The 143447-nt window shown below is 36.6% G+C and overlaps 12 protein-coding genes, 1 long non-coding RNA gene and 1 pseudogene across 18 annotated transcripts in view; 8 read left to right on the forward strand and 6 right to left on the reverse strand.

Moving 5' to 3' along the window:
• The window catches only part of LOC142631721 (protein EDS1-like), a 7745-nt gene extending 4610 nt beyond the window's left edge, over positions 1-3135 (reverse strand). Inside the window, exon 1 of the mRNA XM_075806009.1 lies at positions 2390-3135. Within this exon, the coding sequence (XP_075662124.1) occupies positions 2390-2791 (402 nt within the window). The 5' untranslated portion in view covers positions 2792-3135. The remainder of the gene's footprint in view (positions 1-2389) is intronic.
• A 42-nt stretch (positions 3136-3177) lies between these two features.
• LOC142631722 (uncharacterized) lies at positions 3178-17009 on the forward strand. 3 transcript variants are annotated; one of them, XM_075806010.1, is made up of 4 exons: positions 3178-3354; positions 15259-15322; positions 15987-16083; positions 16634-17009. In XM_075806010.1, the coding sequence occupies exons 1-4, from the start codon at positions 3309-3311 to the stop codon at positions 16736-16738; spliced, it is 312 nt and encodes a 103-aa protein (XP_075662125.1). In that variant the 5' UTR covers positions 3178-3308; the 3' UTR covers positions 16739-17009. The 3 variants fall into 3 exon arrangements, 1 of the variants encoding a protein (XP_075662125.1); XR_012843649.1 differs by having other exon boundaries at positions 3224-3354; positions 15978-16083; XR_012843648.1 differs by lacking the exon at positions 15987-16083 and having other exon boundaries at positions 3224-3354.
• Positions 17010-18175: 1166 nt separating this feature from the next.
• LOC142630877 (formin-like protein 4) lies at positions 18176-20763 on the reverse strand. The gene is made up of 2 exons (XM_075804933.1): positions 19780-20763; positions 18176-19680 (listed from the first exon to the last, which is right to left on the reverse strand). Exons 1-2 carry the CDS (start codon positions 20616-20618, stop codon positions 18372-18374), a joined length of 2148 nt encoding a protein of 715 aa, XP_075661048.1. The 5' UTR covers positions 20619-20763; the 3' UTR covers positions 18176-18371.
• A 3878-nt stretch (positions 20764-24641) lies between these two features.
• Positions 24642-27195, reverse strand: LOC142630798 (two-component response regulator ARR5-like). The gene is made up of 5 exons (XM_075804850.1): positions 26907-27195; positions 26703-26779; positions 26397-26474; positions 26157-26227; positions 24642-25202 (listed from the first exon to the last, which is right to left on the reverse strand). Exons 1-5 carry the CDS (start codon positions 27067-27069, stop codon positions 24941-24943), a joined length of 651 nt encoding a protein of 216 aa, XP_075660965.1. The 5' UTR covers positions 27070-27195; the 3' UTR covers positions 24642-24940.
• Positions 27196-50367: 23172 nt separating this feature from the next.
• Positions 50368-55041, forward strand: LOC142630297 (uncharacterized). 2 transcript variants are annotated; one of them, XR_012843274.1, is made up of 7 exons: positions 50368-51064; positions 51208-51259; positions 52960-53049; positions 54233-54297; positions 54444-54599; positions 54684-54787; positions 54923-55041. XR_012843274.1 is itself a non-coding variant. In XM_075804275.1 (6 exons), the coding sequence occupies exons 1-6, from the start codon at positions 50534-50536 to the stop codon at positions 54732-54734; spliced, it is 945 nt and encodes a 314-aa protein (XP_075660390.1). In that variant the 5' UTR covers positions 50368-50533; the 3' UTR covers positions 54735-55041. The 2 variants fall into 2 exon arrangements, 1 of the variants encoding a protein (XP_075660390.1); XM_075804275.1 differs by having other exon boundaries at positions 54684-55041.
• Positions 55042-57535: 2494 nt separating this feature from the next.
• LOC142631672 (uncharacterized) lies at positions 57536-60946 on the forward strand. The gene is made up of 3 exons (XM_075805902.1): positions 57536-57897; positions 58088-58176; positions 60561-60946. Exons 1-3 carry the CDS (start codon positions 57871-57873, stop codon positions 60712-60714), a joined length of 270 nt encoding a protein of 89 aa, XP_075662017.1. The 5' UTR covers positions 57536-57870; the 3' UTR covers positions 60715-60946.
• A 1301-nt stretch (positions 60947-62247) lies between these two features.
• Positions 62248-66445, reverse strand: LOC142631673 (anaphase-promoting complex subunit 8-like). 2 transcript variants are annotated; one of them, XR_012843640.1, is made up of 5 exons: positions 66178-66397; positions 65447-65753; positions 63263-64513; positions 62800-63151; positions 62248-62542 (listed from the first exon to the last, which is right to left on the reverse strand). XR_012843640.1 is itself a non-coding variant. In XM_075805903.1 (4 exons), exons 1-4 carry the CDS (start codon positions 66261-66263, stop codon positions 63062-63064), a joined length of 1734 nt encoding a protein of 577 aa, XP_075662018.1. In that variant the 5' UTR covers positions 66264-66445; the 3' UTR covers positions 62674-63061. The 2 variants fall into 2 exon arrangements, 1 of the variants encoding a protein (XP_075662018.1); XM_075805903.1 differs by lacking the exon at positions 62248-62542 and having other exon boundaries at positions 62674-63151; positions 66178-66445.
• A 516-nt stretch (positions 66446-66961) lies between these two features.
• Positions 66962-68572, forward strand: LOC142632904 (pentatricopeptide repeat-containing protein At1g74900, mitochondrial-like; annotated as a pseudogene).
• Positions 68573-75318: 6746 nt separating this feature from the next.
• On the forward strand, positions 75319-76248 carry LOC142632905 (putative CCR4-associated factor 1 homolog 11). Its single transcript, XM_075807221.1, has one exon. It carries the CDS (start codon positions 75319-75321, stop codon positions 76246-76248), a length of 930 nt encoding a protein of 309 aa, XP_075663336.1.
• Positions 76249-76792: 544 nt separating this feature from the next.
• Positions 76793-78387, forward strand: LOC142631912 (protein NUCLEAR FUSION DEFECTIVE 2). 2 transcript variants are annotated; one of them, XM_075806263.1, is made up of 3 exons: positions 76793-77050; positions 77191-77285; positions 77756-78387. In XM_075806263.1, the coding sequence occupies exons 1-3, from the start codon at positions 76982-76984 to the stop codon at positions 78165-78167; spliced, it is 576 nt and encodes a 191-aa protein (XP_075662378.1). In that variant the 5' UTR covers positions 76793-76981; the 3' UTR covers positions 78168-78387. The 2 variants fall into 2 exon arrangements, with proteins under 2 accessions (XP_075662378.1, XP_075662379.1); XM_075806264.1 differs by having other exon boundaries at positions 76880-77050; positions 77194-77285.
• Positions 78388-82157: 3770 nt separating this feature from the next.
• Positions 82158-82742, forward strand: LOC142632906 (uncharacterized). Its single transcript, XM_075807222.1, has one exon. The coding sequence runs from the start codon at positions 82158-82160 to the stop codon at positions 82740-82742; it is 585 nt and encodes a 194-aa protein (XP_075663337.1).
• A 12367-nt stretch (positions 82743-95109) lies between these two features.
• Positions 95110-105831, reverse strand: LOC142631909 (RNA-dependent RNA polymerase 2-like). Its single transcript, XM_075806260.1, has 4 exons — positions 105175-105831; positions 97208-99105; positions 96153-96303; positions 95110-96045 (listed from the first exon to the last, which is right to left on the reverse strand). The coding sequence occupies exons 1-4, from the start codon at positions 105703-105705 to the stop codon at positions 95263-95265; spliced, it is 3363 nt and encodes a 1120-aa protein (XP_075662375.1). The 5' UTR covers positions 105706-105831; the 3' UTR covers positions 95110-95262.
• A 7324-nt stretch (positions 105832-113155) lies between these two features.
• Positions 113156-116402, forward strand: LOC142632201 (coniferyl alcohol acyltransferase-like). Its single transcript, XM_075806624.1, has 2 exons — positions 113156-113666; positions 115413-116402. The coding sequence occupies exons 1-2, from the start codon at positions 113235-113237 to the stop codon at positions 116400-116402; spliced, it is 1422 nt and encodes a 473-aa protein (XP_075662739.1). The 5' UTR covers positions 113156-113234.
• Positions 116403-142661: 26259 nt separating this feature from the next.
• Positions 142662-143447, reverse strand: part of LOC142633143 (uncharacterized) — a 1239-nt gene continuing 453 nt past the window's right edge. The window contains exon 2 of the long non-coding RNA XR_012843814.1: positions 142662-142863. This is a non-coding gene — a long non-coding RNA (uncharacterized LOC142633143). The remainder of the gene's footprint in view (positions 142864-143447) is intronic.

A 143447-nucleotide genomic window follows, 5' to 3' on the forward strand; every position in this document is an offset into this window, starting at 1 on the left:
AAATTTTCAAAATATATAATTATGTTTATTTTATTGCATAAGGTTGTAGTTTAAGGTTGCAATCAACGACAATACATAGTTATGTGTGTGTCTGTGTGTGTGAAAAATGTAATTTAATTAAAATATTTAAATTATATAATTATAATATTATTTTAGATAAATGAATAATATGTTATTAAAGGAACTCTTCCCTTTTTTTAAATGTACCATAATCAAATAACTAATTTGAATATACCTAAGAATTTTTTTTTTTTAAATGTACACTCCTATTCTATGGAACACATATAACATGTTATATTAAGTTTAAATTATTATATAAGTTTAGAATTGTAATATTTTTTTTCTTTCAAAATACAAGTATAATGCCTATCTTGGGTATGAACCCAAGAAGGAGGCAAGATGTTTCATGCTACGGATTTCATGGATATCATAAGATCTTAGGAACTACTTAACCAATCTCTTAGGGTTGCCTATATTATTAAAATTTGAATTTTAAGGTAATATTTTGAATATTTATCATTTTTTAGAGCTTATATCTCGAATTTCTAATGCCTTTTTGTTTGAATTTTTTAACACTAAGCTAAAAAGTTTGGCCCAAATAGAATAAAATTTAATACTTTTCAACCCAAAAATTAAGAGAAAAATTTTTTAAGCCCAAAACTAAAAAGGTAACCTACAAAAGAATCAATTTAAGGCACAGTTAGTCTAAGATAGATCGAATAGATGAAAGAGGACCAAAATGGATTGAGTGGACCGAATTAGACCAAACTGGACCATATTGACCTAACTAGATGGAAGTGGACCGAAATGGACCAAAATAGATAGAATAAGACCAAAATGGACCGTATGGACCGAACAAACATAATTGGGCGGAAGTAGACCGAATTGGCCTAAAATGAAAAGAAATTGACCAAAATACTACATTATTGTAGCTCAAAAATAGTGTAGTAACAATATACTAAACTTCATCTTTTAAATATCATATTGTGATTGTGTGATGTGTGTGGGTGTGTGATGAGTCCCACATCGGGTATTACTGGGTAAATCTGAGCTTTATTAACAACTGCAAGAAGCCTTAATTGTGACTAGTCCTTTTGAGATATAGTACAGATATAGCTAACGTTTTTCCTTAAATCGTTACATATGGTATTAGAGCTGGCCCAGTAACCTCGTGTGGGTTTAGAGACACTACTCCACCAAGTGGACTCTAACAAGGACTTTAGGAATTTAAGTGGAGGAGATTGTGATGCCCCAATTTGATTGATTGATTGCGTGATGTGTGTGGATGTGTAATGAGCCTCACATCGGGTATTTACTAGGTAGATCTAGGCTTTATTAACAACTACAAGGAGCTTCAATTGTGACTAATATATTTGAGGTATAGCGCAAACGTGACTAGCGTTTTTCCTTGAGTCGTTACACATACAAATATAGATTTGTACTAATTAACCATAGTATCACTAAAAAACAATTAGGAAGTTGTTTATTATGTTATTGGTGTGAAACTAACCAATTATGTCATTTTGTAAATTTTTTAATTAGTATACGATATCGTTTAAATGTTCTTTTTATATTAAAAATTAAATGAAAACATTCATAAGATGCATTATTTAAAATATCTTATTGTTGTAATCTAATATTACAACTTTACTCAATATTTTTTTTATTGGAAGTGAATTTAACAAATCTATCATTGAATTATATCTTCTTTTTATATCCTTCATATTTGCAAAATTTCTAGAAAATTAAAGATTAATAGTTATGATATCAATAAATTGTTTAAATTGTAATTTTTTATAATTTAAAATTATGCATAAAATATAATCTTACAGGTCATATAGTAAATAATATCCGATTGTCACTAAATTTGACATATGTATTAAGAACGTAAAGAACATACAATTCAACTGTTAGATTTTTAAAATATATAATAATATTAATAATATTGAGTAAAGTAACATTATATTACAACTAATTTTGTAACTAATCTTTATTTAAAAATATATTATGACTTGTATAAACATTATACTTTTTATGTTAATCAATTTTTAAAAATAATTAATTAAGTACTTTTTACTTATATTAATTAATATTTTTAAAATTAATTTGGCTTCAACCTTTCTTTTAATCTCTCTCCGGGACTTAAATTCTAGATCTGCTACTAGCCTACTATTACCAGGTAACCATTCTTCCAGACAAAAACTAAGGATAAATACTAAAATTTTCAATTTCTAAACATTTCTTAATATATTTCTACCGAACTTCTACATCACGGATACAGGGTTAAATTCTTAATATATTTAATTATGGTGTAAACAATGTTAGCAAATCATAGATGAATCCATAGTAGGAACAAGCAAATGATCAGGGAAAAAAAAACAAATAGTACCTTGTTTTGGAAATCTGAATTCCTCAAGACTTTGTCATCAAATCTCTGCAGAAAGGTTTTGTTGACCTTGGCATGTTCATCGATGCCTATACTTCTAAGAGAAGGAAACAACTCAAGATTAATCTTGATTTCTCCAAAAGATTCTCCAGCATACCAATCATTTACAGACCAATTCCCAGGAAAGACAAAGATGACAAGATCTGGTGAACCACGAATATTCTCCAGAATATATGGCTCATCTGCAAAATTGTGAGCCCCCACTGCAAGAGAACAAGCTTTGTTGACTATCTCTGGGGTGATTTTTATGTTCTCTCCAAGGTTTAAAATGGCCATCCTTTCTGGCTCAGAAGCTTTTGTTTGTTGATCTTGTTTAAACCTGAGCTTGAAGAAATTATAGCACATACAGTTTGGTTTTATTGGGTTTTTTTCTTGGAGAATATAACGTGCATAGTGGGTTGATGGTGACCACTTTTGGAATTAAACAATCATCCACCCAGACTTCAACTTTTGTTTTTTGTTCTGAAAAAGCTGTGTAATTGACCAAAGACTTTGTTGTAAAGATGAAAGTTATTGGAGGCTGGGGCTATGGAAATATGAGTGGTGATTGGGTAAAGCATATTTCTCCTAGGAAGTTTCTTGGTTTTTGATCAAGGATGAAAAAGCTGTGTAATTGACCAAAGACTTTGTTGTAAAGATGAAAGTTATTGGAGGCTGGGGCTATGGAAATATGAGTGGTGATTGGGTAAAGCATATTTCTCCTAGGAAGTTTCTTGGTTTTTGATCAAGATGAAAATTCTACAGTTCCCACTTGTCAGGATAAGCTTTTTAATTTATTCCTTTTTCTTTTGTGTTTGTAAAAGGGGCCGTGAGGTACACGTTTGGGAATACTTTGGTTGGGATTGCGATTGCACCTGTTCCAATGGGACCAAGCGAAACCATCAGGAATGGACGATGGCACCTACCAGGTAACCAGGCCGTAGAAGATCTATCTAGAGCTTTAGCATTTTCAGTAATTAACAATTAGTATTAGATTAACTATTGTTTATAATAATAATAAAAAGTATTAAATTAACTATCTAATGGAAGTTTAGTTTGCATTGTTAGTGTGAGGTACCGAGGACCCAAGAACCCGAGGACCCGAGAAAGAGAAGGCTGACACGTATTAAGCAAAAGGAAATAAAGGAATAAGGAAATTTACCCGATGATACCCGAAGATGAAGTGGCATGGGCACTGGTGACATAAAGGACATGTTGCAAATATCTGAATGTGGCAGGATAACTTAGAAGATTGCATTAAATGCCCGGCAACAACCCTTCTGGCCGCATTAATTAGAAAGTACCAACTCAGTCCGTTGCATTAATGTAGATATGACCTGAACAGTGCGGAACGCAAAGTTAGAACTTTGCTCCATTACCGACAGACAGATGTCGGGGGAAAATCGTAGTAGATTGCAAGGTACAAGGCTGCGATGATAGGAGCTAATGATATAAATAGGAACCAAAAACTACGGAAGAGGGACTTTGGTTGTTGAACCCTCTCTACCAAATGTATTGTATTCGGACCTCTAGTGAATGAACGAGCAGTGAAATCCTTAAGCTGGTTTATGAGTTTTTGGTCCTTACAATTGGCGTCGTTTGTGGGAACAACAACGTGATACATTCCATTTAGAAGTATATGGCTGAGGCGTATCTAGAAGGGGAGGAACCAGTGAGTTCACGAAGCAGGGACGTAACTGTAAGTTTCCAGCAAGGAAAAGGGAAGGGACATACCTCAGCGATGGCGGAAGCACATGATAGCGGCCGGGGGGCTGAACAACGATCACCAATTGAGGGGCATATGTCTCGCAATGAGGTATTGCATCAAATGCAATCTGAGATAGCTTACTTACGCAAGCGTGTGGATAGTAGAAAACGGAGACGTAAGAGTCAGGCTTGTTCTTCCAGTGACAGTTCGGAAGCAAACCTTGGAGGAAATGAGCCCCCAGTATTTGAGCCTACTCGAAGTGTGACCCGTGTCAGTGTATCTTCGGGTGTTAGGGCAAAGAAGGATAAGGAGATGAGGATGCCAGGTACTGATGGGATATATCATGATGATGGAAGCGATGCAATGGGTAAAGCCCTAAGGCAAATCGCCAAATCCCTTTTTGTGACCAAGATTAATAGGGCAAAGCTACCTCATAGGTTTTCTCAATCCATTTTTACTATGTACAACGGGAGGACTGACCCTGTAGAACACGTCAGTCATTTTAGTCAAAAGATGGCCGTTTACTCGAATAATGAGGTGCTGATGTGCAGAGTTTTTTCCTCTAGTTTGGGGCCTGTGGCCATGAGGTGGTTTGATGCTCTGGCAGAAGGTTCTTTGAAGTCTTTTGAAGAGTTGACTAGGGCATTTGGAGCAAGGTTCATAACTTGTACGAGGATTCCAAAACCCTTGGATGCTCTACTGTCTATGACTATGAGGGAAGGCGAAACACTCAAAACCTATTCTGACCGATATTGGGAAACGTATAATGAAATTGATGGAGATGTGGAGAATGTAGCCGTGAGAACTTTCAAGGTGGGCCTTCCCACGGAGCATGGGTTAAGGAAGTCCTTGACAATGAAGGCCGCGATAGATATGCGTCAACTCATGGACCGGATAGACAAGTATAAACGGGTAGAAGAAGACCAGTTGCAAAGCAAAGGAAAAATGAAAGTGTATCCGGAGAGGAAAGATCCTCGGGGAGGGGGGTTTCAAGGTAGTCGGCCTAAACGAGACTTTTCAAGCCGCCCGATGACCGCCGAAACGCCTCTAATTAATTCATTATTCAAGGAGCCCGTGCATCACATACTGGAGAAAATTCGGCATGAGCCATACTTTAGGCCACCCAAAAAAATGAGTGGAGATGCATCTATGAGAAATCAAAACCTCCATTGCCATTATCATCAGGATAAGGGACACACCACGGAGGAGTGCCGGATGTTGCGCAATCATCTGAATCAATTGATTAAGGCCGGGAAGATTAATCATTTATTGGCTAAGCCGGATGGGAAAGGGGAACAACAAGGCACTCGAAAATATTGGGGTCATGCCCCTCAACCATCTCTAGGCACTATTAACGTCATCTTGGCGCAACCGAGAGGAAGATTCGGGAAACCTTCTCAGGTCATGACCATTCAAAACAGATGCGGGAATGAGGTCATAGAGGAAAGTAACCAAGCAGATAAAAGAATGAAATTCTCGGCGACGCTAGTATTGGGATTTTTCGATAAGGATAAAGAGGGCACGTTTCAACCCCACGATGACGCCTTGGTGGTTACGGTTCGTATCGGGGGATATGATGTGAGACGAGTCTTGGTGGATGATGGAAGTGGCGCAGAAATCATGTATCCTGACCTATTTAATGGTTTAAAGTTGAGAGAAGAAGATTTGGAAAAATATGACCATCCGTTGGTCGGCTTTGATAGAAAGCAGGTGATCCCACGAGGAATGATTAAGTTACCTGTGCAGGTGGAGGGTTCCGAAGTATAGGTGAACTTCATAGTTGTTATGGCATACTCACCGTACACGGCCATTTTGGCCAGGCCTTGGCTGCATGCAATGGAGGTAGTTTCATCTACTTTACATGTAATGGTGAAATACCCCATATGAGGAAGCATGGGAGTACTACATGGCAGTCAAATGGTAGCCAGGCAATGTCTGACGTCTGCCACTATTCGAACAGGTCAAGGTTCATTGGCAGGGGAGGTTCTGGAAACATCATAGCAATTAAAGGAGACTGCTCGGGAAGTCGGGGAAGCTGAGGATGGAGGTTCTTCCGAGCAGATAGACAAGGTATTTATAGGGGAAGAAAAAGAGAAATATTTTCAAGTCGGATCAAAGTTACCGATACTAGAAAGGGAGGAGCTGGTCCAATTCTTACAGGATAATATTGATGTTTTTGCATGGACGACTTATGACGTACCGGGAATTAATCCAAAAGTTATTTGCCACCATTTGAATGTTAATCCCCATGCTACGCCACGAAAACAGCCTCCTCGGCGAGCATCTGAGGAGCATGCGAAGGCAGTTAAAGAGGAGGTTAGTAAGCTAAAGCAAGCTGGGGCGATCAAGGAGATCTTTTATCCTGAGTGGCTGGCCAATACTGTCGTGGTAAAAAAAAAGAATGGGAAATGGAGAGTCTGTATTGATTTTACAGATCTGAATAAGGCATGTCCCAAGGATCCCTTCCCTATACCCAGAATTGATCAATTGGTGGATGCAATTGTGGGGCATCCCCGAATGAGCTTCTTGGATGCATTCCAAGGGTATCATCAGATCCCTTTGTCATTGAATGATCAGGAGAAGACGGCTTTTCGCGCCCCTAATGGCAACCACCATTACCGAGTAATGCCTTTTGGTCTTAAGAACGCGGGATCCACTTACCAACGGATGGTGACCAGAATGTTCGATTCGCAGTTGGGGCGTAATATGGAAGCTTATATCGATGATATGGTAATAAAAAGTAAAAAGACGGAAGATCATTTGAAGGATTTGCATAAGACCTTCTCAGTTTTAAGAAAGCACAAGTTACGCTTGAATGCATCAAAGTGTTCTTTTGGAGTGGGCTCGGGAAAGTTTCTAGGGTACATGATAACTCATCGGGGAATTGAAGTTAATCTCGATCAAATCAAGGCTATCTTAGGCTTGCATTCTCCTCGGAATCCTAAAGAAGTGCAGAAGCTAGCCGGTATGATTGCAGCCTTGAATAGGTTCATATCTCGGTCCGCAGATAGGTGCCGCCCATTTTATTGCCTTTTGCACAAGTGGAAAGATTTCCGGTGGACTAATGAATGTAACTTGGCTTTTGAGGACTTAAAGCAATACTTAGCTAAACCACCGATATTATCAAGACCAGAAAAGGAAGAAGTATTATATGCTTATTTAGCCGTCACAAATCACGTTGTAAGTCCTGTCTTGATACGGAATGATGGTGGGGTCCAGAAACCAATATATTATGTCAGCAAGTCTTTACAGGAAGTAGAACAGCGATATTTACTTTTGGAAAAAGCGCTTCTAGCCGTGGTGCATGCAACGAGGGAATTGCCCTATTACTTTCAAGCTCACACCGTAGTAATACTTACCCAGTTGCCTTTGCAAGCTATCATGAGGAAGTCGGACTACACGGGTCGTGTAGCCAAATGGGGAACCAAGCTAGGAGCTTATGATATCAAATATATGCCTTGGACAGCTATCAAAGGGCAAATCCTTGCCGATTTCGTGGCCGAGTTCACGAAAGGTCAGATTAACTACGAAGATACCATGGTGACAGTAATGACCATTGGGATGGAAAACGTAACTCCTTGGGAAGTCTACATGGATGGGGCATCAAATCGAAAGGGAGCCGGGGTTGGGGTCGTGTTAATTTCTCCCGAAAAGTTAGTCATTGAAAAATCATTGAGGCTAGAATTCTCAGCCACTAATAATGAGGCTGAATATGAAGCTCTCTTGGTGGGCACCCAAATGGTCAAACACTTAGGAGGAAGGATAGTGAGGTTGTATTGTGATTCCAGACTAGTGGTAGGGCAAGTTAATGGAGAGTTTGAGGCAAAAGATGAGCGAATGAAGAGCTATCTCAAACGAGTCAAAGGGGTGTTAAGTTTGTTTGAAAGTTTCCAAGTACAACAAGTCCCAAGGGGACAGAATGCTCACGCTGACTCATTAGCAATGTTAGCCACATCACTGGGCTGAAATTACCACGTATGGTCATGGTGGAGGATTTACTGACCTCTAACTTGACAAGCATCTCGGCGATGCGGGTTCACAGCATTCACGTGGGCCCAAGCTGGATGGACCCAATCATAGCTTTCCTGCAGCACCGTGTATTACCTGAAGATGGCACAATGGCCGAGAAGGTACGAAGAAGTGCTCCCCGTTATTGGCTGTCAGAGGAGCAGAAGCTCTATAGGCGTTCCTATGCAGGGCCGCATCTACTCTGCGTACATCCTGAAGCCGTGGAACTTTTGTTGGAAGAATTGCATGAAGGGGTGTGTGGGAGCCACACCGGAGGAAGATCATTAGCTCACAGAGCCATGACTCAAGGGTATTGGTGGCCGAGCATGCAGAAAACCTCTCAAGAGTATGCCAAGAAATGTGATCAGTGTCAAAGATTTGCGCCAAACATTCATCAACCAGGAGGTACTTTAAATCCGTTGTCCAGCCCATGGCCCTTCGCTAAGTGGGGTTTAGATATCGTTGGATCTTTTCCTCGGGCAGTTGGTAATAAGAGATGGCTCATTGTCGGCACGGATTACTTCACGAAGTAGGTGGAAGCTGAACCGTTAGCTAACATTAGGGATGTGGATGCGAGGAAATTCATCTGGAAAAATATCATAACTCGCTTTGGAGTCCTTCACACCTTGATTTCTGATAACGGGCTTCAATTTGATAGCAAGGCTTTCCGACGGTACTGTGCAGGAATGGGAATAAAAAATGGATATTCAACACCGTCCTATCCTCAAGGAAATGGTCAGGACGAAGCAACAAATAAAGTCATCTTGGCGGGGTTGAAGAAACGATTGGATGACGCTAAAGGATGTTGGGTAGAAGAATTGCCTCATGTATTATGGGCCTATCGCAATACACCTCGAAGATCAACAGGCGAGACACCCTTTTCAATGACGTATGGTATGGAAGCTATAATACCATTAGAATCGGGTTTTCCCACCCTGAAATCCGACCAGTATGACGATACAAGTAATCGTGATAGGATGCATGATTGTTTGAATACTATTGAGGAAAGAAGAGAGGTAGCCGGTGTGAAGATGGGTAGCTATCAACAGAAACTCAAGCAGACATACGACAAAGGAGTTAGGTCCAGGCCCCTAGTACCGGGTGATTTGATGCTGAGAAAAGTAGTAGGGGCAACAAGAAATCCTGCTTGGGGAAAGTTGGGACCTAATTGGGAGGGGCCGTATAAAATTACCTCATTAGCAGGTATAGGGGCTTATCGTTTAGAAGATCTGGATGGGAGGGTGATGCCTCGTCCTTGGAATGTAAATAACTTACGACGTTATTATTATTAAGAAAAGAATTTCCTTTTGTACTAAGGATGGTGTCGCTTTGTGTTCATTCGTATCAATCTTGCATTAACTAAAATACAAGTGTTAAACTGACCTTAGCTCTTGTTCGGCTCCTCGGGCCACAAGTTTAAGAGAAATTAATCACTTGCAAAAGCACAAGTGTTAAACTGACCTTAGCTCTTGTTCGGCTCCTCGGGCCACAAGTCTAAGAGAAATTAATCACTTGCAAAAGCACAAGTGTTAAACTGACCTTAGCTCTTGTTCGGCTCCTCGGGCCACAAGTCTAAGAGAAATTAATCACTTGCAAAAACACAAGTGTTAAACTGACCTTAGCTTTTGTTCGGCTCCTCGGGCCACAAGTCTAAGAGAAATTAATCACTTGCAAAAACACAAGTGTTAAACTGACCTTAGCTCTTGTTCGGCTCCTCGGGCCACAAGTCTAAGAGAAGTTAACCACTTGTAAAAACACAAGTGTTAAACTGATTTTGGTTCTTATCTGGCTCCTCGGACCATAACTCAAGAATCATAAATCTAACAAGGTAAAGGCTAATGTATCTCAAACAGTTAAGTATTAGTATAAACAAACCTTAGGTGTGTTAAGTTAATCTTGTTTCATGCCTCGTCTCTCAAACGTCATGAAAGGTTAAGCAGTTAAGTTATGGTTCCCAAGTTAATCCTTTTGTGTTTCTTAAAATTACAAGTATAATAATGAACAACTTTTAAGTGATATTATGATTTTTAATTCATTTAAGCCTCTATCTGGATGCGTACAAAGTGACAGTTGAACGGCAACACATAGTAATAAGAATTGCATAACAAAAAAAGAGAAAGGCCAATATTAGTCTCTTGTAAAATATTCGTTACAAAAATGGAGCAATCATATAGCCCCTTACACCCGTAAAAAAAAAAAAAAAACAGAAGAAGACAACAACAATAAAACGACTAAGCAACAGGCTGCTTGTCTTTCCTCTTCTCTAATTCTTTATCTTTTTTCTTCCTTTTTACTGGCTCTTCAGCCAAATCACCCTCAATTACTTCTTCCACGGGCTGGGCTGTGGGAGAAGGGTTTTTCGTTGTTGGCGCATCAGATGGGTCAGGAGCAGAGATGGGCGCTGCTGGTTCACTTGTTGGCATGGGGGGAGCAGGAGCTAAGCGCAATGCCGGAGGATAGTAAACGTTGTCAGGAGTTCGGAGTTCAGCGTCAGCAGCTACCCCGGCAGCGTCCAGAGCACGACCCCATACCTCCAAGCAAAACGCTCTAGCAACCCCTTTAAGTTGGGCGGTCAAGCTGTCAGAGGCCTTCTTCATCCCAGCATCGTACGCCGCTTGTTTAGCAGCGGCCTGCTCCTGCTCCTTGGTGGCTAGCAATCCTTGCACTTGTTTAAGCTCAACAACAGTGAGGGCGAGCCTGTTTTGAGCCTGCTTTTGGGCCTCAAGAGCAAGATCCGCTTGCGATTCATAACTTTGCAGGGCAGCCTCAGCGTTTTTATGAGTTTTTCTACCTCAGACAAGCGAGTGAGGGTCTCTTTTAAATTTAACTCGGCTTCTTTTTGTGCCCTCACTGCCGCTTCGGCATTGTGCTCAGCTTTCTGGGCAAGGTCCAGCGAATGGTCTACCCACTCTTCAGCCATAAAAGAAGCCTGGACCGCCTATGATACATTCAAATTAACAGAGTTAGTCATAACAAAGAGTTAAGCTCATAAATAGAATGTGCAAAGACTTAGGAAATACCTTGGCTAAATCCTGTTTCAAGGACAGGAAGACTTCCCTCTTGCGGAATGACCGCAACTCAGCCATGTCTTCGGGAAGGCATAGAGCCTTCTCTAAACACTCGGCCACCAGGCTCGAGCTTCCCTTCTTCAGGTCCCTCAGGTTGGCGTCATCCAAAACAGGGTTACCCAAGCTGAGGGTGAAGTTGGGTCGCCAGGCTAACGCCTTCCTTGTAGACTCACTACTGGGGTCCTTCGACGAACCAGTAGAAGCAGATTTTTTGGAAAAGGCTTTTCCAACCCTGGTATCTTTAGAAGAAGGGCCGAGACTCTCCCCTTCTTCGATTTCTATTACATTTTTGTTACTTTGGCCTCTCTTTCGTTTTTTGTCCACAACCTCCGAAGAAGGTGCACGAGTCACAGCCGGGGTAATTGGACGAGGAGGGACCGGCATCGCCGGTGAAGAATCGCCTGCGTGCACTTGTAGTAAGGCCAACAGGTCGGGCTCTTTCTCTTGAAAACCCATTATGCTGGTCGAGGGGTTGGAACTGGAAGGAGCGTTTGGGTGGTAGAACACTTCAAAATCCTTCTCTGTCACCTCGGGTTGAGTTGGCTCGGGAGTGGCAGCTCTTTCCTCGGTGACAGGATTGGCAGCTAGCTCCGAAGGATAAAGTAATTGGGCGGCAAGTGGGGCAGGAAGCTGTGCGTCTTGAGTTCCTGCAGGCGGAGTTGCAGGCAGTAGGAATCCAGGGGCCGCAACGTCAATCTGAGCTAATCGTAGATTCCTTGCTCTGATTACGTTCTTCGGGCTTTGGAAACGTTTGGTGGATGATGTGTATCCGAGGATGATGTGGGCTGCTCGGAGTTGTTCGTCCCTGTGTACAAATATTTCTGACCGAAGAATCCTGTTTAAATCAGCACGGTTCACAGCAGACAAGTTCGGAGCGGTATGGTAATCGTCTGCAATAAGGAATGAAATCGTTAGAATGAATAAGTTAAGCAATACAAAACACATAAAGGGAATTTGGTCACTCCTAAGTACTAGGTCAGTCCTCGGGAACCTTACCTGGCACCCCTTCTCGGGTAGGGCAGTGTAAGCCGTCATGCTAATTGCCCGAGATGACAAGGTAATCTTCATCCATCCCTTTACTTGAATCGGGTAAGCAAGAGATCAGCCTAACAGAAGGGATCCTACACTTCATATAATATTTAGTCATTTCCCTTTTTTGGCAGTTGTACACCCAATTTACATCCTGCTAGGTCAAATTGGTCCCCATCCTTCGGTTAAGGGCGTCTACACATCCTAAAATTCTAAGGACATTTGGGGAACATTGTGAGGGGGTAAGCCTATAGTTTATTAGAAAGTCCCTAGTTACTCTACCCATAGGAATTTCCATGCCCCCCTCGATAAATGCAATCATTGGAATCAAAATGGACTCAGGTGGCCGAGATACGAGTGGAATCTCTTCTTCCTCACAATACATAATGTCTATGTCATCGGGGATCCTATATCGGTTTTTAAAGGCGGCCTTCGCCTCATCTGTGTTAACTAGCTTAGCGTACCTACCCATTAATCCCCGCGATAAGAGGAGAAAAGCAAGCAAGTAGAAAGAAACAAAAGGAAAATGAACACACCTCTGAAGATCGCTTAAAAATGGTCCTCGGGAGCTCACTCTTCTTTTAATCCTTCAAAATGCCAAAATGAACTTCATCTAGCCTGAAGGTTTGCTTTTACAGGGGTGGGAAAGTAGAAATAATGAGGTAAAAGAAATAAGGGCGGTAACTTTCCCGCTCATAATTAAGAGCGAAATCTGAGCCGTACATTACCCATCCAGCCGTAGAATGTGCGCGGGAAAAGAAACGCCATACTCCATAAATGCTCCATCGTGGGATACGAGGCGCCAGACGCGGGTCATAGGGCAGTGAAAAAACGTCTGTACGTGTGAAAACAAAGGGACAGGTAAGAAGCGTGTATGCGAAGTTAAAACTTGGTTATTGATTTATGGTTAATAACTCAAGTGTTAAAGGGGCTGTTGTGAGGTGCCGAGGACCCAATACCCGAGGACCCGAGGAAGGGAAGGCCGACACGTATTAAGCAAGAGGAAATAAAGGAATAAGGAAATTTACCCGTTGATACCCGAAGATGAAGTGGCATGGACGCTGGTGACATAAAGGACATGTTGCAAATATCTGAATGTGGCAGGATAACTTAGAAGATTGCATTAAATGCCCGGCAACAACCCTTCTAGCCGCATTAATTAGAAAGTACCAACTCAGTCCGTTGCATTAATGTAGCTATGACCTGAACAGTACGGAACGCAAAGTTAGAACTTTGCTCCATTACCGACAAACAGATGTCGGGGGAAAAGCGTAGTAGATTGCAAGGTATAAGGCTGCGATGATAAGAGCTAATGATATAAATAGGAACCAAAAACTACGGAAGAGGGACTTTGGTTGTTGAACCCTCTCTACCAAATGTATTGTATTCGGACCTCTAGTGAATGAACGAGCAGTGAAATCCTTAAGCTGGTTTATGAGTTTTTGGTCCTTACAGTTAGCATTCGGATCAACGCATGCAAAAAATCATGTCTATTTTAATATAAAACTTACTATTTTATTTTACATATTCGCTTTTTAAAACACACTACATTATATTATTTATTTTCTAATATATTTATTTTAAATATCAATTTTTAAATTTTTTTTATTTGTTTATCTGTTTTCACAGACAACTGTCACTGTCCACTCTCTTCTTTTACGTTTAAGGTGTGTTTTTGTAAGGCAAAATAGGATGGATGAAAAATTTTGAAGAGAAAATAAGAAGGAAAATTTTTTTAGAGTGTATTTGGTTGAGTAGGGAAAATAGAAAATAAATGGTAAGACCTAAGTGTTTTCTTTCTAGGCCTGTCAAAATATTTTTTTCCTAAAATAGAGAAAACTAAGCGGTGATGAATTTTTTCTTGATTGAAAATGCCCATGTGCATGTGCACATAAACTTCTTTGAGGGCGTTTGGATAGCCCGTCCACGTCCAAGTTTTGCTTTTTTTTTTTCAACGCGTGTTTGTTACTGTTCATTGGCCATGAACATTGATTTTAGGCCAATGAACAGTAACTTTTGGAATGAACAGTGATTTTTACCCCCTTTGAAAATTATTTTGTTACAGTGTTTTCAGTTTTCAGCAATAAATTCTATCCAAACGGACCCTTTCAGTTGCTTTTTTTTTTCTTTCTCCCCTGGGCAGTAACGTTGCCCCTCTTTTTGCTTTTTTTTTTTTCTTTTTTTTCTTTTCCTTTTCTAGGAAATCATGTTGCCAGTAGCCACTTTTTTTTTTTTTTTCCTTTGGCATTAACGATGCCTCTTCTTCTTTTTTCCCAATCTTTTTTTTTTTCTAGGGCTTACATGTGAGTTTTTTTTTTTTTTTACTAAATGTGATTTTTTTTTGGACATGAGTTTTTTTTTTATAATAAATTTAGGTAATTGCTCCTTTTTGTGTGGTTGTTTGTCACTTTTTTGTATTAATTTGGCATCATTCTTTAACAAAAGTATATAAATAATTTTATTCAAACTCATTTTTGTAATCGCTCCACTTTTCCACCCCCAACCAAACAGAAATGAGAGAAAATAAAATATTTTCTATCCTCTCATTTTTTCATCTTCCCACTTTTTTACTCATTCAACCAAATGGACCCTGCGAGTAAAGTTTTTATACATTGAGTACAAATTTATTAGAACCCACAAACTCAAGTGATAAGGAAATTGGACAATTTAGTAAACGCACAAAAGATTCTTTTCTTTTACCCAAAAAAAAAAAAAAGAACAAAAGATTCTTTTCCAAGTTGGCATATAAAATTGAATTTTTTGAGGTTGGAATGGGAGCATATAAAAAATGTTCACTTCTTTTTCAAAAAAATAGAAGTTGCCGAAGTATTTTGGAAAAAAAAAAAATCTAATTCAAAAAAAAAATCCTTAAATAATAGTATAAATAAATAAAAATAAATAAATAATGTTCACACTGCTAGTCTGCTACTATGGTTTCGGGCTGGATAAATGCCCCATAACCCAAATCCGGAAAGGCCCAAAAGTACCTAATGCTTCCTTACTAATAATACAAATTGTAGCACCAGCATTGTGTTTTCTGCCGCCAAGATCAACGGTCATCCTCTGTTGGCGCGCACCAATCAGGTAAAAGTGTAAAACCTCTCTGAATTCTGATTCTCTCTTTGCTTGAAATTTGAAAATGTGGAAACTTATGTATGTTTTTACTTTTCTTTTCTTTTTTTTCATAATCTTTGGCTGTAAAGACTGTAACCCAACACACACACACACACACACTAGATATAGAAAAAAGAAAAAAATTGGAGATTTATTATTGAATGTTGATAATTAAATTTCCTTTTGGCAGTTTTTTGGTTGCTAAGAAAATGTGGGAAAATAAAATGGAAAGCTAAAAGTTAGGTACAGTAGGAATTGCATTTTAGGTTCCCTAATTAAATTTAAACATGGGTTACATTGACCAATTAAAGACATGGTCGAATTTAATTGGTCTTCAAAAAGATAACATTGTTTTTGTTACAATGGTTGATACAACCATGCGGTTGAATTCAATTTGGGACCTAGGGAATTTGTACATAAGTTTTACCCAAAAGGGTACCTGTGCTGTTTGAGCCTAGACGGCAATTTTCCTTAACAAATTTGTCTAAAACAAATTCAAGTTAAGCCTCTTGTTTAGCACAACATGTACTTTCTTTTATTAGCTCTGCATCACAAATGCAAATGGACATGTTAGCACTTAGCAGCTACGTGTATTGTAACGACATATTCTTGTGTCAAACATAAGCATTTGTAGGCATGGCAATGGCTTGGAGACGGCTTGTTTTGAACAAAGTAACAAGCGCGACACCCAGACCCTTAAGCTCAAGGAACTTGGCATACCTTGGAAACATGTATGTTATCCAATTTACCTGGATCTTAATATGTCTGTCAAAGGATAAGTTTTATATTGTTTTTTGTGCTATGAGATACTAGTTTCTGCTGATACTAGGTCTTTAACTTGGCAGTTCCCATTATTTTGAAGAATTTAGTTTTCGTTTTGGCATGGTGGGGGGGTAGCAAAGTTTTGGGCCCAATGGAAGGAGGAAGGGGAGATTTACATTAGTCACCTCTGCTTCATGAGGTGTAGTCCAGCCATTTGTGATTTGAATTTTCTTCTTTGCGTATTCACTCTATTTAGTGAAAACAAGATTAATTAAAGTAATTTATGATATTATTAGCTGGAAAATTTTATAGTTGCATACTGATAACATATTTAGGTTACACACAACGGTGAAAAATGGAGTTGATTATAATGCAAGCAAATCTTTTTGAAGTGTGAACTTCAATAACACTAATTAGTCAATATTGTTCTGATGACAGTGACTCAAGTTATGCTAGAACTAAAATAGACTGCCTGGAAATTTTGGCCTAAAACAACTAACAAATCTTTCCATGTTGCAGAGAAAGTTGATATTGAAATATACACGCAAATATAGGTTGGGACTATGGAGGCCTCCAGTTGAGCCATTAAAATCTGCTTATCTATCAGATTTCAACTTTTCATGACAGTTCCACTTGGATACATGTGACTGTCCTCCAAATGTGAGAGGTTCTTTCTTCTACCAAATGACTGCAGAAATGCAGCATTCTGATGCACTGCAATTGTTTGTATTTCTATTAACCTTCTTTTAAATTCCAATACAATTAGTTTAAGTAAGTTAGCTGATGGCCTCTTGATTTGATTTGTCATTACTTTTTGTGGTTGACAACGGAACTGCCATTGTTTCTTGATAAGAGTTGAATTCAATGTATAACTAGAAGCAAGAAAATCATTTAGTCCTGCCATTGTTTCTTGATAAGAGTTGAATTTAATGTATAACTAGAAGCAAGAAAATCATTTAGTCCTGCCTACCGAGCAACCCTATTTGTTGTCCTGTCTTCCTTTCCATAGCACCGTACATGACTATTGAAATGCCACTTTGTAAGTAAGTGTATGGGATTGGCAGATGCAAGTGGAATAACTGTTTCCCAGCTTGACTGCCCAGGCAGTTGATCTAATTACACTGTTACAGGGGCTTCTGCTACACTGGTCTATATATTGGATTAGTAATTACTTGGAAGGGAATTAAAGGAAAAGAGCCACTTACTGGCTCAGCATTTTACCTGTCAGGCCATCTGAAGGTATTTATAACTTCACTAGCTTGCCTACTGAAGACTAGGTCAAGCACATTCATTTTTCCCTAGCTTCACATTCTTCACACATCACACACATATACAGACACAACAGAAATGATTTTGCGTACTGATACTATTCAAAAAACTCTAGAATGTTGATTGCATTCAAGGTTTGCTTATAGTTACAAGATTTTTTTGAAACGGGGTAGGGGGCTTAAAGCATCTGGGGCTGTTGAGTCTTCAATGAGAAAAAATGATCTGGATCCAGAACAGTTGGTGACTACTTATGACCGAGTAAGAAGTCCTGAATTAGAACAGTCAAGTCCCTTTTTGTGGTGGATCTATATTTGAAGAAATTGAAAATGCTATAAATTCCATTTACTGTAAGTATATGCATTGTATATGTTAGTGACCACTTCATGCAAAATGGCTGAAAATAATAGCCATGTCTGGATGTACCCTCTCAATATCCAGTTTGGCAGGACTAACAAAAGGGCTTATGTATATAAACCTAGAAATTAGTTTAGCAGGAAATTTGTGTAGTTAATTGAGACTAGAGGAATGTTACATTTTTCCATATGCAGATATAACTTTCATATGTTACGCTCCATGTTGGGCAAGGGAGGGATTGCATTTGGGACATCATGCTCATGAAGATCTCAATGTAGCACATGTTCTTTAGACTTGCATACTTTCATCTCCTAGAACTTATCACTTCAGAGCTTTCAATTTTTTTTTTCATGTTTTCCACTTACACAGGGCTTTCAGCTTCTATGACTGACCAAGATCCATTATTTATAATTTCTAAAATTTAGAGAGAGAAAGAGAGAGAGGAAAAAAAAAGTTCTACTAATATGAGATAATGAAATTTTTGCTTGTGCCCAATGGACTAATGGTCAGGCAAGTGACATGACAGATTTACTTCTACAGTCTACTTTTCATGTGGCAGCTGACTCCATATCAAAGTTTCATCCAGTTGTGTTTTTCCATAATCAAATTTCTGCATAATCTTAGATAATCCTCCTCAGAAGTCATCATCAGATTCAGACGTGCTAGACGTATCTGACATGAAATGTGAGTGGAAGTTTGTGAAGCTCACTAGAGTTTTCATTGATGGTGAAAGTGGTGGTGATGATCCCAGAGGTGGTGTGACATTCTTCCTCTGTAGCTTTCGAGAAATGTCTAAACAAACTTGACCAACCATGTCAAGGAAGTCCTTGACTATAAGAAATAGTTGAAGTGGGGGTGCCCCTTTGTCTTTGGGAGCTCCTGCTTGGTAGTATTGAGTTGTTCTCTTAACAAGCTCCATAACTCTTGCTTGCTCCTCTCTCACCACCTTAAGTTCCTCTTCACTTTCCTCCAGAAATCCTTTCATTTCCCTCATGAACCCACCTCTTTCATCATTGCCACAGTGTCTCATAAGCTGCCGAATTTCTGTGACATGGATGCTAAGAGTGGAGCACACATTGATAAAATTGTCATATTCTATGTTGGCTGCTTTCTTTACATTAGATAATTCAATACTAAGGCCTTCCAACACTGGTAAACCAAGCATTAGATACTCTTTGTCTTTCTCTTCTGCTGTAAGGCTATCCGAGTTTTCTGTGCTTATACTTTGGCCAATCCTTCTGCCAAGGCTGTGGTTCTGACTGATCAGATGATGTCTACCCTCTGATTGAGCTACTTGTTCCACAACAAAGTGAAGTAGAGTAGTCTTTCCATCTGTGCTTTTTACATCAGAGAGCTTCCGAAGAGCAGTAAGGTTGAAACCTTGTGCGTTGCCTCTGGCAGTTCCAGCATTCATACGATTGCCAGCCTTGAGAATGGCCTCAAGAAGTTTTAAGAAAAGCCCATGGGATTTTAGCTCCTTGCACCCTGATTCTAGTGCTTGCAAGGACTCCTTAAGGTGAAGGATATCAGGATCATAGTTTGTTCTGAAAAGCATTGCATTGAAACGAGTGAATGCCGAGGGAACTGCTTTCAATATGTGGTAGAGGAAAGATTCAGCATCTGCAAGTTTAGTTGGGTTGCCATTGAATTGAAGGATTTTAGCCTCTTCCTCTTGGGTTGGGGCCATTTTGGTAAGTTTTTCGAGGGTATCAGTACCGAGTCCCTGGCCTTCAAAGAGGGCATCCAGAATTTCCTTGCGAGAGATTATAAGAGATTTTAGCACAATTGCTATGTTCTGTGATTTTCGTGGTTCCAAGATAAAAATTTGACCTGGTGGGACGGTGTTCGACTTGCTTGAAGTTGACAGGATGTTTTCTTTTTCATGGGATTTGATGCTGGTATTAGCATATCCAAAGAGAGTCTCCATAAGATCATCATCGAACCTGAACAGCACATAAAAATTAGTTAACAAACATAGACATGGAGATGCATTGGAGGATAGCTATAATGTAAGAAATGGCAGATATTGAGGCACAAAATACCGGAAAGATCCATCTACAATCTCATCCCAGACCATTGAATGATCAGCCATAGCTACAACTTTATCCCAGTGAAGTGGCTTCAGCTTCATTTGGCCAGCACCAGTCCCTTTCAAGCTCTCCCCCATTGAAACCTCTTCCCTGCTCTTCTTGTTTGATTTTGCTCTTAGTGCTGGTGGAGATTTTAATGATGACACCAGGCTCCCTGCCTTAGGAGGTGGCGATGGTGGTGCTGGACTTATCTTAGCAGGAATAAATGGTGGTGGTGGAGGAGGAGGAACTGGAATCTCTTTTGCTGGAGGTGGTGGTGGTGCTTCAATTTGATTATCCAAAATCATTGATGGAGATGGTGGCCGAGATACTAGTGGCAGAGTTGGCCTTGGTGGCAATGGATTTGGGACTTGGAATGTTGGTTTCACTTTTTTAAGATGATTTGCACCAGAATGCTCACAACGCAATGGAACTTCCTGGTGTTTAGATTTTCTATGTCTCTCAAGTGTAACATCCACCTTCTTTTCTTCTTCATCTTCATAACTGGGGTTAAACATAACCTTTGGAAAAGAAGGTTTAAGTTCTCCGCCTTCTAGTTTCCTCAAATAAAGAACATCCATCCCATTTTCATCAACAATCAATCCTTTCACATTTCCTCCAAGTTTCATTACCTCTTCACGAGTCACTACAGCTTCTTCTCGACGAAAGCTTGTTTTCACTTTGTTTTTCTTTTGGCGTCGAGAAATTAATAGTTTTTTATAGAAGAAAAAGATAATCCCAGCAACAACTAGGGTAGTTGCAGCTGTGGCAGCAACGGCCTTCACAACTGTATTATTTGGTGATGGTGACATTGTTAATATGTAAGCTGGAGAGATTGCAGTATCATTTGGAGATTATGTTATTGGACTCAAATGTGAAGAACCATTTGTAAAAGAAAGACTCTGAGAACTGAAAGAAGAAGTTCTTGTTTTGATTGTTTGTGTTATGGGGCTAACATGTGAATAAATTCTTGAAACATTGTGTGTTTAGTGTTAGTTGCTGAGTGCTGACACTTTCAATGAAGGTAGTTGTTTCTGGTTGGAATTATTTACTCTTCATAAGCTTTTTTCTTATGAAATGAACATATTGTACTTTGTTGCAACGTTGTGAATTCCAACTACAGCCGCATGGAACGTATACTAATTAGTCTATTATTTGTGGATATACAATAGTACGTGCATATTATCTGGTGGGTGTGACAGTTTAGCCGTCCTGCCTCATTCCATTGTAATTGACAAATAATACATAAACTTGGTATTATTCTATTTGGGCATATAATAATGCTATGCTTATACTTTCTTGTTCCTTGTTTTTAATCTTAATGGTGTTGTACAAATTGTGATGAACCAGCTGTTAGATTAGAATTTGTTGGCATTATGTAGATATGGATGTCAATTATGTTCAATCCAGCGCATGGTTGGTATGAATATGGGTATATCAGTATATGTTAGTATATCTTTCTTTGATTGTTGGGTTACGATCGTAAGTTCATAACCTGGATTACAATGTCCTATACGTTATACACAAAGTCAAGCGTACAATGATCAAGAAAAGCATAGAAGGTCACCCACTTTGGACTATCTGCAAGTTGCCAAATAGCAGAAATAAACCATATCTTGGCTATTAGACACCAATAACCTTAAAATATATACAAATAAAAGTCTTGGATTATCATTATATGCTAATGAGAAATGAACCACGTACCGAAATCTTTTACCACTTATCAGCAGCTATAGTTTGTCTATTATTATGTATGAGGTTTTTTTTGTCTGGTTAAGAATCTTGTAGTTCAGCTGACATTCCTCTGTTTTCCTTGGAGACGTCTAGGGTTCATATTCATCTTCTCCCATTGTTGTAACTATTGAATTATATAAAGATTTCTTGTGCCTATGTTGTGTTTTGTGTCACAGACTGGTTACCCAAGAACCGTTCCATATGAAAAGTGTAGTTCATTAGACAAAAAATTGTCAAGTAGCTTTCTAGAAAAGCATTGTCGCTCACTTGGGTCTACTTGGTTTCTTTGCATCCCAATTAAACCTTGGGGGACCTGGTCTGTCTCTGGGAAAGAACCATGAATTTACCATCCAAATCAAAGGAATTGATGCTAAAATAACCAACACTTCATCATGGATTGAGTGAGTGTCTACTTGCAAATTGGTTGGGAATCAATTAGTGTGCCAACCATCCGATTTTATGGTTTTCCTGCTTGATAGCTTTACACCTCATTAATGGTCTTTACCGACTTTTGATTTCCAATTATGATATTGCTACCCTTAAAGTTCTGATAGTTAAGTATAAGCATAGTTAGAACCCACAAGGAATCTTTATTTAGATCTCACTTACCAAATAGCGTTGGGACTAAATAATGTTTAAACTGTTTGCATTGATCGAAATGCTTTATGCCCGAGCTATAAGCATTGATTTCAATACATTGTTCTAGACTTTAGTACACAAATTTATCGTCGGTAGCCAAAGTATTTAAGACTAGGTTGTTGTCCAACTCTTGAAGTGTGATCATACTATCTCTAGGGTCTTCACTCATACATATTTACATTGATCAGACTCAGATGAGTTAATAGCTGAAGAGAAAACATAAATTGTGATACCAATTTGTCATGAGTGTAGCTAATTATGGTGTATTTATTTACTAATATATATATATATATATATACACACACACAAAGGTCTAACCATAAAACTATCATAAATCTCAAATACCAGCCAAGAATTTTGTAGTTCATTTGGCACTTAATAGTATTTTTAATTGAGATGTTCAGGGTTTAAATCTCCCTTCTTCCATTGTAACTATTGAATTATAAATAAATAAATAAAAATTTCATCCAAAGAATTCTCTCTTACAAAAACATTAAAAAACAGAATTTTGTTTTACACTATTTGTTGTGACTTCCAACTCTATCGAGAAAATAATGAAATTGATTATATTATAGGTAAGTGTGTGTATAGAAAGCCAAATAAGTGGGCAAACTGACAAAAGTAATACTATGGCTGCATTTGGTTGGACGGTAAACGAGTTTCAGAAAATTTTTTAAGCATTTGCGTGTGTTTGGCAGCCAAAGAAAATTTGGTCAAACTGAAAATCAATTCCCATTGACTGTAAAATAGCCCTTCTCAGATTGAAAACAATTTCCATTTCTATTTTACCTTCAATTCATTTCCGCCTCTCATTTCTGCCTCTCACGCACTCTCGGGTTCTCGCTCTCTCCCTCACACCAGTCGAGCTCTACCGCCAGTCCGAGCTCAACCGTCTCCCTCACGCCAGTCCGAGCCACACACCAAGCAACCCACACAACTCCGATCGACCCATCTGTTCAAACCCACCTCGCCGGAAGTCCCCTCCATCTTCGTCGAGCAATACCCATCCCTGAAACCCAAAAAACCCACCCCGAAGAACCCACCACTCCGAAGAACCCACCACTCCGACGAACCCATTCCGCAAACCCATTTCTCAAGCCCCACCACACCCATCCCTCAAACACAGAAAACTCATTCGTCAAACCCACTCCTGCGAACCCATTCGAAGAACCCACCACTCCGACGAACCCACCACTCCACGAGGTCGAACCCAGTTGCCTCTGCGGCGTGATCAAACCCAGTCCCTCCACCGCGAGATCGAACCCAATCGCACCGGTCTCTCTTCCTTCTTCTCTCAATTTGACAGGATTTGATGATTTTTTTTTTTGTTGGGTTTGGCTTGTTTTGTGTTTATATATTGAAAAATGATATTATATATTTGTTTGAAAACTGAGAAAATGTGAGAAAATTTAAGCAATGTGTTTTCTATAGTATTCTCAAGAACACAACCAAACACCAAAAAATATTTTTTAAAGAATTTTTTAAAATACAACCAAACATTAGAAAATATTTTCCTTTCTCGAAAATATTTTCACCTGAAATTATTTTCCACTCGGAAAATATTTTACACCGAAACAAACACAGCCTATAATACCTATTATTATGGGAGATTAATCCCAAGTAGCCAATCCATGTCAATTGAAGTTTTCACAAGATGTTATCTCCCCCAACACTAATAACAGTGTTTTCATATAAAATGACAGGTTGGAATAGAGTGGAACCTAGACAACTTGGATTTGGGTTAGAATTTCGACTCATATACAATCTTTACCTAACCCGAATGCACTAGTTGATTTGAAGCACACATGCTGTAATCCTTACATTGTGAGCAACTTCATGGTCCATATGCCAGAGCATTTAGAAGGTGCTAATTAGTCTCCAATGAAAAGAAAGTGGAATCGCATAAAGAAATTTGATATGTCATAATGTCATATTGGGCTTGGCAACACCAGCTCGATGAATGGGACAGTGTAAGATCTAATCAGCTATTGCATCTTTATGTGCACATTACTAGTCGACATATTCAACTGCAGTGCATAACTTCAAATTTCACACCAATTCTAGATCGAGTACACCATCACAGCTCACAAAGTCACATGTACAGACTAGTCTACATTTATGACCCCATGTTTTTTCTTTTAACAGAGATTTCTGACACCATAATATCAATTCAACCAGAAGAGTATATGCTATAGTGTGAAGGTTATGTTTAACAGTTCAAGCTCATACGAGAGTTGAACTTGGGCAGGGAGTTAACCAGCAGAACACCTCAGTATAGGCAACTAGTGATGCCCAATCTTATTGATTATGCTCAATACCGATGAATTATTGGGCCTGAAATTTCTCTTTAGACATCATGTAGATAAAGATGAACAGCTATCAAAAATACATTTGTAGTAACCTTTGCAGAAGAAATCACATAATGGGAAAGTAACATTAAACCAAGAGATGCATTAAAAAACTGATGCACAAAATAACCCCTTGAATTAATTTGTGATTCTTCTATCTCGTTATAAGGAAATTCAACTATACACCAACAAAGCGGATGAGAAACAAAAAGAATATATTTCCTAGTATTTGTGATTCTTCTATCTCGTTTTATCTCTATTTTCGGGTTCTAGTTACATGCTCACGTCAGCAGTTATGCAGGCCAGTGTAAAATCTCAAATATAAGATCGAAATCATCTCCAGCCAAACAAAAACACCAAGGACGGGGGTGCCAACAAAAAAATATTGCCAGTCAAATGCAAAAAATAGTAAATCAGTCTTTGTTACGCAGTTTGGCCCTCTTTGATGAACGTGCAGATGGTGATGATGATGGCATTAGAGGCGATGATGGATCACAAGCAACAGATGGTGATGGTGATGATAAGGAAGCGTAATCATCTAGTCGTTTTCTCTTGAGAATTCTTGTTTCTCCACCATCCTTTCCATCCCCTTTCATTATGAAATCTTTCAAGCGCTTCACATCATCCAATTTTACAGGCTTCAGTAGAAACTCCTCTGCCCCTTCCTCCAAACACCTGTTAATCAGTAATAAAATAAGCTGTCAATAGGTTTCCATTGCAAAGCAAAACCAAATTTAAGAAAACCACAGGAACATCAAACAGAGTTAAGAAGTCGAATAAAATTTACACAATAAACTAGTAAATATAAATCCTAATAATCTTTCATCAAGTTCATTAAGACAATAAAGGAGTGACCTCAATTGCAATTGCAATTGCAACATCATCCAAATTTATGTAATTTATTCTAGGCCCGAGTGATAAAACATTGAAAATTTTGATTAGTTCATCAACTAGAGACCATAATTTCACATCCTAATCTTCCTCAATTTTGTGTCAGTCCTGTATTTGCAGAAAAATCATGAGAAGATGTGCTAATATCCAAGAGATCCCTCTTATAAGATCTACCAAGCGATATTACAAAATCATCTTGTGGGCCATGATCTGTAGCATGTGAGGTGATGGACAATCATATACTACCATTATTTCAATGAAAGTAGCCTAACGCTACAAATCCACATCAGAACATGTTATGTTCATACTCTGCTTAATTCAGACATCATATATGAATCATATCACATGCTGAAGGCATAATTGTTACCAAATGAAATAAAAATTCGCACATTGGATTCACAAAATCCACCCTATTTCTGTTTAGGATCAGATCAGATTCAGATCATAATTCCCATATCAAGTATGCCATACACACAAACAACCCAATTGAGTATGTCCACATATAGTTATTATTATAATAATCAGATCCGACAGATTACGATTTCTATCAATCATTAACAAACAGAGAATTTCACCATGTTTGCTGTTCATTAATAAAAAAGACATAATCCAGAATTACCATGCGCATTTGCTAATAAAATCACATCAATTATGAACCTAGGTTGACACTTGCAAATGAATGATGTTCCCTCCAACCAAATACTGATGCAAACACAAAAGATTGAATAAAGAAATTACCTATCAATACGAGTCAAGATATTCTCGGATGACATGACCACCACCGGTATCTCTCTCAAAACTGATGATTCCTGCTTGAAAAGTAGCCCAAAAGCAAAACAACGTTAATATCAACAAGCAACACTAAAATAACATTTTGGTGTCTGAATCCTTCAAAAGTATAAGGTTTCTGTGATATGCTTTTTACCATTAAACCAAAAAATTAAAACAAGAAGAAGAAGACGAAAAGAAAATACAAACCTTGATCTTCTTAAGCAATTCATATCCGGTCATCCCTGGCATTGAATAATCGGTCATTATGAGATTAACTTTCAAACCCTGCAACCATAGCCATAAAAATTCCTTCAGCAGTGGTTATCACAATTACTAATATAAAGAAGAGAACTTGAACGTTTGGTTGAGTTTCTGAGAAAATCCAAGAAAAGAAAAGGGTCCAAGCACTTTTCTTTCTTTTCTTCTCCTTTCCCACACTTTCTTTGCAACCAAACATAGTTTAAAAAAACATCTACACACATACGAACAGAGTAGTCCAAGCTTATTTCTTACATTGAAACCAACCGATGCTCTCTCTCCATCCAAACCCAGATACTGCAAAGCCCTTGTTCCACTCTCTACAGCAGTGACTGCATATATAAGCATTTACATGATCATCAAAAACCAGGCTTCAAAAACCAATCAAAACCCAAATCTTTTTTCCATTTTTTCAAACCAAAAACAGCATCTACAGAATCATTCACAGCCTATGTATACCTTTACAAGACGAGATTTTTAGCAACCTTTCAATGACTTTCCGGTCCACAAGGCTGTCATCAACAGCAAGAACATGCAACTCTGATGATGATGATGAATCATCACAAACCTGGCCAACAGTCTCCGTCAAGCTCCGCCTGAAAACCTCGCCGGCTGTCGCCATTCGCCGGAAAATTCACCTCACAACTGTTTCTCAGGCTCTAAGCTGAAATGGGTAACTCTCAGCTTTCTTAGTTCTACGTAAAATAAGTGATAAAATAGTTGAAACTCACAGAGCGAGAAATGTGAGAGTTTGTGGAGGACTTTATAGCACAGTTTATAGGAAAGAGAGTGTGTGTGTGTGTGTGTGTGTAGGTGTAGCTTTTGCTTTAAATTAATCACACAAAAAAAAAAAAAAAGTTAAAGCTTAAGATTCTGAGGATCCAAAAATAAAAGATTTTCTTTCTCTCTTTTTCTGTTAGCAAATCTAGCAGAGAGGATTATGGAGATTATCCTCCGACTCATTTGTCCTCTTGTCCTATCAACGAAATTTCAAAAGATTTTTAATTTTTCATGTAGTAAATAGTCTTTGTCAGAGTAGACAAAACGTATAACGTATTATTTTGTTTTTGTGGGTTACTTTTTTTCTTTTTCTTTTTTTGTCACTGGTTCACACTCAGTTTTGAGAGTGAGGAATTTGACTTGGGTACAGTAGTAGTGTAAAACTACAGAACATTTTGTCTGAACTTTTTATGTCGGAGGGAAAAATAAATAAAACACACAAAAGCATGCTATGTTATGGAAAAGAAAACGACAAAGTATATGATGTGATTTTTCATAAAAAAATTTTGTATACAATAATGTTTAGGGGAAGGTGAAAAATACCATGTGAATTTGAATTAGGTTTTTTGTGTTTTTAATTTATTAATATTTTTTAACGTTTCATCTTTTTTAGGTGCAATTATTCTTTTATGAACTTTCAACAAATAATTAATAAATAAAATTTCAAAAAAACTTATCTAAACACGCATATATTCATTATGGTTATTTATTTATATTATTAATAAAATGATTCTCTATTTGGTTTTCAACCTTTTGTATACTAAAATATTTTTACTTAGCCTCCGTTTAGATACCAATAAAAAATAAAAGTTATGTCACTATTCAGCTAATTTTTGTTACTATTCATAGGCTTTACTGTATTATTTTAGCTAATTTTTACTTTTATCTACAGTATTTTCAGTAATAAGATTTCAGTTTCAGCAAAATAAATGGTATCCAAACAGACCCTTAAATTCTTAAACCTTCTAAAATACCCCTATTTTTTAGTTAAATAATTTTAAAAAATTTAAAAATAAAAACTGGTTAAAAGAGTAATTTATTATTTTTAAAAGAATTTCTAACTTTAGGCTTTCAAACTTTTATCAAAATCTTAAAAATTAGAACATTATCTATTTCTCACTTTTAAACATTATTTCACTAAACCTTTTTTTTTTAAGTCTTACTACACGCGCAAAACGCGTGTGATGAATCTAGTGCGTTATAACATTTTTCAAATCATAGTCTCATCCAAAATAACTTCGATCAATGTTTACTGGTTAGTGAGAATAATAAAACAAAATGATTTTAGGGGTAAAATGTTATTTGGGGGAAAAACAAAAAAGGAAGAATTTTAACACTCTTTTTCTTCTAAATTTTTACTAAAGTGTATTTATTTGGCTTAAGCTTATAAGTTCAATTTTTAACTTTTATATACAATTTATTAAAATCTCATTTTTTTTATAATATAATTTTTTTCACTTTTTAAAAATACAAGTATACTTTAGCATATTTTCAGTAAAAAAAAAAACTATTTCTATACCAACCAAATCGGTATTACTATAGTGACAAATTCCAAGGTAAAAAAATATTGTGATAAGTTACAGCTTTATCACTAAAATTTTCTCTTTCCTAAAAGGTAAAACCTATATAAGTGTTAGATGGAAAGTTCGGTGATTTACGCAAGATCTTGTTTGGATCTGGACCACTACGGATTCTATATTGTCAAATGTTTATTAAATTAACTTTTTTTTGTTTTTTGCATGGACCATCCTTTGATTCCAAAAGTTTTCAGGGCCTTTAGTGAAGTAGAAAGCTAAAGTTTTTAAAATAAAAATAATGTCCTTGTAGGCATTCCTTGATACAAAATTAAACGTCACTATTTTCTAGATTTGTAGATTCACAAGATACGGGAAAATCTTGTTGAACCAAAATCAAAAGTGGGATACAACTGCATTGAATTTATTTTCTTGCATTATACTTCTTGGCACTTGATTATAGTTTTTCATGACATGGATGGATTGGAAGCCTACAACTACTTTATTTTTGATAGGTAAGAAACGATTTAATTACCACTATTAATAGATCACCTATCATGATCTATATCTTTATTATAAGATTTTGTAAGCAGATCTTGTACTTCTTGTACACCTCAGCTTAGGGCACTTAATGTTTAATTTATTTTAAAGAAATTGTGGATATATGTAATTATTAACCGCACAAAAATGTATTATAGAGGAAAAGGTAAGTGGCTAACAAATAAGTGCCAAAAAACTCATTGGTAGTTCTGTATAAATAAAGAAACCCAATTGAAAGTGGCACATAACTAATGCATGGCATGCACCTATTGAATTGGGGAGTAAATCCAAACAAGTTGGTACCATTTTTTTTAGATTTGATTGATTAACATCTAACTTCTGATTATGATTGGAACCCAACGCGTTGATTCTTAGAAATTTCTTTTCTAAATCATTTTATAAACACCTACGTGACAAAGCTAATTTTTTTGAGAAAGAGTTTCAACCTGTGGCGTTCACTCCTGATAATGGCTCTTTATCATCAGACCAAGACACCAATCAGTTTTTGGTGTAGACGGAGATTGAACCCCATATCTCTTATACAACCATCAAAGATTTTACCAATTGAGCTAACTGGAACCCATCATGACAAAGCTAATTAGAATTATTTGAATAGTAAATTTCTCATTTAAAAAAATAATTGTTGAGTTACAAAGTGGGTTTGATATTTTTTTTTTATGGAAAAAATTAATAAATGTTCTAAGAGCATTGGTTCAATGATTATTTTTTAAAACTTTGCATAAGAAAAGAAAAAAATAACTGGTTTTTTGACAACTTTATATATTTTTGATGAAACTGATGTTTTTCTTTCCTAAGATGGCCTATTAATAAATGCTCTAAGAGCACTTGTTATCCAGGCCTTTTCTTATGAGTCCTATTAATGAACATCGTTAAACAATATTATTAATAAGTTATTATAACCACCGCACACCCTTGGTGCGATAGTTACTCCATAAGTATAAGTGCTTATGGGGTGTGGGGTGTGGGGGGTAAGGGCCAGATCTCAAGTCTCTAAAAGGAAGTTTCAAACACATATACATTTAGATTAGATTAGAGTTGAATTATATCTTGTATAAAATATATATATATATATATTATAAGAAAATTTTGACAATATTCTTATGAAAAATATTAAAATTTGTTAAAAAATTATTATTTTTCCTTTTCTTATTAAAAAAAATTTCTAAAATAATTCATGCATTCAGTAACCTTTTTAATTTTTTTATTAACAACTTTAGTTGATGAATTGAAAACTTTTGGTTGGGAAGAATTATAGTATTGACCAAAGGCCAAGACCATATTAAATATTTATAAATGAAATTAATCTACCCATGGCAACTCGGTGTTAACTAAAACCGAGAAGGACTCGAAACGGCGGCGTCAAAATAAGAAAGCCGCCCTTAGCCGGCTGAGTAATTAAAGCCTTAAAAAAGGCCCACCTCCCAAAATATATATTATAGTACGATCACATAATCTTACCTGATCTGCTGCCAGGTGTGGACCCAATACCCAAAAAAGTGAATACTTTTTACTTTATTTATTTATTTTTTTCCCTTGAAATTGTACTTTGTAGCGGTATATTATCTCATATAAATATGTGTTTATTTTAAAAATATATATAAATATATATATATATATGTAAAAAGTTGAATAAAAATATATGTAATATTATTTAAAAATTAAAAAAATATATCAAACGAACTATATATATTATATATATCTGGAGAAAGTTGACATTTTTAATTATATATATTTGGAGAAAGTTGACATTTTTAATTATAATTTTTTATTATTAAACAAAAACGTTAATAAGTTTATCCCTCACACTATCTGAAACCCACTTATTTCCAATATGTTTGTATGTGCATGAAGGTTGAGATTATATTAAATGCTACATTTAATAAATACCACTCACTATTGTCCAATTAGCTGGCTAACTAAAATTAGATTAGATATGCTTTGGATTTGACGCCGTGATCTTGTGGGGATTGGATTGGATCTGTATTTTCATTTACTTTTTTTCTCTGTCTGTGAAATCATATTGCTTGGCTTTTTGGAGGAAACATAATCTGAGATCTCTCTTAGTTCCAGATCCAAGTGGATTTTTGCATATATTTGACAGTATAGAGTCAGAGATAAAGAGATATTACATACAATTTTCATGGCCATGGGTGGGTGTGGGGAACCGATTTTGCTGTTTGTTCTTTCATTTTTCACATCGATTCTGAAGTGACTAAACCTTCTATTCATAAACAGTTGGTGACTTTGGTATAGTCTCTATTATATAGTTAGTAAAGATCATTATATATATCTAGGCAGATTTTATTCCAAATCTTAATAATATTTTGTTGATTTCATGATTTTTGAGCAACAAAGAGATGGGCAGTGTGAAACATTGTATTGGTGGTGCTGAATTGCTTATATGATTCGAATCCTTAGAGAGTGATTGGCACCGGCATTCCTTTGTAAGTTGTAACCTCTTAGAGCATCCCAGTGATGTAAACTTTCTTTCTATTTTACACACTCATTTTTACAAATTATCCACGTCAGTTTATCTATTCTATACATTTATTCAATAAAATATTTATTCTTTTATAATTTTTTATTGTTCTTTCCCTTACCGCCTCTTTCTCACAGACCCAATCCGAAACCCATCTCTCCCTCACCGCCTCTCTCTCACTGATAATGAGACAATTAGACAGACTCAAAGTTTGATCTTTTGTCATTCAAATTTCAAAAAGTTGCAATTTTTTCAGTGACTCACCCAGTCATGTTGCACTAAGTGTAGGCGAGGAACGTGGCAACATCGATACTAATCACGAGCAACGCTTTATAAGCCTTATCCTTGTCGTCTTCAAATTTTGAAACAAGGAAGGACTCGACGCAGTGGAGCAACTCAGTCAGTGGAGGAGGACTCATCATCAGTGAGTTGTTGAAGGACGAGTTTGGCGGCGTCGGAGGATAGAGTGCGGAGAAAGTTGCCGGCCTCGATTGAAGAGAGGAAGTGGTTGAGGAACAAGGTGTGAGTTTGATGTTGATCGGACGGCTGTGGTTGAGGAGGAGGGGAGGAATTAGAGATGAGAAAAAGGAGAGCACCAGAGATAAGAGAGAGAAAAAACTAATAAAATAATAAATGCAAGTGTTACGGTAAACGTTCATATATGCAAGGTTACTCTAGCAATTGTGCATAAATACACAATTTTACAACCACTAATGTGAGTGTTTTTTTCTCAAAATGTGTAAAATAAGTACATTTTTCTATTTTGCACAACTTTGGATCAACTAATGCAGTTGCTTTGATCTTCAAAACTGTGACTGCAGCTAAAGTTAAAAAATTTAACTTTGAGCTACTATGGGCTGCTGTCAATGTTATCAAAATCGGGATCCTACGTAGGATTGTGGGAAGTAGGTGAGATCGTAGATTGTAGAATCGAATGGTAGATCGTAAGATCTTACATTATTTGAGAAAAAAATACACATTGGTATGTTAAATAATCACATAAATTATACATTCATTGATATAATTACCATATATCACTACATCCACTTGTAAGCATCATTTAAAGAGACCAAAAACCTCAAAATGTGATAGTATTGAGATATTTTTTTTATTTGGGTCCAACCAACACTCTGTCTCATTAGAGTAGAAAAACTTGATCTATTGAGATTTTATTTTTCATTTAGGTCCAACTGAGCCCTCTATCAAGTTAAAAAAGATTACAAAAAACCAAGGTCGTTTGGGATCGTCAAAATCGTATGATCTTACCGATTCTAAATAATCGCAAAGATCCTTGAAAGATCCGAATCGTTTTGAGCAGGTGAAATCGTAAAATCGTAGGATTTAGATCGAGATTTTAACAATCATGGCTGCTGTAGCTCAAAACTTAAAACAAAAAATAATATTTTAATGTAGAATGTTTTAAAAAAAAATTTAATGTATTGACAGTTGTGGTTGTTGGTTATTGTGTTAGATATATTATTCTATTGTGTTGTTTATATTATTTTAATATGTTGAATGTTAATATATAACCTTTGTTGTAGAGTGTATTATAAAGTGGATTGTTAAAATAGAGAAAGTAGTGTTTTGAGTTACTAAAACCTAAATATTTTAGATGCTTTGCTGTGAATGCTCTTATACCCTAGATTTTATCTTTCATAATTACATAGCAAAAAAACAAAATAATCCAAAATGATGTTGTATAAATAGTCAAATTTAAAATGAATAGCGGAATTGCAAAAAAAAACTGAATAATGATGAATCCTTGCAATCGATCGAGTAGCCCTGCTAAGAAAGAGAGATCACAATTCTGCTTGAACCAATTAAGGGTTGGACGGGAAAATTCTTATGGTTAAATCAATAAACTAACGGGAGAGGAAGAGAAATGAAAATGGCAATGACTTGTTGTATTTTATTTTTGATAACCAAAATCTTCCTTTTCATTAATCTGTAAAGTCATTCAAGAAGGCTACATCAACAAGAATTCGTTGCTCAATAGCAGGTGGGGTGTCTTCCACCCAGACAATAAAATCATATACAAATTTGGCATTTTTTTTCCATGAGGTGTGCTGTAGAATTCTTTTTTCTGCAGATGTGCTTGACTTCCCATGAATCAAAACCACAGAGGCCCATCTTTGCTCCCTCAATCACCTTTAGAATGGAGCTTGGCGCGGTACTTCTTCCAGTCAGGGAATTAACAACAACTTGGGCTCACTTTCCAAGATTACATTATTTAAACTTAACTCCCTAGCTAAGATGAATCCTTCCTCAACAGCTTTGGCCTCCACTTCCAGGGCTTTCAGGGGAACTTCTAATTTTTTGCTCATAGCGCCCATTAACTGTCCTGCTTCATTTCTTATGACAACACCTACACCACAGCACCCCAACTCCTTAAACACCGCCCTATCAACGTTTATCTTGTAGAAACCTCTTTTTGGAGGAGTCCAAACCTGACTGCTTGGAGGTGCAGGTCTCAACTGGACTTCGTTGGATTGTTTGACTTCCCTCAGGTAGGCAGCCACCTCTTTGACAATCAGTTCCGAGCTTTTGCTCTTCCCCCCATGACAAACTAGGTTTCTGTTATTCCAAATGCCCCATGCCGTTGCTGCAAACAACTCCCAGTCAATCCCAAACCGCCTCTTCAATATGTCCCACATTATATCCACAAAGTCCTTTGGTATGCTCTCCATGCTAGGTAGCTTCAGTCTTGTATTACTCCATACCTCCTCTGCCACTTTGCATCCCACAGGATATACCCAGATGTTTCACAGCCACCACACAGGTTGCATTCCTCATTCCTCCCAATCCCCCTAGCCCGAAGTTGGTACTTGGTTGGGAGAATGTTCGAGCATGCTCTCCACATAAACATTCATATCTTGTTTGGACAATTCAATTTCCAAATTTGTTTCCATAAAACTCTCATACCAGTTGTGTCTGAACATTCCCCCCCTTCCAACTTGGGGTGCGCTTCTCTCCGTAAAGTTTGGGCCACCTTATATGCACTATTGACTGTAAAATTACCCCTCGGCGTCCAAGCCCAAATAAGAGAATCACTCGGCAGCCGAGGGCTTAAAGGGATGCCCAGAATAACATTGGCTTCGTGGGGAAGGAACATTCTCCTTATTTTTGCAACATCCCAGGTTCTCATATCCTTATCTATAAGCTTAGCCACCACTTTAGAATCGGTCAAAAGGGGTTTTGGGCTTACAACTTTAAAAGCCTCCGGTGTTGGAAGCCAGCGGTCTTCCCAAATACTTTTTGCTCCCCATTACCAATGGCCCATCTGGAACCCCTTTCGGCAATACTTCTTGCTGCCATGATGTTTCTCCAAGCATAGGAAGGCTGACTACCCAACTTTGCTTCGAAGAAGCTATTCTTCACAAAGTATTTTGCTTTAAAAATTCTATGGATCAAGGAGTTTTGATTTTTCAAGATTCTCCAACCTTGCTTAGCGAGGAGAGCTAAGTTGAAGGCTTTCAAATCTCGAAAACCCATCCCACATTTTTCCTTTGTTGTGCACATCTTTTTCCGTGACAACCAAGGCATTTTCCTCTCCTTATCCTTTTGCCCCCACCAAAACTGCTTATCATGGAATTTAACTCCTTGCAAATTGAGTCTGGGAGCTTGAAGCAACTCATAGTGTACATTGGAGTAGCTTGAGCCACGGCCTTAATGAGAATCTCCCGACCAGCATTTGACAACAATTTGCCCTTCCAACTAGCTATATGCCTTCCAACTTGGTCTTTTATTCGGTTGAAGTCTTTTCTCTTCCGCTTCCCAATTAAAGGAGGTAAGCCTAGATATTTCTCATAGTGGTGGATGATTTGGGCCCCAAATTTTTGCTGCACATATACCTGAGTTTCCTTAGGTGTGTTTTTACTAAAAAAGAGAGAGGTTTTCCCTTTGTTGAGCTTCTGCCCTGATTCCATCTCGTAGTCCTCCAAAACCTTAATAACCCTATCACACTCTTCCATGGAAGCTCTACAGAACACAATGCTATCATCTGCAAACAAAAGGTGGGAGATTCGCGGGGCATTCCTACTTACAGCCATCCCCTTCAAGTTACCATCTTTCTCCTCCTTTTTTAGCATAGCCGATAAACCCTCGGCACATAACAAAAAGAGATAAGGGGAGATAAGGTCCCCCTGTCGCAGCCTTCTGGTCGGGATGATTTTCCCTTTCACCTCCCCATTTATTAGCACCGAATACTCCACCGTACGCACACACATCAACATGAGAGAAATCCAGCTTTCATTAAAACCCATCCTCCGCATCATGGCCTCCAAAAACACCCATTCTACCCTATCATAGGCTTTGCTCATATCGAGCTTAACCGCCATAAAAGCTTCCTTCCCTTTCCTCCTTTGATCTATACTATGCATCGTTTCAAACGCCACCAAGACATTGTCCAAAATAAGCCTACCCGAAACAAAGGCACTTTGGGACTCATCAATGATTTCACTGAGGATATTTTTTAGCCTATTTGCAAGTACTTTCGATATCAGCTTATAAATAGCATTACACAAACTGATAGGACGGTACTCTAACACTTTTTGGGGGGATTTCACCTTGGGAATGAGGCAAATATATGTTTCATTCATACCACAGGGCATAATACCAAAATTAAGAGAATCTAAGACACATTTAGTCACATTAGGGCCTACAGTTTCCCAATATTGTTGGAAAAATATAGGGTACATACCGTCTGGCCCGGGATCTTTTGTGGGATGCATTTGGTTGAGGGCTCGCCTGACTTCCTCTGCCTTGAAATCCTCCAGCAGTTTCTCGTTCATCTCCTGGGTAACCCTTTGGTTGACAGCACTCAGACTTGTATTGAAATTAGATGGGTGGTCTGACCTGAAGCTTGTCTCAAAATATTCAAAGATGGTTTTTTCGACGTCGTCCTGATTTTCTAGCCAAGTTCCCTCTATGCTCTGTATTCTTGTTATTCTATTTCGCCGACGTCTCTGGCTCGTTGTGGCATGGAAAAATTTGGTATTGCGATCTCCCCATTTAATCCATGAAGCTCTAGACCTTTGGCTCCACATAGTTTCCTCTCTAGTCAGCATTTCATTAATTTCTTTTCTCAGCTCTAGAATCTCCTCTGCCTTCTCATGCAGACAATTTAGGCCCTCAAGTTGTTGCAATCTATCCTATTTTTGCTTCAACGCTTTATTCATGTTTCCAAAGACTCTCCAATTCCAGCCTTGGAGGCTCATTTGGCATCTCCTCAACCTGTCCATGATGCTATAACCCGACTCCCCGTGGTACGAGTCCCAAGCCTCTTCAACTACCTCCTTACAGCCTTCCTCCTTTACCCACATAGCCTCAAATTGAAAGCGCTTCTTTACTGGTTTTCTTGGATGCTCATTTTTCAGAAATAAAGTAAGTAGACAGTGATCAGAGCTAGACATGGACCTATGTTGAACTTTGGCTTTCGGGTAAAGCTCCGACCAATCGGAATTTGCTACTATTCTGTCAAGTCTGAGCAATGTCTTGTTCCCCCAACCGCCCGTTACACCACGTGAACCGTTGTCCAACAAAACCCAAATCAAAAAGACCGCATCAAAAAGTCTCGTTTCGATGCATAATTTCGTTGAAGTCACCGAAAACAACCCACGACATCATACATTGATTCTTCAGAGTCTCGAGAAGCTTCCACGAAGTATGTCTCTTCCCTGCATCAGGATGACCATAGAAACCGGTTGCCTTCCATGAACTTTACCTCGACCCATCTCGGACCACCACGTTGATGTGTGAGTGCGAACAACTCTTCAAGCACACATTTGTACCTTCCTTCCAAATTAGAGCGAAACCCCCACTCCTACCGTCACTTGGGACCACAATACGTTGTGTAATTGAGCTTATGTTGGACTCCTTTTATTCTACGAACGCCGGCCTTCGTCTCAGACAAAAACACCAGCACCGGGTCCTTCTCCTTCACCGCATCGGTGAGATTTCGAACTGCCAGGGAGGACCTGAGACCCCGGCAATTCCATGCGAAGATACTCATGAGGCTCGGCGGTGCTGCGCCGCAGCCACCGCCACTCCGCCATCCCTTTTTTCTTCCTTTCTCTCTTGATCTTCCTCTCGTTGATGTTCTTCGCACCCTAGAGTATTCCTCTGTATCTGACTCTTTCTCCGCTTCGAAACAAGTGAGTTTGGATCTAACTCTTGTACAGGGGTCGGGCCACCTCTTTTTTGCTTTTTTGGGCTTAAAACTTTAGTGGGCTTACTCGGTTTGGCATTCCTAGGCTTCCTAATCCAATGCCCACTCGATGGGCCGAGCTTGGATGAGACCCACCCATCATTTGGATCAAAGTACATGGCCAATGGGCCCGTATCTGAAGCCTGGTCTGTATGGCTTTCCACGTTGTCTTCTTGAGCTTCTTTTGGCGCCATAACATACTTAAATTTTGGCACATTGTCTGGGAATGGTGTCTGCTCCCATGTCATGCGTGGTATCTGATCCCCTATGTCTATGGGTTGGACCGAGGAGTTTGTATTATTTTGGGTGTTCATCTCACCTTGCTTTCCATCTCCCTTGCTCTGTTTTCCTTTTTCATGCAAGTCCTTCACAGATTGACAGTTTAGCTTATAGGTTTGCTTCTCTAGGCTTTTTGTTTCTTCTCCCCGATCTGTCACCATCGCCACGTATGCCCTATTCCCCTTGCACGCCTTTTCAGACGCATCGGTCTGCTCTGCCTCCGTCGCCCTCTTCTTCGCCTCCCCACTTGTTGCCACCTTCCCTTTGATCGGGCTGGTGCTCTGTTTTTCCCCCTCTATTGTATTTCTTCTGCCCGACTCGCCTCTTAACCACACCCCATATTGCAACTGTTCTTCCTCACTCAATCCATAAGCATCCGTTGCCTCTGTACATTCTCTTAGTGCATGGCAAAGGATTCCACACCTATAACAGAAATTGGGGAGTCGTTCGTATCTGAACTGTATCCACCTGCTCTCCCCTCCTTCAATGGTGACCTTTTTTCCTCTCATGAGCTTTTTAGTGACGTCTATCTTGACCCTTACCCGAAGATATTTGCCCCATTGCACTCCCGAGTCAGCAACATCAACTTCCATAACAGACCCCAGTTTGGACCCAATAGCCCAAGCCATTTCTTTAGTTCTACATTTCAATGGTAAGTTGAAAATCTGGACCCAGAAAGGAGACCATGTCAGTTCGATCTCCCTCAGTGTTAGTTCCCCTTCGAATTCTTGTATAATCACCAACTGCTTCTCGTAGCTCCATGGTGACATATCATACTCTCTTTATGTCTCTTTCGTCCCCAAACTCCGCTAGGAACAAGTCATCCTCAAGTTCGCTAATATTGACTCCTTTGCTCGGCCTCCATAGCATTCTCTGATTTTTTCGTAGAGCTTCCACCTGAACACTCCTATGGGAAAGAATCTTTAAAACTGCACACAATCTACCTCTCTCTTTTGCCGCTCTAGTGCTGCTATTTCCTAGAGTTATGCCCTCGTCTTCTTCCTCCGTGAAGGACAGCTTCCTCCACAACTCTTCCAATTCTTCTGCCATAACACTCCGCTTCTATTTCCCCTTCCTTAATAACCCCCATGATGTTGATGGGAGAAAAACCTCTAGCTCAACTCTATTTGAGAAGAAACAGAGGAAAGGAAAGACCACGTACCTCGTATGTCCTCACTCAAAGGAGAACACTCCACTTCTTGCACACAGCAAGAACTTCATTGCTTCCACGTGCCTAAGGGCCCGAGAGCACAAACGTTCAATACTAACAACTCATCGTATGATTTAGTAAAGTCGAGAAGACATATGTTAGGGAAGTAGTGTAATTTGAGCAAAAATGTGAATATCAGTTGTTGGAATGAAATAAGTGCTAATGTAAATGGTTTTTCTTTTTTTTTTTTTAAGGGAAGAGAGTAAAATCTTATATTAAGAGAAACCAACTTATCAATCTAAATTACTTAATAAAATTGTGGTGGAGCATTCTTTATCTACACAAAAGAATTTGAGACATTTATTGTATGCCTAATCAGACTATGTGCAACTTTATTACTTTCTCTCTTAGTATGATAGTAACTTTTTTTTTTTTGAGAAACTGATAGTAACTTAATTGAGTAAAGAGCCTAGAACAAAACTTCGCATCTTGAATCAAAAGATCATAGGAAGCTAGAGACCCATCATTCTCAACTAAAACTTTTATGAGTACTTCAGAATCCCCTTCCAATAGAGCTTGTTCAATACCAATCTCTGAAGCAAACTCAAGCTCTCGAGCAGCAACTAAAGCTTCAATCTCCACTGCTTGGAAAGCTTGCGGAAGTTTTTGAGATAAAAAGGCAATGAATAAACCTTGGTTGTTCAGTATAACCACACCTATTCCAGATTTATTGTCATTTTTAAAGATAGCTCCATCAAATTAAAATTGATTTTAAATAAATTAGTTGGGGGAGATCACCAAAAAAAACACGAGTTTAAGGCAGTTGTGGTTTTTAAGGAGGCTGGACTACTATGAATTCATCATACCAATCTTTAGAAACCTAAGCAAGGTGATCTAAATTGCAAAATGATACTATAGCAACAATATCCAATGGAAATAATATTATTTACTTTGTATTCTATCATATTAAAATAATAAATTTTCTATCCACACCAATAATAGCAACAATATCAAAACGCAGAAAAGAGAATAAAAAAAACAATAAAAACCATATGCACGTCGCTATCGTATCATGTATACAAAATGATACTATAGCTGTAAAACTAAAATGCAAAATGCTTCACTGGATGGCACTTGCTTTTTGTACATTTATGTAGTTAGTGTTATGCATTTTATATTTTTGAAGGTTTTGCATCACCCAATGGAAATGCTCTAAATCGTAATTTGAGGTTGTATTGTGTGGATGTCTCTCCACTGCTTGTTAACATCACCGTTGGCGTTTATTCAAATTTACTTTAGCCTTTTGAGATTGTTTGGTTTTGGATGTGTTGTTTCGTGATGTACTGTGTTGTCCTCTACTTATCTTTTCTCTTCTTTATAGAACATCCTTTATCAGTAAAAAGCAACAAAAATAAAAATATTATTTTAAATTTAGGAATTATAAATGGTGATTTTTGTACGATAATCTATAAATTCAAATACAAAATGAGTGTACAATAATATTAAAAAAATAAAAAAGGAGACTCATTAGTCTCATTTAGATTTAGTTGACAAGATTCTCAAAAGAAAAAAAAAAGATTTAGTTGACAAATACTATAAATCTTTTGGCAAAACTGTTCATCAATTTATATATACATATATATATATATTTTTTTCTAAAGGACATAAAAAAAACACTATCCACATAAATGTCTGGACCAGATAAAAAAAGAAAAGAAAATGAAAATGAAAATTCAATGCTTTGATAATTTATTTTGAATCACAAGTTTCTTGGTGGGGTTCTCTACTTTTGGAGCTTACCTGCTATAGCTTTATTGTGGGGCTTTCCTTTACATTTAACATACTTTTATGATCGTGGTTGAGTTGAACTTTTTTTTATAGCATTAGGTTGATCATTTTTCCTGTACATCATGATCATGTTTTACTTGTTTCTCCATGGCATCTTGGACTTCTTGCCCTTTTGGAAATAGCGAGGCATCTAGGACCATTCCCATGACTTTGCTTAAAGTCATTGCTGTCCAATATCAGTCCACATCATAATGGGGTTATTTACTTTTTATAAGATTTGATGAATCTGGTGCCCCCTGTTCTTTAACAAAAGAACAACAAAGTCAAGAAATCCAAGGAATTTTTTTTGTTTTTGTTTTTCAGACTGTGTCTTTATTATGTTTGTTGATTAGCACCAGTCAACTCAGATGGAGAGAGAGGGTTTGAAAAGCTGAGGTATCCTCGATTAAAATGTGTAGGGATAAATATTTATGGTAACACACCAGAGAGGACCATCTTTATAATGGTAGCAATATCTTGGAAAGATATCTATAGTGATTGCTTATCTGCATATTGAATCTTCCACCTTCCAATCTTTAAGAAGACCATATTTCACGGATAAAATCATAGAGTACCAAATGAATTGTTTACTTGATTTATTAATAGACTTGTGATTTTTGAAAATTTTACTAAACATTGGTCCATGAACCATCAAACTTTTAAGGCTTAGGAAAGTACCAACTCGCTTAACGTGGGCGGTGATAACAAGAGAAAGTGGTTAATATAACATAGTTGTACTCAAATTTTTTGCCTCAGGTAATATCTTTACATGTTATATTAATTACATAATATATACTCCCAAGGTGTTACACTTTATCTCTCCAATAAAGTATATTCTTGAAAAGTGCTTCAAAAAACATATTTTTGACAAAGAAAAGAAATTTATCCAAAAAAATCATGAGAGATAGAGAGAAATGGAAGAGTGCACTTTCTATCACTTTTGGCGCTGGATGAGTGCACCCTCTTGCTATCCCTTTTAAAGTTTCTTGTGGAATTTTCATTGTTCTTCGTCATTTTAACAATAAATTTGGTTTTATATTGGCAATTTTTTGTTGGTTTTGGAATCTAGAGTGGTCAAAAATCTTCCTAGTCCAGGGTTTGAGGGATATTGATTAGCTTTCACTAAACAAGATCATCAATTGCTTTGATTGAATAAAATTATCGATTGCTTGAAGTAACCAATACAAGACCAGCCTTGATGAACTTGGGTTTAAAATAATATGTTCCAAGTTAGGTTGCTCCCTCATATTTAAAAAAGATAAGCATCTCAAGGAAGTCCAAACTTATTACAAATGCATTTATTAATCATCAATTTCACATAAAATGCTTCCATAGGGGTAACCACCTAAAACCTTGGGGACAATACTCTAAACTCATGAGTCATGACCCCTTAGCAGACTTGAAGGGATGGTGAGTTGTTAGAAATTCCCCATCCTATGGGGAAGTGTTTACTAACTCCACCAACAAGAGCTCATAAATATACCCTCCTAAATCTTGAAGCTATATTCTTTTCCTACCTACAATTGTCGGTGTATAATTTCTTCTTCTAAGGGTCCGTTGGGAACATTTTATTTAGCTGAAATTAAAAACTTTCTACTGAAAGTGTAAAGTTAAAAGCTAACTGAATAGTACAATGAAACTCATGAATAATACTAAAAAAACTAAAAACTCAAATAAGTTGGGTTTTTCATCACACTCCAAATAGACACAAGTCTTCTAAAATCCGATACTAATTTAACCTTTAGAAGGGCTTATGAACAACCCCACAGGTTGGTCCTTAGCATATTAAGTAGGTTTCTTATTTCTTATAGGTTTTACATCTATAGACAGTTGATTTTGCACCCATGATTAGGGCTGTCTAGAAACTCGGCCAACCCGACACACCCGCTGCCGCCGACAAAACTCGACCCGCAGCCAACTGATCCGACTTCTCTGGCAGTCGACAGCGGGTTTGTTCCTCCAAAACCTGAGTTTGGCAGGTCGGACATCGGTTTTCCTTCTCTAGAATCCAATCCGACTGATCCACAAGATTACTGGCGATATTTGGTAGATCTGGTGAGATCTAGACCATTTTCATCAAGATCTTAGCGAGATTTCGCCGGATCTAGCCAAGATCTTGCCGAAAATGGCCTAGATTAGGCCGGATCTAGAGATACCCCAAAGATTTTGGCCGTTTTCTTGCCGGATTTTCGTTGTTTTCACGCTGGTTTTCGCCGTTTTCTAGATTTTCGACCCCGACCGACCCGTCCGTCGCCTATTGATGGTCTGATCCGCCCGATTCGTTTACTCCGGCAGTCGGCGACGGGTGCATTTTTTTGCCACCCGATTCCAGCAGGTCGGTTCCGGGTTAGGCACAAACCCGACTCGGACTAACTCGTGGACAACCTTACCCATGATTTAATTAAAAAAGATGACTGGAGTGACCAATTGTATCCCCAAAATTCATGATTGCATTACATGCATTAATTTTTCATTGCATATCATAAAAATGATCTTGAAGTTCTAACAGTCGCAACAGTATGCTCGGTTTCCAAATCGGACCGTAGAATCAAAAGATATCGCATGATCAAGTTTGCATAGTCAGCATGCATTATGCCTAGGTAGAGTCAACCACGCATGATTAGTTTAAATTAATTTTGATTAGTTAAAGAAATAAAATTAAGGGGAATTTATAGTAAACCCACCTGTGGTTTGACTCGTTTTCACTTTGCCTACTCGTGGTTCAAAACTTAACATTTTGCCCACCTGGGGTTACTTCCGTTAGGGCTCTGTTACACACCTTTGGCTTTTCCGTTAGAAAACAACTTTTACAACCAAAACATAATATAACACGAATCAAAAAGTTAGGGTTTGAATTTTTTTGAAAGAGCTTGGATTATGGAGTTTTGTGTCTCTATGCGAATTGTTGATCCTCTGCTGAAATTCCTTTGAAAAATAATCAAGAAAGAAGGAAGGCAAGAAAGATAGGGTAGTGGCCAACAAGGACAAAGACGGAAACACATGTTTCAAGAGTTGAGTTCAAGGGTTTGGTTTTGTTTAAAAATCTATTTCTTTAACAATTAACATTAATCTTTCTCGTAAAATATTTAGCATTGGAAGAAAACAAAATCATGTGATAAAATTATAATTAATAAAGATATTCTTTGAAGTTAGCACTATACTAGTTGAAAGCAAATAAAAAATTACTAAATTTATTTCTCTATTGTGAGATAAATTCTAAATTTCTGTTTTTTTCCCCAAACACCTCAATGCCCAAATTAAAAAAAGAAAGGAAAAAGAGGTATGAACACTCTTCAAACAAGCGGCTAGTTTTTCTAAATAAAGCACAACTTTCTTGTAGAAAATTTTGTAATGTAAACAAACAATAATGGCAAGCTCAACAAGCAGTGGGAGCAGCAGAGAAGGTACGGCCAAAGCCATGGTAGCCGATCAAATCTCTCAGGCCGTTTAGTCCTTGTTTTTTTTTGTGCACTGTTTGGAACTATGGCTAAAGCCTCATTGTGTTGTCTTCTTTATGTTCTCATTGACCCAACACCAACGGCCAATTGGACCAGCGCGTGATAGCAGCAGTGAGCAACGGCTCAAACAGAGAAGGCTTGAGATATATGGGTCTGGGGTTTGGGTGAAGAAATCCATGGCTAATCCACCTTTCTCTCTCTTCAATCTTATCCAAGGAACCCATGGCCAAAGCTCGAACTTGCACCGCTGCCCTATTCGTTTGTCATTGCTTTGTTCACCACCATGATTGACGACCATGGTTCTTTCTCTAGCCTTTGCTGGAACTCATTTGAAACCCTTTTGATTCTCTCATGCTACTTTCAATCTGAGAATGAGATTGGGCTTTATGTTGGGTTTGGTTTTGGGGGTTTGTTAATGGTGGGTTTGGGTGAATTTTCCAAAGGGTTTTCTTGTGTTGGATTGTGAATTAAGTTTTGTTTTAATACACATCTTGTTTCTCTACAAAACTCCCCTGTTTGAGTTTTTTCTATTATTTTTTGTTTTTAGAGGAGAGAGACATAAAAGTGAAGATAAAATACATCTTTACCTTGATTTTAACAAAAGTGGGTAACGGATTGAAGTTCAGTTGGACAAAGTGTAAAGTTTTAAATCACAGGTAGGCAAAGTGAAAACTGGTCATATCACATGTGAGTTTACTATAATTATCCCTAAAATTAATTATGTAATTTTGTGATTGCTTGTTAGTTAGTGTCAAAAATATGATTGCTTGCATGGGAATAAATGAGGTAATTGGATAACAATAAAATTGTACATAATCCAGACTTTATCAAGATTTTTAGAGTATTTATTTACAAGATAATTGTTGCCGAAGAGACCTGAATTATCCAAAAAAGAGTTTAAATTTTAGAATACGGATTAAAAACACATCTAAGTGCAAGTCCCGGCCCAAGAAAACCTAAAAAAGGAGTCTAATACGCATCCGAACTCGAAAACGCATTTGGCATCCAAGAGTGTCATTCGACACTTTCAAAGTGCTGAATGGCACACATTTGGGCTTTGGCCCGACAGTCTTTGGGTGACGATGAAATACATCTTTTTCAATTTTTTAGCAATAAGGACGCATCCCGATATGTATTATAATCATCTAAGCTATTTTTTTTCGAGTCTCTCATACTCTATAAATAGGGGATTGATTTCAAAATTCAGCACACATTTTTTCTAGGGAGAGACACGTTTTTACGCTCTCAAAATTCTCATATTTTTGACTCCCCTTTCTGATTTTCTCTCTCTTACATTAAAGAGGTTCTGGAGGCTTTAGTCTTAAGAATTTCTTTTCTGTAAGCTAGCATTTTTAGGTTTCAAAGACAATTGTATAAATTTCTTTGAACCCTAAAATATTCTGTTGAGAAAAAGAGTATGTCCATGCAAGAGGTAGCTTTTCTTTACTCTTGCTTCTTCTATCTCTTTTAATTTTGCGATGTATGAATAAATACGTGTTTAGTTTAATTTCCCAATGTTCATCTCATATGTTGTCAATATTTTCATTGTTAGAATATGTTTATGATGGATTTATTGTTAAGACCTACCTTTTATTTCAAAAATCTACTTGTTATCAAATCTTTTCTAAGTCAAAAAACTGATTTGCATCTTCATTAGATGGAGATCTAAATTTTTCTCAGTCAAAAAACTTATTTGCATTTTCATTAGATGTAGATCTGAATTTTTCTCAATTAAAAAACTGATTTGTATTTTCATTAGGTGCAAATCTGAATTTTTCTCATTTAAAAAAACTAATTTACATCTTCATTAGATGCAGATCTAAATTTTTCTCAATTAAAAAAACTGATTTGCATTTTCATTAGATACAAATCTGAATTTTTCTTATTAAAAAAGCTGATCTATGTTTTCTTTAGATGTAGATCTGATTCTTTTTTTAACATAGTTGATTTTGAAATAAAAAAGGATCATGAATGGTTTTGTTTGTCTGTTTAGTGCATGTAGTATAGATTTATTTCATGAATAAAGTCCTTTTCTCAAAGAATTTTTTTTTTATTACATATAAAAACAAATCTGATTTTTTTTTTTTCAATATCCAAATCTGATTTTTTATTTTTATCACAACTCAAATCTGATTTTTTTAACAAAGAAGAGGATGCATTCATAAATAAACTTATGTGATTTCGTTTTGTTCATGTGTGCAACATATCATTCATGTCATGCATAGAAGGGGTACATTGGTTACAAGAGTCTAGAAGACCAGACTTTGTCTGTGCGAAATGGGTGTCTAACCAAGGTAGTCGATACCGTACCGATACTGGCCGTACCGGTTAATATGTACCGTCCGTATCAGCCCGTATGTACCGTCTGTATCGGCCAGTATGTATCATACCGGTATATATACTGGTATTGAAACGCCGACGTTTCGTACCGATTTAAATACTGATCATATTGGCTGATTTTGAGCAATAGCGGTCGGTACTGGCCGGTAACCGGGCGTACCGGCCGATACCAAAAAAAAAAAAACTTATTTATTTATTTATTTTAGTTTTGTAATTTTTGAATTTTTGTAAGGACAAAATACTAACTTATTTGCATTAACTTATTAGTATTATTTGTTTTCTTAGTATGCAATGAAAAATTAAGCTTTCTATTTTTTATATTGTGTTTTTTTTTTCTTTTTAATTAATGCTAAAGTCTAAAATTATGAATAATTCGTTCTGAATTGAAGTAATATTTTATGATAAAATTTTATATTTATTATAATATATATATACACACACACACACACATACATATATATATATATATATATATATATTATAATATAATATAATATAATATAATATAAAAAATAACAGTAAACCCAAAACGGTACACTGGTATTGACCGATACTGAAATATATCGTTCCACTAGTCAAACCGGTACAACCTCCAGTATGAGATTGACTCCCTTTTGTGCCTAACATCTTCCCATTCCGTAACCTAGCCTCCGAATTTAGTGTCTTTGAATAGGTAGACTTAGGCTTTATCTTTGCTTTTTACTTTAGGTAGATTGTAATTAGGACAAAAAGCCATGTAATTATTTGGTAGTTTGTAACTAAAACCCAAAACCATGTAATTTTCAATTTATCAAACATGTATTCTTTTTTATTCAACCAATGGGAATGGAATAATTCAGTCATGTATTTACTATTTTTTCTTATTTTTTTTTGTATAAAAAAAAAAGTGGCGACTCTACATCACTTACCCAAAAAGAGAGGTGTCTAAAAACAAAACACCCAAAAATCTCTCTTTTGAGAGCACCTAATTCCCGTCTCTCACACATCATTGGAGATTGTTCTATTAATTATCAATTTTGTTCCGCTAGAACCCTTGTTATGGTTCCTCTTATTCAAATCTACTCGCTTACAATTGCCATCACTTGTGAAAATCACAAAGCATAAGATCTAGCTAGGCATTGTCAAGGCAACCTGGTTCAACAAAAACACTCCTTGGGAATGACCTATAAGACATCTACAAAGAAGCCTTAATAATCGAAGTGTTTAGGGGACCACTTTCACTATAATGAAATTGTGGACTGACCATATTAAGGCTTCAACAAGCATTGATACCATATGATCTACTCCAAAGTTCACCAACTCAATGAATCTCAAAGGGCGACACGTGTAATCTTAGAATCCCCCATTGTAGTGGAAGATGAAGACTACAACTTCTACCTTTGGAGCAAGGGGAGTGTCCCTGAACAAAGGGGCAAACTCGAATGACCCAACCTTGACCTTTGAGTGAGCGATGGTCGATCTTAGGCAGTCGGTCCAAAGGCTCTAGGATGTCATATGAGAGGAAAAAAGAAACCCTTCTTACCCTAAATTGCAAACCAAGAAATCACACTCTCCAAAAGCCCTTGGGGACATAAGTGGGGGCCAAGTCGTCATGAGCAAGACAAGTTAAGAGATTTCCTTAACCAAACTTCTAGTTTAGACTCCAAGAAGCAATAAATCAAGAGAAGGAAAACGATATGATATCCTCATAATCCAAAGGATGGCATGCCCTATAAGCACTCAAGGAATGATGAATGAAGGCATGCATGCGCCCCAAGGAAGAATGAAGAGTCCCCAAAAAGTAAAGATGAGTTCATAACACCATTTGGAAGTCATTCCATCAAATCTCTAAATTGTTATTTATCGTCAAGATAGAGAAGACAAACTTAGCATATAAGTTCTAAACTTTTAGGCTTATCCTTTATAGTGGAGGAAAGGACTTAGTTGGGTATTCAAGCCATTATTTTTAAATAATGGCCTTGTATTATTAGCATAATGCACTGATATGTTGAATGTTTGCTCTTAGCCTCAGATTTGTGGCATTGTAATGGTTGGATCAACTGGTGCACAACTCTATTCACTTTTAGGAAATGATGGTTGAGTCGTTTGTTGCTTAGTTCATAACCAACAACCGATGAACAAATGAAGTGAATATCCTCCCATATCTATATGTTTGGCGTCAATTGAAACCCTAGAGATTTGCGTCACTCATATCTATTTGTGTCCAATGTTTTGGTTAGTTTTTAGTTTTAGCTTTTGTGCACGGTTTTTCAAAATCTTATTTCTTTCCCGATATATTTTAGTACATCTTTAACAAAAAAACAAACAACAAAAAACTAAATAAATTGATATCAAACACACATGCCATTAGGAGACCTACAATAAAGTGGACAACTTTAGTGAAGACTTTATCATGCGAAACTCACGTAGTCCCCCACTAAACAACCAATCGAAGACATGCAAGCCTAGTGGCTCACAAGAAAATCTACGAGTCTCCCAACATTACAAAAAAAAGATTCTATAGCCGCGTTTTTAAATAAAGAAATTGATGTAAATAAAGAAATTGATGAATAATACTAACTAAACTAAGGTTAATTTCATATAAATGATTGAATATGAACCATAAATTTAAACAAAAAGAACTTAAAAAAATATTATTTAAAAAAAAAAGAAACTTACTTTAACTTAAATATATGATTATGCACATTTAAGTACAGTTGTAATCTAAATTTTAATTTTATATATTATTTTTAAGAGAAAGAGATAGATAGATATTATTTGGTGTGTGGCTTTGCAAGAGATTACTCATCATTGATGATGTATCATATTTGCAACATCTTTTTTGAAACATTTTAGACTTTCAATTAGTTTAAATTTCTATTGGTCTCCTATTTTGCAAGCCTTATTAGAAATGAAAAAAAAAAAATACTAAAGATATTACAAAATGTTCACAATATAATATAATAATGACTGTAATTGATGAATTTCAACAACTTAATTTATTTGTATTTGAATTAATTTTTTATGTGATTAGTGATATGTCAATTAAACCTAAAGTAAAATTTGTGAAATCTTTGGCATCACTCTTAAAAAAAAAAGTATCAATTATTTAAAAAATGTTATGTTTTTATAAAATTTTGGGTCTTCGAAGATGATACCTTTTTTTAATAGGAAATTTTTTATTTTGTCGTGGGGCTTAGGCCTAAAGTAAAATTTGTGAAATCTTTGGCATCACTCTTAAAAAAAAAAGTATCAATTATTTAAAAAATGTTATGTTTTTATAAAATTTTGGGTCTTCGAAGATGATACCTTTTTTTAATAGGAAATTTTTTATTTTGTCGTGGGGCTTAGGCCTAGGCCTTGGGCCGGCCCTGCCTAAACTTTAGTCAAAGAACGATTATGCTCGGGCCGATTTAGTTTCCTCATCACAGTTTCCACAACAGCGACGTCGTTTCGACAAAGTTTAAACCATTTTACAGAGAGAAAGAGTGGCGAAAAAAAATACCGGCAGAAAATGGAAGAAGACAAAGCCGCGGCGTACTACGACGAGCTGAGTCGCAAAGGTCAAGGCGCCGCCAGGTTCAAACAAGGCCTCGGCTTTTCCTCAGAGTCCAAGGCTCCGCCGTCGAGAGGCTCGGCTTTGCCTTCCGCCTCCTCTTTCCTGAGTTCCTTCGTCAGAGCCTCCAGCCCCTCCAAGGCCTCCGAGCTTGAAAAGCAAGCTCAGCTCGAATCCATTCAAAACAAGCTCAAGAAGAAACCCACCTCAGATAAACAAGAAAAACACTCTAGGGCTTCTGAGAAAACCGACAGAGATAGAGACAGGGACAGAGACAGAGACAGAGACAGGCATTCAAGGAGGCGAAGTAGAAGCAGAGAGAGACACAGAGATAGAGACAGAGACAGGGACAGGGACAGAGAGAGGAAGAGAAGGAGGAGCGTGTCGCCGCGAGAGAGGAGGAGATCGGAGAAGACTAGAAATGAAGATAAAGAAAGGGAAAAGGATAGAGTTGATTTTTCTAAGTTGATTGAAGGCTATGACAAAATGGTAATGTTTTTCTTTCAATTCTGTTTTGAATTCAATACTGTTTTCTTTCTCTAATGGTTCATATACATTGTAGTGTAATTGTTTGTGATATGTGGGTGTCAATGTGGTTCAACTTTTTGATATGCCCTCTCTGTTGTAAACAGACACCAGCTGAAAGAGTCAAAGCCAAGATGAAACTTCAGCTTGCTGAAACTGGTAACTAACTTATCTAAGATGCTACATTAGTGTTGTATTTGTTTCTTTCTTAAGAATTTAGGTGTTGGGTTATTGTTTTAGTAAATGAATGCTGGTATCTGTTTTTTTAATCTATGTAAAAGAAATGCACATGAATTAAGAAAGATGGGTTTTACTTGCAAGGTAACCTAGTGTGCTTGAGTTAAACCAGACAAGTTTGGTGGGCTTTGAAAGTACTTGTTGATGGTCGAAGTTTATGTTTGGAGCAAGTTAGGTGGTATATAAAGTCATATGCATATGTTCACAAACATGCTACTTTGTTGAACATAAGTTAAAGTTGAGAAAATTTGCCATCTATGTAGATTCTTCTTATAAGTTTCCATCTTTAGTGAACGTCAGTCTTTTTTTAAGCTCAGTCATTTCTTCTCGCGCTGAGAATGTTGAAGTGAACTTGATAAAGTAATATAATCTAAGAGGCAGCGATTCTCTTTGATGAGAAGATGACCTACTAATTGTGTATAGAACTGCGTTTATACCAGTGTTATTACCAAAATAAATAAACGGGATAGCATGATTCTTTGAAGTTGAAAGCACCCATTCTTGCAATCTCCCCCATTACTGTATCTTATGAATTTGGGACATTTGAAAAGATGTTGAAGTTGACAATACTCTCGGAATTTGATAATCAGAATGATGTAATTGCAGTAGTAATAAGATTTTCTAATAATGATTTATAATATCCCATGATAGTTATGTGTCAACAGTTTATCAAAGTGTGCTCTTAATTTGTCCATTTAATAAGAGAAACTATTAAAGCAGGTCTTCAATTTGAGAATAAAATGGGATTTTAGTACTTCAGTTGTTCTTGATTGTCAAACCTACTCTTTGTTAGTGGCCACGTCTGTGGAAGAGTACCGAGTGGTGTGCTTCTTCACCTTTTGCATATGATGTTATTGCTCTTCCTTGTGATCCTTTTGCTTTGTTGGTTGTGAAGTGACAATGCATGCTTTATGTTAAGGAAGACTCTGTGGGGGCTGAAGTTTTATTTGAAAGTGAAGTTTTCGTAAGTCCACATGGATGATTTTACTCTTAGTAGGGTTTGAACCCAGATGAAGTTCTGACAATCTGCCAATAGACATTGATGAATCTTAACTTTAAAGTGTAGATGTACTCATACATATAGAGTTATCAACTTATTGTTCTTTAAAGGGTTTGGTCTTTACCACTTGGTAATAATCTATGATGTTTTTTAAAATTAATTTAACTTTGAAGCAGTATGAAGAGATTGCCCATGTTCTTATTTCTAATTATAGCTATGAAGCCAAAAGGCCAACCTTTAAATGAAATGTCTTTTTTTTGTTTCAAAATAACTAGATTTTATAAACAACAGCATTTAAATTAAATTAAAAAAAAAATTAAAGGTAAACTTTTGAGGCTACTACTGGACCATATTTCATAATGTTTCCCTCTGAGTGAGGGGGACCTGTAACTGTAAGAGACAAAAGAATAGTAGTTAAACTTCTGTGTATGGTTGCTAGTTAAACATCTTTCATTCCTATTAACATGGAAGCCACCTCCCTATAGAGCTCCTTTCTCTTTCTCTCAGAGTGAGAGGGACCTGTACAAAACAGAAAATTGTAGTTAAAATACTTTGTGTGGTTGCTAGTCAACCATCTTTCATTCCTATTATAGTATTATTAAAATGTCACTTTTATATGCAGCTGAAAAGGATGAAACAAAGGGCATGGGCTCAGGTTGGGAACGGTTTGAATTCAACAAAGATGCTCCACTTGATGATGAGGAGATTGAAGGTCAACAATCTATACCCATAACAGTGACTTTTGAATTTGTACTATAGAATGTAGATAATGTTGGCCATACATGTCTCTTGGTTATTATTTGCATATCATTGCCATTAAACTTTGATTATACAATATTGCTTTTATCCCATCTATGGAGTCATTAAGCTGCCACCTGTTACTGGTTGCTAGTTTTCTCCTGCATTCCTATACATTTTGTCTGATTCAATATTGAAAGATGTTAGGTTGGGTGTTTCCTTGCAACATAATCTATGGATTTCCAAATGTCAACAGAGATTCCATTTTATATTGTGCATCACATGCAGTTCAGTGTTAGTTCTGCTTGTGTGATTGAGGTGCAATTCACTTGCAGCTTAATTGTAATTACTGTAAATTTTACTCTCTAGTAATATTGAGACATTGTTAAGGACTTTCTGGTGTAAAAGATATTGAAAATGCACAAAGTTCTAACAAGTATGACTAATTCTTTTCCAAATTTAGTAAGAAATCTAAGCTCAGAGCCTAGTGGCACTGACAGCTACTGTTTTTGTGATTATATTGAAAAACAGAAAGGAAAAATAAGGGCAAGGTTGGGGGACTCTGTTCTCCTTCTGTAAAGTCATTCACTGCAGGAAAATAGGGGTCACTCTTAAGGAATTTGCTATTTCGGCTATCTTATTGCCATCTTTTGAGAAGCAAGTTAAATGATCATTTCGTTTTGCTCTATTATTCACTTAGAGATAGGGCTAGCTCCACAGGTTTGGAAGTGACACTTTCATTCTATAAATGGACTTTATTGCAAAACAGAACTATAGGTCTTCTACAAACCATAGGTCTTTGCCCCTTTACCTTCTCTCCCTGTGTCCTGCCTTCCCCAAGAAATACCTCCTTTTTTTACCCCAAATAGTTTGTCTGCTGCAATGTTCCGATTGATCTAACTTATTATCATCTGACTGGCGCAATATTCCGCTCACAGAATTTCTCCTTCTGTGTGCCATATGTTGGATCCAAATTACAAGGTCATAATATGAACCCAACAATTGATTGAGGGGATAGATTCAATGTAGACATCTCAGGTGTTTGGGTTGTCCCGTAAATTGAAAGACAACATTATGCTATGATAATCTCTTATGATCTGTGGATGAGATAAGCAAAGAACTGATGGTAGAAAAAAATTTGTTTTTTTTGTCTGCAGCTGCAGAAGATGATAAAGCATTAGTCAAGCACATTGGCCAGAGCTTTCGCTTTTCTGCAGTGGAGGTATTATGAACCATCTTTTCTGCTATCTGTTACTCATGATAGTTTCCATTTGATGATCATGCATGTTAGTTGTGACAATTTGGTTCTCATGATGTGAGAGAGAGTTTCTTGTTTCCAATTGTAATTTATCTATTGTGATTTTTAAGACAAGAAGAGAGGAACAAATTAAAGCTGCTCATGATGAGGCCATGTTTGGAGCATCGTCAATTCCGCCTTCCATTAGTGAGAGTGAGCCTGAAATGGAGGACAACAAAGAGGAAAGCAATGAAAATGGCCTTGTTACAAGCCTCTTAAGTGATAAAGTAAGTACTTTCACCTGCTTTTGGGGAGAGAGGTAGTTTGGGATTGCTTGTGCATGATTTAAGTTATCATTACCATGGTTTTAGGTACTAGCAAAGCAACAAGGATCTTGGCGTGACCGTGCTCGTAAAGTGTAGCATAGATCAACAAGCTGAGTGGCAGCATCAGCGACTTACCAAAAGGGCCTCATGTAAGTATTTCATCAATCATGCCAGAGGCGTATGCCATGCATGTATGTTGAAGTTAATTGGAAGAAACCTATGCCTCTGAATGAATCTGTGCATGACCGAGTATGTTATTGTTGCTACTTGTTGCCGTTGTACAGTTAGGCTTGATGGTGGAAAGATTCTGATATCATTCAAATTTTGAGGTATGAAAGAGGAAAAGTCCTTGTATCGTTGTAACATATTTGTGAGCAGTAGAAGCTGTTTTGCATATTTTTATTTTGTTTGGACAGTGATCATTACTACATACTGCTCGTTTTTGTTTGGCCCCCACTCCGCCCATGCTGCTTGACAAACCTTTCTGGAGGTAATTGGCAAATAATTGTGCTATATTCTGTTACTCCCATACCATTTCCTCTCAAGATTAGAACGACCATTAGTTGATCTATTGATTCTTTTGTGACTGAAATTTGTTGCAAATGACTACCACAAGATGCATGTTAATCCAAATGATAAACTCATATAGGTAAGGTTGATGGGCAGTGAACGTTTTTTTTTATGGAGTCGTAAACTAAGCAAAGCATAAGTAATGGCCATGATACCTGAAGCCATGGTGCTGGGTGGTTGACACCAATTGCAGACAAATTCGCACCGTGTCTTTGTCATTGACATCATTTTCTCTCGAATTCATAGATAACATCAGTTTTACATAAATTTATATTGGAAAAACAAACTGTGAATGTGGGTAGGTGTTAGTCAAGCAATTTTCAAGTAATATGTAAAGTAAAATGTTTGTTTTGATCTTATTCATTTGCAATATGTTTAATTAACTATTTCTCTTTTTAACACTATTGATTGTTGCTCTGCTAGTTGGCATCTCTTGATGTTCCAATAGAATTCAAAACTTAAATCCTTCATTCTTCAAGTATCAAATTATCATGAAAGGGTGGGAAAAAAAAAAACACCATTGATCCTTTCTTTTATGATCGTTCATCAGTCACTTGTATGCTTTTACAGCTGTAGCCTAAATTATTTAGTCTACTATAAATTATCAACCACAGGCGTTAACAAATACTGTGTTCTCCTATTACACATACCACTAACAAATACTATGTTCTCCTATGACACATACCAGTGGGCGCTAGGCTAATAGTAATGGACTTTAAAAGAAGGTATATTCCATTACCATATCCTAAGGAACATTGCTAGAGATTTAGTCTAATGCTTAGGTCTATTCTAATACTAATTATGTCTAAGATATTTTAGAACTTACTAATTTGGTCTTTAAATCAAACTTGGCCCTTAAGACAGTTGAGAAAAAGGACTTACGGGTCTAGTTAGGTTTAAGGACCAAATTAGTTAGTTATGAAATATCTTGGATATAGTTGGCACTAACCCAAATATGAGGGTATATTAATGAAATTTACCAAAAAAAAGGGTAGTAATAGAAATGAGCATTTGCAGCATATGCAAAAATTTGTATATCTTAGCATAAAAACTTTCTTTTATATTTTTCATTTACTTTTCAAAACAACTCACTTCAAATTATTTATTTTATATTATATTTTATTAAAATATCAAAATTTTTTTTTTTTTACTTTTAAAGATTATTTATCTTTTTCACACACAACAACTACCATCTACTATCTTCCTTCATCCTTGTAAAAAAAATAATAACAAACTAAATTCAAAATGAATAGTATCAATGTCCTGTAGCAAAATTGTAAATTTATACAATTACTCATTTTTAAGAAAAAATGTGTATACATGGCATAAAATTCACATATTTTTCTATCATATACTCAGTGTCTGTTTGAGAACAGTTTATTTAGTTGAAACTGAAAAAATTTTGTTAAAATTATTGTAAATAAAAGTAAAAGTTAGCTGAAAAGTACAGTGGAACTCATGAATAATACCAAAAAGTGCAATGAGATTCATGAATAATAGTAAAAATAAGCTAAAATGACAAATAAGCTAAAATTTTTAGTTTGTCCCAAACGCACACTTAGGGTATGTTTGGGATCCGTTTATTTTGCTGAAACTGAAATTTTTTTGCTGAAAGTATTGTAGATAAAGGTAAAAATTAGTATTCAGCTTATTTTACTATTCAGCAAGAGTTAGATAAAGGCAAAAGTGAGTGTTTGGAAAAAATTATTTTTACCAACTTATTTTACTATTCAACTTATTTTTGCTACTATTAATAGGTCTCATTATACTTTTTAGTACTATTTATAGATTTTAATGTACTATTTCAACTACTTTTTAACTTTATTTGTAATAATTTTTAAAAAAAAATTTTAATTTCAACTAAAGCTGAGTTTGGATTCAACTTATTGTGGCCACGTTTTGAGTTTTGCGTTTTGTAGCTTTTTTTTTTTTTTTTTTTTCAACGCGCATGAATAGTAACCGATACTGTTCATGCACGTTATTTCACTGCAGGAGACCAATTTTACTGTTCACGCACTGTAGCTGCACTGTTCATGGAACCCACAAGTACTTTATTCAGAAAAAATATTAAAAATGGGTCTCACAGCACTATTCACACATTTAAAAATTATTTTGCTACAGTGTTTTCAGTTTTCAGCAATAAGCTCTATTCAAACGGACCCTAAATAAATAGTTTCAAATACGACATAAATTTGTACATCCACTTGATCAAGTGGCTGGCAATATTTACATTATTTATATCTTTCTATTTATTTTTTTTTTTTTTAAAAGTTAGGCATTATTTTAGCCTCGAGAATCACATGTCCTGACCCGTTCGACTGATGATTGGCTTACTAGTTACTACACCACACAAAACAAGGTGCTGTGTTTGCTTTCTCTCTCTCTCTCTCTCTCTCTCCCATTCCACCCAATCAGATTACACCATACGCAACAACCAAAAAGAAAAAAAGAAGAAGAAGCATATACTAATAGTTTGATTACTAATTAATTACTATTTTATTTATTTATTTTATAAAAAAAACAAAAAAACTCACATTTCCAACTATTTTTACTCTATCAAATATAAAAAGTCTCGCCATTTTAACTTTCTCACTCCCTTTCTCTTTCCTCGCCGCATTTTCCTCACAAACTTTCAAACTCTCTTAAGTCCTGCGTTGTTGAAATGGCGAATCGATGGCTGAGGCCTGAGGTACTCTCAGATCCACAGTTGTTGTTCCACAAACACTTTTATAGTATTGACTAAGAAATTATCTATCCATCAATCTTTGATTTGATTTTCTGTTTATGTCTTTTCTTTCTATAATTAGATAAGAGTTTTAGATCTATCTCACTCCCAAATATTTAGTACTGTGTGTTTTTTGTTTTTATGGTAAGCGTAGGTTTATCCGCTGTTTGCGGCCGTAGGAGTTGCAATAGGGATCTGCGGGTTCCAGCTCGTCCGCAATATCTGCATCAATCCTGAAGTCAGGTATATTTATATATATGATTATGTGTATATATTCAGAAATTAATTAATTTTTTTTTTGAAATTGGTTAATCTTTATTTAGTTATATTCATTTAATTTGTTATTATGGATTATATCACTAACACTATGTCTATGTTTGGGAGTTATTAAGAAAATGAAATGGAAAAAGAGGGAAAAAAGAAAAAGAAAAAGGGATTATCTTATTTTAGGGCAAATTATAACTTCCCTACTTTGGCCGAAATTTAACTTACCCACTTTTTTTTTTTTTTTTGAGAAGCTAACTTACCACCTGTGGTTTGATACTTTACCCCTAAGGTTAGCTCAATAGGTAACATATCAAAAAAAAAAAAAAAAGAGTTCTGTAACATATTTCTGTTACAAACATGACTAAATATGTAATTTTGCTCCACTTTTGTGTTTTCCCTATAAAAAAAACAATCAAAATACAAGATCAAATAAGATGAAAAAGGACCCAGGGGAACACTTTTATCATGGGATTTCAAACCACAGACAGGTAATTTAAATTTTGGTCAAATCTCAAGAGAGTAAAGTATCAAATTTCAAATCACGTGTAGGTAACTTAAATTTTGGACAAACCACAGGTGGGTTAGTTTAAATTTGCCCCTTATTTTATTTTTTAGGTTTAGAGTTTATAAATGAAATAGATAAAAGGGAAAAAAATCTCTCGTTTTTAGAGATAATTTTTTTAGGCTGTATATGCATGTAAGCTGTAACAATAGTTGAAAATTTAGAATTACTAACTTTTTATTGGGAAAAAAAAACCCTATAAGGTTTCTTTACAAAACAAACGGAAGCACTTGAGGTTATGAGTGTTACACTTGTGGTATTGTTTTATGTTTAACCGTTCGATTGTGTAACACTTAAGCTCTTGGGGGGTTTCGAGTGTAACTCACTAACAAAAAAAATTCTCTGATGTTGTTTTATGTGAAAATATTATCGACACATGTCGTTACATGAGCAACTTACTATTTGTTTTTATAAAGGTTTACACACAAAATAATACAACTGAGAGTTTAGTGTTACATGTAACTATAGTTGGAAATTTAGAATTTCTAACTTTTTTTGGGGAAAAAAAATCTGTAAGGTTTCCCTACAAAAAGAAAAAAGGAAGCCCTTGAGGTTATGAGTGTAACACTTAATGTCTTGTGGTATTGTTTTATGTTTAAACTGTTAACACTTAAACCTCTTGGGGGTTTCGAGTGCAACACACTAACACAAAACATTCTCTGATATTGTTTTATGGGAAAATAATATGGATACATGTCGTTACCTGAACAACTTATTATTTGTTTTTATTAAATGTTTATCGGTTTACATATTAAATAATACGTTGCTGAAACGGAGAGGAGCAGATTAAGCTTGCACTTGCCGTGAATTCATTTCTCTATGTGGCTTCTGCATTCAGATGCTCCTACATTTCTTTTTCTTTTTCTTTCCATGGGCCAAATGTTGATATTTTTAACCCCCCCCCCCAAAAAAAAAAAGAGAGTTTAGTGTTACACTCAAGACTTTTAAAGTTTTTAAGGGAAGCCATGGGATTTTTGTGTACTTTTCTTAAATTTTAAATTTAGAACAGGTCTTAATTTTGTGGAATTTGAAATTTTCACTTCTATATTTTTAACTTTCTTTTATGCAATCATTTATAGTGGGAATGTGGCCTTTTTATGTGTGGGGTTGTTAGTGGGGGTATAATTTGATGGGTGATTTTAAATCTATAAATTTATCTGTGCGCTTAATTTGTTTTATTATTAAATCATTTTCAATTAGGTGGTAGTGTTATTTTGAAGGTATTAAAACCTGGACACCAAGGAGTTCTATTCAAATATATATACTAGCATTCATAACTTATCGATAAAAAAAAAAAAAATTAGGGCAACTCTTGGGTACAATTTATTTAGGTGCAGTAGATTAGCTTCTCAAATTTAATTTAATTGTCTTTGAAAAAATTAACGTTGTTTATATTTCATTGGTTAACGTTACCTTGTTTTTGAATTTGATCGGAAAATTTAATGTACAACACTTAAGAAACTGTACCTAAGTTTTGCCAATTTATTTTAGTATCTTTTTGTCAAACTAGGGAAAAAAATTGGTATTTCATAAGCATTAGTTTTTCTTGTGAGAAGCTAGTGCGTAGTGGTAAATAATAATTGAGACTTTTGGGAGGAATGGGAAAACCCAAAAGGGGTAGCACAAGTGGCTGAGGACCAAGTTTTGTAGGGGGTCATTAGTTAGAATCTTTCATTTCTCCTCTCCTTCGGAGTCACTCAATCGTACCTACTAGTAATATGATTATATGATGTTATGATGTAGCATGCTTAAGGAAAATCACAAGGTGATATATAGTTTTGCTTTCTTTTTTTATTAGGGTGAACAAGGAGAAGAGGGCTGCTGGAGTGCTGGACAACTTTTCTGAGGGGGAGATGTACGCTGAGCATTTCCTAAGAAAATTTGTCCGCAACAAGTCCCCAGAAATTATGCCATCCGTCAACAATTTCTTCACAGACCCAAATCGAAGCTAAGCTCTTGAATAAAGAGAACTAGGTGGAGATGTGAACCCTAGTATGATGGTTATTTGCTATTGAAAACTGTGTTAAATTTGCATCTAGTGGATGCCATTGAACTTATAAGTGTGGGTGAATAAAACTTGAATTTTATATGTGAGATCGATTAACTGCATCCACATGGAAGGAAAATTTCCTGTGGTCCTTCACCTCTTTTAAATTGAATTGGCAGATGTGTATTTCGTTCAAATGTCTTAGTACCATTTGGGACATTGAGCTGAATTTCGTCCCTCCAACTTGATTTATTATTGCTCATGAAGCTGGACTTTCTCAACTTAAGAGTCTTAAGATGCCCAATTGCCCATAGATGCGGGAAAAAAACTGCTAACCAATATAAAATAAGGTGTTAGTCATCATGGCTCATAGCTATATATTGTGGGACAAATTCAACCGCTAATGAGATTATGAGACCGTTCATTATCAATTTGGGAATTCATTCTCTTAAATTATCATAAATTTGTCTGTGAGGATAACTACTGCTCTTTCTAATGTTGGGGAAGTTTTCATAGCCAAGCTTAATGCAAATTACACAAATAATGAAGCAAGACAAATTGATTGGCTGCATGCTCAAAAGGAAACTATGGCAATGAACACAAGACCCCCAAAAATACCCCATGTCAACTGTATTTTGTGCCCAATGACTGAAATGGATAAAACGCCACTCCTACTTTGAATTTGTAGTTAAAACGCATGCTTTCGCCTGCAACTATTTTTGGTGGAGGTTAAAAGAGGGAGTGATTCTAGGACCAGGGTGAAGTAGGTTATAAATTCTAAGTGACCACTGATGGTGTGGACAGGTAACTTCTCTGGTGTCTGAAAGGGTAAAGTAGGGGATGGTCTGTAATTAATCTGACTCTTTGAGTCGGGAAGGGATTGTAGTTGTCCTCGACATTATCCAATAGAAATGCAAATGCCTACAACTTGATTTAAAGGGGGCTTTAAGAACTTTGTTTTCAGCAGAGTTGTGATGCAGATGGGGTATTCCTCTTTCGAATTTTAACTCGAGTCTGTTGATAGGTTGATGTTATGTAACTTGGCTGACTCTTCGAGTCAGGAAGGGATTGTAGTTGTCCTCAACATTATCCAATAGAAATGCAAATGCCTACAACTTGAGCTTAAAGGGGGTCTTAAGAACTCTGTTTTCAACAGAGTTGTGATGCAGATGGGGTATTCCTCACTCTTGAGTCTGTTGTTAGGCTGATGTTATGTAACCTGGCTGGTTCGTGTTGTATAGTGTTTGAATTTGGGTAGTGTTTCAAAGATGTGATGGTCTGCTCTATTTGTATGTAGCAGGCTTTGCTACGTGTTGTACATTGTGTTTTGGTAATAAAATCTGATTTACCCAAAAAAAAAGAGCACAAATTAAATAAAAGAAGTTATTGACTAGTCCCTTCTGAAGATAACCATAATCATTTTGAGTATCAAGCTTGGGTATCTTACAGGTGCATGAAATTCCTCTCACAGTTCTCTGCATGAGAAATACCTACCATAGATAGTCCCCATGTCATCCCGTTCACTTGCACTTCGCAGATGGTATCAAAGTCAAACACATGCCTCTGAAGAATCATAAGGAAGAGGAATGCTGCACAAACAGCACACCTGAAGAACAGAGCTTCTTTGGACACCATTATAGCTATCATAAGCAGTCCAGCCTGTTCTCAAAATTACCGTCCAGATAGGCTCATGACAATTTCAAGCCCTATGCAACTGAATGTATACGAAGTTTATCATCATTTTGATCCTGACTTCCAAAGCAACATCTTATCCCCTGAACCTACCCACCCACCTAAAAGAAGAAGAAGACAGTAAGCAAGCAAGAGACTTAAAAGTTATGAGATTAAGTGTGCGTTCGGTTCCACTTTTAGAGCCCAAAACGCACATTTCCAAGCCCAAAATCCAAAGTGCATGTTTGGTAAATTTTTGCCATCACGCATTATCAAAAATGTGGCCTATGAAATGGAGAACACAAAACAAGAACAGCATTCGTACTTCTTATATGACGTTAATAAACAATCACAACAGATTAACCTTCAGAAGAATTACATTGGGCTTCTAGTGAACAATCAAGTTCTACTGCACAGCAAACTTCAAACTTGTTTCCTATATAACTGCAGCACCACATTCAGACTGCAACATTCATTGGGGTAGCATCTATCCCACCATGAAAATACATCAATTTGTACAGCAGCATTCAAGATATGTTTGCATTCTGATCTCATCCCAAGTTTTTTATCAGTCATCGATTTCCATAAGCCAGAAACTGGGAGTAGAGGCATACATGTACATCTATTTGGAAACAAAAAATTCAGGGAGAGAAGTGCTCAACATCCATCGAAGGGAAACCAGATTGTGTTGTTCTCATTCCTCGAAGTAAACTCTTTGCTGTTTCCTTCTCCTGCAATCATGGGCAAAAAAGTGCAAAATCAGTGATTCATATTCAAAAAATTAGTAATATGGGTTTATATGTAAAACATTGACAGAAGGGGGAAAAATATGAAGAACTCACTGGGCCAGTAAAATCCAGAAGACGGGTACAGTACACCTCTGCCTCCTCAAATCTCTTCTGGGTTTTATAGTACGTAGCAAGATAGAGCAAAGCTTCAACCATATTTGGTCCTTCCCTCTCTTCAGCTTCCATCCTCTCCAAATCTTTCTTGTAGAAAAATGCTGCCTCTTCAGGACGCCCGAGTTCATAGTGCAACTTTGCTAGTTGGTGAAGGGCAATTGCTTCCCTGTCATTACAATTTGCTGCCCTTCTGTAACACTTAATTGCCTCCTCAAGCATGCGAAGTTGATCAGTTTCATAACAATGAGCCATCGAGATCCACAACCGAGAATCATTTGGCTGCAAGAATACAGATTTTCGGAAGTAATGTAGGGCATAGAATGGCATGCCCATCATCTCATAAGCTTGTCCTAGTCCATACCATGCTCGATAATCACACTGATTTATATCTATAGCCCGTCGATAGGCATCCACAGCAGCTGGAGTATTTTTCATCTCAATATACTCATGACCCATAAGTGTCCAAGCAGACAAATAATTTTTGTTCAATTTGAGTGCCCTCCTAAAATACATAACTGACTTCTCATGCTGCCCCTTTAAACTATAGTAATTGCCAATAATGCAACAAGATTCAGGCCTGTATTTATCAGTCATAAATACCCTATGGGCAAGGTAACTCAGGGCAGAAGAACACTCATTTGCATAGAGCACATTGGAATACATATCCATGTCTTCGACTCGGTAAGGATCATTTCTTAGAAGTTCTTCAAATATTGTTTCAACTTGTTGAAATTCCCTCAAACTGTACTGGGCTTTTGCAATTTGAGCCTGGATGTAATTACTATAACCAAAAGTTCCCTGTAGATATTCGTATTTTGCTAAAGATTCGCTGTGCATCCTAATTTCTTGGTAAGCACTGGCAAGAAAGAAGTCCTTCATCCAATGGTTGTTGAGATTGAGGCTGTTCAAGGTGTCAATTGTAGTGCACAAAGACTGCAGCTCTGACCATGCATTCCAGTTCCAAGGGTAGCTATTCACAGACTCAACAAGAACTGTACGAGCAACATTCTCGCTGCCTTTCTCTTTGAGAACAAGGCCATACAAGTACAATCCAAATGGATCAATAGAGCCATTCTTGCGAAGTGTTGATAACTCGCGCTCCAAAGAGACCAGTTCACGATTCACAGAATCACTCTTACCTAAGGGTCCCTCAAGTTCTATCACCTCTTCTTCTTTCCGCTTTTCCCCAGCCTTCATGAAACAATGAGAATAAGAGTATTTATACATATAAAACTTCTGAAAAAAAACAGAGATTGAATAGACCATATATCCTTGAAAATCAACAAGTATCATGTCATTTGTAAGAGTTACTTCTAGTTATTTTTATTATTTTATATTAACACGCTAACATAAAAATAAATAGAAGTAGCTCTAACGCCATTCATAACAGATCAAAAATTTATTGAAGTAGGAAAATAACGAACTTTGTAACCCCTTACTATCTCACAAATACCATGAGATTCTTTAATTTTCTTGCAATTTGGGTTGGCACGAGAAATTATGCACTCTTCATGACTTTCTGCTAGTGATCAAAGCTATGCATAAGTATATTCAGTCTTTGTTGCAGCCATTGCAAAACTGTAGGCACTTAGCCCTAAATTCAAACCTGAAAAAGGGCTAACTTTATCACCTTAAGTATGCATGTGCTTTCAGTTATTTATTAGTGAAATTTCATACCTAAATCAAACAGTGAAGCAAGTCTCATGTCTGGCCACCATTTCTCATCTAAACAAAACCTGATTACACCATGCTTCTTTTTGGTTCTGGTTATTAAGTCAATTATTGCATAGTTGATACTCTTTGTAGCACCAACCACTAACCTTGGGTATTAATGATTCAACTCCATTGACGACAACTTTACATGCTTCACCCAAATAAAATAGGGAAGATTTAGAAAAGGCTTCAAAATAAGAATTCTGAAGACTATCATCCTGAACCAGCTAGTGTTTTGCCTAAATCCTACCAAATTGAATCTCTTATCTATTTATTTCCTACAATCAACAAAGAACACAATACGGAAAACAAGTCTCATTCCTAATTTATCAAAACCCACCATCATATAATATCCAATCTAAAACGGAACGAACAATATAAGTTATACAGCTAGAAGAGTATGCAACAAACCAGATAAAGAGCATAACAACGCAAGAACACAGATTTCTTCCCGGTTTGGTCCCGTAGCACATGAGCAGCCCTCCTGTACTCTCGGCAGTCAAAGTAAGACTTAGCCAGGAGGTAAAAGTCACCATCCACAGCATCGTCCTCCTCCATCACAGGAGTGGACACGTACGACACACCAGCAATGGGTGTTGAAGTGATCTCATTCGTGCGGAATCTCCTGCGAATGCTTGAGCTTCCCCACTGGAATCTGGTGTTCGAAGGCGTGAAATTTGCCGGGTCTTGCTCGATACCAATCAACTGTTCTGCTGCCCTGCATTTACCATAGACCCAACAAATCAGAATCCATTGCAAATAAAATCAAACAAATGGGGTAGCAAACTAGCAATATAATTTCACTTTCCCATGTAAAAAAACAAGGTTTTTACATCAATTTTGACCAGGGAAAACAAAAATATGCACTTGGGTCAGTTAAGTTAGAGATTCTGGATAGGGTTTTACAATTATGACTATTTGTTTTCCTATTAATCAAGTTGCTTAGTTACCAAATGGAGCATAAAGACAGTAACTTTAACACTAATTAGGTACACAAACACAGGAATTCAAACAAAAGAACATTGATTAATATGAAAAAAAAAAGCAAGAATATTAAGTAAGTGGTTTCAGAAGCAACAAAAGCACTTTTCAAAAATTGGGGGTTTAGAGTTTTATGGGATTTTGGAGTTAGAAATGAGCACCATTTGGAAGCAGTGTAGAGGCATCGATCACTGAGCTGACGAATCGCAATGCGGAGCTCACTTCTACAACTCTCTTTTGAATTCATCTCTCTCTCTCTCTCTCTCTCTCTCTGTTCAAAGCTTAATTGCTCGCGCTTTTGTTCATTCAAAACAAATCCTAAAAAATCAAACAGTGTTTGCCTCCAAAGTGCGCCGTGAGTGGTGGTCGAAATTCACTGCTCGGTCCGCGCCCAGGGTTTTTGAAAGTAAAGTGGCCGAGGTCTTCAACTGTTCACTCTTTAGAGCTGGGCCGGGCCTATAGAGAAGCGTGGTAAATGAAAAAAATGAACCAAAATTGCCTATAAACTAGTTGGGCTTAGTCGAGAAAAGACTGGTTAATATTCATTTGTTTAGCAAATAAGTTAAACTCAAGTCCAAAAGTTTATGTTTGCTATTAAACGAGTTAACCTCAACATTATAATGTATTAGTGAACAAATTAGTGAACATGAGGCTCGATTAATTATGTATAATATTATATTTTTATGTATATTTGTCTAAAAATATATTTATATAAACTTGAGATTGGATTATATAAATTTGTAAATAGGTTTTATTATTTGTAGATTATTGATAATATCACTTTTACTATTATGAAAGGGTACACCATTTTATTTAGGTTTTAGCACATATGGAAAAAGAATAAAAGAATGAAGTTTTCTTTTTTAAAGTATACAATAATTGAATGAAATAGATTGTGAACAAGCTCAACTTTGTTTGATAAGAAAATGAACAAAGTTTGAAAATATGGGTAAGGATTGGGTTTAGTGCATATGAGACCAATTGAAACGTGCCAAATATTTAACATGTATCAGCATCTCCATAGGTCTAGTGTGCTTGTACATTGGACTTAAGCCAATTCTTGAACCTGTAATATTGTTCCATGATAAGTGCAACTACACCTGAACTTTTAGTAATACTCAAGTCTGAGTAGGCTCGGCCCACTTATAGCCATATCAAAGAGATAGTGATAAAGCCCAAAATAAATTAGAGCCTAACTAGACAATAATGGTTGTGAAAAACTTTTGTGTTGAGACTAGGGAAATCAAAAATGTTCACTCAGCTTCAAAGAGCTCCTTCACCACTCTCCCATCTAAAAACCCACTCTCCAAAACCACTATATTTACTTCCATGCCACTCTCTCACCACTGCCACCACACCGCTGCCACTGCCACAAGACGCCACGGCCTTAGCTAAACTAATCATTAGCTCTTACCCAAAAACCCTAACCCAAACCATCCAAGAACCTCAAATCCAATGGACCCTCAAGCTCTTTTGAAAACACGAACCCAAAGCCCTCCACTTCTTCAAACCCGATAGAGCCTTCAAACTCTTCATGTTAATGCATGAACATGGTTGTTTATTTTTTTTTATTATTATTTTTTTTCAGGACTTGAATTCATTCAATACTATTCTTGACATTTTGTGTAAGTTGAAATGTGTTGAAATAAATCATAACTTGTTTAAGATGATAAAGGGTAGGTTTAAGGAGAATTGTGTTAGCTATAATTTAATTGTAAATAGGTTTTGTTTGATTAAGAGGATGCCTAAGGTGTTGGAGGTGTTGAAGGAAATGGTTGAGAGGGGAATGAATCCGAGCTTAACGACATATAATATAATGCTTAAAGGGTATTTTAGAGCTAGTCAAATTAAGGAAGCTTGAGAATTCTTTTTGCAAATGAAGAAACGGAAATGTGGGATTGATGTTGTTACTTATAACCTTGGTTCACGGGTTTGGTTGTGCGAGCAAGATCAAGAGAGCTAGAAAGGTTTTTGATGAGATGATTAAGGAAGGGGTGATTCCTTCAGTTATGACGTATAATGCTTTGATTCAGGTTTTGTGTAAGAAGGATAGTGTGGAAAATGTGGTTTTGGTTTTTAAGGAGATGGTGGGGAAGGGTTATGTGCCTAATTTGACGAATTATAATGTGCTAATTAGAGGATTGTATCACGCGGGGTGAAATGGATAGGGCATTGGAGTTTATGAGAAAAATGAAGGACGATGAGTGTGAGCCGAATGTTCAAACGTATAACATTGTGATCCGTTATTTTTGTGATGCTGGAGAGATAGAAAAGGGGTTGGAGGTGTTTGAAAAGATGGGTAGTGGGGTTTGCTTGCCCAATTTGGATACATATAATGTTTTGATAAGTGGGATGTTTGCGAGGAAGAAATTAGACGATTTGTTGGTGGCTGGGAAGTTGTTGATTGAGATGGTTGAGAGAGGATTTTTGCCTCAGAAGTTCACTTTTAATTGGGTTTTGAATGGGCTCTTGCTAACTGGTAATCAAGGTTTTGCAAAAGAGCTTTTGAGATTGTAGAGTAGATGTGGCTGTCTTCCATGTCAAGTCAAACTGTGAAGCTAGTGGCATTTAAATTGGTTGATGAATAGTGTCATTGCACTCACATCCTCTTGTCAAATATTGAAAACATTTCCGACTATGAAGGGCTCCCATTATTGTAGAAGCTAACTCATGATTGACAATGGCTTTATAAGATGCGCATCTCATTTGCTCTTCAAATGCAATTGAAAATTTCATTATGAATTTCAGTCAACACCTAAAATTGGGACATTCAATGCCTGCTTGTGCAAGCAGTCCACAAAGAAGAATTTATGTTATAGAGGCTGTGGTGGTGGAGGGTTATAAATGGGAACAAGGTACTTGCGCGTTTGAAATCCCTCTTTCAGCCTTTCAATGGAAATGAAGTACAATTGTATGTGGCAACAATTGAGATAGTGCAACATATGATGATGGCCACTGATTTCATAAGTTTGAAAGTTGATTTGCTTTATCCTTCCTAGTTCCTTATGCTATCTCATGTTTTGGAATTGACATATGGGGACATGTTTATACTCCAAGAAGCCTAGAAACTTTCCACAGGTGATGACTGTTCTTGTTGTTTAGAGGGCCTAATGTTGCATCAACATTGCAGAAGATTACTAAAGTTTAAAGGGCTAGTTGCAGAGGAAGTTGTCTCCACTATGACCAGCAATGGGAAACCACCTGATTTTGCAATGTGCATTGGGGATGATAGATTTGACGAATGTCATATGTAGATTCTCTCTACATACTATGGGCTACACATGCTATCCTTATTCACCATTTGGTTCCCATCAAAACATTATTTAGATGTAGAGAATATGGAGGAGGGTTGTTATAGCTACCTTCGATATCTCAAAGATGTACTTTTCATGAAATCAAAGCTCGATGATTCTCTTCACTCAACTAACAAAAGCAACATAGATGAGAATGTATAAAACAGTTTGCAAATTGTTCCTATTTAGTTACCGTTTGTTGAGCAATGCTATAGTACATGGCAAGAATGCTTTTTTTTTTTTTTAAAAGTAAATAGAAATATTTATATTTTCTTGGCTAATTATGCTTCTTCTCAAACTAAGACTTGTATTTTGATGGAGTAACCTTCCTTTTTTTTTTTTTTTGAGAGAGTTTCAACCTACAGATCAAGACACCAATCAATTTTTAGTGTTGGCGGGGATTGAACCACAGGTCTCTTATACAATTATCAGAGACTTTACCAGTTAAGCTAACTGGAACCTACGAGTAACCTTCCTTTATACATTCGTTAGTATTCTTAATAATTAATTTATCAGAAAAAAATCGCAATAATGGAGCAAGCCGAATGTGTTTTGGGCATGGAAAACAATTCAAAATCTATTATAGGCCGTAGCTTAGCTCAAACAAGTAAATAACTATTAGCTATCAGTCCAACAAGTAGTTAGACTCGGGGATTTCAAAGGATCCAACCAACAAAAGTCAGCAAAACCCTGAATAAAAGTTTGAAAGAATTAATATTGCCAATTAGGCTTTCACCTCACATTTTATCTTAAAAGTTCTTAGGTGAAGCACGGGTGCGTTTTCGGATTCGGGTGCAAGTGTGGGACTCGGTAATTTTTGAAAAAATTGGGTGCGGGTGCGGAGGAGTGCGACGATTAAAAAATTATTAAAATATTTTTATTTGTATTTTCTCTATATTGGTAAGCATACTTATTCACATTATATAAACATATACAAAATTTAAGAGCAATAATAGATGATAACTAGAACATAATGTTCATAAATTAAATACAATCCACATGTTTGAAGCTAAAACATTGAAATTAGAATATAGGGAGGGAGGTAGAGAGCAAAGAGAGGCAGAGAGGCAGGAGACAATGATGGTTTTAGGGATTTTTTTTTTTTTTTGTTAAAAGATGATTTTGCACTCTTTTTTTTTTAATTTTAAAATAATAATCATTCTTACTTGAATTTCGGCCTGGTTCAAAGCCGGTATCAGCCTGAATCGGCTGGTATCAGACTGAATTGGCTAGTATCGGTCTGAGTTAGTTAGTTTCGGTCGGCCGATACAAACCGATTCGATCCGATTTGGCGTGAATCGGCCCAAGTTGAGGCGAATTGGCACGAATCCGGAAATGAAAAAAAAAAAAAAAAAGCAGTAATATGGCACCAATGCACGGGCAACCGCGTTGCCTACCGCACCCTGTGTCGGACGCCGATGCGGCACCCTTGTAGCCACGTCGGTGCTTTCTTGGTTAGTATTAGTACAGTATTGTTGCAGAGACGAGTAGCGATAAATTGAGATTTGCTATGTTTAGTAAAAACTACTAATATCAAGAATTGTATTAAGCAAATGGAAACCTACTAAAAGTTTTAACGTGGTTTAGCTTCTAGCCAACTCAAGAATTTGAACCAGGTTTGCACCCATATTAAATTCAAGAACTAGCAATTTTGTTTTTTTTTGTTTTTTTGTTTTTTGATAAGTAAGAACCAGCATTATATATAGTAAACATTTAGATACTAACGCTCTGTTTGTTTCAGCAATGATGTTTTCTAGAAAATGAGTTATTTTTTAAAAAGTATTTTCTATAAAACTATCTTATTTTCCAATGTTTGGTAGCAACTTTAAATGAGTTAAAAAACATCCTCATAATTTCCCTTATTTAGCTTACTGTGAGATAGAGTTGTTTTCCAAAAAAATTTAATGGAAAACAATCTCCAAAAATAAGCCATACTTTTTATGTTGACCAAAAATAGTTTTCCTTTGACTCATCTTTTTTTATGTTACCAAACACTGAAAAATAAAGAAAACTATCTTTACACGAGGTTTTCCATTGAAACAAACAGAGCGTAAAAAGATTTAACCTTGTATTGAAGTTATAATTTTATAAACCAAAAATAGAAAATATAATTATTTATTTATTTATTTTTTTTTGCTGAATGAAATATCAAATAGATAATGCATATGATTGTCTACACTCTACACATGTTCAGATTTAACCCATGACTAAATGTAAATGGATTAATCATCTTCAAGCAGGCACTCTATTCAGATTTAACCCGTGACTATGCGGATTAATCATCTTCAAGCTAAGATTATTGAATTGATGATTATTATTCAACTCCAAGCCACGAAGAACACACTGCATCCCTGTCAACAAATGCCCATTATGTTCAAGTCCACCATCGTTCTTTTCTTTGAAGTATACATATATCCAAGAACTTCCTGAAAGTTTGCAGAGTCAAGAAGGTATCTGAACCAACCTAGTGACTCTTCCCAGCCAAGCGTTCCACTCCCAATCTGTTCGCAACTGTCTCTAAACCCCCATAAAGGCCATCACAAAACTTCATCATATGCTTCAGGTCGAAAAGCCTTTTCCCAAATAAGTACTGCACCAGGTTCATGAACCCCATCAGATCATACGACAGTGGCTGCCGGATCAAGATTTTCATCAAGTGGGCAATGTCATAGGCACCATGAAAAGTAACCTAGTCGAAAGTAGAGTGATTGCCCAACAACCCCGATTCCAACATTAATGCTGCAAAGTCGGTAGAGTTAATACGTATGAAGTACGAGTGCGTTTTCAAATTTGGGTGCGGGTACGGGTGCGAGACTCAACAATTTTTGAAAAAATAGAGTAAAGATGCTGCGATTAAATAAATTATTAAAAATATTTTTTTTATATATTGCTAAGCATGCTTTTTTATATAATAATAATAATAATAGAAAACTCATATAATAATAATAATAATAATAATAATAATAATAATAATAATAAGTACACCAAAGTTTTTTATATTTGAATTATTGATAGAGGTATTAAAATAGATAAAACTTCCCATAAATAAATAAAAGATATGACTTAGTGGCTCACGTATTTGGTCAGCCCAAAAACAAAATAAAGGATATATGTGGCAGGTATTAAAATATGTGTAACTTCCCACTAAAAAAAAGAAAAAGAAAAAAAGAGGGAAGATGTGGCTCACGTGTTTGGTCAGAGAGGTATAAAAAACAAAATAAAAAAAAGTTGTTAACAAGACATTTATGATTTAACAAAGGAAGAAGTACTGAAGTAGCTTCCAATTAAAAAAAAAGATAATTACAATAAATTCACCTGTGGTATGATTCGTTTTCATTTTGCCTACTCGTGGTTCAATCATTTACACTTTGCCCACCTGAAGTTAGTCCCGTTAGCCTTCCGCAACCCACCTCTCCATTTGCCGTTAGAATAACACATTTTTAGGCAAAACCAAATATAAAAAGAATAAAAAAGTTAGAGTTTTTGATGTAGGTCTATTAAGTGAGGCGGGTTGGGTTGGGTGGGTTACATAGATAATATAGCATGTCGGGTTGAATAGCATATGAATCTTTGGTAATTTAACATAAGGTTTCAACCATTAGAAATTTTACCAGTTAAGCTATTGGAATCCATTGTTGGTAATTTAACATAGTATCAAAGCATTACTTGTAACATGCTTATTTATATGAGTCTACTCAACAACCAATTAAACAACATTTGTTAATAGCAAGCAATTTTCCTTTCACTCATAAAAAATATAAAGGATTTTTTTTATATATAAAAAGGGATTAATAACTTTTAAGAGTAAAAAAATGAACTGATCAAATTATCTATAGTACCGTTTTTTTTTTGGGTTTGGTTCCATTGATTAATAAAACAAAAATAATATTATAATTTTCAACATAAATTCAAATTAAATTTTTTGAGATAAAATTAAATTAAATTTAGATATGCATTTGTATCTAATTACAAAAACTAGTGTATTAAATTTAAGAAGCAGTATCTAAATTTTATCATTAGTGTTTATATTCTTTTTTGGCAAACTTCACACCATCGATTGGCACTTCTCCTCGGCCATCACAAATTAAGGGATAACGCATTGAAGAAACTTCAATTAAGTAGTTAATATAACATATAAGAACACCACTTAACCCTATAAGTGTAAACAGGGACGGGCGGCCCATAATTTTAAACTAGCGGGAGTCGGAGTATAAAAGAAAAAAAAAAAAAACTCCAAATAGGCATCCATATACTATTAAAAAATTATAAATATTCAAAATCGTTATTTCTAAATACATTAAGATGTAACCATTTACCAACAAAAACAAACAAAACAAAATAATGTCTTTTTTTAATACTAGGCTGGCTAGGATTTTTTGTTGTTGTTGTTGAAGTTAGAGCATTCACATTGGTGGTGCTAAAAATTTTAGCTTTTAGCATCTTGAAAAATTACTTTATCTATTTTACCACCCCGCTTTAGAATATGTCCAATATCAAATGTTCTATTTTTTTATAACTTTATTTAAAATAATATAAACAATAAAGGAAGTGAGAGAATTTGAGTTTTTTAATTGAAAGAAGAGATATATTCTTAATAAAATAGTGTATTTTGTTTTTAACAAATTGCTACAGTCAACTAGTATATATACTAGTTTATTGTAGTTGCAAAAAATTTAGCTTTAGTTTCTCTAATAACACATGATTTTTTGGTTCTTTGGTAGTAAAATAGTTTTTTTTTTTTTTTGTTGCTAAAATATAATCACCATGGTGAATATTTTTATTGTTTTTGTTAAGTTTTTTGGTTGGATAGTTGTTATTTGAGTGAGACTAGTTAGGGTTATTGTGGAAAAAAAGGGACATAAGGTTTTGGAAGAGGCCCTAACTACAAAAATGAAAAATATTATAACTATAAAAAAAATTTTGGAACCGGGGGGGCTCGGGCCCCCACCTAAGTCTGTCCCTGAGTGTAAGTCCAACTATGATATATTACCCACTCGCTTTTATATTTTTATTATATCATGTGAGTATATCATTCTTAAGATGATCTCAAATGAAATTACTAGTCATTAGCGTTAGCGACACAAGGATAAGATTAATGAAATAAAAAAATCAAACCCATAACACATAAACATAATAGAATTAAAAAACAAATATTATTATTAAAAAAAAATTGAATAGTATACAAATATAGCAACCCATTTGGATAGAGTTATGCACAAAAACATATTGGATTGGCGACAAATCAAAAAGAAAAAGAAACATAAACATAACACACAAACACAACTAAAAAAACATGCATATTTCGGAGGGGAAATTTTCAAATAGTTGAACTGCAATTGAAGGTTTACTGATTTAGACATGGCCCAATAATAACAAACCACATCAACTCAATTTGAAGTTAACATCATCAACTACTTACTTCTGTAGCGGCTAGCATTGCTAAAAAAAAAAAAAAAAGTTGGTGGACTGGTGGTAATGTAGCATGAGATCGATTAATGCCATTTATGAGATAGAGTTTTTATTTATTTTTTATTTTTTTATTGATAATTGTGATGGGGGTATTTTAAACCTTAAACATCTTTGTTGAAAAATTAGGAGATGCTAATTAAAATACAAAGCTCTTGGACAGAATTAAAGAAATAATAAAGTAATTACATTAGATCAAAACTCATTTATAATGCCACAGTAAATAAAATCTTTTCTAGTACCAATAGTAAAAAAATAAAAAAGTGAATATTTATTTTTATATATAAAATAGTGAAATTTAAATAAATAAAAGTAAAAATAAAAATTCTATCTCTGGCCCAAGCCAAATACAGCCCAACGGTCAGAACTCAGAACCCAGAACCCAAATTTAAACCACCGACTTGTTCAAATTTCCTATTCCTCTTCGTAAAACAAGTGCTTCACATCACTGCCATTCTTCAATTGTACTTATAAATATGCCCTAACAAATTCTTTGCTCAAATTCAGTTCTTGCTCTTAAAAACTTAGACATCAAAATACAATATGGATGGTGTCTCTTTTCCTCTGATTGTGGTAAGACAGGTGTGGAATCACAATCTTTTAAAGGAGTTTGATCTCATCAGAATTGCAGGGATGACTCACAGAATGGTGGCTTTCGACACTGAATTCCCAGGTGTTGTTTTCAGTCCAATTGCCATTGACAAGCGAGAGCTTGGAAAACTACCTTCTTTCTTGAACTATAATATTATCAGAGATAATGTTGATGCTACCAACATTATTCAGTTGGGTTTGGCACTCTGTGATGACAAAGGATCTCTGCCTAATTTCGGTACCAAGTATCAATACGCTTGGGAGTTTAACTTCAGAGATTTCGATGTCTATAATGACATCCAGAACCCGAAATCAATAGAGTTACTCAAAAGCCAGGGAATCAATTTCGACAAGAACTTGAAGGAGGGTATTGACTCTGCCGACTTTGCTGCATTGATGTTGAAATCTGGGTTGTTGATTAATCACTCTGCTTTCACTTGGGTTACCTTTCATGGTGCCTATGACATTGCCCACTTGATGAAAATCTTGATCCGGCAACCACTGCCGTCTGATCTGATGGGGTTTATGAACATGGTGCAGTACTTATTTGGGAAAAGGCTTTTCGATTTGAAGCATATGATGAAGTTTTGTGATGGCCTTTATGGGGGTTTAGAGACAGTGGCTAACAGATTGGGAGTGGAACGCTTGGCTGGGAAGAGCCACCAGGCTGGTTCGGATACCTTGTTGACTCTGCAAACTTTCAGGAAATTCTTGGATGTCTACTTCAAAGAAAAGAACGATGGTGGACTCAGACATAATGGCCATTTGTTGACAGGGATGCAGTGTGTTCTTCACGGCTTGGAGTGGGATAATAGTCATCAACTGAATAATGCCTACTTAAATTTGAATCTGTGTAGACAATCACATGTATTATGTAATTAATTTTTCATTCAGTAAAATATATATATATATATTTTTTTCTGTTTTTGGTTCATAATTTCAATACAAGGTTAATTTTTTTTTTAACTGTTTAAAGTGCATGTACTAAAGTGCATGTCCTTCTTTTGGAGTGTAAAGAACTTATTTTTAGATGAATATTATATTTTTGTTGAACTATATTATTTTGAATGTGAGTTGAAGACTTGAAGTGTATGCACTACTTTTGAGATGTAAAAAAAATTATTTCTAGAAGGATGTTATATTTAATATTATGCATGTTGAAATAGGTTGTGTTACATTCATGTCAACCCAACATGACTTGTTTATTAAGCGTGTTAAATAGGTTGGGTCAAGTCAACCCGCCTTATTAATAGGTCGGGTTAAAGTTGAAGGATCATGACACAATTATTAAATGGATCAAGTTAAGATTGAGTCATTTAGTCAAATATCTCTACCTCAATATGACACGAACCCGACACATTAACTCAGATTGACACCCTAACTTAAGGGAAAAGGGTCTTTAAAATTAAAAATTAAAAAAAATGGTCTGGAGTCTCTTGACTTGGTGTAAGACAGTCAAGACACAAATAGCTTAGGGGGGAAGGAGTTTTTTTTTTTAAATAAAAAAAAATAGAAAAAGGTCTCGTGTCTCTTGACTTGGGGCAGTGAAAACACTTTCACAGAACACTCTAAGGTAATCCAAAACAAACAAACATCCTTGAAAAAAAAGAAGAAGATGAATTCTGGTCGCTTCGCCTTCACTCTCTCGGTCATTCTCTTCTTCACGATCATTCCCTACATTCAGGTACCTACTCAATTTCCAAAAACATATTTATTGAAATCTTTCTAGAATTATATATTATAGTGTATTACTTTTTCTGGGCAACCAAACGGAGAGTAAGCAAAGCAAAATTGGTGTTGTGTAAATTTTTTTTTTGTGAGCAGAAGAGCCACGCAGCAAATGAAGTACATGACCGGATCTTCAAACCCACTTCATCGCCATTTTCAACTGCTCTCGAAACCCTTCAGAAGCAAATTGGGTATAACCCTTTTTCGTTCCCGATTCTCGCATCTTTGTCTTCTACATTTATTTACTTCATTTTCTGGTTTCTGATATAAAGAAATGAAAAAGGGAAAATTTTGTACAATCATGTTGATGATCAAGAATTTTGAAAACTTTGTGTTATTCTATTCTCTCATGCTTATCAATTGGTCTTAGACTCTTAGTTTTATTATGCTTGTTCTATACATTCATATAGTTCTTCAATGCCAAAATACACTGTTGGTCCCCAAAATTTAGTGGTTGAAGTTTAAAGTGATCGCTTTTTTTCTATCATGTAATTTTTGGAAATGTTGCTTGCCAATGGTGTCGTGTATTGATGGAGATTATTGGTCCCTTTTCTCACAGAAGGAATGGAGACTTAAAAGGGCAGCTATGAATGTTAGCATTTCTTATATTTTCTGATTAACCAATTGGGTTCTTATACAGTTTTGCTTTCTCTATTTGTAGCTACAATTTCCAGAACATTGGTCTTCTTCGTCGTGCCATGACACATGGCTCTTTCTCTGAAGAGAACAACCGAGCATTGAGCATTCTGGGTGGGAATGTGATTGAAACATCGGCCTCTCTCCAGTTACTTGGAAAAGACATTGATATTTCTTCAAAAGATCTGAATCGTCGCTTGTCAGAGTTCTCCAAAGTAGAATCGTCATGCACTAGTGATGGGCTGCGGTTGGGGTTGCAGAAGGTGGTCAGGGTATCTCCCAAGACTAATTCTTCTACTCCTGGAGTGGTTTGCAGTGCTTTCCGAGCGATGTTTGGTGCTATTGCTCTTGATATTGGGAAGTCAGACGATGCTGGAAACATTTTCTGGAATGTTCATGGTGGTGATGTTGGAGTTGGAGATGCTCTGGCATGGTAAGTTGGCCTTTCTGTTAGTGTGGTATTAGAAGTTATATGCTAAATTACTATGAGTTTTTATGATTGTAGTCATGATGGAAGAACCTTTGGTATGTTGCTTGTATCTTAGTTAAGCTAACTCTAGATATGCTTCTGAGAAAAGCTTCCTTGTGCCCTGGATCTGTAAGGTGTACTTCATATTTGAGTATGTGGTTGAATGTAAATATATAAGTTGGAGTGCATTTTTATTCTGGTTTCAATATCTTTTATCTTATTCTTATCATCTTATGTTTGGATTATTTATGATTTAAAAATTGCTCTTTTTCAATTACTTCAAAGGTTTACTGGAGTTCTTTTGAGAAAATATGCAGGAAAAGTGAGTGCTACTGGCTTGTGAATACTCATGCAGAATTGAGTTTCATGCCGTATAACCTGAATGCAGATGAACTGCCATTTCCTATTGCATGATTGAATGAAAATGTAGTACTCCTATAAGGATAAGTGTCTGATAGAATTCTACTTGTAGAAACCAATGAGAGCCAGAACAAGATAAAGTAGCACTTGTGCATATATACATCTGTGTTTTGTGTAAATTTGCTTTTTTCATATTTAACACAAGAAGATTGACGCATTTATTCTGTTAAGAGTATGGTGAGAGAATGAGCTAAAGTTCACATGGGCTTAAAGTCATGTCAGAACTACGATGAATGACTTGAAATCCCCAGCTTCCCCCTGTTCTCTTAATGTCCTGTAGACCTGTGTTCATGATCAATTCTTCTCTCTCTCTCTCTCTCTCTCTCCCCTTGTTTTCAGACTAGTCCCCATGGTGGGAACCAAATGAATTTGTAATGAATTTCCAAATCAGTCAAGAATGTTGTAAACGTTTTTTGTTTTCCCTTGGAGATGGAACAGCTTATGCTTGTCTATAGTAAATAAGATAAGTGAGTTTCATGTAAGATGTGGTTGAGATTTGTAATAGATATTGTATGTCAAGTTGACCTCAAGCACTTGGAGGATATAAAGTCAAATAGTACATTTGTTTCTCTTCCACAATTGTGCTGTTTCTGACCATCACCTACATAATCCTTCATATTGAGGCAGTGGCAACAATCTTGTATGGTTGTACATATGCTACCTCCAATTATTTGAGGATAGGTAAAGTCCTCTGCAGTATTTGCAATCTTTGAAGCCTACTTAGTTACATGATAAATTCTTTAATCTTGGTTCTTTTTGTCCAATTGAAGTCTGGGAAATTCACGCAAAGTTTGCATCATTTAGATCATGGTATCAACCACTATTAATAAAACCATTACTGCAGTGTTATTGGGCTTCTGAAAGGTTAGGCCAACATGTTTTCATGGGCTTAAAATTATCATACTTCCATCTGGTAGAATTCAATTGCTGACTTTGATAAATTGGGGTCCATCAAAGTAACAAAACGGTTTTATTATTATTATTATTATTACTATTTTTGGAATCTTTCTTTTGCTACTTAATATAACTTTGCAAGCGAGATCTTAGATGGTGCTTTGTTCTAAGACTCTTCGATTCTATCTCAATGCAAAGGACCTGGACAATTTCTGAGCACATCAGCCAAGTAAATCACATGTTTGAGTTTCTTTGTTTTGCAGTTAGTCATGTTGTTTTTCTGTGCTTTGAATCTTCATTTGCTAAACATTAGGATGGTTGCTACCTCTTTGAGTTGTAGTTTCATGGCTCCATGGCCGGAGGCGAGGTGGCCAGACTATTAAGCATAGCACCCAAGCGACCTGCATCATTTCAAAACAAATGATAAGTCCTTGGTTATATGTATTTCAAAGCTGTATTATTTCAAACAAAGAAATCTCTTCACAAATTTTTTCGCCATGACCATGAAGAGTGGTGTTATTTTAGTATTTATATCAATGTTTCAGTCTCCATTCTCATTGTCCTATCCATATAAGAAAAGTTAGATGCCAAAAATATCAAGGAAGACTCCCCTATCTATAAGACAGATGGATGTTGAAATATCTAAAAAAGTTGAAATTTCGTTTTCATCTAAAGAAATGTTGACATAAAATTTACGATAAACAATTGAAGTCTTATAGACTGTAAGGGGAAATACATATCTCTACGAAAATCTAAAGTAGTGCAAGCACTTGAAAATGACCAGATGATACCTGAACTAATAAAATCTCTTGACCTCAAAGGAGAGGTCAAAGATATGAATCATACCTACCCTACCACCCAGTTAAATAGATGCATGATGATAAAACCATAATTACAAAGAATTCTAACTTGGTGTAAAACTCATATTTTACATCATCTAATAAAAAATTATTATACCAATTTTTTACTTAATACTCAATACATCTCGCTACACTTGATACCACAAATTTTTTTTTTTTAATAAATGAAAACTTTTTATTACAAAAGTAACTACAAAATACAACAGTCCTTAACAAGAGCATCCACCAAAAGGGATGAGCAACATGTTACATCAAACGACCCCACAAAATTACAAGATAGATTCCATTTTGCTAGACTATGAGCTACACCATTCATAGATCTTGGAACCCAACTACCCAAGTGAAAGAAATGCACTGAAATTGCAAGGAAGTAGGGGAATTTCCTGTATTATAGAGTTGATTCTCCATGGCATGCTGGATGTTGGGGAGGAAATGAGAAGTGAGAGCATCTCTAATAAACTCTCTGAAGTAATGTTTGGAGAGCAAACTCACAAAAATTAACTCCAACAACTTCTCCAAAATCTAAAAAATAGAATAAATTAGCTACAGTATTCTCCACACATAAAGAGTTATTATCGCTCTCCAAATGAATTTTGATGACTAAAATATTCAGTCTCTTCTCTCCACTAATTAAAATATCCAACCACTCTCTCTTTCTGTGCACATTAAGAGAGGGTTTGGATAGCACGTCTGCGTCTGCGTCCAGCTCTCTGCATTTTTTTTTTTTTTTTTAAGACCAGCGCTTAGTGCACTGTTCATGGGACATGAACAGTGCACTAAGGCATATGAACAGTAAAAAAAGAGTAAACAGTAATTTTTTACATATTTAAAAATTATTTTGCTACAGTATTTTCAGTTTTCAGTTTTCAGTTTTCAGTTTTTAGCAATAAGTTCTATCCAAACGGACCCTAAGAATAAAGAATAAAGAAAGACTAATGAAAGGATGAAAAAGTAATATTCAAATATAATAGAGAACAAATAGAGACTTGTTGGAAAATGTATTAGAAATAGTAAAAATCATTGTGAAAATTTGGCTAAGCTATTGAAAATGCTCTGAATCTCCTTAAGAAAATGATAAATTCAACACCTCCCTTTGCTGATAAATTCATTCCCTATCTTAGAGCCTCAACTTCTACCTTAAAAGGGAGGCCAACAAAGCCTCATTAGTCTTTTACTCAATACTCAAAATATAGTATTTATTAAGATAATAAGATATATACATATATATATTTTAATAATATCTTTACTGCAAGGTGTAAATCCATTATGGAATTTAATCTATTTATCAAACTATTTAGCAAATAATTATTTTAATAATATTGTGCCTAAAAGAAAACGCTCCTACCTCGTTTGATTAGGTAGGTAGCAGCGCTGCGCTGCGCCACTGTCATAATCCTGATTAAAATTTGTGGGCCCATTTTAAAAAAGCAGACCCAACCTGGCCTACCATACCAAAATTTCCTTCCAATTACACCAAAGCCGTGGGACCCACCACCACATTTTCTCCACTCTCTTTTATTTGACTAAGTCCACCCAACTCGCTAAACACCCAATCATTTACAACGGCTCAAATCACTAAAATTACCAAAACACCCCCCTTCCGGCCTATCACACTACTAGATAAACTTGTATTACCTGCTACTCCCGGTCTCTCTTCTTAACTACCGGTGTTTCCCAGTCACCACCGTTTCCGTTACAATCTTCATTTTTTCTGAAACCACCATATATAAGAACCCAGGCCTCAGAGAAACATGAGAGAGAGAGAGATTTAGGGTTTGTAGAAAATGGTTGCAGAAATGTCCCACAGTCACAGAGACATTGAAACGAACAGTGAGGATGTAACCAACACACTGATGGGAAGCAAACGGTGTTGTTGCTTCCCTTCGTTCTTTGCTCCGTCATCACGAAGATCCTCCGCCGTCGGATTATCCTGGTGGGAGCGGGTCGGGTCGAGCGACGAGAAGTGGTGGTCCGGCGGTTTTCGCGCCTTGAAGAAACTCCGGGAGTGGTCGGAGATCGTCGCCGGACCGAAATGGAAGACTTTCATTCGCAGATTCAATCGGAGCAAGAGCGGCGGCGGAAGCGGCGGCGGTGGTGTTGGTAATTGTAATCGGCACGGGAAATTCCAATACGATCCGTTGAGTTACGCGCTGAACTTCGACGAAGGCCCGGGGCAGAACGGTAATTTGGACGAGGACGACGATTACCACTTGTTTCGGAACTTCTCGACCCGGTACGCTTCGGTGCCGGGTCAATTGCCGGCGAAGTCGTCGAACTCTTCATCGTCTTCGACTTCGTCCACGTCGACGAAGTTGGTATCGCCGCTGCCGCCTTTGGATTCCGGTAGACACGTGGCAGTATCGACGTAATATGCGGCGTGAATAGCGCAGGTGCTGAGCTGGAACTTGAACTTGATGAGCTGGATGGTGTTTAATGATGACAAGATAACGTGGCGGCGGCAATTACTTTTTTATTTTATTTATTTAATATTTTATTGTTTGATAGTATTATAGATATTTTTTTGGTTATATATATTAATAAAGAAAAAAATTATGAAAGATGCGTTTGTGATTAGGATTAGTGAAACAAAAAAAAAAAAGATTGGTTTGGCAAATTGAATATGCTATTAATTTGGTTAGGTGAAAGGTTGTGTTGTCTTTGTAATGAAAGGTGTAAAGGTGTAGGGTGTACATTTATATGATATATGAACATATGAGGTGTCTTATGTTTGAACAAAGTCAAATAATCCAATAACAATGTTACCTTGCAGATGGGTTTTTGTAAAAATTATACTATGTTTCTGTTTGTCGACAAGGTATATCATACTCTGCACTCTCACACCATATGGGACTCATTAATGTATGGAAATTATGCGGTTGTGAAACACAACCGAAGAAATATAATATCCTTTGGCTTGTTGTAGGTTCTTAGAGAAGATTTATGTATGTATTTTATGCGTTTGTGAGAGCAGTTGTAGGTATATATGGGGCTCATTAATGCATGGACATTATGCTTTGTGAAAAAAACATAAGAAACATAATATCTTTTTACTTGTAGGTTCTTATAGAAAACTCATTAATGTATGGATTTTATGCGTTGTGAAAGAGCAGAAGAAACATAATATCCTTTTGCTCTTCATTGTAGGTTCTTTCAGAAGACTCATTAATGTATGAATTTTATGCGTTGTGAAAGAGCAAAAGAAACATAATACATTTTGGACAAAGTTTAGCTATAAAATGCATGAACATTACGTTTTGTGAAAAATCAGAAGAAACATAATATACATTTACTCGTTATAGGTTCTTATAAAAGACTCATTAATGTATGGATTTTATGTGTTATGAAAGAGCATAAGAAGAATAATATCCTTTTGCTCCTCATTGTAGGTTCTTATAAAAGATTCATTAATGTATGGATTTTATGCGTTGTGGGAGAACAGAAGAAACATATTATCCTTTTGCTCCTCATTGTAGGTTCTTATAGAAGACTCATTAATGTATGGATTTTACGCGTTGTGAGAGAGCAAAAGAAACATAATACCTTTTAGACAAAGTTTAGCTACAAAATTATTTGTAGCTTAAGGCTACAGTCTTACTCTAAAATATATATTACTACATATTTTGAAAATCTAACCATTAAATTACATGTTTTTTATGCTCTTAATACACATGTCAAATTTTGTGTCAATCATATATTATCTACTATATGATTTATAAGCTTACATATTATGCATAATTTTAAACTACAAAAATTTGCAATTTAAACAATTTATTGATGATATAACTTTGATTTTTAATTTTCTAAAAATTTTGCAAGTATTAAGGATATAAGAAAAATATATAATCTAATGGTAGATTTGTCAAAATTCATCTCTAATAAAAAAAATATTGAGTAGAATTGTAATTTTAAGCTGAAATTAATTTTTTAGCAAAAGTTTGTCCCAATCTTTTTACTCATGTAGGTTCATAATAACTTTTTGCTTGTGGTAGGTTCTTATGCAGCTTCCAACGCAACTTTCTTTTTCTTTTCTTTTTTCTTTTCCTATGAATTGTGATGTAAATGTGATGCAATTATTTTAGTGAGCTAAATTGCATAGTCCCTTTTTTACACTACTTTCCGTAAAAGAAAATTTGTACCATATCCATATATCCCTTTTATCCTAATTTAAATGTGTCTTTCTTGACGTTAAAAAAAGAAAGAAAGTGTCTTGCTTTCTACTTTTCGGTGTTTTAAGATAAATATTTGTTCGGTTAATTATTAAAAAGAAAAAAGGAAAGAAAATGTTCTCTCCAACCAAATGGATAAAAGAAGTAAAACGAGGAACATTCCTCTCCCCCTCTACAAGGCTTCTACAAATGGAAAGAATTGATTTTTTTTTTTCATTTTCTTAAACTATTCTTCATTTTAGCTTCTTCTATTTTTATTTATTAGTGTTAAATATTTTATTTTTAGTCAGTTTAAACCTAAGAAAAAGGTCATAGGCATTAAAAAAGAAGTTCGGTGTAGGTTGAATGCTAGACTAAAATTTAGTTATTTTGTTATGAATGAATTTACTACAATTAGTCTATTTAAAATTTATAGTCAATCTCTTTTACTCATTGACTTCCCAAAAAAATTAATAGTCAATCTCAAACTCTTGTGACTAAAAATGTTATTGTTGTATTCGTATTATTAAGAAAAATAAAGAAGATTATATGAAGGTTTTTATTCAAAGCTTTCTCGACTTCTAACATGGTGTTAAGAAGATTCTTTAAAAAAAAAAAATGGTGTTTTAGACTATCTTATTTTTCATTAATAATCTTGTTATTTATAATCAAGACACATATCTTGGGTGGGAGGAACTACCGATCCAAGCAAAAGAACAATTAATAATGGTCATCTGAATAGTTCGAACTTTCAACTTGTTTCTTGAATTTTATGAAAGACTTGTACAATTTTTGTATCTTTTTTACTTTTGTCTTATGTGCAGTTTGTGAACATACTATGTTGAAGAATGATAAAGAATAAAGTAATGGATGAGTGTTAGCAAGGGAAGAAAAAACTCAAGAAGCCCCTCTCTCTCACCCAAAATTACAAATGCCCCATGGATTGAGAATATATCTACTACATCTACATCTGGCATATGTAATATGCTATTTACAAACATTTGGGTTTCACATACGAGCATCTTCCATTTAACGTGTTTTCCATTGTCACACTCAGGAAGACAAACACCTCCTCGATAGACTACTACTGAAAATTATAATGATCCACAATTGGGAGAGGGATGATTGGATGCATGAGAAAATAATTTACTTTTTGATGATTATATAAAGGACTTGGTTTAGTTAGATGATGACATGTGTCCACTTTTGGACATGTCATCATCTCAACGAGTCTAATACTACTAGATACTGGACTTAAGTCTGACCTTTATATAAATACTTTATTACTGGATATTACATAATATATATTTTTTTTGACGGAGATATTACATACTATTTTAAAAAGTAAAGAAGTTACATAGAAACTTTTCTAACTATATTCTTGCTAGGTTTAGTGTTGGCAAATTCCATGACAATGTAAACTTTCTAATGTGTCGGTAATAAGTTCATTAGAGTTCATTAAAATTCAAGACAATTTGTACAAGATGCAGCTCAAGAAAGACAATGTTTAATTGTCCTTTGATCGATGCTCGATTGCCCCTCCATCGAGGCTTGAATGATCAAAATTCGATTGCCATTCAATTAAGACTCTATTAATTAAAATTGTGGCTGACATGTTATAATTCTATAAAGTTGACAACAGTCAGAAGTTTGTTCCCTACTTGCATCTAGTATAAGAGACTATTCATAGTATTATGAGCGATTTCCATAGAGGCTAAAGAGGCTACTATTGTACCCCAGAGAGATCATCCAAGCCAAATTTTGCACACCCCATAAGTTTCATTGAAAGAAATCATTCATGTCGTTGGTGTTATCAAGCAGTGAAGCTGAGCTTGCAAAAGCTCAGTGTGTTGTTTTGTTGATTCAAATCTTGAAGAGGTTTTTAAACTTGGTCGGATGTTTTAGTTATGAATGTAGGTAAGTCATTTGTGAAGCCTCCAAATAATCAAAGAGTTCAAAGATCTTGATCGAGGGTTAGATTAGAGGTTTCAACCTCAATTGTAACAACTCCTCTTTATTATAGTAGATTGGGGGAAGGAATTCATTTTAGTGGTTTTTCTTTTAGAATTTGGAGTGTTCTCCATTGGTTTTCGACTTCGTCACCATATTGTTGTCTCATATTTATTGTGGTTGATTCAATTGCTATTGGTGATGCCTTATGCTTCCTTCTTTAAATTGATTACAACTTTTTTTTTTTTGAGTGAAAAAATTGATTACAAATTCATTGGTTAAATTGATACAACTGGACTTAATCTATAAATTTCATTGTATAGTGTACAACCGAGGCCTAAATTACCTGACAATTACCATACCTTTTAATACTTTTACAATAATTTGTATTCTTAATTTACTTTTAAATTTTATTTTTTTCTAATTATATCTTATTAAGATATATTATGCATATCTCCTTACATATCTGTGTTTAAAATTTTTTTTTTTGACAGTTACTATCCCAATGTGATTCAGAAAGCATGCTAACTAATTGAGTTTTATGAAAGATGTCGCATATTATTTTTTTCCAACTTCATATTGTGAAACATATATACTTTTATTTTAATTCTAAAAAAAAACAAGTTATATATACTTTTATTTAATTGTTTTTTTTTTAAATTTTGTCATATCAATTATTTTTTCACAATTAATTTTGCTCAATTTTGTCCATTATAACTAAAATTCTACTTCGCCACTCAGTTTAATTCTACACATGCATGATCTACCTCAGACTAATTTTGAGGGATTTTAATGTATATATTTAGTATTACAAACTTTCATTTAATGTGAAACAAAGGAAGAATTTGATTTCCAAAGTTAAAATAACTTTGTGGAGTATTGTTACCTACAAAATATTTTTTACAATTATTAAGTTGTTAAATCATTACTGATTCTTATTTGAAATCATTACTAATTGCATTATATTATCTACTCAAATGTCACAATTCCTAATGTGAAAACAATTACGGCTCCAAACTGATTTCTTTCTGATTAATGGGTTTAAAAAAGCAACTCAATGCATCTAAGCTAATGCAGAACTGAGCTGATTTTGACTTTTAGACGGGTCATAGTTCAACAGAGTAGTGAATTTTGATAGGCAGACTTGACTACCCTGGTCACAGATCTCTTTCTTTTTAGGGGTACATCCAGTAACCAGGATTTTGAGAATATTTTGTGAGTCAGCTATGGAAAATGGCCGACATTAAAGTGGATATAGAGGATTCTAATCTTCTTCTTTTTTTTCTTTTTTCTTTTTTCTTTTTTAGAGAGAAAGAGGATTCTAATCTAGATGAACTGACTACAAACTTTTAAAATTAAGTGTTTCGTCCCTCTTTTTTTTTCTTTCTTTCTTTTATCTTTCTTTTTTAGGAAAAGAAAAAACTATCATTTACGTGAAAGAAACATTTACATCCGAGAAACATTTAGATCAAAGAACAAGACTACTTCTAAGGCAGGAGGAGAAAGATTTTCCATCCAAGTTACATCATTAGAGATATATTTAGCAAACTTAACTAAAAAGTGCGCTATTGAATTACTAGATCGTCTAACACATGAGAAAAAGCTATTGTGAATACCGGCCATCAATATCTTTATTTCTTGCAAAAATTGTGCTCACATCACATAATTGACTACATATGCACAGCTAGACATCAGTTGCTTGTTTTTAATGTTATCAACATCTCACTCAACCTTTTTATTTTATTTTATTAATAAGATGTCACATAATTTTAATTTTTCTTTCTCTTTTAGATATCTGTTTTTGAAACTTTATTATAGTTTTTTGGATTTGAAACTTTATTATAGTTTTTTGGATGATGGTGGTCTATAAAGGTGTTCAATTATGAAGAGGATGTGTAGGATAAAGTATTTTTTATTTGTATTTTTTTTATATGTGGAGGCAGAAGATAAACTTTTCTTTGTTGTGTGTTGAGGGAGTTTATTCTGTGGGGATAAATTAAATAAAGGCCCTAAACTTATCGTAAAAAGAACTATTCTTGAATTCCTTTGTTTGTTAATAAAGATATAGGGATACGAATCTAATCTCATGTTATTCTTGAATTGGGCTATTGTGGGTACTTGGATGTTTTAGAAGCATCTTCCTTTTACAAATTAGAAAAGAAAGAAATATAAAATAAACAAATTTAGTATTTTTTTTATGTGAATAATAAATGTAGTAGTTGTATCAAAGATATACAACTCCTTGGGAGTAAAAAGTACCAAGCCTTCATGGATTGAACATATGCCCTCCCAAATAAGAGTGTGGAATTACCTTTGACCCAAATACTCCTTGATTAATAAGCATTTATAAATCAAGTACATAATTGTGTACAAGTCAAGGGACTCTATCTATTATTATTTTATTTTTATTATTTTTTATTTAAGGGAGGAGAAGGGGAGAGAAAAGAGCTCGCGGTATGGGGACATAGGAAGATGCCAATTGGATTGTAATCTCATTGTGTTAATGACATTTTCTTTTATTGTTTACATCAAAGTACTGGATGTGAGATTTGAACCCAAATTCTTTGCAGTAGAATTAGATTATTTTATTGAGTTACAAAACTTTTAACATTATTAAATGAAAGTACCTATAGTATAAAGTTGTTTAATTCCGTGACTTCTTTGTTATTAATGCTACTAATACTTATTTTTTGACTTTTTGAAAATGGACTGTTTGGCTAAACTGTAAGTAGAGAAAATTGAAGTTTATAAAAATTATATTATGAAAAAGTGCAATTTCAAAGCATGAAACCAATGAAACGGACAACTAGTCCCCCCACCCCACCTCCCCCAAAAAATAAAAAATAAAAAAATTCATAGTTGCTGTGACTGCTGTCATCTTCAAAGTAATCTGATTTCCAGGCTTAGTTTTCTCAAATACAACCTACACGCAATATACACTTCACTATAACTTTTTCTTGCTTGTACGTAATCTTTATATTTTTTGCCGTACATTACATCACCAAAAGGGCACATCTGTTGGGTCTGCCTTAGGCCAACCTCAATTCCTAACAAGCACCATTTTCCCTAAAATATTAAGTACAAAGATTTGCTTCAAATGTTTCTAGAGCCTGCCTTTGGATTTTTTATTTTAACTTTTTAATTGCTCCTTCATACCCTCACACAAATTATGATACATACCTCAAAGGCTCTAACTAATATTGTCATATAAGTTTTAGTTTGGTGTGATTCATTGTGGTTCCTAGGAATAGCACATATGGTATTTGAAATTGTCATATAAGTTTTTGATTTGTGTGTTTCAAGCTTTAATGTTATTTTAAAAATTTTTTTACATAGGTTAGTTTGTTTCTATGTATCATTTTTTGTGGGTTCTTGCTTGGAACAATTTAGTAAATGCTTTAAAAATAAAATGATCTTTGCAGATTGTTAGTGAGACTAGTAAAGGGCAGATTATTGAAAGCCAAAACAGTAGAGCACTCCACTGCAGAGTGTACTATGCAAGCCATATTCCAGGTATAAATTTTATAAATGTGGGTTTTTTTTGGTATTTTTTGGGGTTTGTTTATGTGAGGAATAATGGTTAATGGGCGCTTGATTAATTATATATTGAACTGAATTTACAATGATGGGCATGGATATCTAATGTTATTTGCACTTTTTTTGTGTCAATTGTATTGGATTCAGTTGCCAAGGTTAGATCTTTTTGGGTCCTATTTATTGTGGTTGTTTTAGTGAGGAATAATGGTTAATTATGCATTGAACTTAATTCACAATGATCTATACTACTAGACATTAAGTACATTTTTGTTGTGAATTGACGTGGACTTACTGACCGGTTATGCATCGCATCATAATTCAGCTTCCAAATCAGTTTGTAACAAAATTGCAATAGAAATTATATTACCTAGAGCAATTTTCATGTGAATTGGAATTACAATAGAGGACACATTATATGAGTTTGTAATAATACTATTAATACTAATAGAGATGAGTCGAAAGGGACTATTCTTTATAAAGGTTGCCTTTTAATATATTTTCTTGATGGTTTATATATTGTCTAAATTATAGACCTATTATCTTGCCATTATGTAATTATTGTGTTCATTTTTTGTGTTAGGTTTCATCAAACTTCTGACAAATTCGGTGCTATAACTGTTTCTTACAGTGATATTTTGGATTTGCTTAATTTTCAAGTGGCTTATTAGAAATAGACCCCCAGAGATTAAGAACAAATGTCCCATCATAATATTATTTACAACAAACCCTTGATGAATATCCTCCTCAATGGACTGACTCGACTTTGAAGATTAGTCCCAAATGTTTAGACAATGATGTTATACCTACTCATTTGGATATATTTGCACTATTTTCTAAATGATTTCCACTGTAATAAATTGTTATTATTTGTTTCCCCTTATTTCTAAGTAAGTTATCAGGTCAAAGTAAGCCAAGTTTTAATTGCTTTGAAGATATTGGATAGTTTTGAAGATATTGCATTTTTGCATGCAAAATAGAGAAGCATTCTAGAGAATTCCCTTCATTCAAACTCATTTGAACGCAATGGAAGTAATAAAAGTGGTGGTTGCTCATTTCATATGTTCCTCCAAGTGGTCTATTGGAGAATGGAAGTACATACGCGATGTGATTTGAAGAGAGTAATGTTTAAAATTTTTTGGGGATATTGGATACTATATGCTTAAATATACTAAATTATTTAGGTTTGAATGTATGTAGTAGAAGTATGAGAACTAAGTTTATGTTGGATGCAAAGATCATTAATTAATGTTGTTATACTCACGTTGAGCCATATCAGTAACCATGTCATCATTTTTTGTTTCCAATTTATATATATAAATTTAAACATTTTCTCATTTAAGGTGACTTAAAAACTCCATAATTTAAAAATTAAAATATTTTTTAACCATTATTTTTATTATTAATTTTCCAAAACTATCCCTCCCTTTTACCTCTTCATCTCCCCACTACTTTCTACCTTAATATCATTATTTCTCTACCTTTTTATCTTCCTTTATTTTGACTCTTCTTATTCTCAACATCTTACTATAAATTTGACATTTTCTTTTTCATTCTATGCATAGTTTTCTCACACAAAAAATGTTACTTCTCTCTCTCTCTCAATTTGTTTTTCATTTTTTGTTTGATTTTTATTTCATCAATTCTTTACGTTGATGAATTTTTGTGTTAATTAGAATTTTACTTTGGGTTGATGCAATTTAGTTTTGTGTTTTAATTATTATTTTTTATATTCTATTTGATTAAATATTATCATATTGCATTATACATATAGTATATAATAATATAATGTTATTATATTACATAGAATGACTTGGATAATTTGTTTTTTATTGCTATATATACTCTTTTTCCTTCTTATCTTATTTTATTAAACATTTAAATCCAGTCATATCTTACATACTATTAAATTATGTAGAACAAATCAAGAAAATGGCTAGACACAAACATGCCTTCCTTTACCATACATTGAGGGAATTATTATATTTGTGTGATAAAGAGTCATATAATTTATAATTTAGATAGCACTATTTGAATGTGTCTAGGCCTATAGATTGAGCAATTTGTAGATTTAAAAGGCTATTGAGAATGAACTTTTTGAATCAAGTCTAAAAAAATATGAACCACTATATATCATTTAGATAAAAACTTTTATCATAAATACATTAATATTTTTTTGTCACAAATTTAAATCACGCAAACTTAATAATTTTATATTATGTCTTAGCATTGTCTCTACTTCTTCTTCTTCTTCTCAAAAATATTATTTATTATCTTTAAAGGAGGCCAACAATATTGATCTTATAGGAAAAGTTACATAAAATATTGAGAAAAAAAATGTTTTATATAACAATCTACTAAAAATGTTTTTTTTAAATATTTAAACCTTTCTATTTTACGTATCACTGACATGTTTTACAACTACCAAATGTGTTAACTTAAGTCTTAATATTCTTAAGTTGTTTCGGCAAAAAGAAAAAAAAAGTTGTGACAAAAGAGGAGTTCATGTAAAGTTTTTTGCAAAATGAAATATCTATTTTGTAAAGCCACCAAACTTGATAATTTTCAAATGATGGAACCACTCACAACAATATTTTCATAGTTATATAGTTCGAGCTAAATTAATTGTGTATACTTTTAGACTTCAAAACACACACATTTACAAGTGGTTAAACGTTCATTTTGGGTAGTTTAACTTTTCATATAATTTTACCTTTACATATTCATCTATTTTAATTTAGATTTTTTCTCAATAAAAAACTTGAATTTAGATATTTATAAGTAAACAATGAAATAATGATTCATAAATAATAATAAAAAAAATTATCTATACATATTTATCTTAACTTTACATATAATTTTGCATTTATATATTCACCTACTTTAATTTAGATGTTTATAACTTATAATGAAATCTATAAACAAGGTAATTAAAACAATCATATTTCTACAATTCAAAAAGTCACAATTTTTTTTTTTCAAAAAAAAGGCCTTCTACATTTCCTTGGAATTATTTTTAAATTTTTTTTATAAAACCTTTGACATGTTAGTAACCTAACTACTTCATACATTAAAAAAATTTAAGGCTCATTATTACTTCCGTTAATATATTATGGATATCTTAATTGATTGAGACCAAACTAGAGTAATGACTTTCATATTTCCTTGAAAATTCAGGAAAAAAAAAAAAAAAAAACCCTTTGACATATCACTAACGTAACTATTTAAGCCATCCATGATATCTATTTTTTATTGATAACCATAAAATTTACAACTAGCAAGGGAACATACAAAGTAATAAAGAATAAATGAAGGAAGAAAAAAAAATGAAATCAAATGTCAATTAATAAACGTTATTTGGAAAATAAAAAGGTGGTCAAGAGGTGTAAGAGATAAAATAGAGATGACTATAAATTTAAACTTAAAACTAATCAAACTCTAACTAGGAAAATTATATATATATATAAATTTATAATCATAATCTTATATAAATTTATAATCATAATCTTCCTACACCATGACTTAAATAAAAATTTATTGAATAGTTCTACCTCTTATTTCATGTCTATTTTATGCAAATTATCAACCAATAAATATATGATAATGGTAACAAATGTTATAGACAAGATTATGAAAAATACGATAAAACTTTTTTTTTTAACTCTTTATAAAGTCTAGAGATTAAAATAGTATTTTATCTAAAAATTATCACGTGTAACGCGCAGGTCTGTGACTAGTAATAGATAATAGATAAAGTTTGGCAACAAATTTGGTAGTTTGGCAACAAATTTGGTTGGAGCCTTAGACTTTAACTCACATCTGTTTGGTTTATGCCAACTTGAATTCCTAACATTCACCATTTTCCTTAAAATAATAATACATAATAGATAAAGTTTTGTTACAAATTTGGCTAAAGTCTTAATCCTTAACTCACAATATGAAAATGAAGGAAAATGAGGCAGCCTGAGGCATTCTCAGCAAGACAAATTTGTATGAAACATGCACACAAGGCATAAAAGGCAGATATACATGATTGTTCAAAACATAAGATATAACCTCTGCATATGACTTCTATGGGAGCCAAAATGTCACAATAGTACTGTTTACCGAAATATATATCAATTTACCACTATTACGAAAATATATAGAGATCTGCTACTTTTTGGGTACTTGAGTTTGGGAACTTGAGTTTTCCATGGTACTCTAGTTCCATGAAAAAATTTTATGGCAATTTTGAAGGTAATTTTTTCAAAAAACTCGAGTTACACAGCAAACTTGAGTTTCACAAACTTGAATTTAAAAAAGATTGTAAATCCCTACATATTTCCAAAATAGTGTTAAATTGATATACATTTCCGTAAACAATAATATTAGGCCATTTTGGCCCTTCTAACCAAGGAAGTCAATACCGTACCGGAGGCTGTACCGGTTTGGCCACCGGTACGATATATTTCGGATACCGGTCAATACCGGTGTACCGTTTCGAGTTTACCGCTATTTTATATATATATATATATATATATATATATATATATATATATATATATATATATATATATATATATATATATACACACATACATACATACACACACCAAAATCTCTATAACCATGTTTATAAACATATAATATTTCACTTATATTATAGTAAATATAAAAGTTTATTATAAAACATTACCTCAATTCAGAACAAATTATTCATAGTTTTAGACTTTAGTATCAAATAAAAGAAAAAAAAAAAACACAATATAAAAAATAGAAAGCTTAGTTGTTCATTGCATACTAAGAAAACAAATAATACTAAGAAGTTAATATAAATAAGTTACCATTATGCCTTTACAAAAATTCAAAAATTACAAAACTAAAAAATTTAAAAAAAAAAAAAAGTTTTTTTTTTGTACCGGCCGGTATTGCTCGAAATTGGCCGGTATGGCTGGTACGCGGCCGGTACAGCCGGTATTTTTTCCGGTACAATATAGAAGTGTACCGGTACCGGTGCACTGACCGGTACGGTATGTACCGACCGGTACGGCCGGTACCTGTACGGTATCGGCCACACTGCTTCTAACTGTCATTGGTAGTTTATATCAATGGCCTAAGGCACATATTTGGGTAACAATCTTAACTTGGTCATTGCTCATATGTCATGCTGAAGAGTCATCTACAAGGGGAAAGTACTTTCCCAATCAATCCAGATTAAAACAACAATTCATTATCCTGCAAGGGGTACAACATGAATAAATTCCTGAACACAAACTGGCTACATATGATCTGTTTTTATGCGAACTTTTCTGCCATTCACATTTTTAATGTTCAATAAATAATCACCTACGATCCATGGAAAGCTCAAGTAATTAAGGCCTTCCCGGCAATAAGTAGGGTGATAAGTAACATGATACCATGCTGAGGCCATTTGCTGACGCTCATGCATTTTGCAGCAATCTTCAAACCATTCTTTAGTATCTCTTTGTAGCCTCTTCATTGAGAGCAAAATCCGATCCCTCAAATCACCATATCTCCTGTTATCACGCTGCAAATATGCTGCACGTTTCCGCAGATTACCCGTTAGCAATTCATCCTCACTCTCAGCATCATAATATTTCATTAAGGTACTCATTTTCTCTATATACTGGTCTTTGTGTCTTTCTGCAGTTTCAAGGAAGGCCTCAAAACCGTCCACTTCAAGATCATTATCATAAGCTTCTTTAGCAAACTTCTCCAACCAGACCAAGTTTGGCCTTTCTTGCACTGCTGACTCAACAAAGGCCTGGTAGAGCTTCCCCAATACGCTGTTGGAGGTATACATGGGTTTGTCTAGCCTCTCCATGAAATCTGGAAACTCCTTTGGTTTCAGAACCCTAGGCATTTCAGCTGGTGCACCAGTCTTTGCAAAGTCAACGGCCATTGAGTGAAGGTTTGCCAACTCAAGACATTTTTGACTTCGAGCTTTATCTGACTCATGGTCAGCATGAACTAAATGTGCAGTAGAGATGGCACCCAAAGTATCATTGATCATGTAATCAACAAAAAACTTTTGGATTTCCTGCAAGTTCACCCAGACTAATGAGAAGAGCAATAAAATAAATCACAAAAATATAATTAAACTTCTATTTCAACTCTATAGGGTAAAACTAAGTTTAGAAAATATACCTCTAAGGTCACATCATGATCCATTTTCCGAGGTCTTCTCCCCGTGTAGTCCATTGGGGCCTCAGTTTGACAGGGGATCAGATCTTTATCCCAGCTTATGAAGAACTGGTCTCCATCAAGATCACCACCAGAGCATTCATTTGGATGTGGCCTGTGGACACGAATTCTTGACACAATTATTTTCTGTTTAAGAACTAACCATCTCTTCATGCCCTATTATGTGTTGTTATAACACACAGCTCAAGACATTGTTGTAGGAAATGATTGCCCAGTGCAGTTAAGTGACTAAACAGAATGAGATGTTAACTGCAGGTAAAGGTGGTTAGACAGCATGAAATGAAAATTTCCTTTTCCTGGCAAGGGAAAGTGGGTTTCATAAGTAGTTGCTAACCAGGATGCTAACTAAAAATGCTCCTGTGAGAAGGCATTAGATTGTCACAATCACTAATGAAATGAAAATTTCCTTTTCCTAACAAGGGAAACTGGGTTTCAAGAGTAGTTGCTAACCAGGATACTATGTAAAATTGCTCCTGAGAGAAGGCATTAGATTGTCGCAATCACTAATGACATAAAGAGTAAATGCATCATCTAAAAAAACAAAAAGGAAGTAGTAAAAATAGTAGTAAACTCAGATCAATAATTTTCTTTAACAACAATAATAAACAAGGGAGAACTCCATGAGGAAAGGAATACAGATTTTCCACTAAAACCAAGTCAATATTAACATATCCCTAATATGAAATTGACTGCCTAACATCACTACACAGTGACATGCCCAAATGTAAACTCTACAGTTCATATGCCAATTGTACCTGTCAACCTGATCTTGTAATTTGTAACAATCTGAGGACCTAAATACTTTAGGATAGTCAAATTAGGAAGAGGAGTTTTTCATGATATTGTCAAATCATTGCGGTAAAATAAAGGTTAAGCAATGCAATGGTTCTAATAATTACACCTCACTAATGTACCATATCTGGTGCAGCCATAATAATTGCTGACTCTAATCCAAATATGTAAATTAAAAACAATTAATCTAGAGATGTGAAGCATACCGTTGTCCTTTCTGAGGGAAGATAAGGCAATCCACCAGACCCTTCTCCTCTAATTCCACTTCATAGATAGCCTCAAGAACTCTGATGTCTCCTGGGTGAAGACAAGGGTTTTTGGTCACAACAACCTTCCCTACTACTATACATGTTGTCTCATCCACCTTCCGGAAGAAACTCTGATCCCCAGATTGCAGTTCTGCTTTTGTCATGGTAATGCGGACATACACTTGGCCATAATTTAAAATACCGGTTTCATCCAGGCAACCAATCAGTATCCGACCCTTTGGGACAAATATTCGACATCTACTTTTCAAATCAGACAAGAGGTTCTCATAATGTGCTTGAAGCATCATTGAGAGATAAGGTTCCTGATTTGGCTCATAACCCTGAAGCAGCATTTTTACCAGAATGTTTCTAGAATCTGATCCATTCAATATCTGTAAGACCTTTATAGCTGCCTCTCTATTGGTCAACATTTTGCCCAGCAGACACAGTTGTTCCTTTTGCATTGCCTCAAATGCTTCGTCCTTTACTCCCAAGGTAGACAAGAGGGTAATAATCTCTCGATTCAAATAGCAAGGCATGGAATCACTCCATTTAGTGACATTAAGCATTCTGTTTTTTGATTCAAATTTTTCCATACTTTTACGCAGAGATAGCTTCCGGTAGGAATTACGGTCAACAGCGACAACACCTTTAAATCCACCATATCGAATTTGAAATGCCGAAGGGGTTTTATTTAATCCACACTTTTGAGCAACTAGCCAAGCAAAAGACTGAGAAATTTTTCCAATGCCATCTGAGAAGCAGTACTCAATATCATCCGTGATCACTTTGATATCAGGAATAATCTCTACATCTTGTCCAGGGACCTCAAGTGTTTGCATAGAGGAACTGAACAACTGACCCATCCTTGCTGCACATTTAGATACACTGCGAATCTTGTTGAAACACCCCATCCATTCTCTAATATCTTCTGCTTTTACTTTGTCATTAGAAGCAAACATCCAAACAGAATTTGATCGCAGTTGACTAGCAGAAAAAGCTAAAAACTGAAATCTTTTATCTCCAATCACAATCCCATCTCGAAGAACAGTCAATATGCGATGATATATTCCAGTTCTAAAAGGTTTGGCAAAAATACCTCGCTGGACACTTGTGGAAATGGCATTTGCAGGAAGCTTACTCCAATCCTCTTCAACAAAAGTAACTCTCATAAAGTCTGAAGCATATGTTGCAAAATTCTTCACCACATAATTAGAAGTTTCAAACTCAGGACCCAAGCAATAAATCTTTGACGGGGTAATTAGTGCTCTATGACAACTCATTACATTTTGATCTTTTAATCTATTGTAGGAAGAGGGGGGAACACTCTTACGGTTTCTTTCTTGGACATGTAATTGAGTCTTTACAAATGATACAGGCTCATAACAAGTGGAATTTAGCTTGTGCAACTTCTGAAGAACCATAAGAGCAGTTTCAACATCTTTCTTGCTAAGTATCTCAATCAGATCAGTACCTGCAGCAAGGCTAATTTTCTGGGTATGGACAAGGGAATTGAGTTGGAAAAGGATCTCATATGCTAAGTTAGAGGCTGATTTGTATTTCACAAGTGGAACTATCTCAGATTTTGAAGAGAATTCCTCTCCATCCTCTAAAATTAGATCATTCATATCTTCTCTATAATGGGGGAAACTTGTAAAAAAATCTGAACTCGTTAATCCTTCAATTTCCCAACAAAATGAAGTTGAGTGTCCAATTGACTTTTTACTGGAAAAGTCTATTGAGCGAACCCAACGAAAGTCAAAATCTTCCTTGCAGAAATTGTACCGATCAGCACTAAATTTTGAAGTTATATCAGGTCCAGAAATTTTCTGATAGATCCTCGGTCCATACTTGAGCTGAGAGAGTAGATTAGTACACTTTGAGTCAGAGCATTCTAAAGCCAGAAACCAATCAACAGGAGTAAGTAATGTCAGAAGATAGATATAGTTATTGAAAAATGGTAATTTTTTTTTTTGATAAGTAAGAATGATATATATACGAAGGTTACTCTATGCCTGAAAAACACAAAGCAACCCAGAAAAACAAGAAAAAGAAAACAAAGAGAAACAAGAGAGAAAACCAAACAACAGAGAAATTACAAAAAGAGAAGGGAACAAAGAAAAGAAGGGAGGGAATCACTAGACGTGAGTCCCCACGCCCGAGACCAATCAAATAGAGTTCCACAAAAAGAAGCAAGCAACTGATCTCTAGAGCTATCCAAATCCTCAAAAGTCCTCCGGTTCCGCTCCTTCCAAATACACCAAAGGATGCACAACGGGACTAAATTCCAGATCTGAGACGAATGCTTCCCCAACCAATTCCACCATCCAAAAGTCCGGAACCGAACTAGGCATAACCCAAGCCAAGCCAAAAGTTATAAAAACAAAGCTCCATAACCGATAGGCCACCTCACAATGAAGAAGCAGGTGATCTACCGTCTCTCCACCATGACGGCACATAATGCACCAATCCACAAAAACCAATCTCCTCAATCTCGAGATTGTCTCCCGTTAGGATCTTATTCCAAGCTACGCACCAAACAAAAAAGAAACTCGCCTAGGGGCCTTAACTCTCCAAATAGCTTTCCAAGGAAAGATAGTTGAAGGAGAATTTCTTAATTTGTAATAGTTCGACCGGATGTCAAAAGCCCCATTACGCTTCAATTTCCGGCTCATCCAGGTCACCAACATCCATAGGAGGGATTATAGCACCCAACATACGAAGAAACCGACCACTTCATCCATCTCCCAATCATTAAAAAATCTACTAAACCGAACATTCCAAGATCTTCTATCCTCCGCCCCCTGCCTATGCAAAGAAGCTTCAACGAAGCCTCCTTATCAATGGCAATGCCAGCCCTAGGAAAAGCCAACCGAAAAGGTTGATCCCCATACCACCCATCTGCCAAAACCTCACCCTATTCCCCAACCCAACCACAAATTGACAATTTTTACTGAAATCCTCCCAACCCATACGGATGCTTCTCCACAAACCACACCCATGAGCTCCCCTACCCAGCTTTGAGGTCCATCCCCCCCACTCTTCCCCATATTTTGAAGCTACAACCCGCCTCCATAAACGACCCTCTTCCTTACCAAACCGCCACAACCATTTCCCCAATAGAGCCTTATTAAAGGTAGTAAGTTTCCTTATCCCTAAGCCACCATTGGCTATAGGCGCACAAACTTTGTCCCATCCTACCAAGTGAATCTTGCTATCTCCCCACGTGAAATCACTTTGAATCTTTTCATTTTTATTAGCCACATGATTAGTAATAGACAACAACGATAGAAATTATTTTTGAAGACTAGAAAGCGTACTCTTTTGTAATAACAAACGACCCCCCTTAGACAAGTACAACTTCTTCCATCCAGATAATTTTCGGTTAATACTTTCCAAAATTGTGTTCCAAATTGAAGTGGAGTTGTGAGGAGCACCAAGCGGCATGCCAATATACAACATAGGTAAAGATCAAACTCTGCAGAACAATATATACGACAGAGCATGCACATCACAAACCTCCACTAAAGGAACCATTACGCTCTTATGCACATTGACCTTCAAATTTGTTACCGCACGAAAACTAAGGAGCAACAACCGAATATGAAGAATTTGCTCCACATTAGCATCACAAAAGAGTATAGTATCATGCAAATAATGATGTGAAACACGTTCCCCACCATCCCTCCTACCCTCGAAAATTAAAACCACGGATCAAACGGCTCCCTCCATTCTTCTCGACATCCTACTAAGCACCTCCATCAAGATCAAAAATAGCATAGGAGATAGCGGATCCCCCGTCTTAAACCCATGAGCTACCAAAGAAATCGGTAGGGACCCATTAATCAAAACGAGAGAAGCTGGATTGTGGAAATACAAGAACGGATCCACTTACACCACTTCACTCCAAAACCCATCCTGTTCAGCAAATACAACAAAGCCTCCCAATTCACATGATCGTAGGCTTTCTCCATATCGAGCTTACAAATGACTCCAGGGACCCTACTCTTCCCACGACTATCCACACACTCATTCGCAATGAGAACCGAGTCAAGGATTTGTCTTCCACCCACAAAGCTATTTTGATTCTCAGAAATCAATTGATCTAAAACCACTCTCAAGCGATTAGCCAAGACCTTAGCCAGGATTTTGTACACACTCCCCGCCCAAACTAATAGGACGAAAGTCTGATGTTGGAAGCACCATTCCTTTTAGGAATTAAAGCAATGAAGGTCGCATTAAGGGATTTTTCAAACTTGCAATGATGGAAAAATTCTTCAAAGACCGCTAAGACATCTTTCTCCACTACCTTCCAGCAATGATGATAAAACGCCATAGTGAACCCATCCGGACCTGGAGCTTTGTCCCCTTCCAGATCCTAACAACTTGAAGAATCTCCTCTCTCTCAAACTTCCTTTCAAGCCAAACCCTTTCCCTGTTCTCAATGCGATCAAACTCCAAACCCTCCACAAAAGGCCTCCACTCCTCAGTCTCCTTGTACAAATTTTTATAAAATTGTACAGCTTGAAAAGTTACCTCGGAGGCCTCTTCATAGACCACCCCATCCACCTCCAAAGTCCTTAGATGATTAGAGCGTCTATGGGAGTTAGCCATTTTGTGAAAAAACTTGGTGTTATTATCCCCCTCTTTGATACATAACATCCTAGATTTTTGTCTCCAAGAAATTTCTTCTAATGAAAGAAGATGCTCCACCTGGGATCTCAAACCAGCCCTATGAACAATCTCCCCATCAGAGAGACCTACATCCCCCTCCTTGGCATCTAGGGTTATCAACTCCTCCAGTTATTGCTTCTTTTGACGCGCTACATTACCAAACTCTCGACGATTCCATTGCACAATGTCCTCTTTCGAGCCTTTAATTTTTTCGCCAAGGCCTGAAAACTAGGAGTACCTACGAAGGAATGTTGATTCCACCGGGTTTGAACTCTATCCACAAATCCCTCAGGCTTCAACCACATATTTTCAAATGCGAAAGGACTCTTCCCCCTTGCCATTCCCCACCTCCAAGAGAATTGGTGTGGTGCCGAGACAAGTACGGGGTAAGATCCTTTGAGTAACATGCGGGAAATGATCCTCCCAATCGGAAGTGACCAAAACTCTATCAATCCTAGACATCATTGGTTGATCGAACCATTGGACCAAGTAAAGCTACCTCCTTCCAAAGGCAAGTCAACCAAGTTGAGGTCCTCAACAAATTCGAGAAAATTTTTCCATAGCCGTGGACAAACGAGTCTCTCCCCTACGCTCGCTAGGAAGCGAACTATATTAAAGTCCCCAAAGCGGCACCACGGAATCCTCCAACTGTTTCGAACTCCCACTAGCTCATCCCACACTGAGGCCCCTCTCAACATTCTCATTTGGGCCATAAACGCCCGAGCAAGCCCAAATAAACCCATCCCCACCCCTTTCCACTTTACCGACACCGAGAATAAACCAACCATAACCTCCACCTTATCCAAAACCCTTTTGTCCCACATAAGCAAAATACCACCAGCCGTTCGATCAGCCTCCAAGACAGCCCAGTCCACATAAGGGCAGCCCCACAAACTACAAACCAGCTGTCTATTCATACTAGCAATCTTTGTCTCTTGTAAACAGACAACATCACACTTCCAATCCCGCAACAAGTTCTTCACCACAAGACGTTTCCGAGGATCATTTAAACCTCTAACATTCCACGAAATCATTTTTATCTTCATAAAAACTTAGGTATCCCCAACTACAAACACCATCACGAGACCACCCTCTATCTTCTGTCATAATTCACCGAAGAAAATAAGTTTTGCAGCTCCCTGCAACCCTTATTTTTGGACTTAGCCACCTTATTGCTGCCCATTACTTTCCTGTGTAACACATTGGCTGCCTCCATCTCTGATTCAAGCCTCTGTAATAGAGCAATGCACAATTTCTCATGTCGAGTCATAGATAACCCAACCAATTTACTAAAGCCAGGAATTCTGTGTTTCACCCACCCAGAAATATCTATGTTAGGTTCAATACTAAAAACCTCATCAACCTCCTCCAACTCTGCCAAGGTTGTTGAACCACTCGGATCAAAGATTTGCAGAGGAAAGGCAGCCTCTCCCACAGAAAAAACAGTTGCTTCCTCCACAATCATAACCTCCCCAGGAAGGCAAATTTCCTTGCTAAAAAAAGGATTAACCTCCTGACCCACTACCCCCAAACCCCTTGGTCCAGCTCGCACCAACTCCAGAAAGAGGTCAGGGAGAAAAGGTCCTAACGACCTTGGCACAAAAGTGAGAGCCACTGACCTCTTACCTTCAGAAAACGACCCCCTCAGATGCGAAATGGAACCGAGAAAGTCATTCCGGCTAATTTCATCCAAGTGTTGTATGCTACAAACTCCCAGTCTCCCACTTATTCCCTCTTTTACAACCCCAAGCAAATGGTATTACAAGGTTGAGTAAAACATCCATCCTTATACAGCTGGCATTGTTCATGCATCATCACAGAGACTTTACCAATATAAAGGCCTAAGAGGGAATTTAATCATTACTAAGCTAATTATGCCTTTACTAATTCATATGCGAAGGTCTCCTGCAATAGAGTCAAAACTTATCCTATTTATAAATAAACTCTAAAAATTCATCAATACAAACCTATCCTTGAATCCTAATCAACAAGATAAATTTAGTTAAACTCACTATCGTCTCCACCTCTATGGATTAACTATCAAGTTAACCTAATAAAGAATTCTCAAAAAGGTTGTCAGTTACATCATGCAGGTAATTCACAGATGCATTCATTATTTAGTAGAATAAAAAAGAAAAAAAAAAAAAAATCTTCAGTCCATGGTTTCATGGACTTTTGTACTTTTTGCACTTGATTTGTTTTTGTCCTTGATGTATACTTCCTGTATACTCAGGAAACACCCCTCTTCTTTTTAATATATTTTTATTACTTATCAAAAAAAAAAAAGAAAAAAGAAAATCCAGAAACATTGACAGATAAATCGGCAAAATCTCTGTTTTTTATTTTTATTTTAATAAGTAATTGAAAAGGAAAAACGGCAATGTTCCCTGTAAACAAGAAGTGTAGTAGGGAGGCTACAAATATATACCAAGAAATTCCTCCAAACTAGAAAAAAGTGACTGCTTAAAGCAGCCATCCAATCATACAAAGAATGTACATACAAATATTTTATCTCCAACAATGAACTTTCAACCATTTCAAATGTACGTTAACTGCGTGTTCTCCAAATAGTCCACATAATACATAATGGAATCTTCCTATTTTGTAAATTCTCGGGTTGAAAACAAGTCCTCTTCCTCCACCAAAATCTCAAAGCTTTTCAATTCGATTTTAAACAGGCTTTTACCACCCATGTTTGGGAAAAAGAAGCAAATTTGAGAGACTACTGCCTCTCCACCCAAGGATCTCCCAATTAAGCCGTTTGACAACAGCAAGGGTGATCCATTAATGGTGCTGATGTTTCCCAAGGGGAAAGCTTTTCACCAATCAGAGTTTCCCAAAAGCCACAAATCAACCCAATGTACCAATAACACAACATAATTCAATCAACAGATACACTAGCAGAAACCATTAACACCCTATCTAGCTCTGTAACTAAACTAGAGAGTAATAAAAGGCATAAAATTGCTCCCTATTCTCTCATTCTTATTCCTACAAACAATCCAAGACAGGCCAAACAATCAATCAAAACTTGTTTCTGTTCATATTAAAAAAAAAAAAAAACACTCACACACACACACACACAAGTTGCAACACATTCATCATTCTTATTCCTACAAACAATCAAAACTTGTTTCTTTTCCTACGAAAAACAAACAACAAAATCAGCACAAGCTACAACACATTCATCATAAAACAACAAAAGATATACCAAAAGAGCAAGAAAACAAAAGTAAAAAAAAAAATCAAACCTTTAAGACCAAGGCATCGCCATCCCCATCAGCAAAACGACTCCGAAAAGTCTCCAAAATATCATGAAACATAATCTCGAGTTTATAACACTCCCCACCTTGCCAAACCCAGAACTCTACCCTTTCTCTCTCGGGCATAACCCAGACCCTCACACCCTCCCAAGAATCCAACACGCTCATGCAACCCTCTCGAGCGACAAAACCCACATGCAAAATACAGTTGTCGAGGCGGTGCTTGGGGTTCACGGGGCGTACGACGATGTCGTCGTAGGTTGTCTCGGAGAGTCTGAGAGTGTGGGACTTGAAGGTGAGAGTGAGAGACATGGCCTTGGACTTGGTCTCGAGAGTGGTGAACTGGATTCGGCCGAAGCTTCGGGGCTTCCATTGCTTGTGCTCGGTGGAGATTTCGAGGGCGAAGATGGAGTCACCGCCGAGCTGGGATTCGAGGAAGTGACGGAGGTCGTGGGCTGTGATCGTTTGAGGAAGGTTTGAGACCCCAACTGTGGGTCTCTCCGCCGCAACAACACTCATTGATTTGCTCTGCTTTGTTGGGAATATTGAGAGTATCTAAGCAGTGAAGTAAAGAGTTAAGAGTAAAGAGAGAGAATCTAAGGCGACACCCAACTTTGGGAGCTTTAAACGGGAAAACAGGAAAAAGTTTCGCCCAACACTTGTCTGGGGTGGTTTGTTGTTTTTTTTAATAAAAATCATTTGTCCTTGCCCTTCTTGGAATACGGATTTTTTTTTAAAGAGACTGTGCATAAGTTAACATTTCCCAATAAACAATAACGAGTGGGAGAAGAAAAATTGATTTTACAAAATGGTATTATGAGTTCGGTTAACGTGTGCTTTTCAGTTTATAGTAAAATTTTTTGAAAAAGTTGTCAATATTTTTTCAATTTTTGAATATTTTTTTTCAAAAAATGAATAATTATTGTGTTATCAAAATCCTTATAAAATATTCCTCTCATAATATTTGTGAATCCCACAAATACAAGTCTCATAAGATACCTTCACCGAAGGCTAAAGCCCCGTCTGTTTGGAGTGAATATAGGGAGGATGGAAAACAAAGGGAGAAAAATAAGCATTTTTCACTGTTCGTTTGGAGAGAAAACAAAAGAAGGATGGAAAACCGGGAGGAAAATTTTCCTCCCGGACCCACAAATATTTTCCTCCCAAATTGAGAGGAAATCTGTGGGGAGAAAACGTTGAGATGAGGGTTTTTATTAAAAAGCCTCCATCCCACCTGATACTTCTAATCTTTTTTTTTTTTCAACGTTATTGAACGTTTTTTTTTTCTTTTTTTTTCAACGTTACTAAACGTTTTTTTTTTCAACATTACCCGAACATTTTATATTATGTAATGAGTACAAATAAATCTATATCTTACATATTATGTAACAAGGGTATAATAGTCAATTTATATAAATTACATTTTTCACCCTCCCACTTTTCCACCCCTCCAAACGAACACACAAGAGGGAAAACTATATATTTTCCATCCTCCCACAATTTTTCATCCTCCCACTTTTCTACCCCTCCAACCAAACAGACCCTAAAGAGATTACTCTTTATATTCTCATTTTCTAAAGGAATAAGTAATAAACTAGCCTCGTCGCAATGAGGCTTTTTTTTTTTTGGGTATATAATCATAATTTTTTATTTCTTCATCTCTTTTCGTGTACTAAAAATATGTGGTGAATTCGAATTTGTTGAATGACTAGAGATTTTGTTTAAATTAAAAAAAAAAAATGATAAAAGATGAGGCGGAAAATATGTGTCCGTTTAAATTTCAAAAATGATAAGAGATAAGAAGATTACAATGTAATTTTAGAATGTGCCTATTTATATTTAAAAAATAATAAGAGATGAGGAGGAAAATATGATTCTTCTGTTTAAATTTAAAAAATGATAGGAGATAAGGAGATTGTAAACTGCTAAGAATTTTAAATTGTGAACTTTTATTTTATGGATCTATCCATCTTCCATAAGTGAGCAAGGAAGGGATATTTTGGGACATCCAAGACTTAAAGTCCACAATTAAAACGGCTTGAAAGCCCCTTAAATAGTAATATAAATGTAGAAGTTGAATAAGGGATTTGGAATGGAATTTAGGTAGGGACAAAGCCAGGATTTAGAGTTAGGGGAGGCGGCTTTGCTATTGGCTATGTGCGGTAGTTCTAGCCTCCAACTTAGCTACTTAACTAACTACTAAGAGATTTTCTATTTTTTATTTTTTATTTTTTATGTTTTTGTGCTTTTGACGTGTGCATTGTTGTTGGCAAGGACAAAATTATTTTATTTAAAATTTTTTAAAGGATTGGGTTATTATTTGTTTTAGGTAAAATTGGTTGATTGCAACTTAATTGTTTTTAGCTTTATTATTGGTAATTTTTGTTGAGCTTGTACCTATAAATTTTTTTTATGGCATTTAAAAAGAGGAAAATGCTAGAGTTACTTCTTTTTTTTTTTTTACAAATTGTTGATATGATGAGTGGTTATTGGTAAGTAAAAAAGTGATATAAGTGGTAAGTCTAGATGTAAATCAATAAGAATTTACTACATCAACAGTTTATAAAAATGTTATAGAAAAGTTTGTGACTATAGCTTTACTTTTAAAAGAATTGATAATATTATTAAGGAGAGCAAAGTGTAATTTTATAGAATGAAATTGCTAAAATTAGTAGCTATATATATACTAATTTTTTTTATAAAAAAAATTAGGGGGGGCCATTGCCCCCCACTGCCCAAGTCTACCTCGGTCCATGAATTTAGAGAAATGACAAAACTTAGGTACAATACCTTATATGTTGTTCCTTAAGTTTCCCTCTTAAGATTTAGTCATGTGGCTACTTAATTAAAAAATACACTTCCATTCCATGAGAAAAAATTCACATGGCAGAATTTTAAAATGAGAACCTAAGGAACAACACCTAAGTACTATACCTAAGTCTTGCCCTTAGGAAAAAATGCCCACATGCACCCTAAACTTTCAAACACCAGCCAAAACACTCCATAAACTATACATATCTGTCAAATTAGTACTTCATTTAGTCTAACGTTAAAACATTAATAGAATAAGCATGTGAGATGCACGTGTTCCCCACTTCCTCACAAAAAAATTCAATCGCACGGTAGAAAGAAGAGAGAGGAGAGACCTCTGATTGATAGAAAAGAGAGGGAGGTGGTGAACCAGAGCCACCGTAGAGCTTCTCTCCATCGTATCGTCGCCCTTGTCTCGACGATGCTTGGGGTTCCGCTGCACCGTTCAATACCTAGCACCTGCGTTTTTTTTTTTTTTCCTTGAGTTTAAGAGTCCATTTGGGATCCATTTATTTTGCTGAAACTGAAATTTTTTTGCTGAAAGTACTGTAGATAAAGGTAAAAGTTAATTGAAATAGTACAGTGAAACTCATGAATAGTAGCAACAATAAGCTGAATAGTAAAATACGTTGGCAAAAATAATTTTTGCCAAATAGACACTAAATCCACAAAGAACTCTTTATTTTTCTGATCTCCATGTGCAAATTTCTTGGTTTGGTTTAGTTTTTGGGCTGGGTTTCCGCTTTGTTTGTTTCATAGAAATTAATGGAATTTACAAATGAAATAAACATTAAATATGAGGCTTGAAATTACAATATATATATCTGATGAATGAATTATATTCTTTATATTGTTTTGCAATTGATGCTTATGTGGCCAGTGATCTGGTGAACTTGTATTGCATTATTACTCTTGAGAATGCTATACATCTATTTGATGAAATGCCTGTGTGAGATATGGCTACTGCATCATCTACTTAGAGGATATGGTGGTTGCTTCCTCACACTTAGTATTGGCTAGAATAATTGTTTTAGATTATTTTGCGTCAATTTGCAAATCATAAGACAGATGCATTATTTTAAGAACTCTAGTCCAAGTTGTTAAAATTAGATTCCACCTTCAGGGTCATAGAGTGTTGTTCAGGAACTGGATCTAAAAAGTTAGGACTAGTTCAAGGTTGAAATATTCTACGGACTCCAAAAGCAAGAAATGATTATTTAGGTGTCTTTTCAAAACTGAAATAATTATTTATAGAATCTGGGCTACGTGCCAAAATTTATGTTGTATTCTATTTGGAGACCTCATTTAAGAAGAGAGGAATTGTCCTTTTACTGCATTCAAGTTTGTTTTGACGTATTTCTAGTAACCTTTGTAGGCTAAAGACTTCATTTTAATTTTCAACGCCTTCCATTGCTAACTCATTTTCTTCTTTTCTGGTCTCTTTTCAGCTGGTAGAACAAGAGAGAAGGAGAACACAATTTAGAGTGCAATTTAGCGAGCTTGCTGATAGGTGATTTTTTTAGCACGGTGTGTATATTGTTTGATGTGTTGGCAATTTAGTTGCTAATCATTTGACTCTTTATTGGCCATTTGCAATGAATTATATGCTCCATATTGTTTATTTAAATAAGTGGACTGGTAAAAATACTAGCTTTAAGGGAATAGTTTGGCTTATGGATGAGGAGTTTAGTATATTTTTTTTCCCTATTTCTATATTGTTTTTTTTTTCCCCAGCTCTTTCTATTAATCTTTTTGTTAATTTTGTATTGTAGCCATGGATGAATGTCTACTTTTACCAGTGGCGGCTTCAAGAATTTTGTTTAGGGGGTTCATTAAAAAAAATTTAATAAAAAGATATCTTAAATATATCGAGTTATCAACAAATAATAATAATAATAACAACAACAACAACAATAATAATAATAATAATATGTGAAGTTTTACAATTTTATTCTAAAAGTTTTCAAATTTTGAATGATACATGATAGTTCATTTCGAGTATCTATTGCCAATGTGGGTAGCTATGAGCCTATAACCATTTTATTTTGTTAAGTTTGTTTAACATTTTAATCTTTATACAATTATTATTATCTATTTGACTTTGTTTTATAAAAATATTTTAGACTAAATGACTAATCTCAACTCATTGATTCCGTATTAATTATTAACGCACACAATCACACTCATTCACACATAAAATTATACATTACGTGTTTATTTAACCAATCAAATGCTTGAACAATCACTAACTTTACAATTTTTTTCTTAAATTTTACTAACTTTATAACAAAAGGTTATTATAATACAATAACAATACACACACATGTAAAAAAAACTATTTCTATTATAAAGTTATATTATATTTATATTGTGCACACAAACTTCCACACACATCATAATTTACACAAATAACATTATAACATAATTTACACAAATAACATTATAACAAAAAGTAATGTACATAATCAATATTAGACACACTCATACAGATATAATATAAATTTATAAAAAAGAATTACATTTACAATTCACAAACACGTACTCTTTACTCTTAGAGTATACTTGTAATAAAGGTGTTTAAAATTTAAGTCAGGGTGTGCAAAAATATATTTTTAAGAATAAATTAAAGTATTAAACTAAAAAAAATATTTTACATATATAAATTTTATTTTTTTGAAGTCAGGGGTTCATTTGAACGCCCCGAATAAGCTATAGCGCCGCCCTGATTTTTACTACCTGCAAATGCACCTTTTATGCCAAATGTACCACCCTCAAAATTGCCTACATCCAGTGCTTAGGCTGTTCTAGCAAAGCCCTTATCTGCCACTGAAAGTAGTAAACTTCATCTCAGTTCATCTCGTCTCATGTAAAACATTCAAGCCACATTGTCTGTGATTCTGATGATTACTTAGATTGAGATAACGAGATTGCAAATGCTATGGCTACTGAGTCTGAACCGTCTACATCCGGTGCTGCACAACCTACATTATCTAATATGATGGATCTCCTGCAGCAGATTCTTCCTTGCTTATATCAAATTCTACATTACCTAAATCGTATTGAACAAGATATTAAAGAGATTAAGGAACGTCAGGAGTTAGGAGTTGATAATTTAGTGATGTACTTATGTTCTTTGTGAACTTGCTGGTTTTTGTACCTTGTGAACTTTGATGCTTAGTTATAACAGTCTGTTTTTGTACTTAAAACATACTTTACTTCCTGTAGGTTCTGAATATTGTCAATGTATGTATCAATTTCTTTCAGACTTTTCTTTTTTCTTGATTTGGTCTTAAAATTACGAAGAATTTAATATTCTTTTGCCCAACTGCCACTTTTATATACTTCCATGTTACTTTCAGGTGACCATGTTATTATTTACGTGTAATCATGCAAGCAGAGCAATTTTTATGAATGATTGAATGGTGGCAGGCTATGTAACTTAATTATTTCTTTTCATAGTGTAGGAATAAAAATATTGGGGTGTCCCTCAGAGAGTGGCATGTGAATCTAATTAATTTTAATTCTCTATTAATCAACTTCCCAAAGACAATTGGAATCCTTACAGCTTTGATATTAATTATAAAATAATATTGTTTGACTTAAGACTTTACCTGTTAACCAGGTAAGCCTTTCATGCTCGACTGATGGACAGCCTTAGAATGTTAGATAATTTAAAACAAATTTGAAGTCCTTGTTTTTGCATTGGAATAAACGATGATGAAGTCCTTGTCTGAATTGAACTTTATGCAATAACTCTAAGGCTCTTTAATTTATTTATTATAAAAAAACTTTCAACTTTTTACATCCCCATAAAAAAAATAAAAAAAATAAAAAAAAATCTTGTCATCAAAGTAATTCAAATTTGTAATGTACTAATATCATACCATAAACACCAAAAACTGAATGTCTCAATCTCCTATGGATTGAAATAATAATGAATGTTTACAAATAGTGTTGTCTATGTAAGTCTCAAGTTGCTCTTCATGCTCTATTATTGCAGAAGCAACAATTTTGCAATAATTGAACATGAAAACATGGGATTCCAGTATTCCACTCAATACCCTTCTCCCACAACCGTACCACAAGTCCTCTCATTCAAGTCCACCACATATCTTCGACCATAAATATACTTCACCTCATATTTAGACTCTCCATTCCAATAAAAAATGCAACGTACAGCCTCGCTTTTTATCCTCTCAAGATCATATATGATGGGTACACATTGTGTTACCACTTGATTATTAATCAAGCCTCAACCATTATGAAAGACTAATAACTAATTAACAAAACAAAAGTATACCGGCTCTATCAGTAAACAAAATATTGAACTAAAAAATTATTTATCTTCTTAATACCACTAGACCTTAGTCTTTCCCTTATCCTTCTTGCTTCCACTAGTGTTGTCTACATAAGTCTCTTGTTGCTTTCCATGCTCAATTATTGTAGAAGAAATAATTATGCAATAACTGTGCATGAAAACATGCAATCCCCTTCTCCCACAACCGCAAGTTATCTCATTCAAGCAATAATTCTGCAATAATTGAGCATGAAAACATGCAATCCCCTTCTCCCACAACCACAAGTCCTCTCATTCAAGTCCACCACATATCTTCGACCATAAATATACTCCATCTCATATTTGGACTCTCCATTCCAATAAGAAATGCAATGTACAGCATCGCTTTTTATCCTCTGGAGATCATATATGATGGGTACACGTTGTGTTACCACTTGATTATTGATCAAGCCTCAACCATTATGAAAGACTAATAACTAATTAACAAAACAAATGCAACAACAGATCAATTTGAAGCAGACCTCAGCTATGACTATGTAAATATATTTAGAAATCTCTGCAGATAACAGCAACAATTTAGAAATGTACAAAATCAAATAAAAAATAGCAGTAATTTAATAAATATTTTGTGGGCGTATAGACTGTAAAAACACTGCTGTCAGGCAGGAAATAAAACATAGAATACAATGCTGTGATTCTAAATCTACTACATTGGTGTACAACACCAAAACGGGAATAGGATGCCACTAAGTAATAATACACTGAAGTTACAGTACATAATAGGATGCTCCATGCACTCTCACACCACCCCAACTCTTCTTCTTGCACCTATAAATTCACTCTTGCTCCCATTTCCCTTGTAAACATATCAAGCATATTTTCATTTGCACGCACTCTCTTGCTCTCTCTCTCACACACACACAATATAGCACATATTATCATGGATATGCGTACAGAGATAAGAGACTTCATGGTGACTGTGAGCAAGAAAGAGGTGGTGGCAGCAAAATTTCCAAATCACGAGCATTGGCTACCACTATCTAACCTAGACATGTGTTTTGGGCCTCCATTGGATTTTAGTCTCTTCTTTTGTTATACGAAGCCAACCTGTGGAGACAACTGGACATTTGTGTCAAAGGTTGAGGTTCTAAAGAAGGCCTTGGCAGAAGCTTTGGTTCCATTCTACGCTCTTGCTGGTGAGATAGTTCCAAACTCCATGGGTGAACCTGAGATTCTTTGCAACAACCGTGGGGTAGACTTCATTGAAGGTTTTGCAGATATAGAACTTCAGAACCTCAACTTGTATAGAGCTGATGAGACCATTGGCTTCAAACTTGTTCCCAAGAAGAAGAATGGCATGCTGGCTGTTCAGGTTTGTAAAGGAACACTGGACTTGGAGATTTGAGGCTATCCTAGAAGACATTAATTCTTTGATCTTATCCGATCATATGGTAGTATTTTTTTTTCTTCTGTAACTAAGTCTCACATGCATCAAGTTATTACAAAGAAATTCATTAGAGGCAACCCCAAAATATTAGTAAGATGTTTCAAAATTAGGATCTCATAGATATCATATCACCTTAAAAACCACTTACAATTGATAGATCAAATAATATTAATCTAAAACTTAGAGGAACTAAAAAGTATTTTAGATTATAAAATATACATAGTTATTTTTTATTTTTTTTTTTTTTGGTTAAATCCAAATTACACCATTTAAGTTGGATAAATTGTCATTTTTGTCCTCAAAGGATTTTTTTTTTAATCATTTTAGTTCCTAAACTTTAGTAGATATGTGTAGAAGTGTTCACCAAACGGTACAAACCGCCCGCAAAATGGCATAATCGCACCGCACCGCACCGCAAGTAACAATGCACCGCACCGTATGATGTAGTACAGTTTCCGGTTTTATAATATGAAAACTGCACAAATCGCACCGCACCGCACCCTTTATATATATTAATATATTTATTTATTTAATATTATATATATATATATATAATAAGGACAAAAGATCAATACATTAATAATTTAATACCCTAGTCCCTAGCCATATCTCATTGTTATGTAACTTCTGTTAGTAAAATAAAAAATAAAAAATAAAAATCTTATCATTCTCTCAGCCCTCAAAAGTCAGACCCTAGTCGCCACACTTCCACCTAAACTACTCATTGTTGTTGCACCAGTTGTTTCTACTATTGAGGTATTCATGTGTTCAATTCAAGTTTTTCTTTGTTAAAGTTAATCTATTGGCCTATTATACTATTCACTCAGGACAAGTTGTTAAAATTAATCTATTGTTAAAGTTTTTCTTTGCTCAATTCACTGCTGTTGCACCAGTTGTTAATTATATATATATATATATATATATATATATATATATATATTTTTTTTTATTGATTGTTGTGTTGCCGTTGGTATACTGGCACTTGGAACTTCCTTTGTTAGATATTTAAGTTAGATATTATTTTTTTATTGATGGGTCCTATGTTGGATATTTAAGTTTAATTTTTGTGGGTTTTCTTTGTTTTTGTTTGATATTGAATCTGGGTGTGTATGTATATATATAAACTTTGCTTTTTGCTTAGAAGGAAAGAGAGGAAAAGGCGATTGGAAAGCTAACAATGATAGAATTTGATATTCTGTTTTAATTTATACCGCACCACACATGTTACTGCAAAAATGAGGTGCGGTGCGGTTATAGTTTTAGCTAAACTATACACTGCACCACACCGCACCGCACATATGATCGCCAAAATGAGGTGCGGTGCAGTTATGGTTTTAGCTAAACCGCACCGCAAAATGTGGTGTTAAAAATGGCCTAAAACTATACCGCACCGTATCGCACCACGAACACCCCTAGATATGTCAAGTCTATTATCCGTACATTCATGTTCATAAAATTATTAGAGTTCAATAAAATGACGACGCATTATATATGTAAAGTTTTATTGTTGGAATAACCAATCTTGACAAGAATATTAAAGTTTAAATATTTAATGAGAAAGAATAAAAGGATGAAATCTCACTACTAAAGGGGTATACTGTTGATTGTAGGTTTTCCCCCTTTTTTTGGGTTAGTCTTTTGCTAAACTAATGCCATGAAACCTACTTGTAGGCTACTGGGTTCAAATGTGGTGGACTTATGGTGGCATGCACTTTTGGCCATCAAATAATGGACGCATACTCGGCCAGCATGTTTCTTATCTCATGGGCTGAGATTGCTCAATCTAAACCTTTCTCTTCATTACCAACATTCTGCCGATCATTGCTCAATCCTCGAATCCCCGGTTCCTTTGATTCTTCGATTGAAAACTTGTGCATCCCTATCACAACGTTCCACCCAACCAAAGAGCCAAACCTGGGCGCCAATAACTTTGTTAGCCGCACGTACATTGTTAAAGCCAACATTATCAATGAACTCCAATCACTAGCCAACACCAATGAATGCAAAAGGACTAAAGTTGAGTGTTTCAGTGCACTCCTATGGAAAATTATTGCCAAAAGTGGTACGACTGACAAAAATATATCCAAACTGGGCACTGTTGTTGATGAAAGGACAAGAATTGGCTGTGGAGACGAAGAGAAAACAAAGATATTGGCTTCTTACTTTGGATGCGTGTTGTCCATTCCTTATGGAAGCAAGAGCGTAGATGAGCTTATTGAAAAACCATTGAGTTGGGTAGTAAATGAAGTTCATGGAATTGTGGAAAGTGCGATGACTGAGCATTTCTTGGATTTGTTAGATTGGGCAGAGGCTCATCGTTCAGTTCTCAGTTTGTCAAAGATATATGCCTATGGCAGCAGAAAAGGTCCTGCTCTTGTGGTTTCATCTAGTTTGAGGTTTCCATTATCAAAGGTGCAGTTTGGATGGGGAAGACCAACATGTGTGTCATGCTATTTCCCATGGGGTGGAGATGCTGGGTATGTGATGCCAGTGCAAAGCCCTTCTGAAAATGGTGATTGGGTCGTGTACATGCACCTCTTGAAAGAGGAATTGGAATTGATAGAACGTGAAGCTGGTCATGTGTTTAGGCCTTTAACTTTGGGATACCTCAATGAATTTGAACAAGAACCTCTCGTTAGTTTATTAAATGTGACTGTTTGATCTTGTTCACTAGTTATCTTAATTATCATGCAAACGTGTTATGTATATATTTAGAATAAGTTTATGCATTTATATGTAACAATATATAACAATTAAATATATGATTTCCCCATCAAAAAAAAAATTATATATGATTTATATATATTTAAAAGCTGAAGCATAGCATTTATTGTTACTATACTCCAGTTGAGTCATATCAACATCCACTTAATTATCATTTTTCTTTCCAATTTTTCTATAATTATTTTTAACATTTACTTTTTTTTAATATTTACACTTTTTCCAACCTTTTCCCTCCCTTAGCTTTTCATCTTTCCACTACCCTCTACATTAATATCATTCTTCCTCTTTCTCTTTTTTTTTTTTTGGTAAACAAAGAAAATGCATTAAAACTAAAGAGAATAAGTCTAGGGACAAAACCTGTTTAAGTACAACCCATTAGCATCTTCCTCAAGAAATGATAAAATGTCCACAGGCGGACTATGATAAACAACAAAATCTACCACTTGACTTCATCCTATCCTAGCAAGCTTATTAGCACACCAAGTCGCTTCGCGGTAGCAATGCTTAAAATGAATCTGGTGGAATCGAGTAGCCAACAGCCTGCAATCATCCAAAATAGTTGACACGACATTATTTACATAGTCAGAGTTAAGCAAAACATCTATAACAGCTTTAGCTTCTATCTCTACTTCTATAAATTCCAAGTTTCTACTACAACATAAACTAAGTCCATCCTGGAGCCCCCACAGCTCAGCAATGAAGCTATTTAAGGCACCAATCCTTCTGGAAAAAACTGTAATCCACTACACTCGCTCATCTCTAATGATCCCTCCACATCCAGTCTTATCCGATCCTCTCACTGATGCTCCATCAATTTTTAATTTAAACCACCTAGCCTGAGGCTTCTCCCATCTAATTTGCTTCATCAACATACGGTTAGTCTTAATAACAAAGGATGCACAAAAGGAGAACTCCATGGCTCTATTTGTAATCTTTGCCGTTAACCTGGGATTTGGGTTTTCCTATTAAAAACCACTTGGTTTCTACTCTTGCATATGCTCCAAATGGCAAAGAGAAAGGTTGTTCTCCAAGGGGGAATACGAGCATCTCGTCGGTCCACCCTACTCCCATTCGGCTCAAGCCACACTTGAAGATTATTTGACCAGAAATTTCGATTAGCGCATTTCACTCCCAGCTGAATCCATATGGGTTTAACCTTCCTACAATCCCGTAAAGCATGAATGATTGTTTCAGGGTCCCTTAAACATATTAGGCAGGTAGCATCTTCTAGCATTCCCCTTCTCATAAGACAATCTTTCACCCCAAAGCTATTATGGAGACATTGCCAAGTGAAAGTTTAAATTCTTGGGAGGATATTCAATTTCTAAATCCACTTACCTGGGAAACACTCAACGTGTTCTTCACCCATCGTAATCTTATAGGCACTTTTGAGGTCAAAGTTATCTTGAGCCAATGCACCCCAAGCTAATCTGTCCCTACCAGTTGATGCTAAAGCGCATGGGGTGGCTTGGATAATGTACTTAACGTTCTGAGGAATCTCAAAGGAATGACAGCCCTAGTCCTAGGTGTCATCTTTGAGAATATCATGAATCCTCAGCTGCTGATCCTCCAAGGATTGAGGGCCTTGGATCATTTGACGGATTGGACCTTCAGATGCCTAGGTGTTGAACTAGAAATTAAGGTTGCTATTTCTACCAATCACCCACTTAATACCTCGATTAAAAGTGTCTGCCCCCTTCTTCATTCTTGACCAAACTTGGGAGCAAGGGAGTTTGTTAGCACTTCTAGATTGAAGTCTCCGATTATTACAATACTTAGATCTCAGCACCTGAGCCCAAGGGGAGTCATATTCTGTATGAAGCCGCCAATTAAGCTTTGAGAGCAAAGCAATGTTTCTACCCTTTGAAGCTTGCAATCCCAGTCCCCCTTTTTTCTTTGGTTTTGTGACATTGTGCCATCCAACCCAATGCATCTTCTTCACTATTTCAGTCTATTCCTAAAGGAAATTTCTGTTCACACGGTCCAAGCCTTGCATGATGCAGCCGGGCAAGTGGGAGCATTGCATCACATAGGATGGAATGGCTAATGACGAAGCTTGGATCAAAACTGCTCTTTCTGCCAACGATAACAAATTGGCCTTCCAACCCACTAACTTCTGCTTTACTCTATCCAAAACAAAATTAAAATCCCAAGACAAGGAGTTAGGATGCTTAATGGGAATACCAAGATACTTCCCCAGGTTTAGGGTAGACGCAAAACCAAGAATATCACTTAAGGACTTTCTCATGTCTCGGTCCACGTTTGGAGAAAAATAAACCTTGGATTTAGCTTCACTAATGGTTTGGCTAGACACAACACAAAACTCGTCCAAAACATCTTTGATTGTTGAATAGTTTGTGAAATCCGCTTTTGCAAATAGGACGAGGTCGTCTGCAAACATCAGATGAGAGAAGGCCACCCCACTTCTAGAGGCCTTCACCGGATTCCATAGCTTGCTGTTGCATTTTTCTTTAATGAGCTGGCTAAGGTAATCCATATAGAGGATGAAAAGATATGGGGACAACGAATCTCCTTGCCTAGTTCCCTTAGAAATGAGGATCAGGTCTAGAGGGCTTCCATTAAAGAGAATCGAAGTGGTGACCAAAGACACACAGCTCAAAATAAGCTTAATAAGATTAGTAGGGAGATTGATCTTGATCAGCATACTCCTTATAAAACTCCATTCAAACTTATCATAAGCTTTTTCCAAATCTATTCTGATGGCCATGTAGCCCACTTTCCCCTTTTTCCTACTAATAGTATGGACAATCTCCTACACTATAATAGCATTATCAATCCCTTTTCGGCCAAGAACAAAGGCTATTTGCAGCGGAGATATAAGCTTCCCCAGATGCGGTTTGAGCCTGGCTACAATTATTTTTGTTACTATCTTGTAGATCGTGTTGTATAGACTGATCAGCGGATAATTCCCAAGACTTTCAAGTCCCTAAATTTTTGAAATGAGAGCTATATGGGTTTGGTTTAGAATTTCTAGCATTTTTTTTCTCCCTAAATATCTTCTTGACTTCCTCCGCCACAAAATTGCCTACAGAATGCCAAAAGTGTTGAAATAACCCAGTATGTAGCCTATCCAGCCTTGGGGCTTTAAAAGCCTTAAGGGACCAAAAGGGCTATCTTAATCTCTTCTTCTGTCACCGGGGCCCCCATGCTCTCTTTTTCCTCTTCTTGGAGACGGGCTTGCCACTAGTTATTGCCCAAAAAATCTCTGACCGAGGAGGTTAAGGAAGAGGAATAAATGTCATTGAAGCCCTTCCTAATAAAGTCCATAATCTCTAATTCCTCGTACAGCCATTCTCCTACTCCATTTTTAATAGCCATAATTTGGTTTCTCTTCCTTCTAACCAGAGTTGAGACATGGTAAAAAGTAGTGTTTCTATCTCTTTGAACCATCCAGTTGACCCTATATTTAAGAGTCCACAACTCTTGTTACTGCCTAAGCACCACATCTAACTCCTGTAGAAGTTTGTTTTCGAGGTCCAGAAGGGAGCTTGATGGTTTCTCTACAACTGCTTTTTGAATTCCATTTAACCATGCCATGATCCTCTTCTTCTTCATAAAGGTATCCCAAACTGCAATTAGTTCCAATCTGTGGCTTTCACATTGGAATGCTTTTATTGCTTCGGCCAAACTTGGAAAATGTCTCCACATATGCTCCACCATCTTAGAAAAGTCACATCAGACAACTAGAACCTCTGGAATTTGAAGGGCCTAGGCTAGTTTGCCCGTGCTATAGGTTGCATCTCGAGAAGGATTGGGCAATGGTCTGAATGGCATCTTGTTAGATGTGACACCCTTGCCTCAAGATAAAGCAGACACCAACTTGGGTTGTCTAAAAATCTATCAATTCTTTCTTGAATTAAATCCTACACCTCTCTTCGATTTGTCCAAATGAAACAAGGCCCAGTGAAGCCTATATCAATCATATTGCATTTGTCCAAGTAGTCCTTAAGCATTAGGAACCGGTTCACACTTATAGGCCTTCCCCCAAACTTGTCCTCCCCAATGAGAGGCTCATTAAATTCTCCAACTAACACCCAGGGCTTATTATGTAATTCTGCAACTTTGGACAAATTATTCCATAACACCTGCCTTTCGGCACTCTTAGGACTAGCATAAATAGCTAAAAGAACCTAAGAAGAGTTAGAACTTTGTACCTTAATGGTTACATGAATTTCTTGCTCTATGTTTATAAGAGGCGAAACCTCCACCCTGTCCGAATTCCATAGCATCCAGAGCCCACGCGCATACCCTATAGTGTCCGTATGGATCGCTCCATCAAAAGGAAGTCTGTCAGAAATTTCACAGGCCCTATCACCACTGATTCTTGTCTCTATGATGGTTAACACAGCTGGATTGTGATTATTTACAAGCTCCCTCACATGATTCTAAAAGGAAGGCTTCAGAGCACCTCTACAATTCCAAGTTATGATATTCATGACTAACACTTGGTTTGGGGTAGGACACTCATCAAAAGGAGGCAGATACTTCACCTCCTCTCTCAAGTTCCATCCGATGCTTTTAAGCATCTCCTTCGTCTACCCTTTGCCTAAAATCAGCGTCAAATTGTGCTGCAACACCCCCATCTCCATCTTCTTTGCTAAAACATGAAGATTTAACTCTGTGGTTGGTTGAAATATCTGAATCAATTTTGTGGTTGCTCTGTTCCCTATGATGTAAATGGATATCAGTTGATCTTCCAAAATCCTCTGCTCCAACAGGGACTCGCTCAGGTTCACCTCGCACAGGATCAACGTTGAAGAAATCTGAAGTAGTGACTCCCATTTCAGTTAACGCTCTTCCATCAGTGAGTGCACATCCGTTAGGAAATCCCACCACAGGTTGAGAGCCTTCTTCCATGCTAGGTCTGTCAACACCATTGTTCCATCTTTGACGCTTTTAGTCGTTAGTGGAAAAACAAAATTCCACACCTTCGCAAGTCTGCTGTTGAACCACCCCATTACATGGGTTGGTTTTTCCCGAATCTCTTCGACCACCACCTTCAGTATCTCTATCATTACCCCCTCTAAATTGATAGCCCAATGTTGGCCAAGAACTGGTTATAAGCTGAAGCTTGTGAGTAGTTCTCGGTTGGGGTTTGCCATGGTTCGAGGAAGCATGAAAGGTGCTAGATGATAGACAAGGCGCAAGCAATGACCTTCTTAAGGCTGAGTTGATTCGCCCTAGCCCGAGCAATGACCTTCTTACCCTTAATGGAGCACTCCTTCATTTGGTGGCCCACTAGGAGCCTTGGTGGGGATAATTTCCTTTTTCCATCTCATAAGGAGCTATTACTCCCTGCTTTTGTATCTCTGTCTGCACATGGTTTGTGCCCTGAGCCATGATCCTTATACCTCTTTTGTGTATGTGTCTACATCTGTCCCATATTTGTTTCATTCCCTCCACGACTTTTTGTCCCATTCCTCTTACGCAGCATCCACGGGCCGTAGTTGTCCTCAAGCACATCTGTGGTGGTCCCTTTTCCTCGTTTAGGATTGTTAGGTGCATGGTTAGTGCATGGTTAGTGCATGAGTGTACTACTTGCTCCCTACTATCACATTCTACCTTATCTGCCTGAGTCTTCTTAGCCTAAACGGTTTATGGACAACGCTCCCGCCAATGCCCTATTCTCCCACACGAAAAGCATAACCTATGTATTTCTTCATAAGTTACTGCTTGTTCAAACTTCCCAATCAACACCGTGGTGATGAGAGGTTTGTCCACATCAATCTAGACACATAAACGAGCGAACCTACCTCTAGCTTCATATGTAGTATGAGTATCCACTCTAAGCACATTGCCAATGGTTCTCCTGATCTAGTAGAGAGCCTTGGCATTGTAATACTCAATGGAGAGTTTATTGAGTTTGACCCAAACTGCCACAGAGGAAACATTCGCCGATGACGGCTTAAAATTTGACTCCCACAACCTAATAGATAGGAAATGCTTCCCTATAAACCACTAGCCCTTCTTTAACATAGCTTTATAGTCTTTTTTTGCAAACCTAATAAGGAAGAAATCATATCCAAGACCGACACAGTCGAGATGCCCCACTGGTTTCCAAAGGTTTTGTATTCTAGCATGGAGGTGGTTAAACCCTACAGCCTTGCCATAAACCTTCACGATAAGGGCTTTTGACCAAGGGGACATTATGTCCTGTTTAAACTCCTTGGTGAACTTCATCGCTGCCATCCCTTCTCAGAGGAGTTCAACTTCATCGTCTGATTCCATGTCTTTCTCCATGAGTTCATCAAAGTTGAAAGCTTGTGTATAAGCTCCTAGTATTTCACCCACCAGTTTTTTCCTTAAATGACGGTGGCAGTGAAGGTGACCGGAACACATGAGCCTGGTCTTGGAGTGGAGAACTCGATCCTTGGCCATCTCTGATTACCGAATGACTCACATTCTTTACTTTCTTGTTACTCCGAGCTAGTTTAGCTTCCTCCTCTCGGGGAAGGGGAGCCAAAAGTTGTGAATGCATTCACAGGAAATGAGACTTGTACAGAGAGAAAACATGGAGAGATCTCAAGTTTTTCACTTGTACGCAGAGAAAACACAAAGAGAAAACCTTCCTCTTTCTCTTAATCTTCCTTTATTTTGTCTCTTCTTATTCACGCCGTTTTACTATAAATTTGTAACTATCCCTTCCATTCTATGCATAGTTTTCTCTCACAAAAAAAATGTTCTCTCTCTCTCTCTCTCTCTCAATTTTGTGGTGGATTTTTTTATTTTTCTTGCATCTCTGCTTTAGGTTGATAAATTTTTGTGTTCTTTAAAACTCTACTTTGGGTTAATGCGATTTAGTTTTGTTTTTTAAATCATTGTTGTTGTTCTTTTTTCTCTCTTTAGTTGTTAAATTTTATCCTATTGTTGTTCATTCTTATAACTCTGATTAACGTTGATGGTTCTTTTTTTGTTAATTAAGGTTGATGGTTCTTTCTTACAAAGAAAAGAAAAGAAAAGATTGAAAATAATTGAATTCTGTATAAACTTACGCCTAAAGGAGATAGAGGCCTTTGTTTATTGGATTAGATATAAGATATTAAAGGTGCATATCATTTGGTCAATGCATTACATTTCTTAGAGGATAAAAGATAAAACATGCCATTATAGGAAAACATTTTGGGTGGGGGAAAGGGTGGCATTATAGGAAAACATTGCATTGCATTTTTACACTTTTTTTTAATCTTTTTATCTCTACAAATATATCATTTTATTATTTTTTGTATGTTTGATTAATATTTTTTAAGGTAAACCATATCCTTCTAATTCTATTGTAGTGTGTTGCATTTGTCTAATATAAAACTCATTTCTTAAGGAATAAGAAAATTATCATAATAACATGAATTCATCACAAAATTACAATGTTATCTTAACCAAAATTAAAATGAAACTAAATAAATAAAAAATAGATTTTATAATAATTTATTAGTCAAACAATTTGTAGGCATATACAAATTCCTATTTCCAAAAACAACTAAGCCTTAATCCAAACCAAAATTCAATCAAAGCTATAAAAGGTAAAGAGAAGACTTTATGATGGGAAATTAAAAAAACACAATACTAAAACACATATTAAAAAAAAAAAAAACCATCAACCTTAATTAGAGTTATAAGAAAGAAAAAAAAAAATTTATGTGCAATTGTTCTCTTTGTTGGTATTTATTGTTATATCTTTTATTGTTACTTTTTTTTTTCTTCTCAGCTTATGTTATTCAATTTAAATTCAAATAAATAAAATTGTCCTAAAAAAATTGTACTTGTAGGGAGAATAGGCCCAGTAGTGTATATTGGGCTGAAGGCCCGATCCGAGGATGCTTAATTGTTCGAGGACGGTGTAAACATTGTTAGAAAGGTCAGCGTTGATGAATGAAGACAGAGTTCAAGTTACAATAGTCCAAGGAGGGGGTCCAAGGAGAGATATCTCCTCGGCTGAACGAAGTAGAGGCCAGAAGGTACGATCTGCCACCTAGAAGCAACATTCAAGGAGATTTTGTTGATAAGGATATGCATCGTGAGAATACAGGACAAAAGAAAGTTATGAAATATCTAAGAGAAAGCTGCTGCTACTATCACATTGAATGCTCTGTAACTAACTTTTTGGCCGCATTAATGAGGAAGTGATACATGAACAGTGGTGTTTCAACCTTACAGCTACTCCCAAAGATTTCAGGAAGGTGTTGATGGGACAAAGATCAACACTAGCAATCTGATATACACGTGGAGGGTAGAGATAGAGGGGAAAGATAGTATAAAATGGAGGAAAGATCCAAAGAAGAGGGGATCAGAGAAAAAGAGAGAAAAACATTGTAGTGTGAAGAAGAATATTTGTAATCGATCCCAAAAGAGAAAGATATAAGAACCACCCACCTTGGATTGTGTCTGGTGACGATATTCTTTAGCCAAATTCAATTCATCTTTATTTTATTGTGATCTTGGCCCACTACGATTGTTGTTTAAACTCATTAGAACCTAGTTTTCCAATCTACTCTCTACAAATTCATTGTATTAGGCTCTTTGGGCCTATTCCATTTCTTCATTTGGGCTTAGGCACAAAATTGTGTCCCTACAATTAGCGCCATCTGTAGGAAACCCTTGTGTTTTAGTGAGTTTAACGTTTAATTATGGTAGGTTTAGGCCCGAGCCAAATGGAGTCCATGGGGTCCCAACGTCAAGATCATTTTCTCAATCTTAAACAGGGAAGGGACATGGAAGGGAGTGTACATACCACTCATACTAGTAGGAGCCAGTCTTGGGGTAGGAGCCATATTTCACATGAGGAGAATGCTAGGGTCATGCAACTGGAGATAGATCATTTGAAAAGGAAGTTGCGCCGCGAGCGGCAGAGGCAGACTCCTTCCAATTCTAACTCTTCTTCTGGTGATAATGAGGATGGCAGTTACAGGCGCAAGTCAAGGACTCCCCCCAGTAAGTCTTTCTCGTATGAAGATGATGGTTCTTGTGATCGCAGGAATAGGGGTTCATCTTCCAAAGGCTTAGGAAACGACGCTATGAGCAGAGCGTTAAACTAGATCTCCAGGTCACCTTTTACACGCAAAATTAAAGGAGGAAGACTTCCTCGTTGGTTTACTCAGCCATCATTCACCATGTACAATGGTCGAACAGACCTTGTAAAGCATGTGAGCCACTTCAACCAGAGAATGGTTGTGCACTCCAAGAATGAGGCCTTGATGTGTAGGGTATTCCCATCCAGTTTAGGGTTGGTGGCAATGAGATGGTTTAATAGTCTGAGGGCAAGTTCTATTGATTCCTTTAAAGAACTTTCGGGCGTTTGGATCTTGCTTTATTACATGCAGTAGAGTTTCGGTTGAATAGAAGGTGGAGAAGGGGAAGGAATTAAATTTGTGTGAGAAACAAAAGGTGGGAAAGGGGAAGCAACTAAATTCAAAATGGTTAAACAAAAGCTAGGGAGACATAAATTCGTAACCGCCAAACAAAAGGTGGGCAGACAGAAAGTTGAAATCGTGAGAACAAAGGGTTTTACAAAGGGATTTGGTTGAAAAGGTTTTGGGTTTGGGCTTTATGGTGGAATTAGATTTATAAGAAGTGGGTTTTATGGTAGAGATAGGGCTGGAAATTATTTTAGATTTATTAGTATTTTAAAATTGAGAAAAACTATCTTAAAATTATATGAAAAATTCAAAAAATGGGATGAAAATGACATAGTTGCTGACGTGACTCAACATGAGCGTAGCAACATTAAATGCTACGCTTTAGTTTTTAGTAATGCTAGTCGCATACCCACACGTTGCGCATGATAATTTTTTTAGGATGATCTCATTAAATATTTTATTAATACTATAATTTTTTTTATTCAAGATATAATTCTACTTTAGCCTAATCTAAGTGTGTATGTGTGTGAAGCTTCCTCCTAGGGACTTGAACCTCGGCCCTTGCCCTCCATACTCCACAAGTACTTATACTTGTGGAGTAACCATCGCACCAAGGGTGTGCGCTGGTTACTATAATTTTAGTTATTAACCATTGGTTTTTCGTTAGTTTTTAAGTTAATGAAAACCTTAAATATACATTTTTTTACTTTTACACACACACACACACACACACACATATAGTGAATCTTTACACATACCTTTAAGAAAACTCTATATATTCCATTTTTTTGAATGCGTAAAATTATAAACTACTACTCCATAATGATAGTGGCTAATTAATTTTATATTTTTTTTAGTGATCTCATTTGTAACGCTTCTTACCATTATTATATATTTACTAACTGATGATTTGCATAACAAAGACGATAAATGAGAGGTAGCATTGTTCATTAGATTTTCAATAGTAATAGTGTATGAAAATTATATATATATATATATATATATATTATAAATAAGGTTAAATGAAATGTCAAAAAATATATTTTTCAATTTTCTAACTTTTCTACTACTATCAGAGAACATCTCTTTTTTAGTTATGATTAATATGGTTTCCATAGTTAGAGTTTGATTAGTTTTAAATTTAAATTTAGTATTATGATTGTATTTAATTGTTGATGGTTGATTTAATTTTTTAAGTGAATTTAACGGTTTATGTTACTACACTGTAAAGTTTTTAATGTTCTCACCGTGGTAATCTCTATTTTATTTTTTACTTCTCCTTACAACCTCTTTGTTTTCCAATCAATGATTACTAATTGATGTTTGATTTTTTTTTTCTTTATCTGCTCTTTATTACTTTGTGTTGGTTTTTTTCTATACAATCTCTCTCTCTCTCTCTCTCTCTCTCTCTCCATTGGCGACCTATCGTTTTTCAAAATTTGATGATGATTCTATGACATTAAATATGCATTATTAGTTTTTTTTTTTTTAATTTAGTGTTTCTAACTTGATTTGTTTTGTATTTCATTCTTCCTTTGATGCATTAGGTGTGAGAATGAGCGTTTCCCTAGCATTACTCCACTTAATGCGGACAATTTTATTTATTTAATTTAGGCAAACTATTATATTTTATTTTAAAAAAATAAAAAAGGAGTGGAAATATAAATAATTTAATGATATATATGGGAGATGTGAATGAATTTAAATGTTTATGTAAAATGATATGAGAAAAAAATAAAATAAAATACATAACAATAAACACTAACTTATCCAAATAATTCTATGTAATATAATTGTGAGGGGTAAAGGCTATTGAATAAACGTTTGGGCTTTGGGCCTGATCGGTTGGTACCAGTTTATTTTTATCAGGGGCCTCTAGGCCCACAAGTCAGTCTACACTGCAGAGGTCCGAGGAGTAGTCCGAGGAGGAGTGTCTCCTCGGACAGGCTCGACAATGACCCTGGGACTTGCTAAAGGGGTTAGAGGCAAGCTTCTGGAAAAAACTGATGGATAAGAGAGTGATCCAAGCACCCTTCAGAAGCAAGAATGTGTGAGAAATATCTGAGGAAAAAGCTGCTACCACCACATTAAAAACCCTGCATCTACCTCCCTGGCCGCATTAATGGAGAAGCGATCTCTGAATAGTAGAATTCAGCCTTTCTGCTATTGTTTAAAGACTTCAAGAAGGTGGCGGATGTGACACGTATCCAAGGGAAAGATTTGTATGGCACGTGGACGAACTAGTAAAGAAGAAGTATATAAGGAAACGAGAGAGGAAAGAGAGGGGGATCGACACTTTCTGCTGAGGAAAATAGGAACTAAGAATTGTGAACTTTGGTATAGAAAGAGAGTATTTATACAACTCGTCCTCGACTTACGTCCGAGGAGGTCTCTTTGTTATATTCGTTTATCATTTGCATAGTTTGTGGCATTCTAGCCTGTTAACCAAACTTCCAACATCCCGAACCTAGATTTCAAACTCATTCTCTACAAATTTTATTGTATAAGGCTCATTGCCTGAGCCCAACACTTGTTTTTGGGTATGGGTACAATTGTGCGCTTACAATAATAATACATTCTTATATACTATTTTTAATTATTTATAATGCAATATGATAATATTTAACAATCAAAGTCATAAAAAAAAAATAAATAAATAAAAACTTATAACACAAAACTAAATCCCATTAACCAAAATAGTCTATGTGGGAGGGCAAAAAGATCCTGATGAGAATGTGGGCCTTTTGGGCCGTGTTAAGGAAGGCCGACCTGCTACTGGGTTTAGAATTTGTTGGTACTATGGGTCGGCCAATACGCCGAGGGTCCGAGGATCCAGCCGAGGGTGAACTTACCCTCGGATGGACACCGAAGAACTCGGGATTTCGTAATAAAGATTAGGGGATGACACGGTTAAGGCCAATGGTTAAAAGGGGTAAACCCTAGAATGCCCCAGAAGCACTGGTGTTGAAGAAATGTCAAAGATAAAGGCTGCCACCTCCACATTAAAGACCATGCACCTACCACCCTGGCCGCATTTATGGGGAAGTGACACCTGAACAGTGGAAGAGAAACTTCTGGTTACTATTCAAAGGCACTGAGAAAAGAAATATCTAGGCTAAAGGGGAGGTAAAGCAACACGTGTACAAAGTATTCGAAAGAGTAGTATTTAAAGAGCAATCTAAGACAGAAAGAGGGATCCCCCCTCTTTGTAACCTAAAGGAAAGAGAAAAAGAGAGAGAAATTATATAAGAACAGTTCTCGGCTTACGTCCGAGCAGATTGACTTATAGCATTCTTTGTTGTTTTTAAGTGTTTATAATCTTTGGTTTGCTATTTAATCCTCAAACACTTCTAACCTGGGTTTCAAGCCCACACTCTACAAATTACATTGTTTAAGGCTCGTTGGGCCTAAGCCCGTAACTGTTCTTGAGGCCAGGTGCAATTGTGCACTTACAATTGGCGCCGTCTGTGGGAAATCTAGTCTAGAAGCGACAGGGGTACTATGGCAGGCTTAGGTGCTCACCATGCTGAGTCACAAGGATCACAGCTGGAAGATCATTTTGAACGTCTTGAACATCAAAGAGATCGTGAGGGGAGCGTCCATACAGAGTATCCAGCTGCTGGCCATATTCATGAAGGGGGTAGCACCACCCATGATGAGGGTTCTAAATCCATGCAGAAGGAAATCAACCGTCTAAAGAGAAAGCTACGCCGCGCTAAGCGTAGGTTTTCATCATCCTCATCTAATTCTTCCTCAGAGGAGGATAGGGGAGCTGGCCACAGCTCAAGGTCGCGCTCTCCCACCAGTGCAACATCCTCCAGTGAGGAGGGCAGCCAACCAACTCGCAGACGTAAGAAGCCTCGTTCTAGGGGCTTAGGTAACGATACCATGAGTAGGGCGTTGCACCAACTCTCTAAATCTCCGTTGTCGCGGAGGATTGAGAGGGGGAGGCTTCCCAGGGGAGGTTCACCCGGCCCACCTTCACCATTTATAATGGCCGGACCGATCCGGTGGAGCACGTGAGTCACTTCAACCAGAGGATGGCGGTGCACTCTCACAATGAGACTCTGATGTGTAAAGTTTTCCCCTCCAGCTTGGGACCTGTGGCTATGAGATGGTTTAACGGTCTCAAATCTGGGTCCGTAGGCTCGTTTGGGGAGCTGACTAGGGCATTCGCTTCGCGGTTCATTACGTGTAGCAGAGTCCCCGGCCATTGGATTCGCGCTATCCATGGCCATGAAGGAAGGGGAGACACTGAAAGCATACTCCGACCGATACTGGGAGATGTTTAACGAGATAGATGGTGACTTTGATGAGGTGGCGCTTAATACCTTCAAGGTAGGTCTCCCTACTGACCACGACCTAAGAAAGTCTTTGACGAAAAAGCCCGTCCGCAGTGTACGCCGCCTTATGGATCGTATTGATGAGTACAAGAGGGTAGAAGAAGACCAGCAGCAAGGGAAGGGAAAGGAAAAGGTTATCCCGCAGGAGAGGAGGGATTTCAGGTCGGATAGATACCACAACAACAAGCCGATGAGGGATTACTTCGGGCAATCCGGCTCGGCAGCACCTCAGGCTGTAAATAATGTGTTCCGAGAACCGGTGCATCAGTTACTAGAGAAAGTTCGTAAAGAGCCTTTCTTCGTACGGCCAGTGCAAGATGGCAGGGGACCCTGCGAAAAGAAACCAAAATCTCTTTTGTCAGTACCATCAGGACGTAGGCCACACTACCGAGAACTGTCGGACCCTGTGGAACCATCTAGAGCAGCTCGTCAGTGAGGGAAAGTTGAAGCAGCACTTGTGTCAGCCCACTGGGCAAGTCAGTCAAGTTGGTTCAAACAACCAGAGGAACAATACATCTCGGCCAGCCTTGGGAACAATTAATGTTATCTTCGCTGCCCCTAGCAGGACCGGCTCAGGTCCCACTGTGGTGATGGCGGCTTCCCATCAACGGACCGAGGACCTGGGTCACAGGCCGAAGTTGTTGAAGGGCACTTTGCTCGTCCTAGATTTCTCGGAGGAGGATAAGGTAGGGACTATCCAGCCCCATGACGATGCTCTTGTGGTTACCCTCAGAATTGGGAACTATGACGTGAGAAGGGTGATGATAGATCGTGCGCTGCGTGCAGAATATCATGTACCCCGATCCGTTTAAGGGGTTAAGATTGAAGTTGGAAGACCTTACTCCTTATGACTCGCCACTTATAAGCTTCAAAGGGAGAGCCGTTGTGCCGAAGGGACAGATCCGTTTGCCCGTTCAGTCCGGCTCAGAAACGGTGGAGGTAGACTTCATCGTGGTTGATGCGTACTCTCCATATACGGCCATCCTTGCCAGGCCTTGGCTGCATGCGCTTGGAGCCGTCTCCTCTACCTTACATGTTAAAGTTAAATTCCCCTCGGGGGAATGTGTTGAGGAAATCCTCGGCAGCCAATCAGTAGCCGGGCTTGCATATCGGCGCGGTGCGCATCGGACGAAGCCGAGTCTTCGGCTTTGATCAACAAGGGTTTATAGCAGTTAACGGCTCCTGATTCATCTGGAGTGGTGACAGGAGATGAGACACAGTGCGAGGGATTAGAGAAGTTTCCAGTGGCCGATGACCCGGAGAGATTCTTCCAAGTCGGTGCACTTTTACCACACCAAGAGAAAATGGAGTTGTTAGAGTTCTTGAAGGATAATGTTGATGTTTTTGCGTGGGATCCTTATGAAGCTCCAGGCCTGGATCCGGGCTTCATTTGTCATCACCTAAATGTCAACCCGGCTATCATTCCGAGAAGGCAGCCACCTCGGCGATCTTCCAGGGAACATTCCGAGGCTGTGAAGGAAGAGGTGCTTAAACTCAAAAGGGCTGGGGCTATCAAAGAGGTTTTCTACCCTGAGTGGTTAGCCCATACAGTTGTCGTTAAAAAGAAAAATGGAACGTGGAGGGTATGTGTGGACTTTACTGATCTGAACAAGGCCTGTCCCAAAGATTCGTTCCCAATGCCACGTATTGATCAACTGGTGGATGCCACTGTCGGACATCCTCGGATGAGTTTCTTAGACGCCTTCTAGGGTTATCACCAGATTCCCTTGGCACTGGAGGATCAGGAGAAGACTGCATTCATTACGCCGACGGGGAATTACCATTATAAGGTCATGCCGTTCGGTCTGAAGAATGCTGGGGCTACTTATCAAAGGATGATGACCAGAATGTTCGAACAGCAGATGGGGAAAACCATTGAGGTATACGTTGACGATATGGTGGTGAAAAGCAAAACAATCCCCTCACATGTGAAAGATTTGGCCGACACTTTTCAGATACTGAGAAGGTACAAGTTGCGCCTCAACGCCTCAAAATGTTCTTTCGGCGTGGAGTCTGGAAAGTTCTTGGGATACATGATTACACATAGAGGCATAGAGGTAAACCTGGTGCAGGTCAAGGCTATTCAGGACTTGCAGCCTCCTCGGAACCCAAAAGAAATTCAAAAGTTGACGGGAATGATTGCCGCTTTGAACAGGTTCATATCTCGATCAGCTGACCGGTGTCGTCCTTTCTTCCAACTGCTGAATAAGTGGAAAGGGTTTCAATGGACCAAGGACTGCGAGTTAGCCTTTCAACAGCTTAAGCAATATCTATCTCGGCCACCCATTCTTTCTCGTCCAGAGGCACATGAGATTTTGTTTGCTTATCTGGCAGTGGCCGTCCACGCGGTCAGCCTTGTCCTGATAAGAGATGATAGCGGGGTGCAAAGACCGGTATATTACGTTAGTAAGTCTTTGGGTGATGCCGAGGTACGTTATCAACCCTTAGAGAAAGCGCTCCTAGCCGTGGTTCATGCCACGCGAAAGCTTCCCCATTATTTTCGAGTCCCGCACATATGGTTGTTCGACTGAATTGCCCCTTAAGGGCGCCCGCGTAGCGCCGACTACTCAGGAAGGATAGCAAAGTGGGGGACCATCCTGGGGGCTTTTGATGTAAAGTATAAGCCTCGCACCTCGGTGAAGGGCCAGGTCCTCGCTGACTTGGTGGCGGAATTTGCCGAGCCATTACTGGAAGAAACTCTAAAAGAAGCACATATGGATGAAAAATCAGTTGGTGTGATTACAACTGCCATGCCTCCGATTTGGAAAATGTATGTGGATGGGGCGGCTAATCAGAGAGGATCTGGTGTTGGACTTGTTCTTATGTCCCTAGAGGGAATTATCTTCGAAAAATCTTTGAGATTGGCGTTCTCGGCTACTAACAATGAGGCCGAGTACGAAGCGGTCTTGGTAGGCATGAAAATGGTGCATAGGATGGGTGGAAGGGGAATCCACATCTTCTCGGATTCTCAACTGGTGGTCGGACAGGTCACGGGGACCATGGAGGCTAGAGATCCAAGGATGCAGGAATATTTGGCCCAGGTTAAGCGTCAGCAAACTCAATTTGGCTCCTTCGCCTTAACTCATATCTCTCGGAGCGGAAACACCCATGCAAACTCTTTAGCCACGCTGGCAACGTCCTCGGCTCAAGTTTTACCTAGGGTTATCCTCGTTGAGGATTTGCTAGAGCCCTCTCTTGTCATTACCAACGCGCCTCGTATCCATCTAATAAGGCCTGGACCTAGTTGGATCGACCTGGTCGTATCTTTTCTTAGGGATGATGTCCTTCCTGAGGACAAATCCGAAGCAGATAAGATACGCCGAAAGGCGCCACGTTTCTGGCTGTCCGAGGATCACAAACTGTACAAACGATCCTTTTCAGGACCGTACTTGTTGTGTGTACACCCTGATTTAACGGAGGGGCTTCTAGAAGAATTACATGAAGGGATTTGTGGCAGCCACACTGGGGGAAGGTCCTTGGCCCACAGAGCTCTGACTCAGGGTTATTGGTGGCCCAATATGCAAAGGGAGGCCCAAGACTATGCCAGGAAATGTGATCGATGTCGAGAGGTTTGCTCCTAATATTCACCAACTTGGAGGGGTTCTTAACCCTCTCAACAGCCCTAGGCCTATCTCACAATGGGGCTTGGACATTGTATGGCCATTTCCGAGAGCTGCTGGCAATAAAAGATGGCTTCTTGTGGGAAAATGGAGACTATTTCACTAAATGGGTTGAGGCCGAGCCCTTAGCAAATATAAGAGATATTGACTCCAAGAAGTTTGTACGGAAAAACATCGTTACCGAGTTCGGTATACCACACACGCTCATCTCGGACAATGGTGTTCAGTTCGACAGTAAGGCTTTTAGGAAGTATTGTGGTGACATGAGTCTTAGAATTAGGTATTCCACCCCAGCTTATACTCTAGGAAACGGGCAGGCCGAGGCCGTTAACAAAGGCAATGTCGTGGGCTAAAGAAAAGGTTGGATGATGCGAAAGGTAGATGGGTAGAAGAGCTCCCTCATGTTCGTGGACGTATCGGACCACACCGCGCAGTCCACTTTGGAGAAACTCCATTCTCTATGACTTATGGAGCCGAGGCGGTGATACCTCTGGAATCTGGTTTTCCCACCTTAAAGACCAGCTCCTTTAGTCCTGAGAATAACAATGGACTCCTGGAAAAAGGCCTAGATTTGCTTGAGGAACGGCGCGAGACAGCGATGGTCCAGATGGCTTATTATCAACAGAAGCTAAAACGGGGTTACGACGCCCACGTGAGGCTAAGGCCACTTGCACCTGGTGATCTCGTACTAAGAAAAGTTGTGGGTACCTCTAAAAACCCAGCTTGGGGTAAGTTAGGACCCAACTGGGAAGGCCCCTACCGCATTGTATCAGTAGCAGGCATAGGGTCATATCGGCTAGCTGACCTAGATGAAAGAATTGTACCACGCCCATGGAATGTAAATAATCTTAGAAGATATTATTATTAATAAAGTGTGCTTTTATCGGTGAATATTTCAAAGTTATGACTACCTCTGATGCATGAAGTTACTGATTTTAAGAATCAAACAGAAACTTGGTTAAGTGCAGTCTTCGGACCACAAACCTTGTGGAAATTGATGTCTTGTCACTTGTTAAACGTAGTAACCTTAGAGTTATGCCGGGTCTTCGGACCTCCTACTTTGGGGAAATTAACATTTTAAGTGAGTGTTTTTAAGCATCAAAGAGTTTTGATGTTAAGTTCTGTCTTCGGACCACAAACCTTGTGGAAATTGATGTCTTGTCACCTGTTACTATGAACCTTAGTTATGCCGGGTCTTCGGACCTCCTACTTTGGGGAAATTAACATTTGAAGTTACTGTTTTTAAGAATCAAACAGAAACTTGGTTAAGTGCAGTCCTCGGACCACAAACCTTGTGGAAATTGATGTCTTGTCACTTGTTAAACAGAACCTTAGTTATGCCGGGTCTTCGGACCTCCTACTTTGGGGAAATTAACATTTGGAGTTACTGATTTTAAGAATCAAACAGAAACTTGGTTAAGTGCAGTCTTCGGACCACAAACCTTGTGGAAATTGGTGTCTTGTCACTTGTTAAACAGAACCTTAGTTATGCCGGGTCTTCGGACCTCCTACTTTGGGGAAATTAACATTTGAAGTTACTGATTTTAAGAATCAACGAAACGTGGTTAAGTGCAGGTCTTCGGACCACAAACCTTGTGGAAATTGATGTCTTGTCACTTGTTAAACAACCTTAGTTATGCCGGGTCTTCGGACCTCCTACTTTGGGGAAATTAACAGTTGAAGTTACCGATTTTAAGAATCAAACGAATAACTTGGTTAAGTGCAGTCCTCGGACCACAAACCTTGTGGAAATTGATGTCTTGTCACTTGTTAAACGAGAACCTTAGTTATGCCGGGTCTTCGGACCTCCTACTTTGGGGAAATTAACATTTGGAGTTACCCGATTTTAAGAATCAAACAAGAAAACTTGGTTAAGTGCAGGTCTTCGGACCACAAACCTTGTGGAAATTGGTGTCTTGTCACTTGTTAAACAGAACCTTAGTTATGCCGGGTCTTCGGACCTCCTACTTTGGGGAAATTAACATTTGAAGTTACTGATTTTAAGAATCAAACAGAAACTTGGTTAAGTGCAGTCTTCGGACCACAAACCTTGTGAAAATTGGTGTCTTGTCACTTGTTAAACAGAACCTTAGTTATGCCGGGTCTTCGGACCTCCTACTTTGGGGAAATTAACATTTGAAGTTACTGATTTTAAGAATCAAACAGAAACTTGGTTAAGTGCAGTCCTCGGACCACAAACCTTGTGGAAATTGATGTCTTGTCATTTGTTAAACAGAACCTTAACCATGCCGGGTTCTCGGACCTCCTGCTTTGGGAAATTTTACATTTGAAGTTATCATTTTTAAGAATCAAACGAAGAATTGGTTAAGTCTTATCTTCGGACCATAACTTTGATCAAAGTCGTCTCCTTATTATGTCTGGATGTTAATGCGTTACTGCTTATTAACTCGGATCTTAAGTTCTATATCTTTAAGTGGTAAGTAAGTTTGTGTAAGGAATGGTCCTCGGATCTTACATCTTACTAGAAACAGTGCTATGCATTACAAGGGTTTAATCGTTATATGAGATCCTCTCTTCCTTTTAATCGAGGCATTGTTCAAATATATTAACCATGTTACCTTTTATTAAATCTTTAATAATATGCGCATGATTATGTGAAAGTTATGATGGTGCAATCCTTGGAGTTGGATTTATTTACTCTGAGAAATTTCTGTAATAAGTGCAAAAAGAATAAAGTAAAAACAGATACAACCCAAGTGAAAAGCAAATGAAATTGTTCTTCATTAATCAGTCAAAAGTACATAACATATATAATTCAAATATGGAAAAAGAGAAGTCCTAAAGATAAGTCCTAAGCCTTTGGAGGGGGGTCTTGCTGAGAGGTACTGGTGCCCTCGGTCTTTCTCAACTCCAGCTCAAAAGGAGTCAAAACTTGCTTTCCTTTATCTGCTGTCTTCGCTGGAAAGACGTTAGGTTCCACTGTCTGGTTCAGGTCCTTCTCTGCATCCCCTCCTCCTTCCTTCTCTTTGTTGGAACCAGAAGGTTCTGTAGGATCAGGAGTTTGCTTTGGGGCCACCGGAGGTAGAGCAGGAAGAGTTGTCTCAGGGGTAGCAGTGGCAGCAGGAGCCTCTTCAATCTCCTGTATTTCTAGGGGAAGCCAAACGTTCTCGGACTTCCTCAGATCCGAAGATTGGGGAACTCCTGCTACGTTTAAAGCTTCCCCCCATACTTTCAGGATTCGCGGCATAAAGCCGCGAACTCCTCGATCGACTGCTCGCTCGGTGGTTGCTACCCCTTCATCGAAACTTGCACCGCTGCCAGCTTGAAGAGAGAGTTGGAAGGAGCCGGCTTCTTCCTTCATCGCCGCCAGCTTGCTTTTCGTATCCGAGCACTCCCTTTCGAGCTTGGGAGAGCTCTTCATCTCTTTCACGAAGGAGCTTGCTTGTCCTTCTATCTGGGTCTTCATGGTCTTCAAGTTTGATTCGACCCCATTTTTCTCTCTCCTCGCATCCGCCACCTCCGAGGTCAGGCTTCTCATTTCCGGCGGGGCCGTGCCCGAGGACTTCTCGGTTTCCGGTCGATTTCGAGCTCAGGTCTTTGGCTACCTTCCGAGTGTCTTCTATAAACTTCTCGGCTACAAAGACCTCTGGATAGCCCGTAACAAAGGATGATGGAGTTAGGAATAGTAAAAAACAAACTTACTTATAAATATTGTTAAAAGTGGAATCTTCCTAAAAAAGGGAAAACTTACCCACAAGTCTCTTTTCAATGAGAGGAATAGTTGTGGGCCGGCCCATTTTTTCCAAGGTCTCCATGTCCTTGGTAGAGGAGAGGGCGTTCCAAAACCTCGGCCAAGTGGTGGGCATGGCCTTGTTGAACCGCCCTTACACGGATCTTGTGAGATGGGTGCACCGTCCAGTCTTAGATCGGGGGGACCAGGTGGTCGGAGCTCGGCGCACTTCGCCTCGTCTGAATTCCCCGATTTCAACCGAGCGGGCTTGCCTTTGTCCGGCTTTCCGGCTGCCGGGCCGGTGGGAGTTGTTGTCGTGGTTTCTTGGGGTCCTTATTAAGTGTCCCCTCGGTATCCCCTTCCTCTTTTTCTTGGGATCCTCGAGTTTGGAAGTTTTGGCTCAGCGAGGAGGGGAGGTGGTAAAGCTGGGGGAACTTGGGATGTCCCCGTCTTCTTCTCTACAACCTTAGCAGCTCTGTTGGAAAGGAGGCCCTGCATTCTACCCATGTCTTCTTCGGATCCGTCCTCGGGTAAGGCAATCACAAACCCTGCAATTCCAAAGGCCTCGGCGGCTTCTTCCTCCTCGTCCGAAAGTACCACAAACTGGTTCCCGCGAGGTCTCTCGGTGTCTTCGAGACGGAATTGATCTATCTCGTCGTCGAGTGTGTGTGAAGAGGACACCTGCTCTTCTGGAACGACAGTTGCTTGTGAGTGCACAGCAAGGGGAATTGCTGCTATAGGTTGGTTGTACAGACCGGGGTTAGGTGAGCGTCCGGGAGGTCGCGGTCGTCTAAAAAGTTCGGCCGGGCTACGTTTATTTTTCTTCGTCTCCGGTCTCCCGCGATTATGGCGTTTTCTATTTCTTGGAAGTCTGAGGAGATGGGATCGTATCCTAAAATCAGATGGGCGGCTCTAAGTTGTAGGTCCTCGCTGACGAACACCTCGGAGCGAAGTACTCAGTTTAGATCCGCGACATTACAGTGACTCAGACGAGGACGCACGTGTTGCTTATCTGCAAAAAAGACATCAAAACAAACAAACCTGGTCAGATTCACACAAATATTAAACAAGTTTAAGTAAGAGTGAATATGCATTTCTGTGTATGTTATAAGAAGTTGTGTTGTGGGGAGATTAATCTTACGGCATCGCACCTGGATCCCCCCACTCAACTGGGCAGTGGAGGCCGTCGTGCCAGTTCCCAGACACGATTAAGTAGTCGTCCTTCATGCCTTTGTTGGATTTGGGCAGACAGGAGATTAGCCTAACGGTGCTGGACCGAGACTTAATATAATAACCTACCTTAGAAAGTTTATGGGACTCATATAGGAACACGACATCGTGCCATGTGAGGTTTAAACCAATCTGCTCGTTTAGAGCATCTACACTACCTAAAACTCTAAAAACGTTTGGGAGGCATTGATCGGGACACAACATGTGGTTGCGAAGGTACTCCCTAGTTACAGGTCTCATTGGGAGGGTCATCCCACCCTCTATGAAGGCTATCATTGGGATGATAACCTCTCCCTCTTTCCTAGAACCGGCCACGGCTTCTGCCGGGCAATATTTTAGTCCTACATCGCTGGGAATGCGGTATTTGGCCCTAAAGCCTTCCATCCCAGCAGCGGTATCAACTAGACACTTAAACCTACCCATTAGAAAAGAACGAAAGGCTAAACTCTAAAGGGGAGAACGTTTACGAAGACAGCCGAGGACTGTATCCGAGGAGAAAAGGTTAAAAACAGAGAGAGCAAGAACTTACAAAGTTGAAGGTACAGGTTTCCACGGTTTTCTGCTGGTAAAGAATGATTATTGGTGTTTTGATGGGATTGATCCCTGATGAATTAAATGAAGGCGCAGGTTCCCGAAGCGTCACGACGTGCGAAAAGGCGGCCTCGAAATTATATTTGTCCCGCCTAAAATTTCGTGGAGTAATGAGGACCGTTGGATGCCCATCTCACCGTTGAACGTGGGAGACAAAATGTAACTTACAGTAATAAATACGCGCGTTGTTGAAAAATAAAACCGCCAAGTGGCATCTTCTGGGACGCGAAACGACTTCCACACATGCCGTCACTCACAAAGTGTGTGGAATAGGTTCTTGTCGGATCAAAACCCTATTTTTCTCCTCGGACGTTGAAAATTAGAGTTTTGAGGGGCTATTGTGGGAGGGCAAAAAGATCCTGATGAGAATGTGGACCTTTTGGGCCGTGTTAAGGAAGGCCGACCTGCTACTGGGTTTAGAATTTGTTGGTACTATGGGTCGGCCCATACGCCGAGGGTCCGAGGATCCAGCCGAGGGTGAACTTACCCTCGGATGGACACCGAAGAACTCGGGATTTCGTAATAAAGATTAGGGGATGACACGGTTAAGGCCAATGGTTAAAAGGAGTAAACCCTAGAATGCCCCAGAAGCACTGGTGTTGAAGAAATGTCAAAGATAAAGGCTGCCACTTCCACATTAAAGACCCTGCACCTACCACCCTGGCCGCATTTATGGGGAAGTGACACCTGAACAGTGGAAGAGAAACTTCTGGTTACTATTCAAAGGCACTGAGAAAAGAAATATCTAGGCTAAAGGGGAGGTAAAGCAACACGTGTACAAAGTATTCGAAAGAGTAGTATTTAAAGAGCAATCTAAGACAGAAAGAGGGATCCCCCCTCTTTGTAACCTAAAGGAAAGAGAAAAAAGAGAGAGAAATTATATAAGAACAGTTCTCGGCTTACGTCCGAGCAGATTGACTTATAGCATTCTTTGTTGTTTTTAAGTGTTTATAATCTTTGGTTTGCTATTTAATCCTCAAACACTTCTAACCTGGGTTTCAAGCCCACACTCTACAAATTACATTGTTTAAGGCTCGTTGGGCCTGAGCCCGTAACTGTTCTTGGGGCCAGGTGCAATTGTGCACTTACAGTCTAAAGAATACAAAACTTTATCAAGCTAAAATAGAGATGCAAGAAAAATAAAAATAAAAATACACCAAAAAATTGAGGGAGGAAGAGTGGGAAATAACCACTTTTTTGTTAGAGAAAATTATGTAAAGAATGGAAGAGTGAATGACAAATTTATACTAAGAGGATGATAATAAAAAATAAAATAAACAAAATAAAGAAAGATAAAAGGAAAGAGAAAGAGTGATATCGAGGTAGAATGTTTGGGGAGATGAAAAGGTAAAGAGAATGAGAAATGTTGGAGAAAGTTTAAATGTTAAAAGAAATTAGTACAATTTGATGAACACAATTTTCTTTTATTTGAATTTAAGTAAAATATTACATTTTTTATTTTTTAAAACAAAAAGAGAGAAAATATAAATAATTTAATTATAAGGAGGATGTGGTTGAATTTCAATATTGAGTAAAATAGAAGAGAAGAAAAAATAAGAAAAATTAAAAGATATAACAATAAACACTAAATTATCCAAATATGTAATGGAATACTATTTTATTTTTATTTATTATCTTAATTTTTTTATAATGTAATTGGATAAAATTTAACAATCAAAGAGCAAAATAATAATAATAATAACTTAAAATACAAAACTAAATCGTATCAACCTAAATTTGAGTTCTTAAAAACACAAAAAATTATCAACCTAAAACGGAGATGCAATAAAAAATAAAAATCCACCAAAACATTTAGAGAGAGAGAGAGAGAGAGAGAGGGAGAGAGAACATTTTTATGAGAGAAAACTATGCAAAGAATGGAAAAGAGTGACAAATTTATAGTAAGAGGGAAGGGATAAGAAGAGACAAATAAAGGAAGATGAAAGGAAAAATGAATAGCAATATTAAAGTAGAGGGTAGTGGGGAGATGAAAATGTAAGGGAAGAAGAAAGGTTGAAGAAAGTGTAAATATTTAAAAAATAAGTGAATGTAAAAAAATTATAGGAAAATTGGAAATAAAAAAGAAATATATATAGATATTAATACCGACAAAGATGAATATGTAAAGTCAATAATATATATATATATATATATATATATATATATATATATATATATTGTAAAAAAAATAGGAATAAATAATAAATAATAATTATGTGGCGAATAACATGGCAATAACATGGCGCAACAGGAGCTCAACACCAATAAATGTCATGCTTTAGCTTTTAGTAATATATAGATATAGATTTTAGAGTTGAAATCTCTTATTTTAAAATTTTAAATTAAAGTGTATTTCAAGATATTAAGTAATGACTTTTGCTTCTTTTTTCCCTTTTCTTTTCTCAATGAGTTATGGAGAGATTTGTCGTTTCAAATGTTTTGGTACTTTACAAATTTTGCATTTTCATTCTAAATTTATGAGTAATGTTTTTTCTAACCATGGTTAAACATTTATAAATAGATTCTTAAAGAAATTTAAAACACTTTATTATTCATATAAATAGAAAGGGAGAGTATTAATTTCTTCAAACCTCAAGGGAGGGAAGTGTTTTTTTCCTTTAGGTTTGGGGGAGGGGGGGTCATTTCTCTAAACCTCAAGGGAGGAGAGTGTTATTACTCCAAATATATTTAATGAGATCAGCCTAAAAAAAAAAAATTTATTCCGCACAATGCGCAAGTCTGCGACTAGTTATGAATAAAAAACCAACCTAAATAATAATAAAAGACCATTAACGTACTTTATATTATGTTCATCTATTAGAGGCTCTTTTACATATAAATAAGTCATTTTATTTATATTTTTTTTATCAAGTTCCCACTTCTTTTTAAAACCACTATAACCTCAAGTATAGCCCATGTGAATTTTGATAATTTGGCTAATATAGATTCATAAATGGTTAAATTGTAATATTTTTACGGACAACGGTTTGGACTCAGTAGCCATAGCATCTGCAATCTCATCAATATCTCGATCTAAGTAATCATCGGAATCACATTCAATGTGGCTTGAAAGTTTTACGCGAGATGAACTGAGCTGAAGTGTACTGCTCCTAATGGCATATAAGGGCTTTGCTAGAGTAGCTTAAGCACTGGATGTAGACAATTTTGAGGGTGGTACATTTGGCACAAAAGGTGCATTTGCAGGGAGTAAAAGTAGACATTCATCCATGGCTACAATACAAAATTAACAAGAAGATTAATAGAAAGAGTTGGGAAAAAAAAAACAATATAGAAATAGGGAAAAGTTACGCTAGACTCCTCGTCCATAAGCTAAACTATTCCCTTAAAGCTAGGATTTTAACCAGTCTACTTATTCAAATAAAACAATATGGAGAATATAACTCATTGCAAATGGTCAATAAAGAGTCAAATGATTAGCAGCAAGATTGCCAACACATCAAACAATATACACACCGTGCTGAAAAATCACCTATCAGCAAACTCGCTAAATTGCACTCTAAATTGTGTTTTCCTTCTCTCTTGTTCCAGCAGCTGAAAAGAGACCAGAAAGGAAAAAAAAAATGAGTTAGCAAATTGAAGGCGTTGAAAATCAAAATGAAGTCTTTAGCTCACAAGAGTTACTAGAAATACATCAAAATAAACTTGAATCCAGTAAAAGGACAATTCCTCTCGTCTTGAATGAGGTCTCCAAATAGAATACAACATAAATTTTAGCCTGTAGCCCAGATTCTATAAATAATTATTAGAGTTTTGAAAAGACACCTAAATATTCATTTCTTGCTTTTGGAGTCCGTAGAGTATTTCAACCTTGAACTAGTCCTAATTTTTTAGATCCAATCCCGAACAACACTCAATGACCCCGAAGGTGAAATCTAATTTTAACAACTTGGACTTAAGTTCTTAAAATAATGCATCTGTCTTATGATCTGCAAAATCGACGCAAAATAATCTAAAACAATTATTCTAGCCAATACTAAAAGTGTGAGGAAGTAGCCACCATATCCTCTTAAGTCTAAAATGATGCAGTAGCCATATCTCACACCGGCATTTCATCAAATAGCTGTATAGCATACTCAAAAGTAATAATGCAATACACGTTCACTAGACCACTGGCC

Source organism: Castanea sativa, chromosome 4 (assembly GCF_040712315.1).
Source record: "Castanea sativa cultivar Marrone di Chiusa Pesio chromosome 4, ASM4071231v1".
Lineage (NCBI taxonomy): Eukaryota > Viridiplantae > Streptophyta > Magnoliopsida > Fagales > Fagaceae > Castanea > Castanea sativa.

Coding starts and splice junctions, on each gene's coding strand:
- LOC142631722 (XM_075806010.1), top strand. CDS start 3,309: ATGGGACCAAGCGAAACCATCAGGAATGGACGATGGCACCTACCAG. Junction 15,323..15,986: donor TGTTGGCGCGCACCAATCAG/GTAAAAGTGTAA, acceptor AAGCATTTGTAG/GCATGGCAATGGCTTGGAGA. Junction 16,084..16,633: donor TTGGCATACCTTGGAAACAT/GTATGTTATCCA, acceptor TCCATGTTGCAG/AGAAAGTTGATATTGAAATA.
- LOC142630877 (XM_075804933.1), bottom strand. CDS start 20,618: ATGTCACCATCACCAAATAATACAGTTGTGAAGGCCGTTGCTGCCACA. Junction 19,681..19,779: donor ATTGTAGATGGATCTTTCCG/GTATTTTGTGCC, acceptor TGTGCTGTTCAG/GTTCGATGATGATCTTATGG.
- LOC142630798 (XM_075804850.1), bottom strand. CDS start 27,069: ATGGCGACAGCCGGCGAGGTTTTCAGGCGGAGCTTGACGGAGACTGTT. Junction 26,228..26,396: donor AATTGCTTAAGAAGATCAAG/GTTTGTATTTTC, acceptor CTTTTCAAGCAG/GAATCATCAGTTTTGAGAGA. Junction 25,203..26,156: donor ATCTTGACTCGTATTGATAG/GTAATTTCTTTA, acceptor ACTGATTAACAG/GTGTTTGGAGGAAGGGGCAG.
- LOC142630297 (XM_075804275.1), top strand. CDS start 50,534: ATGGAAGAAGACAAAGCCGCGGCGTACTACGACGAGCTGAGTCGCAAA. Junction 53,050..54,232: donor TGATGATGAGGAGATTGAAG/GTCAACAATCTA, acceptor TTTTGTCTGCAG/CTGCAGAAGATGATAAAGCA. Junction 54,298..54,443: donor TTCGCTTTTCTGCAGTGGAG/GTATTATGAACC, acceptor GTGATTTTTAAG/ACAAGAAGAGAGGAACAAAT.
- LOC142631672 (XM_075805902.1), top strand. CDS start 57,871: ATGGCGAATCGATGGCTGAGGCCTGAG. Junction 57,898..58,087: donor ATCGATGGCTGAGGCCTGAG/GTACTCTCAGAT, acceptor TGGTAAGCGTAG/GTTTATCCGCTGTTTGCGGC. Junction 58,177..60,560: donor TGCATCAATCCTGAAGTCAG/GTATATTTATAT, acceptor TTTTTTTATTAG/GGTGAACAAGGAGAAGAGGG.
- LOC142631673 (XM_075805903.1), bottom strand. CDS start 66,263: ATGAATTCAAAAGAGAGTTGTAGAAGTGAGCTCCGCATTGCGATTCGT. Junction 64,514..65,446: donor GTTGTTATGCTCTTTATCTG/GTTTGTTGCATA, acceptor TGTTTCATGAAG/GCTGGGGAAAAGCGGAAAGA. Junction 63,152..63,262: donor TTCTGGATTTTACTGGCCCA/GTGAGTTCTTCA, acceptor CCATGATTGCAG/GAGAAGGAAACAGCAAAGAG.
- LOC142632905 (XM_075807221.1), top strand. CDS start 75,319: ATGGATGGTGTCTCTTTTCCTCTGATTGTGGTAAGACAGGTGTGGAAT.
- LOC142631912 (XM_075806263.1), top strand. CDS start 76,982: ATGAATTCTGGTCGCTTCGCCTTCACTCTCTCGGTCATTCTCTTCTTC. Junction 77,051..77,190: donor CGATCATTCCCTACATTCAG/GTACCTACTCAA, acceptor TTTTGTGAGCAG/AAGAGCCACGCAGCAAATGA. Junction 77,286..77,755: donor ACCCTTCAGAAGCAAATTGG/GTATAACCCTTT, acceptor CTCTATTTGTAG/CTACAATTTCCAGAACATTG.
- LOC142632906 (XM_075807222.1), top strand. CDS start 82,158: ATGGTTGCAGAAATGTCCCACAGTCACAGAGACATTGAAACGAACAGT.
- LOC142631909 (XM_075806260.1), bottom strand. CDS start 105,705: ATGAGTGTTGTTGCGGCGGAGAGACCCACAGTTGGGGTCTCAAACCTT. Junction 96,304..97,207: donor TTCCCTCAGAAAGGACAACG/GTATGCTTCACA, acceptor TCGTGTCCACAG/GCCACATCCAAATGAATGCT. Junction 96,046..96,152: donor ATCATGATGTGACCTTAGAG/GTATATTTTCTA, acceptor GTGAACTTGCAG/GAAATCCAAAAGTTTTTTGT.
- LOC142632201 (XM_075806624.1), top strand. CDS start 113,235: ATGGATATGCGTACAGAGATAAGAGACTTCATGGTGACTGTGAGCAAG. Junction 113,667..115,412: donor ATGGCATGCTGGCTGTTCAG/GTTTGTAAAGGA, acceptor ACCTACTTGTAG/GCTACTGGGTTCAAATGTGG.